The following is a 123699-nucleotide window of genomic DNA, read 5'->3' on the forward strand; positions in this document are numbered from 1 at the left end:
AACTGTGCTGAAGTGGTTTCTAGCTCTAAGTTAAGAACTGACATTTTAATGGCATGTTCAAGGAATTTATGTCGACAAGTCATATGGGCCTATCGTGAGAGCTTCAACGTAGCCCTCAATAATTCAGCCCAGACCCCAACGGCTTGGGCAAAACCCTAACTCTTCAGTCTTTGAGACATTAAAATTCAGCCAGACTGTGAAGTTGACAGCTGTTTACTCTAAGGTTACCTCCTGCCTGCTAAATAATAGGCTTGCCATTGGCACCTTTCCACTCTCCTAGTTGAGAAAAGACTTCTTATAGTCAGAACAGAGCTAGACTGTTACATTCTTCAACCTAGAAAGGTGCATACCTTTAAATAGGCTGGTCCATTACCTTACTTCAGGTCTTTGAAAAGTAAATGTTATCACAACATTTGAGTAGAGTATAAATGCCAAACTAGAATTCAGCCAAGTCATACTACAAGACCCACAAGAACATCACAAATAACAGCACACATGCATCCAGAACATCACAAACAATGACACACAAGCCTTTCACAGGATGCCCACAGTTCTGTGGGAAGAAGACTAAGCTTCCTGCCTTCCTCCTTTGCCACATGGAAGCAAGCCATCATTCTGCATCACCAGCTGCCAGAAAGACGCATATTAATGATAAAAGATGACAAATATCATGTTGAGGTCAAGAAACAGTACAGAGCAGTCAGCAGAATCCTCTCATTAGAGCCCCAAGCTGCATTCTTTTTTTACTTCTGTGCTTTATTGTTTCTAGAACCACTCTCGAGGCTGTTGCAAACATTTTGCATCACACCAGTATTAGCTAAAAATAGGACAGCGAACACCACGAGTCCTCTTCCTAGATCTTTCCTATGTGGTCTCTATAGCAAACCCATGAGTTTTCACTCCCTGCCACAAAGCTTGTGCGTCACACCAAAAAGGGCAGAGCCTCCTCATTTTCCCTTGCAGCTAAAACACACACTCAGAGGTGCAATTTTGCACCACTCAAGACACACACAAACAACTGAAATGTTTTATTTTTCAGCTGCTCTACCTCTGGAGAATTATGTAAACCGAGTAACTCTACAGCTCCTTCCTCCTGTTGCATTTTAAAAGGAACTAACAAGATAGCTACTCATTTCTTCCAAAAATCACTAAGTATCTACCTGCAGTAGCAGAGCTGTTTCTGAACCTCACGCAGAGAGCTGCCAATCCCCTTCACCAGCTGGTTCAGGTGCTCAACCTTGAAGCAGCCCCAAATCTCTCCTTTTACCATTTGCTGTTAAGTGCTAAATAGCTTAATAATGCACCTAGCTTGCTTGGGTCTTAAGCTCTATGTAAGAGACCCCAAGTCCCACAGTCAGTGCGGGAGCTGGCTGTAGTGAGCAGCAACTGCTGTGTGGGTGTTTCAGGAACTGACTGGGAGGCAGTAGAGTGCTTACTGATACTTGGTAAAGTCATTCGATACTTCTGAAAATCTTATCCAAGTGCTTTGAGCACCAAATGTCAGCAAAACTGGAATTTAATTAAGATAGTCCTTGTGAACACAAAAAGCCTTCTTCTGAGCAGGGCATTGGGGAAGTGTTTCCATCTTAAAATGAGCTTCAGAGTGAATGTTTGTACAGTAATATCACGGAGGCACTGAGCCCAGGCTTAGCACTGGAGCTGGTGCAGTTCTAACACCATGGGCTCCAGAGGAGTGTGCTGATGGCAGCAGCCTTATGTGCTGCATCCAGAGCATCCCTCTCCATATCATCCAGTGGATTTCGCTTGTCTGGACTGGTACCTTCATTCTCTTCAGCATCCATCAATGGCTTGCTGTTGTGTTCTCAGGTAAAGTAGTCCACACCCTTCATGGGCATTGCAACAAACTAACTCCTGTTTATTCTACATGTCTTATTCATTATTTGCCATGCCTTCCTTGGCTTTTGTGCTGTTAGCTCCTCTGTTTTCCTTGACTAAGATGGATGTTGAATTCTTTGCAAATGGGACCGTTCAACAGATGGCTGTTCAGTTCATGCTCTATTAGACTGATTGTTTGGCCTTTTCATAATTAGATTTTTCTGGTGCTTTGCATTATTTTAATGAATCCTTATTAATGGATGGGGCCAAAAAAAATAATAAAATCAGGCTTTCCTCAAGTGTAACAATTTTAAACAGTTAAGACCATGCCTTCTTATACAAACAGTAGTTAAAGCCACCTTGGCCTGAAAAAAACTGCCTTCAGACTGTCCTTAGGCACATGCAGGAAATTGTGTTGTGTGCCATTATTTTTAAACTATTTTCTTCAAGCAAAGATTATTTTTCCTCCTCTAATGAGACCTACAAAACCTGTCAGGTCTGAGGCTTCTATCTTTAGTCTTTTTTCTTTTCTAATTATGCCAAGTCCAGAACTTAAAATAGAACATAGGGAGGCTCCTCATCTCAGTTCCATAATGGCAGAACTAATTCCATAGAAAGATCTCAGAAAAAGCTGACTTGGAAGCCAAATGGATCATGCAAGATTTTAGCAAAAGGTGTATTTTGAGAAGGTATGAGTTGCTTAAAATGCCATGTTGCATCTTAACTTCAGCATTTGCTATGAGGAATGCTATAATAACATTATAATTACCTATAATATTAGAGAATTTTCTGTTCATCCTACTTTAAGGTAATGCAGTGTGAGTCACTGAAAATTATCAAACTGAAGTGCCATTTTAATTTCAGGGTATCATTACCTCTACTTGCACAACCCAGATACACCTAGCTAGGGAGCAAGTTTCCCTGAATTTATCTTCATGTATCTATGAATCTTTGGAAAGACAGAATCAATAAAATTTAGCACCCCCTGTCTTTTGGGCAGTATGGTGCTGGACATTGCAATGAAGCTACTGAGTGATGGTTCTCTTTCCATCTGTTATTTCTCTCCCTGATTCTTGGCAGTTTTTCCCCGCTGACAACTCGGCAGCGAAGGTCTGAATCCAGCGATCTGAGTGGGTGATATCTATCAATCTTGTGCCACACATATGCAATATTGCTAGGCAACAGGTAGCAGCATGACACCCACATCCTGCAATTTCCTTTTGGTGACTGAGACTTTTACTATATTAATTACATTGAACTTTATTTCATGTATTTCAGGCATTAACTTCTATGGAAAATATTTTAAACTCCGAGCTAAGATTACCTTCTGTTGTATATTGAAGGAACAAATATTGGCAACTGATAAAGTCATTCTAACAACTGCTAGATGTGAATGCAGTGCATGAAGCCTTCTGACTTGCAGAAAAGTGGGATATCAGATTATTCTGTGTTGAAGATAACTATACTACAAAGAAAATTTTTTGCAAGGACTTCAAAATATAAAAAGACATAAAAATTTAAGTTGAGGAGATAACTAAGGAAGAAGTTCCTTTTTTCTCTACTCTGCTGTTTTGGGGTTTTTTTCTGGTTTCTCTTTCAGTGGCTACAATGCTGCAGAGTGACCAAGCTACAGATTTACTTTCATGCCCTGTCACTGACTTTTTCATAGAATCAACCAGGTTGGGAGACCTTCAAGATCATCCAGACCAACCTAGCACCCAGCCCTGTCCAATCAACTAGACCATGGCACTAAGTGCCTCATCCACTCTTTTCTTGAACACCTCCAGGAACAGTGACTCCACCACCTTCCTGGGCAGCCCATTCCAATGCCAATCACTCTCTCTGTGAATAACTTCCTCCTAAATCCAGCCTAGACCTCCCCTGGCACAACTTAAGACCATGTCATCTTTCTGGTTCTGTGGGAGAAGAGCCCAACCCCACCTGGCTACAGCCTCCCTTCAGGTAGTTGTAGACAGCAATGATGTCACCCCTGAGCCTCCTCATCTCTTTTGTGTGACCAGAGGCAGATGAGGCTGTGTTATACTACAGAAAGAACTCAAGTGAGCTACACTCATTTACCTGACAAGAGGGAAGGGATGCCATCCAGAGGCTAGAGAGGTGGGCACAAGGCAACCTCACAAAGTTCAATAAGACCAAGTACAAGGTCTTGCATCTGGGTCGAGGCAATCCCAAGCAAAAATTCAGGCTGGGCAATGACTGGCTGGAAAGCAGCCCTGAGGAGAAAGACTTGGGGGTGTTGGTGGACAAGAAGCTCAACATGAGCCACCAGTAGGCCAACCAGATTTTGGGCTGCATCAGGAGAAGTGTGACCAGCATTGGCAAGGTAGGTAATTCTCCCCCTCTACACCGCTCTGCTGAGACCCCACCTGAATTTCTGTATCCAGTTCTGGAGCCCCCATTACAAGAGCAATGTGGAGATGCAGGACCATGTTCAGAGAAGGGCCATGAGGATGCTCAGAGGGCTGAAGCAGCTCTCCTATGAGGACAGACTGAAAGAGTTGGGGCTGTTCAGGCTGGAGAAGAGGAGGCTCTGAGGTGACCTTCTTGTGGCTTTCCAGTATCTGAAGGGGGCCTACAAAAAAGCTGGAGAGGGACTTTTTAGGCTATCAAAGAGTACACAGGATTAGGAGCAATGCTGGAGGTGGGTGGATTCAGACTGTGTGTGAGGAGGAAGTTCTTGAGCATGAGTGGTCAGAGCCTGGAATGGGTTGCCCAGGGAGGTGGTTGAGGCCCCATGCCTGGAGGTGCTTAAGGCCAGGCTGGCTGAGGCTGTGGGCAGCCTGCTCTAGGGTAGGGTGTCTCTGCCCATGGCAGGTGGGTTGGAACTGACTGCTCCTTGTGGTTCTTTCCAACCCCGACTGATTCTATGATTTCCCTGGAATTAGCCTAGCATAGGAAAAGTAACCAGCCACTCAGCATTCTTACAGTCTTGCAGGTAATGTATTTTTCTATGGATCTGGGACTTCCCAAAGATGTATTCCACAGTTACTTAAGCTGCAATAAATTGGGTCATTCTACACATTTAATTTTGAAATAATTTGCCTGTCCTCTCTGAATACACAAAGGAAATCCTTAAAATGTACTCAAATGGAGCTCATCTATTTGTGGTGAAGTGCTTGTTTTAGCCACTGATGGGTAATAGTAAGTTCAGCTTTAGTTCACACCCTTTGAGAAACCAACCAAATCAAATTAACAGCTGCATACTCATATTCAAAGTTTTGCCAACAGACAGAACATTATTAGAAGCAGCCTCTGAATTACAACCCAAACTACCAGCAAGACAAGGCTCTCTGAAGGTATTCTCAAAGGACTGAGTGATCATGAGCAACCAAATTACCATTAGCTGCACAAGTACCATTGGTTTCTATGTCTTGGCTAATTATGAGTAACACAGTGTGCCAGTACCACTTATCAGGATTGGAAGACAGCCTTAATCAACATGGGCTTTGAGTTCTTACCTACCTCACTATCTCCCACAGTGTTTGTGAGCTGTTCATAATCTCTGTGTGCAGGCACATAGTTCCTTGAAACATGCAAATGCCACTTCAAGGCAGATAGTTCCTTAACTAGCAACTTAATTTTTGATATCTTAAGAAGAATGAGAAGAGGAAACAGTCAAAAAAAAAAAAAAAAACAAACACACAACAAACCTGTGCCTTTTGTTGAACAAGACACATACACTGATATGCTGTATTTTGCAAGGCAGCTATTTTTATAATTGAAGTCTCTTTAAAGTGTGTCCACAGGACAATGAGTCTCAACACTCTTTATGCCATTGCCAGTCTTGCCTGTACAGTATCTATATGAGAGCTACTTGCTGCTGCTACTCATCAGGTTTTATGTTCAGGTTCTATCTATGACTGGAATGTTCTTTCTGTACAGAAATTTTCAGCTGTGTACAAAGGGAATGACTTCAAGAATTTGAAACACATGAAGAATTTTTCCTTTCCTCCTGTAGCTGTCTTCTCCTGACATTGGCTGGGAAGTAAATTCTGAACCTGAACAGTAGACCTAAACAAGACAGAAGAACTGTTGTACTTAACTGTGAGGAGGAAAACAAGACAACGGTTGCTTCAGAAGATGGTTTTCCTTTCACTTTAGGCTTCAAAAGCAGTGCTGGAGTAATAGCTGGTGGGTAGTTCTGTCTGAATGCACTAAGTTCTCTTGTATCACAGGTACATTCCAGAAGGAAAGCCCAAGTGGAGATACTGTCTGCTAGCTCAGAGTAGCAGGTGAGGAGACAGTCTGCATCTCCTTCACTAGACAGCAGCCAGGATGAGATGTTGCTCAAGGTATCTGTTACAGCCCAGCTGTGAGTAATGAGGTTGGAGAACAAGCTCTTCAGTTACCAAATACACCTTTTTAACACTGAATCCCATGGCCTTGGGGGAAAAAATGCAGGCTAACAAACGCACATAAAAATCTAGATGGGTTTTTGATTAGTTTGTTCCCTGTTGTGGCACATTTTTGTGCCAGACACGCACCCAGTAAGAGCAGGAGAGCCTGTTGTGTTTGCAAATAGCTGTTGGTAATCAAACAGGAGCACAACAAACAGGAGACAGAATTTATCAGTGAAAAATGCTGCTCCTTAAGCAACAGGCTGGTTTCAGTTGCCCTGTTAGTATTTGGATTTGGGGAATTGCTGCTAAGACTTTAGCAAGAAACATGAAAAGCTTTATCTTGGGGAATTCATGTGTATGATTAATACAATTATCTGATGTATTTGTAGAGATGCAGAACTTACTATGGGAACTGATAATGTAATTAGATGCTGGTTTATGTGATTTATATACCTAATATTCTGAGTACCATAGCAAAAAATAAATACAACTTAATTTTTCATAGGACATTGCTTTGTTTTGCTCTACACCAAACAGTTGATTACACAAAGGGCACAGCTTTGATTTGCTGTAAAAAATGGGATCTCATTGTACTGCGAAACAGCTTTTCAAATACAGCTAAAGCAAACAGGCTGCATATACATAAAAAATCCCCAGAGAAAAATTAACATTATATTTGGGAATTTTATGTTGAATCCTTATGCTGAATCTCACAAATCATAGGAACTTTTGAATACCAACAGATTCAACAAAGAAAAAAAAATGTTCTTCATAAACTATTTATAATACACAGTTCTTAAAATGTTAACTTTCAGCTTTGCAATGAGATTTAATGTAACTGGCATGAGACTTTTAAGTAAAGTCTCCCTCATATCTCTAGGCTACATACTGTGATCAACAGAAGTGCTGGATTTATCATTTGCATAGACATGATGCAGCTGTAGTTCTGTGGTAGTCAATAAATGAGAACAAGGGAATCAGCCCCATATTTACTAAGCAGAATAGAAATATTCTTCTATGGGCTCAGGAAATGCTTAATAAATAATTGGGTGTATCTGATAAGCAGGGAAAAGCAGTTTTCTCCTGGACTGGCTGCATAACTTAAAAATGTATAAGCCCTGGGTATCTCTGAAATCTAATGTAAAACAAATTTGCTCTATTTGTGGGTAATATGAAGGTCAAAAGGATTTTATAGGGTTTTTTTTCCCATCTTTGAACAGTGCATCAGTGATCGCATTTGTTGTTGAAACTCTGTAGCTACCTGCAACTAAACAATACCCTTACAGTTTACAATACACACAGTGGCAGAGCATCATAAATCGGGGTATACAGAAGACTCAAAGATCTAAGGAAAAATAATTCTTTGGCAGAACAGAAAATATTTGTAGATATTTTTCTATACGAAGCCAGGATCACTCCCTTTCCAATTGCCTCTAGAAAGCACAAAGGATGTTATATGTGCTACCTATCACCAACAGGTAGTAATATTTGTTATATTCTTTTAGAACCTATTCCATCCAAATTGGTAATGCTGCAGACTCTCAGTAGCTGCTTTTCGCACCAGAAAAGAAGTGCAGCAGGTAAGCTGTAAAACCACACACAGTGGAAATCAATTCTGCCCTGACTTGTGCAGCAGAGCATTGGGAGAAAGCTGTCTCAAGAAGGCCAAAACTGGGGCCCTATTGCTATGAAATAATTTCACTGTGTTGTAAACCTGCCACACACACAGAAGCAGAGAGACCAGAGATACACTCCAAATGGACCCAATTCACAGAATCCCTCCTTCATAAGGCACCTATCATGCTGCAGCTGGAATCTGCCCAACTCAGGATAGCTTCATGCTCCAAGAAGCAGATGCAAGGGTGCAGCTCCAGAGAAGAGGAACAGCATGAGGATGTCCTTTATTGTTCAAGAGGCTGCATCAACTGAAAGACCTTTTCCAGCATCAGGATATTTTACTAATTAGAAAGTTCAATGGATTAAACACGTTTATGTGCATGACTACTCTGTTTTCAGTTTTCAGATAATCCAAGTCTTTGAGCTGTATGTTTATAAAACACCCAAAGTATTTTGTCACTCTAAAGACATCAACATCTAAAGTAGATTGGTCTCCATTTGCCCTGTATTTTTCCCATCCTTTAGTCTTCAGAGTGGACAGAGAACACTACCAGACTGCAGGAATGACATTTTGCTTATGCACAGGACAGATGACAATAAAAAAAGACAGTATAGATATATAGTTCACACTGGTGGATTTCTTTTTCTCCTTTGCTCTATGATTGGTTCAAGCTTCAGAGAGTGATTCTTTTCTACTTGCCTTTAAAAAGATAGAATTATCTTGAAGCTATTGAGCCATTAAATTTCCTCAGTATATATATGCATTCACAGATAATATAACTAGAAGAGAAAGAAAAAATAGCTGTTTGATTACTCTTTTTTGTTGTTGTTGATTTGTTTCTAATAGTTTCAGTTGGAATATACAAAGATAATGATGCACATTGCTAATACACATTACAAGGAGCCTTAGACAATAAACATAATGAGCCTGCTAGAAATTTCTCACTAGAAGTGAACAGTTCTAGAGTCCTTGACTTCAGTGTGGGACTCTTTTATCAAGATAGCCAAAGCCATCACAAGTACACAAACAGATAAAGTGCATAATGGCTACATCAGTATGTCCAGAAAACTATTCAGACTTATGAACACAACCTACTGTAAGATCAGCCAAGGGTATCACCAGATGTTCCTTGTCTCTCATGCCATGGCTTGACTGTATTGTAATTAATTCAGCTGAAAAGCCTCTGCAAGAACTGTGTTTTCAGCACAACTTTGAGCCTCGTTTCAAACACCAGAAATCACTGATTTCTTAAAGCATCCTAAAGAGATGTGAAACTCTTCAGCTAAAAGTATGTCAAATCAAAACTACATTTATTTGCATTGAAAGAGTATTCCCAAAGTTACAATTACAGATAGATCTGTAGGGTTCAGAGACTTAGGGGCATAGAGCATGAAGGCTTTATTTTGCATTTTCCCTAAACCATGCTGCAAGTTCAGTGACCCAACAGAAATTTGAATTCAGGTTTCTGCAGCAAGCTGTAGTAGCATATACCCAGTTAGTCAACTATAAGATGAACAAACAAACAAAATCAGAATTTCCCAAGGTATTTTACAGCTCATCCTCCTTTTTTTTAATGGCATAAAAGACCAAACACCTACTCCATTCTTGTTGTGAAGAAAGATGCTTTTAGTTGCTTAAGGTTTGAAGTCCATTTAACAATGAATTTTAAAGTCAGATACAAGCACGAAGTTAAGATGTCAAAAAACCAGAACATATTTTATACTAATATACCACTTTGCTGCCATATTTGCAGAAAGAACACATTGAAATGCATTTCCAAAGTAGTTCAAACCTAACTCTGGACAACACAAGTCCAAGACAAAATGAGGCTACAAATTATGGTTCTGGTTTCCAGAGGTGTTGACCATTAACATCTATATTTAACTTCAGGTAGAATACTCTTCAGCATGTCTGAAAATTGGGCTCTAAAATCAGAGAAGTCTTTTTACCTGGGTATCATCCCCTTAAGTACCACCCACAAATTATACAGCGATAGTTCTTCCCACAGGAAAATTGTCATTTGGATTATTTTAAGACAGAAGCACAGACCAGTGTCAGCCCTCTTACAGTCTGCATACTAATGCGAGGAGGGGAAGGAAGGATTTATTTGGAATCTTCTAATTGACCTCAGTGGAATTGGGCTTGGACCCGCTGAAACATTTATGAAACCCAGTTATGAAGCATGAAAAGTACCCAAGCTAAAACATTAATGTCTAGGTAATATTAAAAATAATTTGTTTAAAAATAGCAGGGAGGGGAAGCGCAGAACCCAGCTGCATTAAAGACTAAATTACTCCAACTTCGTGTTGGTCTTTGTTATCATTACTCTTTCAACAGTTGCACAAACAGAAACTGTCAGGTTTTGCTGCACTTCTCCTTCCCCAGCACTGGGCCAAGCATTACTGATACTCTTCATTTTCACCTCAGTACTGCACTACCCTGGTTTTTAGCCTTTTCAGCCAAGACATCACAGCTTCATCCTTTCTCAGGAATGACATGGGCAGTTAAGAGGCATTAAAACAAATAAGCCCCTGAAATTAACGCCTTTTGCAGGAAGACAGCAGGAGGGCATCCAAAGCTAGAGGGTGTGCTCAGAACAGAGGGATTCGGTTCCGAGATGTCACAAAATGCTCTCCGTCACCACAGCATGGCAAAAACCTTTTCTTAATGCTGTAACAGACGTTCTAAATACACCACTGCCTTAGTTACTGGATATGGGAACACACAGATCTAGCCACAGTGCAAGAGCCCACACTGTGAAGGGCACAGCCCCCAGAGAAGTAACTGCTTCCCGAAGGCTCTGATAGCAGCTGCGCAACTCCACGGTGCCTCTGCTCACCTTCAGCAACCCTCAGGACAGAGGGGATTTCCCCCCAGCAAACATGCTAACAGTAACCCTCTTACAGCAGCTCCTCAGACAGCTCTGCCACGGCTCGGGTTTGCCTGGTACCTAAACACCACAGCCCCTGTACAGTCCTTCCCCTCAGTGGGGTGAGGAGCAGAAAACAAACAGCGCAAAAGGCTCCAGCCAGCATTAAGAAAGGATCCTCACCGGTTACAGCCACCGGCAAAACAGTCCCAGCCTGAGGGAAAACCCTCACGTCAATACCCACACAACCCAAAGAGGGTAGCAAGAAACTCAACCAAGGCTTTGAAAAACCTCACCTCCATCTCTCTCTCCCAGGCTCACCTTTACTCCCAGCTTTTGTCTACCTCCTCCCTTCCAGCAGCACAGTGGGACAGGCGACAGAGGCCTTCACTGCTCCTGCCGCCTCCTCAGGAGAGCTCCTCGGACACCCCCCCTGCTCCACCGTGACAGGAGCCAGCCCCCACAAAGCACCCCAGCATACCTGCTCCAGCACAGCTCTTCTCTCCATGGATCCACAGTTCCTGCCAGGAGCCTGCTCCAGCACAGCTCTTCTCTCCATGGATCCACAGGTCCTGCCAGGAGCCTGCTCCAGCACGGACTTCTCTGCACAGCCTTCCCGAGCTCAGCCACCTGCTTCACCACAGGTGTTTCCAGTTTCACCCTCTTAAATAGGCACCAGGCCATCGGTGCTACCAGCACCACTGATTGGCTCAGCCACGGCCAGGGGAGGGCCCATCCGGCCACCCTGGAGCGCTGGAAGCTTCTAGCACCTTCTCACGAGATCCACCTGCGCAGCCTTCTGCCTGCTACCACAACCTCATCACACAAACCCAACACACCTGTGAACATGTGAATGCTGCGCTGTAGCTCTTTGAAGGTGGAAGAATCATCTCAGAACGATTAAAGTATAGCTGCAGCTCAGCTTTTGACCAGAAAAGTTCTGCAAGAGTTATATGATGCCAGTGCTGCCTTTGGCTACCTGCGATTTTTCGTGGCTGCATTTAAGACAAGCCGCTTTGGGAGATGAAAAGCCAAGCATTTTGATTTGAGAACTTTGTTTCAGTGTCTTATGTAAGGTATACTCTCAATGCTTTGTGTCCTCCCTGCTGGGGCTATAGCTTACAGAGGCCACTGCAACCTGTTTCTCATTCATGTCAATTTTTAATCAGACCAAACTACTTCATTTTCTTGTTTAGCTTTCAGCAAAAGAAAGATTTTTATTGCAGGGGTAGATATTTTGGGGGAAGAAACAAAGTCTCTCCTAAAGCATACCTCGCAAACATTTTTCAAGTAGACTTTTCATTTTTTTTTAAGGTTTATTTCTGGTTAAGAATCTTTGATGCAGTCAGCAAGACTTTTCTTCTGCTTAGAAGACCTACTGATATATAGCCAAACACAGAGCAGAGAAAAAAAATCCACTCTTGTATGTCACTGGACTCTTAATCTATTTTACGAGCCTTAAACACTACAACTCTCTGCACAGTAGAAATTTCAAAAGACCCAGCAACATCATTTTTTTTCTCCTCATGTGGCTTTTCTACACCTAAAGTTTTACCCTTTGCATCAGGAACAGTGTGGCCAGTAGGTCAAGGGAGGTTATTCTTCCCCTGTACTCAGCACTGGTCAGACCACACCTTGAGTACTGTGTCCAGTTCTGGGCCCTTCAATTCAAGAAGGATGTTGAGGTGCTGGAACATGTCCAGAGAAGGGCAACAAAGCTGGTGAGGGGCCTAGAGCACAAATCCTATGAGGAGAGGCTGAGGGAGCTGGGCCTGTTTAGCCTGGAGAAGAGGAAGCTCAGGGGTGGTCTTATTACTGTCTACGTCTACCTGAAGGGGCATTGTAGCCAGGTGGGGGGTGGCCTCTTCTCCCAGGTAACCAGCAATAGAACAAGGGGACACAGTCTCAAGTTGTGCCAGGGTAGGTATAGGCTGGATATTAGGAAGAAGTTCTTCACAGAGAGAGTGATTTGCCATTGGAATGGGCTGCCCAGGGAGGTGGTGGAGTCACCGTCCCTGGAGGTGTTCAAGAAAAGCCTGGATGAGGCACTTAGTGCCATGGTCTGGTTGACTGGATAGGGCTGGGTGATAGGTTGGACTGGATGATCTTGGAGGTCTCTTCCAACCTGGTTGATTCTATGATTCTATGTTTTTAACCGTCACAAACCTTTTCAGGCTTTCCTTACATCTCTCCTTTGCCAAGGAAGGAAGAAGCAATCCTGTGCACCAGGTCCCATGTGCATAATCACGCACCTATACGAACTAACCACATCCATAAAGAAGCCCTCGGTTCAAACATTGCTGCGTAGGGAACGCTTGGCCTTAAAAGTTATGCTGTTTGGACAAGCAACTTTGAATGCATCTCATGAGCAATCCATATGCACTAGCACCTTTTTAATTATTTACTTAAACTTAAATCAGGGGACATGAACAGCCTGACAGTGTCTCTGACAAGCCTGAAGATTGCTTCACCTTTTGTCGTTCTTGCTTCTCGATTGCTCTCGTTTGTCCTCCTGTGAAGATGCACGTTTTTAGTGGCTTGTAAAATGGATGGGATATTCGTTGGCAACTAGGAAGTTTAGAGGAGTAACCTCTGTCAAATTTAGAATGGGCTTCAACTTTGTTAGCCTGCGTAGAGTCATCGCCCTCTGCAAATAACGAAAACTGGGTGGGGTGGACTTGCCACTTCGCCTGCGAAGCCTCATTTACAGCACAGATTTGCCCCCTTTGATCTTAGCTCGTCATGGCCAAACCCGGGGGCTCACCATGCAAGCGGAGGGGTGGCGGGGACGCTGGGGACACGGGGGCCAGCGGCATGCGGGGCCGCACGGGCTGGGGGAGCTGCAGGCAATGCCGGGCCGGCCGTTATGACCTTCGCGCCGCGTACAGCTGCCCGCGGCCGTTTCCACGGACACGGGAATGTTTGTGCCGACCGCGCAACTGCCACCAACAGAGGGCGTCGCGACCGGTAAGTGATGGAGCCGCCGCTCGGCTCCTCCCCTGCAAAGCTCTCCCCCTTGCGGATCAACCGCGCTCATTTGCGGCTCCTGAGCTAGCGGTGGCCTCGCTGCTTGCAGCAGAGGTGGTCCTGTGCAGGAACCTAAGGCTCCTGGCGGTCACCTATACCTCCATGCTTAGTGGCTTGGGGAGTAACGACCGAGCAGCTCTTGGTCTTCTTCACCTCACCCAAATTTACACCCCAGACACAGCAGTTTCTAGGTAAAGCAATGAACTTTGTTCAGTAATCTCCCAGCCACCTACCCAAAAGCCCCTCTTCCTTTCTACCACCAAAATCCAACCCGCTTACACATCAGCCGTGTCTGCTCTGGTATCTCAGCTCCCACCACAGATTCCTGGGTTCACATCGGGTTGGAAGGGACCCTCAAAGATTACCTGGACGTGAGGAGAAAGTTCTTCACTTGCCCAGGGAGGTGTTTAAGGCCAGGCTGGATGAGGCTCTGGCCAGCCTGATCTAGGGTAGGATGTCCCTGCCCACGGCAAGGGGATTGTAACTAGGTGATCTTTGAGGTCCCTTCCAGCCCTGACTGATTCTATGGCCTTGTCCAACCTCCCTGCAGCAAGCAGAGACACCTCCACAGAGATCAGGTTGTCCAGTCCCTGCAGTTTACCCATGCAACTCCCTGCTCGTGTGCTCTAGCAAGCTCAAGGGCTTACACTGGACCAACGCTTCATTTGCTAAGCTCTTCCCCAACAGAGATCTTTCTCAGAAACCTCTGAGGTGAGTACAGTTGTAAGCTGGCTCAGTATCATTTTAAAATGGGACTTAGAGAAGGCAAGTACAGAAACTCCGAAGTGAGAAGCTCATTTGCCATAGGCATCCTTTATGTCTCCGAGTAGGATGCATTTCTCTGTGCCTCATTTCCTTATCCACATTTTAATGCAAAGGATATTTCTTTCCTCTGCTTGGTCTATTTAAAAATGTCTTTGACAATGAATATGTAGAAGTATAATAGGAACCTGATCTCAGATGGCACCATTTAAATCATTTGTAATAATAGTAATAAATGCACTAAGCACAAACAATGTGCTCGGTGTAGAAATAGATTTAATACATTTAACTGAATTTTGAAATTGGTTCTCCATGAATGGACACCCATTCTTGTGAAGATCAGAAGTGGCATCTCAGATGGTACTTTGGAAGATGACGGAATACCTGTCATCCTCATACTAGGATAAAGTAGAGAAAGAACATTAGATTTCCACTCCAGGCCTGTGAAAAGGAATATTTTTTTTTTTCAGATACTTAGGTTTTATTTCATTATGTTTCCTTTTCTTCATTTAATTTAATAATGTGTTCCAAATCTATTTATCCAAATGCATCTGTTTTGTACTTGGGGAAATACAATCTGAAAAAAAAATGTAACTTTTTTCCAGTAAAGTTAGAAGAATGAAAGGCAACTAATTTTAACATATTGCCACTTAATGTCATCTTGTTTCCTGATAAAATACATGCTAAAGCATTTTCAGTAATCATTCTTTGAAGCAAAGCAGAGCTTTCCTGGCTCATGAATGGAGATACATTTATTCATATATAGCACGTTAATCATTCTAATTCCTTTGTGTTTCACAAATATGAGTAAATTGATTCATGTGGCACCGAAAAGAAGTGAAGTCTTATTAGCTGCAAGAGGCACAGAAACCACATAATCTGCCCATACTTACCAGAAAGATGCATATAAAGTGTAATTAGAATGAAAAAAAAAAGTTGCTCTTATTACAGTGCCTCACCAACACAAACCTGCCTCTGTCAGTCAATATTACTAATCTTAAACATTAAACGTCCTCAAGCAGGCAACCAGGAATAGCTAACTAGTACAAAATGGTAGGGTTTTTATTTACAAATACATTCTTCAACTTCTTTCCTTTTATTTCCTGAGCCTTTGTATGGTACTTGAGGTCTATTTCCAAGAGTTTGCCTACAGCCATGAGGGCTGGAGAAGCTATTGTAAAATAACATTGAGATTGTCATCTAATAGCACACCTTCAAGAATCTGAGTTGTAAGAAGCCTGCTAAATAAGATCAGGATTTCAGGGTGGCCACACTGCTCAGTTTGTACTTGCACTGTTTTCAGGAACTCTAATACTGTGATGCATTATAGTAGAATCAATAAATGAAGTCTGTTATTAGGTATGTTCTCTTTACGGTGCCTAGTCCTTAAAAGCTCGTTAGTTAGATCTGTGCAAATTGGTGCTATTGCCAGGATAGCCAAATGTAAGCTTGCAAAACTATTCAGGAATTAGAGATTAAATACTCTGGTGACAGTATTCGAGTGTGACCATTGACAAACTTTCATGGACATTCTCGGGACAAATGTAAAAGGGAGTCCTTTAAAATGTTTTACATTGGTTTATCTTTGCTCTAGCAAACACAATAGGGCTTTTACCAGCTGATTGAACTGCTAAGCATGGCCAACAATAAAGAAACTCCTTTTTTTGCTGTTTTGGAAGAATAGGCAGAAAATTAAATGCAAAATATTTTGCTGCATTCTGCACTTCTTCATGATAGCTGTAAGCTCTGTAACTGCTTGTTTGCATGCCTAATGTTATGTGACTCTGTGAGACTGCTCCTATAGAATTAAGATGCTGCATGTGTGTGTTTGCAGGACTGGGACCATATGGAATACTTGCTCAATGTAATAACTACCAGTTGAAAAACAAAATAAAAATCAACTCTAATTGTGCCCATTTAAATTCAAACATTGAAAAATAGCTTAAATATGGTATTTTGGCATGTAATTTTTATAAAAAGTCTGAAGATTTTAGAATTCTGTTAGTTCTTTAGTCCCTCTGTAACGAGGCTATTGCACAGCATCGCTCAGAATGATGTTGAAAATAATGCAGCTGCTCTTGCAGCTGCAGCAAGAATTCACAGAAGCCAGGATGCAAAGCAGGCCCTGCTCAAAGTCCCAGCCTTTAGCCTTCTCTTGTGGTGTTTTTCTTCCCCTTATTTATTAGCTTAATTCCAGCATCCTCTGAAATGATGCCTCGCTGGAAATAACTTAGTGTTAAAGCTTTAACGGCTTTACTTAGCCTCACAAATGAAAAACCTGAAATTTACTGTTTTCTGCAAACCAGAGTTGCTCTGACAGCAGCAAGTGCTGTTTTTATTTTACAAAATGAACTCTTCAGGGTTGGTCCATGGTAAGACAATAACAGTCAAAACCAAAATAAAGCACCAAAAAAGAGGCAAGGAATTTTACAGTTAGGTATACAGGTGCAAAAGAGAACCTTCCTGCTCCTGGTATTTAAAAAGACATTCATGCCCTTGGGCAGGAGCTGAGGAACTCTTGGGCTTCCACCTCAAAAATATTTGTCTGTCATGTGGCTTGCAGGCAGGTTTGGAGAAAGGTACAAGTGCAGCACTCAGCCTTATGCTTACTTTTTCACAACATATGGAGGGTGACAGGAACGAATTGCAGCAGCAGATTGCTAGGCCCTGGGTAAAGCCACTTTGGGATTTTGGTAATCCCTAAGAGATTTGCCACCATCCTCATCTCATTTCCTAACCCTCAAGTTTGGGGTCAGCAACTGACACCTTGGTTCTTGTTGGTTCTTTCATTTACAGTTTGATATTGGGTAAAAACAGTTTTAAATGATTTCAAAACAAAGCTTTACACATAATTTAACACCAACATGACTAAGTTACATCAGCCAGTCTTTCACAGGCACCTTGTAAGACCTTCAGAAGCATAGTTCCCAGGGAGACTGACAATAGCAGATGATACAAAGAAGTAAAGCACCATCGTTCGCCTCTCAGATCTGGATGTAAACCAGCCTGCTAGTTCAATAGATCTGGTTATTGGCCCAAAGTGACCCATATTCAGCATACAAAAGCAACTGTGAACCCTTCCTTCTCCTCAAATCTAAATTTCAGAGCTAAGAGAACACCTTGGAAGATGTCTTCTAATGGCAAGATTTGTTAACATGATGTTTGCACCCCAGATACCAAACACTTCAAGATTCTCCAGCCAAAATCAACTGGATAAAAGGAATTTGACAAAAGGTGTTTTTTTTTTCAACTGATGTAACATGTTCACCACCTTAATACACATCAATATTCAGGTTGGAGCTTTGCAGAATTTTCTCAGGAAGGTCATAAAATAAAACATTAGAGTAGTGTAACTTAAAGGTTACAAAAGCATGGGCTACAGAATCAGTGTTAGTCTGTGACAGCATTGGCTCCTGTCCCAGTGCAGTTTATAGGAAATAAAAGGTAAGAAGCAACCACACATTTAATAAAATGAATAAAACCATGTTAGAATCAACTGCTGGATCAGACTTTTTGTGGTTGGTTTTCAGTGGCTAACACTGGCTCCTGGATTCCCCTCAGCTGTCACTGCCCTTATGTCGTTGCACATAAGCATGTCCAAGTCCAAATTTGCTCACATATCCTGAATGTGAAATTTGTACCCATAGAAACTGTGCTGTGTACCTTTCTGTTCATCAAGGGGAGGAAGAAAAAATTCTCTGCTGTTCCTACAGCACTTCAAGGTTAAATTTCATACTGACAAAAACAATGCAGCAGAGGTAATAAACGCTCCTGGAGATTACAGTAATTGCACAAAGGGCAATTTCTTCACTGCAAAATGAAGACACCAAGCTAAAAGAAGAAATTAAAACCAAAAGCCATACCAAGAAACTAAAAGCTGTCAAAGAACTGCCCTGAATGTTAATCTAAGCTATTTTAGCCAGTCCTTTTTCACAACCTTCTCTTTCCTGCTAACTTTTATGTTACAGCTCTATTGCCACACAAAGTTGCTGAATTGAAGCTCTGCCTCTCAGGAGCTCTCATCTGTGCATGCTTTAGCTCTCAGTTGTTAGTGCATTTGCTTCAGTTGCCACTATTAAACCACTGCATGTCAAATTACAGAGCAATTAGGGTGAAATGCATAGTTGTAATATACAGATTCAAAAAACCTCCAGAAACCCATCTCTACATTTTCTAGGTTTATAATGACAACTTTGGAATGCATTAAAGTATCTTTTCAATTAATATAATTCCCAAATTACTGACATGTGCCTCACCTGGTGTCACTTAAGTTTTTTCATCTTCCCTCCTTTCTTTTTGCCCCTCTCAGGTTTTTTTAGTCTATTTAAAGTGCGTCATTCTGCACGGTGAGAAGTTGAATAAGCTTGAGTATTTGCTAAAGCAGCTAGTGAAATAAGGAAGTGGATAGATTAACTATCCAAATGATTTAGCATTTATTCTGCCCCCAAATGTTGCCTCTTTCTGTCTAGCACCATGGCAGAAATACTGTATCTAAGATAAAATCTTATTATACCATTAATATAAGGCAATCGTAGTGGTGGCATGAAGAAGATGAATCTAGCAGGCAGGTCAGTGATAGCTGTCACCACTGTGCTCTGAGTCAGGAGCCAAAGAGGGACTGATGCACAGTCATGACTAACCCATTTAATATCTCTGTTTAATATCTCTCTGTCCCAGTGGGACTCATAATATTTAATTACATATCTAATGGGAAATTCACCCTCACCCTGTGAGTTATTGTGCCTCCTCGATTTCTCTTACATTGTAGAAGCACAGCACTTCACAGAACTAGTCCTGCCATGAAAATTAATTAGTTTATGCCTAAATAGGGCTTTCAACATACAGATCATTCTGTATGACAGAGTAGTATTAGATAACAAACCAAGTTATTCAATTGAATTATGGAGCCATAAGAAAATTATTGTCTCTTATTTTTAATCAAGCAGACTCCATGCCAGATTAGTCCCTGATGATGATGATGATGATGATGCTTTGGCAGTTTCGTCTGCCTTTACTGCCATCAGAAAAGTTTCTCCTTTTGTGCTTGTGCACTCTGCAGTTTTCACTGCTGTGCATGTTATCTGCTCAAGAAAGGCAGGTCTGGGTTCCAGGTTAGCACAGTAACTGCAAAGACAGCTTGCTGAAGGTAAATAGAAAGTTTTGTTCAGGTTTTTTGCAAACATCTGCTTTAACTATCACTCACTGCAAAGATGCCCAAGTCTAGAAACAGCTTTGAAAGCTTGAAAAAATTAAGCACCAGTAATTCTGCTTTTCTTCCCATGGCATCAGAAAAAAACTCTGGTTATAGATTTGTGTTTGATTCCACATGCCTGACTACTTCAGTGCCCTCCCACCAGTTACCAGGTTCTTTATTAGCCTCCATAACCCAGACAGAAGAACCTCAGTACTGCCTTTAAGGGTCACTTGAGAAGGAGCTTCAAGACAAAGTGTACTGCTGGGGTCAGAAATTCTGGAGCTAACTTGGGCAAAGAGAACTTAGTTTTGTTTTCTGAGGTATATTGTTTGTGTGGTCTTCTTTGCAAAGATTAATTTCTGGTCACACGAACCTACTAGTAGTTAACAGCTTAGAAAAGAATCATCAAATTATTGATGTTGAAAAATACCTTAAGATCATCAAGACCAACAGTTTATTATTTTCCAGCTTTCCAGACTTGCTAAAATCTTTGAGACAGTGTTAATTTATGCCAGTGGAAGACCTAAACTAGGCCTTTAAGATTCCTCATTACTCATTTAACTGTGGTCTCTATGCACCTCTGCTGCAAGAGCATCCTGCAGCAAGAGAAGAGTGGGAGGTATTTGCTTACTTTTTCCCTCACCCTGCATTGTACTCTACCAATTTTTACCCTTTTTCTTCAATTTATTGCTCTTACATTGGAAATCAGATACAACCCTCATAAAGAACAGCAACACCAAAGAAATAAAAGCCACAACAATAAAAGCTGAGGAGAAGGACAGTTAATGGCATCTATCTAGAGTGATTTCCCCTACAGGGAAGTGGAGCAATGTGGAAGGACATTCAGAAGGAAGAGAGCCCCTCAGTCCACTACAATTCATTTTGCAGCTCGAGACAATGGCCTCTTAAAACCTTTTCTTAATTTCTCAGAACCCTACTTGCTGACTTCTTTTTCTTCTTCCCATTCTCATGCCTTCCTTTTCTCCCTGTTGCTGCTTTCAGTTGACTTTGATTTGGGGAGGGGTTTTCTGTCGTTACTAGAGCAAAGAATTAGTTATACAAAGAAAGATGTTAGAGTTTTTAATCAAGTGTCCAACTAAATTAGTCAGTTAGGAAGCTCTAGCACTGATTGGCCAAGTTTATGTACAACACACTTTCATTCTAGTTACATAGCCAGTGTAACTGAAAGGAGGGCTTACTACCAAAGTTGTCTTTGTTGAGATGGAGTGGTCCTAATTAGGAGCTTAGATGTGGCAGCAAGTTTTTTACCATAAAGATTTCATTATATACTATTGAATACATAAAGCGCCAAAAGAGATAGCAATGGAGTATTGCACAGGGTGAACAGAAACATCAACAGCTACAGTGGCAGCTCTCATCTAGCACATCTCTTTTCAATTAACTTCAGTTAATGAGCAGAATTGCAGGGACTGTAAAGGGACATCTGCCCTGGGGCAGTGTCCAGTAACTAGGGCAGGTGAGATTGTGGTAACTTCTTTGCCTGGTACAGCTAGAGCAAGAAAAGCATCTGTGTCCTCAGTCACATCCTTCTTTTATGTGTTTTGACTAAGTGCTGCACAAGGTGTCAGGCATCTGCTTTGCTGTAGACCTAATGCTTGATATGTTTTGTGTACTGCGTAACAGGTAATGGAAGTCATTATAGATCTGCTGCTGCCTCCCTTAGGTTTGGAGTTTCCTATGGTCTGGTCCCATTGGAGTGTGATTATTTTGTGAAGTGAAAGAGAGCTCTGTCCTGTACTGCGAGTTCTTGTTCAATCCCTGCCTCATCCTGGAGGCAGGGCTGCTCAGAGCCGTTCTGAGCTGCAGACCTCTTAATAGCACATTGGCAGATCTAATCAAGCCCATAGCACAATCTGAGGCAACCCTCCTAAACCAAACTTTGCCCCTCCACCCTCGTGCTTTACAAGTAGTCAGCTCCTACCATTTCAAAGCAATCTTTTCAGAAAATCAATAGTTCTTCATCTCCTTCAGAATGAGAGCAAGTAGGACACTTGGACATTTGCTTTGTAATCTCTTCAAAAATTGCTTTCTTGTCTTCCCAACAGAATTAGGAAATATTACAGTTCTCCCCTAAAAAAAAATCTCTCAGGCTTTTTCAGCACATCTCAGTTGCAGAACCAATCTTGCATTCCTTTTCATTTAGGGATTACCCTAATCTCACTCCTCTGTTTAGACCTTAGGCACACACATCCATCCATCCTTGTTCCTCGCACAAAGGAATTATTTGTTCCCACAACTCCACGTTTCAGGAGCCTTCTGTAGCAATCTTTACCATTTGAAAATTTCCCTTTCTCTCCTCTCAGTGGTCCTTTAACTATGAAAATGAGCTGCTCTGCTCCCGCGGTGCTGAGCTGCCGAAGCCAGCAGAGGAGGGCTGCTCAGGCTTCACATCCCCGGCAGACTGCGCGCTGACCTTTTATCCCTAATTGACAATGCGGAGCTTTGTGCTAATGGCATGACATCATTACGCAGAGCTGAAATGCCTGCCCTGCTGTCTCTTTTGGCTCTCAGTGCTTTTCTCTCACACTTCTACAGGAAGTATTTCACCGGGAGGGAGTGCAAGCAAGACGGTTACACAGTGCCTAAAAACACAGATGCAGAAAACATCCTCATTTCTCTCCATTTTTCCTTAGTCACTCTAGTCACCAACCACATACTCTGAGCCTCCTCTTCCATCTTCCAGGTTGTAATCACTGGTGCCTCTTTTCTGTATTTGCTTTGCCTCACTGGCCTGATATAGGCTGCTGGGGAGGTTCTGCCTCCTTCTTGATTTTGAATTACAATTGTAGATGTTAACCTAACGTCCTTTCAAAGCTCTCCTGTTGTTCTTTTCAAAGAACTCATTAGCGAGATCCTTGTGTATCTCTACAGCAGTAAATAGCTAACTGAGGTGCTTCATTTTGGGTTAAATTGCTCGCAGTTAACTTTTGCTGTGATAATAATATAAAGTTTTTAAATAATACTTTAAAGAACACATAGAGGGGAAGAAACCCCAAAGAAATGGAAAATATTAACACCTTTTTTTATGTGTCTTGAGAGGCTGGCTCAGTTATTTCAGTGAGTGTTATAACCTTTTAAGATGCTGCCTTAAAGCTTCAAACAATTGCCTTACTGCTGGTTATAGATTGGCAGCCATGTGCCAAAGCATACAGTCTTGGCTAAATAAATGTATATTATGGCACTCCTCTGGAAGTCAGAAAGAGCAGAATTTTCTGTGTTCTGCCCATCTTTCTCCCTTGTCCTGTGCCTGACATATCATGTACTCCTGGCTCATGGTGCCTATTTCCAGCCTGCTTCAGTTTCTAATGAAATGGATTAGCTCAGATCTCAGGTACTTCTGTGAAACTGCATACCCTAAGCTGCTTTAGTTCACACAGAAATGCACTAGGAGCTGGAGCAGTAGAGAAGGATGGTACTGACCATCTAGGAGAAGCAGCCTCTTCAATCACTCAAGCTAGCTCTACAGGTCCATGGCTGTCTATATCCTCAATTCTAGAAAGGCAAGCATGAATAGTAAGGCAGACAAAACATGGAGTGAAGATGGGAAAAAAAATCAGGAAAGCAAGGAAGCAGAGCTCATTAGTATTCAAGACTAACCAAAGTTGGCAGAAAGAGGGATATATCTACTTTCCTTTTTTTCCCCAATCAATGCTTATTTCATAGGAGACTTCCTGCACACAACAGCAATCTGCATACCATTCCTTCTTTCCTGCATTTAAACAGTGCTCAAGAAGAAAATAACAACCACATTATTAACATTTCTTGTGAAAACCTCTCTTGATTGTTTTATTCTTATTGCATTTCCTATCTCTTTTTGCACATTATCCTTGAAGACACATTATGTCTTTCAACCAAGATTTGTTTCTTACATTGTGTTACTGGCATATTTGTTTTCCATTCTAGTTAACTTCCCTAAGCTATTGTAAGAGAAAGAATGGGAGTTGTGTTACTTTGAACAACTGTAAGCCAATGCTTACTCTCTCTGTGTAAGAGTGCCCAGTGAACTGCCTATCTGATAGCTGTGAACAGTAATTAATAACAGTTTAATATTTCTCTTATGTCTATAGCCTAATGAGATTAGTGCTTTGTTGTACTCAGCACCACATACACAATTAAAATGTTGAGTTTCAGCCTCAAAGAGCAATTAGGACGATGTGGTTAAATCCCTGCAAACTACTATGAATATACTACAATTACCCATGCCAAATTTCAACCCAGAACCCAATTTATTAGAATTGTTTTTATAAACAAGTTAGACATAGTGAGAGGGAAATAGTGTTTATAGTGGAAGTGCTGACAAAACCTTTACTGCAGCAATGTGGACAATGCAGCTGTAATAATGGCAAGTGTGCCCTTATCACAGCAAGAAAAATGTAAAGAGTTCTGATTTTGCACTGAACGAGCCATTACTTATGTCTATCACAAAGAAATAAGACTACTGAACAAAAAAAAAAAAGAGATACATTAACACTTGTGTGGTTTTTCCTCTTTTTTTTTTTCCCTCAAAAGAAAACTAAAAATAAAAAAAGATCAGATGTGACTCAGGCTTTCAAACAATAAAAATAGCAAGATGAAAGAACTAGGTTGCTTCATTGCCTAAAGAAGTGGCTAGAATCTTAAAAAGACTGAAACCTGATTGTGAGAGACTCACTTTATGGGCTGCTAAGAAGGTGCTGACCTTCATCATCAATAGATTGTCTGAGCCTTTGTGGTATTCGACAGTAAAGGAAGTGCTTAAAAAGTCATCCCGCTGAAAGATGGACTGGAAAAATCTCCAGTTCAGATCTCAGCATAGCTGAGCACAACGCTCATTCAGAAAGTCTGTCTGTAAATCTAATACAGATAAATCTTGCTTCATTTTTAAGTGATAAAACCAGAGCATCCTCACCTTAGAGATGGATCAGGATATCTGGAATTCAATATAAGCAAAATTATCACAGAGGGCAGCTAATGACCTATCTGTTGTGGGGCTTTGGTTGTGGTTTTTTTATAGTACTGTATTTCTCTGTCTGGACTAGAGGACAATGAAGGAGTGGACTAACACTCATACAAGTACCAGTGGCATAATTTTCTTATACTTGCTCCATAGTTTTGGATGCAGTTTTGCCTGTTCCAACATCTGCACTGAAATGCAACTGTAGCAGATGACTGCCCTGTGATTTCAAATGGCCTTCTGGGAGAAAAAGACTCTTACAAATGAGAGATTTTGGTTCCTCTAACTTTCTGGGAAAGTCCCATCACTGTCTAAGTAGCATATTAATATGGCAGTTGCCATTATATGTACCTTCTAGCAGAGTGTGTTAGCCTGGGTGGAGTATCAGCCAACACAACTCTGTGGTTGCCAGTACACAAGTGAGCTCACTGAAGGACAGATGGGTTAGCTGTGCACAAAATGCATGGGTGTTGCAGATAGTCATGCTCTGGCTAAAAACTCTTGTGATGTTATCCTCTAAAGAACATGCATCCCTGGGCAGTCACAGCAGAGAGCACAAAATACAGACTCTAGGACAACAGATGAGACACAGCCAGACTCTTCTCACTGAGGTGGCTTGTACCTTATGCTGCAGAGGAAGCAAAACCAAAGCAAAATTAAATAGTCACAGTAAAAGTCTCTGCTAGCTCTGACTGGGGTTGGAGGGGAGGGAGAATTATTACCATCTCCAGGTCTGATGCCTAATCTGTCCCCAGCTTTTAGAAAGTTGTTTATGGGGCACATTCAGTGCCAGCATATGAGTCCACTTGGACTGCTGTTAAATGGTCAATGTAAGGAACTTGCATCAGAATAAGAAACATAATCATCAGGTCCCCTTCCTGCTTCCTAGATGCTGTGTGGTCCCCCTAAAACTTCAAACCACGGAAGGCTTGATCCAGCAGGCCTGCACTGGCCAAGCTCTCGTTGAATTCATTTCTTCTTCCATAGTCTCTGCCATAAGGAGCAACTGTGACCATCTGAAACAGCAACTTGCTCTGCCTCCTGAAAGATTTTACACAAACTGGGAAACACTTTTCTGAAGTGCAGCCCCACAGAATTCCTGTCCCAAAATGCTGGTAACAGCAATGTAATGGTCCAGTTTTAAGGCAGCTTAATCCTTTCTGAGAACTACTAGAAAAAATTCCTCTCTTCTCACTCCATTTAAATTAATGCCGAATGTAGCCCTGTGGTTCTGCCTTGCTAGATGCAGATTGACAAAGATAGCAGTGCAGCCTTTGGTGTTTAGAAAGGTTTACTTCATAACTGTAAAGGCAAAAGCTTTCTTGGTTGAAATCAAAGTTTAAATTCTGAAGGGAAAAGGGCTCATCAAAGAACTGGCAAAGAATTTAACAACTAGGTGCCAGCTGAAATGCCAGTGTGATTTATCAGCAGGTTCTTCTCTAATCTGATGTGAGATAATAGGAGAAGGTGTTGAAAGCAGAATCAAACTAGATACAGAACAAAAAGTGTAAGTAATGGGGTTCATAAGATCTTTCACATAAGAAAGTTTACCTTATCTAGTAGGCAGGCCACTCTCCCCAAGAAGGTGTTCTTAGGTCTTTAGGGAAATCAACAGACAAAGGCAGATTTTAAGATAAATGTATGATCTTACATCCCTTTTGCATTTATGTTTTCTTTAATGTAAACCTCTCCATTTGAAGAGATGTGATTTTCTTACTGACAGACCCAGCAAAATACTGAGCTATAGTATCTGGCAGTGCCACAGACATCTCTTAGCAAAGATTAACCCTCAAATACGCAGAAAGCTGAATCTGCTTAGGACTGCCAGGGAAGATCATTCCTGAGAGCTCCCAAATTCAGAGCAGTTACTTTCTGACTATAGTGTTGAATTGTCTACCTATATCCTCCTGCACAGTGATTCATTAGAAGCATTTTACAGTAAATGTTTCCAAAATAAAAACCAGACATTTTAACCAAAATATCAGGAAAATACTTAACTGACAAAGATAATGATTTTCTAAATGCTTTTCTCTGGAAGTGTTTTTTTATTGAGGCAATGATTAGAGAGAGCTTGCCTGAGTTATAATGTGCTTCCCTGGCACAACCCAAAGGCATGTTAATCAGCTTGAATTCCTAAAAGTACAATAGGAGCAGTAGAAATCTAGTTGGTAGAGCAAAGTTCATTTCAGGTGCTGGTCCACCAGAGAAATGTCCATAAGTGACTAAAAAACTATTGGTCTGTATTTCACTGTTTGCTCTCTGCTATTTTTTACTCCATGGCAAATTATTTTAACATTCTTCAGAGAGTCTCACAGCAAAGTAATTTGGTCCAGACAACCTCCCATTCACACTAATATCACATACACACCCCCTCAGACAGAGGGGTTTGAGTTTGTTAGCTTACTATTCAGGAGAAGAGACCTCTTACTCTCCTTCAGAGCTCCTCAGAGGAAAACTCCTGCAACTTCTATCTGATGTAGACACTTATGTCTCATTGCTCTATAGGACATTCAGTGAACAGCCCATCCAAAGAACTGTGAGTCTTGTCTTTCCCCTCCACAACCCAGCATAGCCATATATTGCAGGGCTACATGGAGGTCCATCACAGGTCCTACACATGATGGCTATGCTGGCATGACATGGCACCAAAATCATCGTGCTCACTCCCTCAGCTGGGGCTGGGGCTAGCTGGACTATCTCTGTTGCACTGCACAGTGAAGACTTTCCTAAATTACCCAGTGCTGAAGCCAGCACTGAAAAATGCAGCTTCCAATCTTTAGGTTATGCTATGGTTTGTTTTAAAAAGGGATTGAATGTCTTACAAACAGGTAAAATTGCTGCCAGATGCAAGTACATTAGCCTTTCCCAGCTGCTTTACTGCTGCCATTCAAAATAGCTTGCTATAAATATGATTCCTTTGAGCTCCATTCTGACAAGTGCTGAGTGCTATCTGGGAAGGGCCAGTGGTTTTCCACCCTCATTGAACTCAGTAGGAGTTGTGATTGCTCAGCACATTGCTGAAAAAAATTCTGCTGAAATTACCTTAAATCACACAATTATCCTCTCACTTCTGGCTCCTTCTCTTGCAGTTGTAGAAGGAGGAATAAGTTTCTCCACAGGCAGTTCTGCCACAGTAAGGTTTTCAGCTTGAGGATTGTGAACAAACATCAAAATCAACAAGTTCCCTGATTCAGGGCTGGTGACAGTCCTGTCTTAGCCAGGGGAAGGGAGAAAACATAACAAATTTTTGAAAGCCTATTTACACTAAAATTCAGTATTGATATGGCCTAAAATGACTTTGCCTCTTCCCTTTACCCCTCCCTATAAATTTCTGCTCATTGCCTAATGTCCTTTGTTGTAATCAATAAAGGTTTGCTGCAATAAATATTCCATCAGCATCCTGGACACCTGACAGCTTTTACCATCACAGTAGCACATACTGTAGGGCCCTCAATGAAATTCAACAAGTTGCTTATTGTTTAAAATCTGTTTCTGGCTCAACAGAAATGCATTTATTATTTATCTTTCCTTTGTACAGTCTGTACCTGCAGCTAAGTACTTTAAATTGGTGTTAAATGGAGGTCTATTGAACAATAACACAAGGTTAAAGGCTGAGTACTTATGCTTAACAAACCATTCTGAAAGATGACCACCATAAAAGTTATTTACAATTAGATTTTTCATAATTGATGGAAAAATTGAGAATTACCTTTGCCTTCCACCTTTTCACTTTCAAATCAGGCGAGACAGATGAAAATCAACATTTGTTTTGAATCTGAGCACAATTATGAGTTTAAAATGCAGGTCATGTCACCTCCCCTATTGTACAGGAACTGATGTTGAGAAGGGGCTTATGGACTTGATTCTGCACCTTGTTATACCTGTCTGAATCCACTGCTGGTTCCCTGAACTGTGAATGAGGCTGTTAATTACTAAGGGAGACTTGCTTCCGAGTAGCAGCACTTCAGTAAACTTTGCAGACAGTTGGGTAAGAAATGGCTTTGAAACCCGAATCTCTGCTTAGTTGGGACTCCACTCGGAACTCCTGCCCCTCTGCCTGATATTTTTAACGCCCCCTTCTGATCGCTGTCACTGCGCTTACAGCTTTCACAAATCAGGCCAGAGGGCTTACTCTGCAACCTGTAACAACACACAACGCAAGTCAATCAGTCACAGAGGTGTGGCGGTTTTGCTTCCGATTAAAAGCCAGGCTTTCCCTATCTTGTTGTCCGTGTAACAGACTGCTACACTGTCATTGCTTTACATTAACAAACACTCATTGCCAAGAGCTGCCAAAAATATTTAAGGGGCCTTACATTTTACACAGGAAAGTAGTTACAGTGAGTCTGATAGTTACTAACTATTGAAGAGCTTTCTCTCAGCATTGTGCCTGCAACATACCCAGTACAGAAATCATTTGCATGCTTTTTCTAGGCTTTGCAGTTTGAGGACTCTTAACTTTTCTATGTTTTCTCCTAGGACACTTTTTTTTGTGGAAGCTCAAAGCTGATGTTGTAGAGATGGCTGAAAAACCCTCTAGAGAAATAGAGGAATCATCATCTGAGTCTGACAACGAGTCCACCCCACCTCTGCCTCATACTTCTGCAGCACACCCCACAGCTAGAGCAGCAGCAAATGAGGAGAATGATTATGTAATCAGAGTGAGTCTTAAACGGAAATTTGAAAACAATGAAACAACAAAGGCCAAAAAACGTAAAACAATGCCAGAGATTGGCAACCAGTCCAAATCTGCCACCTACTCATACATAGTAAGGATGCTTGGCCCTAGGGGTGAAGGGCCAGGAAACCAGAAGAGACTAAAAATGTCGGAGAGATCAAATCAGAGGAGTGATGAAGTCAAACCATTAGAAAAAAACGAAAACCCAGCTGAGGAAAATGAAGAAGCCATATTAGAGACTCACAGCGATTCCACCCCAACACAGCTGTGTCGTAATTGTCTGAAAAACCTAAAGATCATAGAAAAGAGATTCGTCTACACCAACGAAGACATCTCCTTCGAGTTTGGCAAGCCTCTGGCATCTACGAGCACACTATCAGCGAGTGATGGCAGCACTCTGCCCAGTGGTAACAAACTGTTCGAGATAAATCTCAAGGAAGCCTGGGCTTGCTGCAGACAAAAAAACTACTCAGCAGCTGCGGAGTACTTTTCAAGGGCTCTAGAGGTATGGGGTTAACAAAGTACAATCACCACAGCAAAGTATAGGAAAGGCTGTCATTATACTGACTGGGTGTAGTAATATCAAAGGGAGCAAGGAGCACAAGCCTGGGATGGGTACAGTTTCATAAAAACCCTAAGATGCAATTTTCAGATTTCACATGAAACTAAGATGTATAAATGAGTCATAGAAAGAAGGAGGCACTGGACAGAACACTAACAACAAAAAAAATTGGGTGATTTCATACTTTTCTCCAGACTTTCTCCATCTGAGGGGAAATTAAGTCCCATATAGTGAAAACAACCCCCTCCAAAACAAAAAAAAGCACAAAAAAAAAAACCAAACAAAAAAATCCCACAACTCTGTTTTTGTCTTTAATTCCAGCTTTATCAGAGACAAATGATAGCTCAATTGTCAGGGTGGTTCCCACTCTACTCCAGGTGCCCATGCACTACTGGGCAAAATGTTTAATCCCTTGATTAAACAGAAGGTCCAGTTTAGTGCCTCCTTTTTCCCTACAGCATTTCCAACATGCACTGTGTTTGCCTTTTTTTCCTCTTAAGTCAGATTTGTGTCGAAACCCTTTTATTTCTGCATGAGAAAGCAGAGATTCAGCAGTGGGTAACCTCCTCCTGGACACAGATGCCTTTCTCTCCAGTATCTGAGAGTCCAAAAACTGTGTTTTTGTGGAAAGAAAGATTTCTTGCCTGCCTGAGATATTACAGAAATAACATGACCTTGGCAATGATCTTTGAAACTAATCTGTAACTTTCATTTCTTCCTACCTTTAAGTGCTCCAACTTGAGCTGTCTTAAACAGACCTTTTCTTCAATAAGTAGACATTTCTGTGTTTTCAAAAGCAGAGCCCTTTTCAGTTTCAGCCTGAGCCCCCCCACAAATGAGTTATCTAAAGACCTTTGGCATTTTGGAAAGCCTTGAGTTTTATCAGTATACTGTGAGAAGAAAAGAGTAAAAGAGGGAGTTCCTAGCACTCTTGCAAGGCTGCAATTAATTTCAGGGGAGGAGGGAAGAAGAAGAACGGGTAGGAAACCCCAGCAGGTAGGTCACAGTTACAGCCACCAGCCTCCTGTTTCCTGGAAGTCAGAGCTAGCAGCATTTACGGTAAAACTGATTGTTCAAAGTTGTATCATTATTCCCAGATTTCTCTAGTGCTGCTAATCTCAGTTAATTATATTGGAAATGCCTTATATTATGGCCATGTAATTCATAATGTGCAGTAGAAGTCATGGTTCATAATAATCACATAATGGGTGAGGACTTAGACGTAATCAGATTTTAGTTACCCTGTCGTGTTTCCATAATGCTGCTATAAAACCAGCATAATCACCAAAAAGCACCAGTTACTTAAACATTTTATCAGGTTGATGTACAGTATCTTTCTCTCTCTTCTTTAAACAATGTAAGATAACAAAAATTGGATTACAATTGCTGGGAACAGACTACGATAAACTGTTTGCTTGTGTGCAGAGCAAAATTTAATAACGGCATCAGCCCCTCAGTCTTTAGTAATGTTAAACCTGTTAAATAGTAGCATTCTATAGCCAAAGGCTGCATCCAAAGAGGTAGCATTAGGGCATTTTGAAAACACTATCTCCAAAAGCAGAGCTGTCTTATAAACCTTGAAAGATGCCCTATATCCTCACAATCAACCCAAACACTACCATTTACTGTGCAGATGAGGGATTGACTTTTTCCAGGATACATGATGCTAAAAACCACTCTTAGTTGCCATAAAGATTTTAAAAGCCAGCATCTGCTTCTCAAACAAAACTTCAAAAGGAGACACACTTTCCACTTTACAGGAACATGGCTTGTGACTGGAATAGAGGACTTGCAACCTAGACTCTCAGGGCTCTCCTTGTCTGCTCTGACCTCAATCACTTCAGCTACGCACTTGACTTCCTGAAAAAGGGTCCAGCTATACTTGTTTCAGGGCTTTAATGCCAAACTTAATTCAAAAGCATTTATAAAACACCAGAGGTTTGAAGTTACAAGGAAGTAACTTCCTACCTTTTTTTCCCCACACTACTGAAGGGATTTTATTTTAAAACAATAAATATTACAGCACTGAGTAAGATTAGGAAGTGCCATTCTCTTTAGGTTTTCACACACACACACACACGCATTCAGAAAAGAGGTTTGATGGGGACAAAGCCCCTTGTCACCTGAGAGGAAAAGTGTACTTGTCTCCTCTGAAAAGGAAATAGAAAACCCAGCTAATAGACATTCTAGGGAAAGAATAAGTAGAGAGGAAAGAATTCCTTCTTGGGATTGTGGGCAGAGTGCTTGGGAAATCACAGAATTTTAGGGCTGAGTCTTCTCAGCAGTCTCTTAATCCAGCTCTCCTCAGAAGCAAAACACCAGAATATCCCTGAAAGACATTTCTGTATTCTGTGGCTAAAAGTCCCCAGTAAGCAGGACTTCTTACCTATATTAGCAAGCTGACACAAAGTTTTTCCACATTTTCTATGGTGCAAAATAGTCCACACATTTGTTTTGGTATCCTTATTTGACATGAAGAGCAACTACCTACTCTATTCTCTCTGTACTTGCAACCTCTTAGGTTACCTCTTTTCAGTCTCTTCTAAATGAAATTAATTCAATCCTCTCACTGTGTTCTCCCATGTCATGTTTTCTAAACCTCTCTATCATTTTTGTTGCTTTTCTTTGGATCATTTCCAGTTTGTCTCTATTCAGATATAGGCAAGTTTGAGATGATGCAGAGAAAAGGAGAAAGCTTAAACTGCCAATATTGGAACCGTGGTTGTTTTCTCCATTGCTTTCTGAAAGCTCAAAAATCAGGAAACTCAAAGTCATGGTTTCTAGTGCAAAACATTTACAGATTCTTTTGTTCAGGATGAAGGAAATCAAGGCTTCAGTCTGATATTACAACACTTTGAATTAGACACCCTGGTCCAGAAAAGTGTGTGCATAGCACTGAATGTGAATAGTATCACTAAAGTTAGTGCTACCTTACACATTGTAAATATCAGATGTTCCTTGGCTCTACTATAAGCCAAAATGTCTTTTCTAGATCCATCTATATATTCACCTTGTATTCTCCAGATTGTGTTTTTCAAATATGCAAGTAACAGGCAGTTATAAAAGTACAGAACCAAAATGATTGGATTTGACAACAAAAAGAGGAAAATTACACAGAAAGTAGATGTGAAATGCTTGTTTCATTTAGAGGCTTTTCTCAGTTAGGCAGCATGCTGCTGCTAACTGCAGACATCAGGAAGGCAGTGCTATCAGGAAAAGAGCTGGTGGCTTCTCACTATTTCTGCCCTATTTAGCTACCATTATATTAATCAGGAGGGACTCAGCATCAGTTAGCTGCATAGTAGTTGGGCAAAATAATGCTGCTTCAGAGAACTCTCACCATTAGAGCTTGAGAATTAATTACTTTCTGTTGCTAGTGAGGAACGAAGATGGAGAAATTGGGGCAATAGTCTTTGCTCTTCTACCTCCAACTCCATAATACAGTATATTATATACACTACATTGAAAATACTATGTTTCCCTACAATTTTGGCATATTTCTGTTAGGCCATAATGAAATAAGGCTCAACATCTGGACTGGGAGATGAAGGGTATGAGAAATCACTCTTTAGCTTAGAACCTCAGTGGAAACCATATACATAGATGTATGAAATCTCTAGGCAATTGTTAACAGCTTAGCTACACAACAACATTAAACCTTCACAAGGATCGAAAGATCTTGTCTCAACCTAATCTCTTAATATCAGAGAGAGTGAAAGACTTCAGAAAGATCAGCCTGTTTAAAGCCTGCAACATTTATATTTCAGCCCCTGTTGTTCTGAAAATAATCCTCGCCTGTGATTAAAAAATAAATGAGAAAGGTTGATGGCTGCTGTGCGCAGAAAGAAGTCTACAGTATCTCAGCACACAGCTTTCAGTGTAGAATCTCTGTCAGACAGGAAATGGATCCCACGTGTGAGGTGAAGGCCTCAAGCAGCGAGTGATTCATTCACCAGTGTGCTGTTGTGGTGCCTTCCACAAGCTGGAATATCTCCATGTCCCACAGATGGCTATTATGGGCACCATTCCTATGGCAGAGAGATAAACATTTGTGCCAGTCTTTGTGCACACCTTCAGTTTTTAGATTAACCTTTCCTGTAGCTCATTGCTTTGTGATTCACTGCTTGTAGAGAAGGCTTTGTCCAGACCATGCTGCCTCTTCTAGACAACAATATCTGCAGAACGCTTGGATCTGGAAAGTGGCTGTGGCAGTAGTGCCTTCTGGATGTAATTATGTACCAACAGTAAGTGAGACCAAACCTCCATCAAATTCTTAACATGAGAAGCACAATTTGAGCACTTCCCATATAAATACCTAAGAGGAGAGAAGTTCATCTTAAGTAGTCTGTCCACTGGTAGAGAACAGAAAGGCTCAGGCAGCTTGCTTAGAAGCATTGCTGCAAGAGCAGTCCTGGGAGCACCACAGGATTAGGATCTCTGGATGTGCTCCCTGTTCTGAATATTGAATTGATGCTAGCTGCTCACCATTTGCTCTTTCTGTAGATGGGTCTTGAGGCACAAGCAGCCTTCAGTATACAACAATATGTAACCCCTTGCTTGGTAGAGTATGAACACTCAAATTCCTGGACATCCACTGGAATGAAAGGGGTAGAGGACAGGAATTCATAGAGTTTTCCCTATTCCCTTGATGAGAAGAAGAGCTGTGCAAGACTAAACACTTTTTAACAGCATGAAAATCCTCAAGGAAGAGTATGTGAAAGATAAAAAATCTGACTCATCCTTATCAGCAGCACAGATCCTCTGGAAACTTCCAGGAGTACACTACATCTTGGATAGGGAACATCAAAGATGGCAGCCTCTGATGCCCCAAAGCTTGAGTATGAGATGCTGACTTCAACTTCTAGAAATATTCTTTTCAGCTCTAACAAGAAAGTAGTTTTCTTAATACAGCCTACTCAGTTAACTTGGTTAACTTGCTTTATAATAATAAAAAACCCCAACACACACACACACAAAAAACCCCAACACCCTGATAATCAGCAGTTTTTCCTCTCCCTGTAGTCCCATCACTATATTTTTAGACTGAAAAGTCAAGAAATTGATTTTTGCTTTCAAACTACTACTTACTGTCTTTTACAGCTGCAGAATTTAGACTGGGAATGTGAAGCTTATGGTTGGCTCAAACCTGGCTGTGGGATAGAGTTGGAATCTGTAAGAATGATCCATTTGGACATGCTCCCATTTTTTGATTGCTGAATTTGAATCTATTGATCTTCTAGACATTTCCAAGCATGCCCATCACTATGGCACTGAGGAACTGTGCAGCCATTTGTCTATAAGGATTCATGCCCTTGTACTTCTTACCTGAACTGCTCTTATGCATCTGGCTTATAAAATACCTTTTTTTCCTTTCAAAGGAATCCTACATTTTGCCCACAAACCAATAAATTTCCTTCTGCAAGAGCAAAATCCTGACTCCAGCAAGGACAGCCAATATCTTCCAATCTTTTTGGAGCCAAAGCAGATTACTCAATTTCTAATTAACTCTAATTGGCTTCCTCATATGCTATTAAATTACCTGGAGGTGACAGGTGCTCAAAAGCACCAAATATTTTCTCCATACTTTGTAAATGTTAAGGAGTATATTTGATTAAAAATAATCACCCATCACTTGTCACTTACAATCAAAAGCCTCATTGATCTAAACACATGCAAACCACATCTTGCACAATCACTGAGAAATGGAGAGAAGGTCCATGTAGTAGATGCCAAAGATAAAAAAGAAAGAGACTCCTACTCAACAGTCAACATCATACATGCCTTGGGGCAACTCACTGCTGCCTGGATCCATAAAGGCCTTCTCTGAGAGCTGTACAGCTAAAAAACTTTAGGTGTTTAAACCACACAGCTTTACTGCAGCAGTAGCAAAGACAATGTAATTAAGATGCATTTCACTGTGAAAGATTCATGTCCTCAAGAGTGGTAGCTGTCACTGTTCCAACTGATGAGATTCAATGGGAATCCCCTAAAGAGATGAAGATTTTCTCATTGTAGGTGTTGTGATACCCAATGGCAGATAAACACAAAAGTGTGATGCTGCTTTGCCTCTCATAGTGCCTACAGCGGTACTTTAGAGCCCATCTTGAAGTGGAGTTTCTTGTTCAGTTTCTATGGAGTTTCTCTGGTCAGGGGGCTAAGAAATTGGACATATTTATCCTCCCAGCTGCCATCTACTCCTGGAAGGTGTCAGACAGAAACAGGGAGGGCAGAGCAATTCATGTTTAATTTGTGGCTCTGGGCGCTTTCTGGCCAGAGCCAACACAGCACAAAAGTGCAACGGACAATCGGCTTAATTTATAGCAAGGAAATTAGATGTTGGAAGAAGGTTCAAACATCAAATGCAGCTAATGCAAGGAAGCAGTGGTCACAGAAGGTGTGCTGTTAAAGTATTTTCTATCTGAAATGTCTTTAAATCATGCTGCTGCATACCTCCATACACTCTGCAGAGGAAGGAGAGAGGGAGATGCAGGCTGAAGTGGGCACCAAATTGGAAAGTGTTCATGGACTGATTTGAAAGTAACTTTATCCATGAGGACAGTTTAGAGAAAATGTGTTATTAAAGTACTTTATTTCCATTTAGAGATTCACACAGGCATACACAGACAGTAGGTGGTGACAGCTGCTACCAGAACCATTTGTTATCTTACTCCTATTCAGCTTTTGACAGTGTAAAATGAATATAAATGCTGAAAAGCTTTACAGAGGTGAACCATACAATAAAAAGTAGGGGAGAATGAATTCTAGTTAGGTTACTTTAGGGAAGAGCTCTACTTCTGTTTATTCCTGAGGCATGAGTATATGCTGTTTCTAATGCAGACAATACTGTTGAGATTATTCTTGGTGGAGTTTGCCAAATCCTGAGGTGGGGAGAGAGGGGAGGGCTGGTCTTGCAGCTAACTTTATTGTCATCTATAGAAATGGCATGAAAATAAGGATTCAGCAAATTATTGCTTTTCCCTAATAATCCTGTCCATCAAAATGGAGTGAACCTTTCACACAGTTTGCCTTAATAAAAGTGCGGGTGAGATATCTCCTATTTGGACTTAGCAATAGCAAATCTCTTGGCATCAAAAGGATTAAATTAGTTGGCCTGAAATTATATTGCTTTTTCCAAGCAATCATGACAGCTCTCAAAATCTTGCTACAATATAGTCACATCACACCAGCTGACAGTTGCCTCCAAAAATCAACTCATTTTGGCCAGCCTCCTCCTGCTATCAACAGACTGATGCTCCTGCTTCAAAGGCCAATAGGCATTTTGAACTACAATCCTATCAGGAGGAGGTACTGGTATCAGCTTTAATTTTTGTCTGATTGTTTGGTTTTCACATGGAATATTTACACCATCTCAGTTTGGTTTGATTTTGTAGGGACTCAGAGTGGAGGACTGACAAATTTTGTATTACAAAGGCAATTTATAAAGGAGATTTCAGCACATTGTAAAGAATAGAGTTCCTCAGAAACTCTTTCAGTATATTGATTCCACAATACATGTTTCATTAGAGAGCTTGGGGGGTTGGCTGGGTGGTGTTTTTTTCGCTTCTGTGACAACTCCTTTCACCCTGGCAGTACTGATAAGGAGAACACTCCATAAAATAAGGGTTGGTAATGAGAGGCACAGATTTATAGTGCAGCACACAGATTTAGCTGAAGTCAGACAGCTGATACTTTCCTAAAACCTTTGTTCCTGATTTAATGTTTTCAGAGCAAATTATTTACAATGAGAAAGACCTCTAAGTTTGCACTGGAGGGACGTAAAGCCTTTATCTGAAGTTGGGCCAATAAACAGGAATGACTTAGGCTTCAGAGTGATGCAGGGAACATCGTTAGCTTCTGTGGGAGGGAAAGATTTACGTCAAGTTTATTTTTATAAAGCAGCATCCACCTAGAAATCAGCACAAACTAAAATGCCATGTCCTCTCAATTTGGTGGGCACTTGTAATCTCATTTTTGCAGAGAGCTCCAGACTCCAAAAAAGGCCAAAACAGTGATAGATATGCAAAACCTGTCAGCCTTTGGGGAGCATAGAGTTTCGGTTTGAACCTCTCTAACATTCTGCCCTACCAGGTCACCAAATCCCTTCCGCGTACTTCTGTTTCCTGCAAAAAGGCTGGTTGCAGTCAAAGAAGGAATTTGAGCCTAGACATAGACAGGGTTTAAGATAAACTCAACAAGAAATTTGGGAAGAGCAAGCTGAGCTCCACCATACCAGGCCCCATGCAGCCTGATAAGTTCATCTGACAAAGTCAATACTCCCCAGATTCAGGGTTTTCTGGCAAGCAGCAGTTTTCAGATAGAAATAAGCATCATTTCTCATAAGTTAGCATATCTGAGGTATATCTGGCTCTCAGCCAGTCCTGTATAACCAGTAATATGCTCAAGATAGCAAATAAGCCCTGCACACACATTACTATTACAGAATCCAGTACTAGCACTGCAGAGAGCAGCTAACATGCCAAAAATATCATACGTCCCTATTATTTGAGTTATCCATTGCAGAGCACAGTGTGGGAAGCCTAGTAAATTTAGTTGCTACCTGACATCTGCTTTCATATTTAGTAGGGAATTACATCTTTTCAATATGTTTTCTAGCAAGTTATTTACACAAATCTCATTAACAATAAAGACAGGAGGGTTATATACAGTCCCTGCACCACTGACTGAAATTGCACACCAGGATGTCAGTATGACTTTGAACAGAAGCTGGAAAGTTATGCTGCATGAAATCATATCGTTGAGAGGAAATCCTCTCTCCCTTTACTCTTCATACTGACTTTTTTTTTACTCTCTTCACTGAGACAAAACCACCATTAAATGCTTCTTTGTTGCACTGTTTTCCTGTAATATTTTTGATAGTGCCTAATAGTTGCAAGGACCAGATTACAGTGCAATATACAAAACACAATTTGCTTTCAGCCCAGTGTGGGACTTGCTACCAGGTTTGAAAGTTATTTTCAGAAGTAGCCTTCCTTAGCAGACATTTTCTGAGATGCAGTTAGTGTTCAACTTGCCAGGTGCCTGATGTGCAATGCAGTGATGCTACCAGGCTGATTACTTGAATGGTTCTGAGGTCCAGGTATCTGGTTAGGACTGTTGGCTAGTCATATGAAAAGGCACTAATTAAATATTTCTTGTCTTTTCAGGTTTGTCCCTCTGATTAGCCGCTTTAAATAAATAAATAGCTCCAGGTTAAAGCCACAAAGTTATCCTTAAGAGAGAAGTATTATTAAATATTGCTCTGCCAACAAACAGATAAATAACAAATAATAAAAGAAAAAAAAAACAAAACAATCAGCTCCAGCAAGGCTGGCAGGTTATTGATTGAGTCAAACTAACTCTTAACCCTTTCAGCCTGGCAGAGGATAGCATGTGTCATCTTATGGAAGTTGCCAAAGAATCTCATTGCCACACACTATTTGACTCAATTTACTTATTTTCCCAAGATAAATGTGCTATCAAATATTATTGAATAATAGATTCAATCAGGTTGGAAGAGACCCCCATGATATTCCAGTTCAACCTAGCCCTAGCCAATCAACCAGACCATGGCACTAAGTGCCTCATCCAGTCTTGTCTTGAACACCTCCAGGGAGGGAGAATCCACCGCCTCCCTGGGCAGCCCATTCCAATGCCAATCTCTCTCTCTGTGAAGAACTTCCTCCTAACTTCCAGCCTGTACCTCCCCCACCAGCCTCTGAGCCACCTGTTAATCAGGTACGAGTACCTATTCTTCTCAGCATTCCAGCCTGCAACTAAGAGTATAGATGAAAAGATTCCATGTGTCCCCAATCCCTCAACTACTTCTGCCAGTGCCTTGAAGTCCCTTTTGATTGCTTTTATATCTCTCCTATCAACCTCATCATCCTGTCTATGTAACTAATAAAGGATAGTAATTAGAGGGCTGCACTATAGTAGGCAGCCTTCTGGTAACATCCCTGACCCGGGCCCCAGGGAGGCAGCAGACTTCCCTGTGGGAGGGGTCTGGCCAGCATATAGAACCCTCTGTTCCCTTCAGAAAGGAATCACCAGTAACAATTACCCTCCTCTTTTTCTTTTGGGTACTAGTTCTGATGTGCTGGGGCAACTGATTTACTTTAGTCGACCCCTCAGATTGTGATGCTTCTGCCTCCAAACCCACCTCACCTCACTCTCTATCTCTAGTGCCCTGTATCTGTTGTGCAAGGGCAACTGAGGAGGTGAGGGGGGCTGGAAGGGTTTTCCCTTGCCCCTTCTGACAGGCATTTGTGTCCATTCTCTCTTGTTTCACCTCCTTCTACTAAGGGGGTCTGCAAAGCATGGTGCCGCAGGTCCAGCTCCCTTTCACATTCCTTTTTAGCCCTTAGCCTTTCCACTTAATCCTTTAGTTCAGCCACTAGGTTAAGCAGACCATTGATCTTCTCACACCTAATGCAGTCATTGTATCTGCTACTCTCAACTTCGAGTGCCAGGCTCCAACACTCCTCGCCTGGATGCCTGCATGCCTATGGGTGGGCTCTGTTTGGGTGCCCACAGTTTTACAAGTAACCTTTGACTGAGTTTTCACCATGTCTCACTTCCTTCAAGGAGCTGATGGGAGTTGGTTTCGGTGTGGGTTGTTTTTTGTTTTGGGTTTGTGTTGCTTTGGGGCTATTTTCTTACTCCAGCACACGCTGTGGGCTGGGTTCAGCAGAGAAGGCTGCTCTCTTCCCAAATCATACATACCTATGTCCACACATATAGAGAGTTATCTACTGAGTATTTTCTTCAAGGCAAACCATATTCCTGAATTTAATATACACCAAACCTATAGCAGTGATTAGTAAAATGTTACCATTGCCAGTTTCTTACACCTGAACCTTCCACCCTTTTTTCAGAGATAACAGTGCCAATGCACAGACCATCACAGCTCCAATCTGATTCTTCCAGGTTACACACATACTGACTAGGGAACTACCTTAATGATCAACATTTCCACTGGCCTTTTACCAAAGCCAGGATGGGTTTGGAAAGGATCTTTTCTTCTTTTTTTTATTAGCTACTTCCTAGGAGGTCTTTACTCATAAAATTTCCTTGCTTGCTACTGCCAAAATTAAAGCCCTAGTACTGCAACAAGATCTATGCTAAGTTCACAGTGTCATAGACTTGTTCTGTGACCTTTGACAGAGTACTTTATCACAAGCATTTATACAGCTAGGGTTTCAGCAATATATTTATAAGATCCTATATTCTGCAAAAGAAACCTCCTTTATCAGTGAAGGGATAATGCAATTAGCATCAGTTAAATACTAATACAAAAAATGCATGCAGAGCTTTAATCCCTAAGATTTCATTTCTATACTTGGTAACTCTTTGGCAGGGATAACTCAGCAGCCCTCAAAAGGATGCATGTATGCAACCTGCATGATGGCCTCCAGTTCTAACAAGAGCCCTTCTGAAAAAAAAAGAGATATCCTTTGGCAGGATTTTTTTAATTAAATATTATTTCTGGAAAAATATTCCTTTCTACTGACAGGGGTATTCCCAGGTAGATTAAGTCTGAAAGTAAAAAAGACCTGTTAGATTTGCTAGCTAGGGTAAAGGACATAAAACGGTATATTGCACGGGTTTAAGCTCAGATTGGCTGTAAACTTCAGATGTTTAAGTTGTTTGCTTCAATTTCATATAGCCTCTACAGCCTCTAATACATTGGCAAGATTTCTACAGACAAAAAGCTCAGTCTTAAGATGTACCCCCAGATTTCCCAGGCTGGGACTCAAATAAAATTCTGGAATAGTTCTTGGAAAAGAAACTCTCAATGGCACAAAATGTAACTGTCTCTCCAAGCCCACATTTATACTTGAATGTCCTTGTGACAAGACCTTAAGGTATTCAGAGAAGTCAGATGGAGCTGCTCTTACCTTTTACTTAGAGCACTCCAGAACCACCAACAGCCTTTTCGATCTTCAAAGGTAGCGTTATTAGACTGTCAAAAGCTTGCTTCTGCTATGTGAAACATGACAATTGCAAACAAATCTCCTCCCTGCTCATCACATCTGTGCATAGCACAGCCTTTCTTCCTCCCTTGCTCTCAGTCCAGCAGGGTTTCCCAAAGTTACAACAATCTGTAGCTACAGAGGCTTCTTTGGATCCTGAGGAAATGTTCTTTTTTCTCTTCACCTTTGAAACTCAGATGTGAGGCTTTCTACAACTCTTCTCCACATCCCCACCTGCGCTGTGAAATCTCAGCTCACTGTCTCCTTCCTGCCTAATTCCTCCCCTGGGAGCTTCCCCAAATGAGCCTTCTCAGGTGCGTTCTGACACTGTCTTTGCCTCACCCTCAAAAACCGCTGTCAGACTCAATATTCAGTGGTAGATAGGACAGTGCAAGGAAAGTTCTTTTCCTGCTGCATAGCCAAGTTCTGTTAGGAGAAAGGCCAGCAAAACACAGTAAAGGCTGATGAAATGCACACAGAAGGTCTCATCTCCATCAGAGCTTAGAAAATGTCAATGTGCTTCTCAGGCTGCACTGAGGCAGTTCACCCAATAGAAATCTTTTGCAGTAGTGTCCACACTGCTACCAGAAAAGTCCCTTTTAACCAGTGACTACAATTAACTGCACATCTCACTAATACCAGACACTAGGGCTACTTGGAATTGTCATCATTTCTCTGCTTAATACAGAAGAAGCCATTTCTGTAAAATTAAGTTGAACTCTACTTTTGGTGCATCATGCTGTTGTTTGTACAGAATTAATGGAGAGGGGTTTATCTCAAACACATTCATACACTGCAGAACTGCTACACAAAAGTCAGGAGAGCATTTGGGAAGTAATAAATATATAACCTAGATGGCGCCAAACACAGGCACATCCTTTGAAAATATTACTCTGATTTTGTGAGATTAAGGATTGAGAAGTTATTTGTTTCTTTGAACTCTTACTCTGAGATACCTTAGAGAAGACCTGGCAGAACCCAATCTTCATTGCGCTTAAACATGTCTTCTGAATCCTGATCTGTACAGGTGTGGTTTACAGATGTCTTGTTTTTTGTCAGAGATAACAGAGAGGTTATGCAGGTCTAAACATAACTCTTTGCATCAGTAGAAAGACTCAAGGAAACTCTGAATTGCAGCACTTCATAGTGAAGGGATCCCTAAATTATTCTTCTCTTCTCACAATCATTCAAGAACTTGAAAGTCCAAAGAGTAGCCTCAAATCTCTCATGCCCATAAATTTAACAGAGGTCACAGCATAGCCAATTCAGCTGAAAAGCATTATTACAGAAAAACTTGATGATACTTTTATGTTCACTGATGTGAACATAATTCTCTGGGTCTTTTAGCTACATATAGCACGTCTTATCCACAGAGACACTTCAGCAGACATATACGGCACCATGAGCAAAGTTAGAAGTGATGAATTCTCTGATTTACAACTTCTACTGATAACAAGATGATAGAAAATCTTAAATGTATGGATGTTATTATATACACTGTGTAACTTTACTCAGCAGAGAAGGGTTGTGAAAGAAAAAGAAAATTTATCATGCCTGAACTAGAGGGACGCTTCCTTGAATGACCCTTGTTGCCTGTAAAGAATTGAGATCATCTCTAACCAGTGCCTAAAAACCTTAAAGATAGGACTACCTTTGGAGGTGCTAAATGTGGATGTGGGTCTGTAATCCTTCTTGCTTTTAAGGATCACATGTGGGAAGAAAGATGTATATAAAAAAGAGCTTTTTTTTCTGGACAGATTTAATCTTCTAAAGACATCTAAAAATGCTGAGTTGACAGGGCATCTCCCATAGAAAAAACACTTATGTAGGCACAAGAAACTGCTATAATTAAACTTATGAGTGATGAGGAGCTAGACAAACAAGCCAGATCTTTCTCTTTCCATTTTCCTTGGTGGCCAGCAAGGCTGGATTTAATGAGCGTCCCTTAATTATAACCCACTTAAAACAGAAGCTGTGTTCATCCACAACAGGCTGCAGTTGTGTATCAGTACCATAACAATCTTCAGCGTTGGTCTCAATGTCACCCAGGAGTTTAAGCACACAGCCTAGATAAATATTAACTTATTAATCTTCATTAGAAATCTGCTTTTGTAGCTGATTCACAGTGAAGTCACTTAGTCAGATGGAATCACTGCAGCACACTAAACATCCTGTTAGGGATGCTTATCCAAGTCAAAGACCTTCAATTGCATTTTCATTAGCAGCACTGTATGGTTATTGTCCTTAAAGACAAGGCTCTTAGACTTCATCTATTTGTTTACAGTTGCATCTAATTGCTTACAGTTGAGTTTTTCTAAGAAGTAAAAGCACTTTTCCACTCATCTTTGGTAGTAAAAGATCAGGTTGCCTGAAGATTAATCAAAAGATTTGAGAGGATTGAAGGTGGTCTTGCCCAGTATTGGAGCTCTGTCTATGCTGAGGACTCTGCAAAACTTCAAGGAGTTGCAAGTTATCTAATTCTAATGATGCACTTATGAAATATAACATTCTTTAATGAGAAAGTCACTGGCTGTGAAGATCAGCAGTCAATTTATCTATCAGGAAAAAAGGTGGAGGGGTTTTTTCTGCTAAATTCTGTACAGCTCAAGGAAATGGGAAAGGTGGTTGATCTTATCCTTTTTACTTCCTGTAGCAGTTTTCTGGAAGAACAAGCCCCATTAAATGAGGAGAAGATTTTCTGGTTTCCTTGTCTTGTATGACTCTGCTGTCCTAACCATGGGACAAGGGCAGCAGTCTACAGCAGAGTTCACCACTGCCTTACTGAAACAAGTAAACAGTTGTCTGAGACTCCTCCTTCAACCTCGATCTCAGACAGGCACAGATTTTGGGAGCCTGAAGTCGAGTCTTTATTTTTGAAAATGGGGGGAAATAGTTTCATTTCTAACAGTGGGGTTTAGATTTTAGCTTATTATCTGCTCTCTCGCTATCCCTTCTGGAGACATGACACTGCACTTTATGTAATGTTCACATGCATTTGTGGTGCTAGTTAAAGTCAGGGAATATTTTACTTAGAAGTCAGTTTTCTCCATTTATCAGTTACAAAACACATTTCTTCCTAACAAAAGGTGTAATATAACAGTAGTAAATTAGATTTTTGTTTCTTGTACAGCTTTGCAACAGAGGCATTTGTGTAGAAAATCCCTTGGAGGCATCTGCAGATGATATTTCCAGTATTGCCAGTTTTATTGAGACAAAGCTTGCAATGTGCTACTTAAAACTGAAGAGGCCCAGTGATGCTCTGACTCATGCACACAGGTAAGAATAAATATTGATTAGATACACTGCTAAGACTGAAATGACAAAAACTATGACAAATCCTGTGCAGGGAGGATCAGTCTAATAATGAGGGGGGAAAAGCACCAATTAAACACAACTTACACAAAGTACTGATGCTTAGATTCTCAAAATTTAAGACACTGAGCTACAATAGCTATCTCTACATTTACTGCTTTGATAGCTCACTAGGTAAGGATGTGCAGGTGAGTTACATAGTTCAGAGCACCTTTAAGACTGAAGCCAGACAAATGCAAACATGCTCATCCTTATACAACAGTAATGATATTAGAAGTTCTTGATCTTTTTCAAGCCAGATTAGGACAGGGATGGCTTTAAATTATTTTCATTATACAATTCCTCATGGGCTCACTTGCAATCCACATCAAAGACCAGCACCACTAGCAATGCATAAATAAGCCAGAAACAAAACTTGGACATGATGGAGATGAAATTCCTATTAGCTTCAGATGAGTTAGGATTTTGCTGGGTTTTGTGCTGCCTTTAATTACCACTCAGGCATAACGATAGTTTGTTAAGGGCATGCATGTCCTGCCAGCAACACTTCATTAATTGAGGGCTCTGTTAATTTTTACCCTGCTATGAGATGTATTAAGATGGAAATTGCAATTAGCACAGGGTGAGATTTTTTTCATACAATCATCTCAAATAGAACTACAAAAGAGGAGTTACAACAAAAGGGGGTAGCATATGCTTCTGCCTAATGCACAGAAGACAGTGGTAAAGAATAACATTGGTATAGAAATGTGATGCCATCATGGTGGCAGGTTCATTTAGCTAGATGCAAAGTCATGAGAAGTCTGACTTCATGACAAGGCATTCATCTCCTGTCTCTATTTATCCACACCCCATTCCCAATCACTTTTTGTTTGTAGAGCTATGCCTACCTTGAGTGCACACTGTTGGGTTCCAGCCTTCGGATTCGTTCCAAGTAGTATCTGGACTGGGGGCCTGAACGCACATCAGTAGTTAGAGAGCAGCATCTGCTTTCCCAAGGCACATCTAGCAGGCACACAGATTCAGGGTTCTGTTAGGGGAGCCTAAGCAAAGGAAGTAAGGAAGACTATGAGATGTTTATTAAAACAAAACAATCACCAAAACCCTGCCCATCTCATGCAAACCAAAAACCAACCACATTTTTTCAGGGCGTCTCAAAGAATATGCTAGTTTAAGAAAAAACCCTATGCCAAGTTTGACTGTACTCTCAGAAAGATGGTAATGATCACTCTCTTTCTGTGATTTTCCAAGAACACTAAAATAAGGAAGCTGTTTGGGCAGTATAAATTTAACTAGAACAGGAAATACTTTTCTTTACCGCCTTTAAATTATCTCACTTTCAAAATAGTAAGATGTATTGACTCCAGTGCTATAGAAACTAAAGCTTATTCAGACATGCTTTGGATTCAATTGTCTTAAAACCTACAGAGGAATAAATGAAGTTAGACTGAGATCACAGGAAAACTGAAGTAGAAAAAAAACCACCCTTCTTTCTTAGCACAAAAAAAACCTCACCAAAACCAGCAATCAGTAATGTCAATTCTCAATATAATTCATCTCATAACTTGCAGAATGGGAACACATCTACTGACCACGGTTGTCACATTGTAAATTGCAGGAACTGATACAGCAGCACACCAGCAAAAAAACCCAACATTCTGAGGCATAATTAACAAAGACAAACCTTGAAAGAATCGTTTTCCAAAAAGAACCAAGAAATTATTCTGATGTACCTTCCTAAAATTAACTTACTGGCATCACTTAATTAGTGCATACAGAATTTTTATTCTCATTGAGTTTTTATGTCATCACCACGTTTTAATGGTTTGCTGGTAATCCTTTGGCATTAATCATGAATTCACATTAAAATATTCATTTCTGCATTTATTTGCATTTACTGAACTATTCTTTCTTTAATTTCATGTAAATTTCACAGCTCCTGCATTCATTTCTGAAACTTTATTAGCCAAAAATCAGCTTTAATATTCTTACCCATAGTTGTATCAAATATATAGAAGTGGGTTTTGCTAGGAAGAAATCTTCCAAGACACCATAACTAGAGAGACCGAGAATAGAGAACAATTCACCAGCTCATTTTAAAGAGCAGCCATCTTCAAGGGAATAGCTTCTTAAGAAGGAAAAGGAGTACAATTTAGATCAACTTTAGATCCTGTATGAGAAGTCAAGGCTGGGTCCTTCTGAAAAGGAGTAATTCTATTCTCTGGTCTCTCAATATCAAAATTTAAGATTGCCTTTAGCATCCCTGGCACAATTGAGGACGCTGGCTGGGTTCTGATCATTTGTCAGGCCGATACAAAACATTTACCCTTTGCAATCAAACACTATTAAAACCACTTCTCATCTGTCACAGCTCTGAACAAACATGCCATGGATTGGCCTCACCAAGCAACATCTGCAGTAACCTACTTGACCACCACTTTTCATCATAAGATAGCCATCAAAATAATTCCTAGCTTGCAGTCTGAAGCTATAAAATGAATCACACAATATTTACATGCCCTGTGGTCCTTTTGGCCCAGGCATTATGGCATACCAGGGTTTAATGATCTTAATAAACCCATATGGCTTGCTGAGAAATTAGATTTTCCCTTTGGTTGCAGAAGGCAATTTTCAATTATAGCAGATGGCAAAACAGTGAAGGTCTGAGAAGTCAAGAACTGACTAAGAAACCTCAGATCAGTACTTAGGCCTTATGTTGCTCAGCCTAATAATGTCAGTAGTTGAATTTTTGCCCCAAATGAAAACAATCTTGATGCACAGCATAGAATTTCAGCAAAGCAGTCCCTCACTTATGCCTGTTCTTCAGAGGGCCAGGCCCAACAGAGAAATCCATTAAGCTGCTGCAGTTGCATGTGGAAAAACAACCCCCTGTGCATCACACACTCAGCTCAGCAACTGCTAAGTTTCAATTTTGTTTGAAATTGGAGAAAGCAATGCTGAACTCCATGACAACTGAAGATGGAGGATCCTTCAAAACATGATATACACAAGTTTCTCAACAAGACTCTATATCCCCTTACAGTTTCTTTATTTTCCTTTTTTTTCCCTCCAAGCAAGCTAAAATGACTCTGCATTGACACCACATGCCTTGCTGTTTGCACACAGAACCTTTCTATTAGAAAAATATTTCTTGCTACTGCACTTAACTTCCTCGGCTGTTTTGGTCCTTTTGGCATACAAGGTCTGATCCAGTGATATGCCTTGATCCAGTTGCCTAAACAGACTGCTCTTCATGCAGATCCTGTACATAGGTCAAGCACTAGAAACTGTGATACGAGGTTAATAGCAACTGCTTGGCAGCAAGTGACAAAAAGTATGTTGTTCTGTTTCTGCCTGCTTCTGATCACTCCCTGCCCAGCTGTAGTTTGGCTGCTGGTGCCACCAGACTCCTCTCCAAGTAACCTACACAGGGGAACAAGGCTGCCCATCATAGGTGAAAAGTTACATCTCTTCCCAACGGGATTGACAGCATGTTGCAGGAAGTCCACAGCTAGTGCTAGCACCTGCACTGGGAAGTGTCACCTGTGAGGATGTTTGTGACCTGCCTCCTTCCAGAGCATCTCAGGGCTTTGCTCCCTGCTCTTCTTCTCTAGATTTAGAAAGAGTGGATGCAAGAGTTGAAACAAAGACAAGAAACTGGATATTGTGGCAGGTTTCTTTAACTTTAAATCTCTAAGTGATGTCTGAAAAACGCTCATGATAATGAGGACTCCTGTATGGAGCTATTCAAAATCTTTGAGGGATAGCAAAAGATTTGTCTTTGTCCTTGCAGACTTCGCTCCACAACACGACCTGATGGCACTTTCCTCTCTCCCTCCCAGAAAGGCAATGCATAGAGAATAAAATAAATCTGTAAAGCTTTCTCTGCTGTGCCTCTGTATGTGTTCAGTGGAAGGCAGGGCTCTCTAATGTCTCTTACACAATTCTACATGAAGTAGAAAATAGCAACTCTGTTAAGTACTATATGACTGCTTTAGTGAGGACTTAACAGAGCGAATCTCTTAGGAAGCCACAGTGAGGAAAAAAGCCAAAACAGCTGAAACCTCACCAATTTCATTCTAAACCTTCTGCATCTTTTCCAGTGATGTTTCAAATTCTTACAAACAGTTTAAAATAATTGTTAATGACCAAACTTTATGCAGTACCTGTCAGAAAAGAGCATCTCAAAACTTGATCAGTGTTTATAGGCAGGATAAGTCAGGATTCTTTAATCGAGATTAATTCAGAGCTATCCAAATAAAAAATTCAATATTCAGCTATTTCTTCATTCCCTAGCTTCCTTATTTTGCACCTTTAGAATAGGACTAGATTAAAGTAAGTTGATGAATGGAATTCCAGTGAAATATTAAATAATCAGAAATAAATAATGCAATGATGCTATGATACAGTGCAGCCAGTGAGCATTAAAATGGAGACAGGAGAGCTCAAGAAAAGCAGAGGTTTGGTGGAAAAAAATGAGAAACATAATGGCTGATGCTGCTCATCTGTGGGAAGCCTGTAGTGTAATGTATACTTTTCTCTACAGTCTTCTCCTAATCTCTTTACCTTCTCAGGAAAAGGAAGAAAAAGAGAAAGAATTAGCAGCATCTAATTACTTCAGCAATTGTGCTAGGCATATTGCAATATACATAATAGATGAGATATTATTAATACAAAGCTATTCCACTGAGATTCTCTGGATAATATAAACCAGAAGTACTCTTAAAAAATAATTCCTCCTCATGCAGCATTTCAAATACTTCTACATACTTCAACCTTTTATTACTTTTTAAATGAGCAGCATTTTCTCTGGATTCTGATTCTCAGGTTTGAATATGTTACTTCCAGGTTGGTGTATCAGGGACATGGTTCCTATTTTATAGGCTAAGGCTTCCTCCACTGAGGTCAAGGGCTATATTCCCCTTGACTTTGATGATGCTATAGTGCAAAAGCATTTATTTACAGAACACGTGGTGGGATTCAATAAAGGAAAGGCATATATGGAAAAAAATACAATCAAATACCCTGGAAGAAATGCAGCTTTTCATAGAAGGAAAAATCTAGCAACATTTAACTGTTTTATAAGAGTTCAGATACACAACAGCAGTCCTAATGCAACCAGAAATTTTGGTGGTCAAGAAAGTGGCTCTTGTATAAGTGGAAAGTGAGTGGGCAGTGAGTTATACAAGACAGAATGCAGAGGATCTTCATTTATGCCAGGATGTTTTGGGAGCTTCGAAACAAGATATTTCTAAGTATCTTTTTGTTCTAGACCAGAGAACATTCTCCTTTTTACCACCTTCACAGCTGAAGAATCGAGACTTGTATAGCACATTTGTCTTATGCTTGCAATTCAAAGCAAATTGCTGCTGCAAAACCTTTTAGCATGGCAGTTATATTTCACTTTACTGACAGAGAAAAGGCGTTGTGTGAAATCTGTTTTGGGAACCCACACTTCCTCCCTTCCTGTCTGTTTTAGATAGGAAAACTTCATGAGATGATTTCTTCTTCTGTCTTCACCCATAGATGCCATTACTGCATTTATTTCTGATTGGTTGTACTAAAAAAAAAAAGTTACATAAATAATCTCACTCACCAAGACAAGTCAAGAGTTCTCCTTCAGTGTAAGAAGATTTGGTCCTCTTCCTTGATACATTTAAGTTTGGGAGAAGCTTTTCTGTCTCTTTGGAGCTCTTTGGTTGGTTCAGTGATGATGGTTAGATCAGAAGGGATTCTTAATCATTTATCAGCCTACCAGATTTGCCTTGATATTTGGTAGGGCTACAATTCCAGCTGTGTCTACCAAGAGGTCCTAGCCTCTTCATCCTCCAGCTTTTTTTTGTATAACACAGATGTAATCCAACTTTGCACGCCACTTCTTTAAAGTGGCCAGGGCAAGGAGGGAATAGTGCTCCTTTCATGGACTAAAGCACTCATGTGGGGGAAAAAGGTCCCCAATAGTGGGCAAGGTGGGCACAGTCACAGCCAGACAGTTGGTGGTAACAAAGACAACTAGCTATGGACTGATGGCTCTGAACCTGTTCAGCCACTAGCAAACTGAAACCAAGCTCAGGAGAAAGGCCCTACCTTCCTCACATGTCCCTTCAGCTGGCACTGCTCACCACAGACACCCTCCTTCTCCCTTTATTATTAAAGCCTACTAACATCAAAACCACTGTGTCTTTGGCTTCTGAAAGTACTTCCATATGCCTGCTTTTAAAAGCCTACCAAATATTTCCACCAGCTTGTTGCAACAGGGAGCGTTTTTTCCTCTTCAGGATGTCAGCTTGAGTAAACTCTCATAAAGAGCTGGGAAGCCCACAAGCTGTTATGTATCCAAGACACATCCTTCTCACTTCTCTACAACAGCACCAGGAGAAGTGGTTTTGAATACAAAGCTGGCTGCAGGCAAACATACCACCATGAGGTCCTCAAAGCTTCAATAAAATTATAACATAGCTTCACATGCAAGTTGCAGGAAAATATGCTGGGGTTGATTCCCAGCTATTATAAGGCTTAGCAATTTGAGTTTTGGGAACAAGACTGCCTCTAGTAGAACTGAACTCTTAAACCAGCCCTTGGGATCAGAGATTGGAGCATGGCAAACTCAAACGGATGTAAGACGAGCACTACACTGCAGATAATAAGCTACCTGCCGCACAGATGAAACAAGGAAAAAGAAGAAAGTTTGGATTCAGTGTAATTGTACAGCATTTGTCAGGTTCATCTACAAGTATATTGGGGCTGGATCATCAGCTGAGCTGATTGACAGTATTTACTGAAGATAAAAGCATTGTATTAGTCTACAGCAGCTGAACACGTAGTTCTGCTGAATACTACTTGACACATTACTTACACTGACATTGTGTTTCACATGGTGAAAAGCCCCTCAGCCACCACCAGTGATACTGGACGTGTCATCCTGCCACACTGACCTGTGCTAGGTTTACATCCCTCTACAAGAGGCACCAATTGCTTTAGTGCTGAATTTGGACTTCTGAGAAACCATCAAATTCCTCTCTAGTGGTCAGCTATAAATTAAAATGCATCTGTACAGAGAACCACACTGTCAAGGGAAAGCACAGACAAGTAAGACAAGGCAAAAGCTTCTGCTACTCTCATTAAGGAAATAACTGCACCCACAGAGTCACAGAATTTCTTAGATTGGAAAAGGCCTTCAAGATCATTGAGTACAATCATTAGTTTCACACTGACAAGTGCTTGACTAAACCAAATCCCTCAGCACAACATCTAATCACTATGAATTGCCACGGTTGGAAAGGACCACCAGGATCACCCAGTCCAGCCTTCATCCCAGCATCTTTAATCACTAGATCATAGCCTCAAGCACCTCTACACCTCTACAAACAAGCTAGCTTTTGCTCACAGGACCAGCAAGAAAAATGGGTTTATCTGCTTTAGCGGTGAAGTTTATTTTTTCTCTTGTTTCACTTATAGAATCATCTCATTGGCTTTTTCTTGGCCTATAAAGGCCAAACAAGAGTGATGTGGATAGTAGCAGAGGCACTTTGTCATATCAGTCAGATTACAGTTAAATCCTCGTTGCACTTGGGAAGGAATCTGACCAAGAACGTGCATTTTAGAGAAAAGGCAGCATGATTTCTAGCAGCCAGTTTCAATGTAGCAGTGCTGGGTTCTTGCCACACCTCTTTTCTTAACATGGGAGAGTAAGATTGAAAGAAAAACTCAGAGAGAAAACCACAGACAAACGTGCATCTTTGGACTCGTATACTCCAGCTGCCATGATGGGAAGAGAGCTGATGCCTTCTTCCCCCCTCCCCACACTTTGAAAAAGGATAATAGGACAAACAGTGTATTATTTTTAAGAGAAGATGTCAAGATGAAAAAATGAAAACGTCAAAGAAGAGGCTGATCTACAGCATTACTTAAGGACTGTTTTGTTGAGAAAAACTGACCAAATGATTTACGAAAGGCTTTTAACAGGACAGTCTTTGGATTACAGTGAAGATGAAAAATAAATGAAAATCTATTTGAAGTTTACTTTAGCCTAGTCATTTGACAGATGAGGGCAAAACCTGGCAAGAACACAAGTTTTAATCTTCAGATGTAGTGACTTTATTTGCAGCTTTGTGGATTAGAACTTTTCTACCCATTTTCACTTTCCTCTTGAAGCTTTTTCTACCTGAAGCTGCTAAGAATGGCACAAAAGTAAAATGACCAAGGACTGATGCTTCTGCTCATGTTATACAAATCAGCACATACAGAAATAGCCCCAACTACTCTGCATCCCATGTGTTCACCAACTTCTCTTCCTTTCTTTCAAGCCTGCTTCTTGAAACACATCCCTCCTAATTAATTACTGGGTAACCAGCCTAGTACCGAGACTGCTCATGGCTGGAGGTGGATCTTGGAGCATGGACTTATTCTCAGTATGCACAGCCTGGCACATATCTGCTGGGCCAGATGGATCCCCCATCTGCTCCTATTTCAAGGAGAACTTCCTGGAATTAGGGTTTTCCTCTTAACCTTTGTCTGCTTGATTCCTTTGCTTCCTGTTTTCATTCAAGTTTGGGTTTTCTTCTTCCCTTTTCACCAAAAATCACCTGAAACACAGAGTCAGAATGAAAAGCTGAAGAGATAGCTCTGCAGTTTCAGGACCCTCCTGGCACTAAATTAGCACTGCTCCACATAAAGCCTACTAACCTGGAGCCGCATCAGTACAGCAAAAGTAGACTTGAAACACAGCAGAAATGATTTCTAGTGTATAGTCTACAAAGAGCCTAGCAACATCAAACCAAACTTCCAAGAGTCACAGGTGGCTTTCTGATGTTTGCTCAAGCTATTAGGGCATGCTCTAACACTTTTCAGTATAGAATTTATAGACAGAGAGAAGCAGTCCATCTTTTTGAGACCAGAAAAAACACACATCAAGAATATGGAGAGCTGATATCCAGTTCTGTGAAAAACTGCCACAGTACTATAAGCCTATCACAGCACATCCTGTTCAGAGACTCAAAGAAAACCTGTTGCTATCAGGGAATTACTGATTCTAATTTTTTTTCCCCTCATAATGTCATTGCTTGTCTGTGGTAGAACCAATAACCTAGAGGGAGTCAACAAACAAACAAAATCAATATGACTCTTGACTACAGTTTACAGCAGCAACAGTCTCCTTTAAAATAGCTTGCACAAGTCCCAGTCATTATCTATGTAAGGTATTGCTGTTTTGGTCAAATCACTGAATGCTGATAGCATTTGATGTTTTGATGAGTGTTATTTTGGTTAAATTAAGTTTTGGTAGCCATCAGTATTGTCTAAGCTTCAGATCTGAACCACAGTTGGCTGAGAACTGCAGTGTTTGCTGTTGGCATTATCTTTTCATTACTGAAAAGAGTAATTCATTCTCATTAAGGGTAACTAATTTTTAACATCCTGTGCTGTTTTGTACATTGTGACTTAATCCAGTACTTAGATATGCCCCTAGTCACTAAGGTCTGCACGTACTCCAGTAATGCCTTAAGATGATGTCATTTATCACTGGGTTTTCTCCCACACCTTCTCCTCCAGGAGGGGATTCCTGCTGGGTAATGTTTCCTCTCAATACAGTTTTCTGAGCATTTATTTTTAAGTGTTGGCCTGCATGGTTCTGACATGCTTCCTAGTTTCTGTACCATCTTAGGATGATGTGCAGAAGAGTTGAATCTTCAAAGCACAAAGCAGCTCTGCTCACACAGTAAAGCTTTACTGTGCCAGAAGAGAAATGCCACTTCTTACATCTACCTCAGCTTTTTGGTTTGGCACAAATGTGGGACTGTGATGCACTTTATCCATTTTCTCTGTTTTCTGCACACAAGATTATTCACAGATATACTTTAACACTTACAAACTAGATTAGGTCCACAGAAAACTACCTGCATGTTCTGCATGATCACAGGATGTTAGCGGTTGTAAAGAACCTCTGGAGATCTTCAAGTCCAACCCCACTGCCAGAGCAGGACCATAGAGTCTAGCATAGATCACACAATGATCTGTGCACAAAACACAAGTAGCACCTAATGAAGGTGCAAGAACCCAAACCAGCGGCTGACCTTCAAGACAGCTTCGAGCAATACATACAGGGATGTTTTGTTTAAGGAAACTAATTAAACTTAGTCTGAAATAAAAGCTCCAACCTCAGCATTAGCTTCTCTGGTCTACTGATCCTCTTCTTCTATAGCTAATTACAAAATGTAGATGTAACTATTTGGAGCTTTTGGCCTTCTCTGTAAGCCTTGGAGAAAGTGCCTGCACAGTTCCTTTCATTCATGAGTCTGTAGCATCTCAGAGATACTTTTAGGCTTTAACTTATTTTGAAAGCTCCCTCTGAAGGCCACAGAGGTACAGTCAATGAGTGCTGATACATACAGAAAAAGTAGTTATTGGTCTTCTAAAATACACTGGGTGCTTCCATAAATGTGAATTTATAGCTGAATGTCTCTATTAATATGTCAGATTCCAGACTATGAATAAGCCAACTATTTGGTCATGAAGAGGATTAGCTATGTGCTGATTAGTGGAGTGAAATCACAAGGGCAGTAGTTTTTAAATTTAACACAATATTCAAAATTTTCAGTGAGGAAACAAAAGCCACTTGGCAAGTTTTCTCTGTAACAGAATGTAGTGTTAACCTCTTTGCTAAGGCTGTCACTATCGTTGAATACTTTATAAAGCATGTAATGATAAATATTTACATAGTGTAATATGATAAATATTAAACTTTGCATCCTAGAACACACTAGGTCTAACTTTTCTCCAGGCCCTGGAAGAAGTGCTGACCAGGGATGCCTGTCACTGGCTGCAGATCACACAACTGGAACAAACTAGATGTAGAAGAAGCTGTCACTCTTCCCTTCCCTCTCCTCTCATCACAACATTACCTTGCCTCCAGTCTAACTACTTAGCTTATGCTATTTTTATCCTTCCATCTTTCTCCTGATATTGACTTGAAGCCTGTATTTTGTTACACCTGGAATTGCATCTGTTGAAGTTAAGAGGCTAAGAAACATATCAAGGTCCACCCACAAAGAACCCATAATTTCCACAGAAAGTATTTCAAAGTCTTCCAAATGAACATTAAAATACATTCTAGATGCACAGCTTGTCCAGGTAGATGGGTCAGACAACTCTCACACACATTTGTGGAGCTAGGGGTTAAGAAGAAGTTGTACTGTAGCACCCTTCCTTATGTTACCTACAATACAGAATGTGACCACAGGAACTATTCTAGAACAACACACAAACCCCTAATGAAACTGCATTTATGAGAGAATCTCAATTAAATAAAAGATAATAATGCTGGTCACATATCACAGCTGTCAACAGAAAGCAATAGTTCATATTACATTTGAGACAGAGTGCTGAGCTGTATAGAGGAAGTGTATACAGGATGTACCTTAATCACAGTTTATTAGCAGCTTTTAACAATGTAGGAGATAGAAATCTTAACCTATCCACTTCTCTTCTCTTTTAAAGGAGCATTAGTAAGAATCCAGCTTGCTTCCAGAACCACATGCGCCAAGCTGCTGCATTTAGGGCCTTAGGAAGATACTCAGAAGCTGCAAGGTATGCCACTGCTTGTGGATTTCTAATGGGTTCTCTACATCCCTTTCATTCCAGCTCTCAGTAGTAAAGACATCATCTTATATCCAGGCTTTTCCAAAATCAGTGGGAGCTCTGTGTTGGCTTTGTGCATATAATCTCACATGCAGCAGAGCTCCAATCCTCTCCACTGGTATAGCATGAATCATCCCAATTATGTCCCTAGCTGCTGTTCAGGCTAATGCCTGTAGGAGCATTTGCTTGTTCTTGGGCACGGAGGTGAGTCCCAGGGCTGCTTTGGGGTTAAAGCTTAATGCACACAAGCATCTGCTACTCCCTGGTTTCCCCACAACCTTGGGCAGAAACTCAGGTGTACTCCAAGTGGAAGGGTGGTCGGGGAGAATAATAGTTTAAAACAAACAAAAAAACACCAAACCCCAAGACCTCAGGGTATGCTGCAAAATACAGCCTGCATGCAGCTGATGAGATGGCTGGTGGGAATGGGAACTGCTGGCAGGAAGAAAGCCTGCAAGCTCTGCTTCTATGCCTGCATTATTGCTGCCAAAATCAGTAAGTTTTATCACGCAGCAGAAGTTTTTAACCACTTAAAATGCTTAAATGAAAGAAATGCATGAGGAAATGCAATGATGACTTATCACCATTACTACTAACATTAGACACTCACAGAGGACTGTTCGGCTGAAGACCACAAGGTATATCACAAAATATTTCACAAATCATTAGCTAACTAATGGCAGAACAGACAGTGTGAATTAGGCAAGAGACTGAAAGGGTCACTTTGCTCATCATTTAAGATGGATGCTAGTGGTAGAGCTCTGAAGCTACTAAAATAGCAGCAAAACAGGTTGTACAGGGAGTGGAAGAAGGCTGTATCCAAGCAGAGCTGGAGAGAGGATTTGGGAAGATGAACTTCAATTTTCTGTGCTGGATTTCAGCCAAAAACTTCAGGACAAGCATTTCTTTTGCAGGACATACATTGAGATTCTGTCAAAGTAATCCCCAGTAGTTTACACACATCAGGACAGGGAGAGGAAACTGGTTCCTCAAGGCAAGGAAAGAGCACTTCTGTATTTCTGTAGAAATATGATTTCAAATAAACCTAGAATATTTCACTGGACCCTCCCACTTTTCAAAACAAAACTGTTTTAAATTAAGAAAGTGAAACATTTTATTGAAGAAGTATTGTGATATTTCCCAGATCTCTTTTTACATCTCGCTGATAACAGTCTCTCATTTATCCTGTTGGAGTGTTGACTGAAATAGAAATTTTCATCTGCTGAATAATCATCAACAGCTGAGGTCCACTGATCAGCAAGACATTTGAGAGCTGTATTAGGAGAATACATTGCTTTGTGACAGGTGGGGAATTCTGCCCAAGGTTTCAAATCCCAAAATTCACCAATTTCCCAACAGCTGAAGTGATATGAGTGGAATTGTTTTGGGTGCTGGGGGGTAGGAGGGGTTAAGGAAGGCTTTCTCCTTGAAGTCAGGTTGAAGATTCTGTAAAATAAACTCAATAATATGTTTGGGTTTTTTTAATACACTGATCTTTCCTAAGAAGCAGTAAGTATAAATGCTTATATTTGAGAAGACAGTATGGGACAAGGTGATGCTCATAAAAATGAATCCAAACATCAAAAAAAAAAAAGTGGTTGGTGTTACTGCAGATAAGCAATCAGTACGTTTACTACATCAGCAGGCAAGAGGGAACTGTGTCAGCCTTTTTTTCCCCCACACTGAGTAGCTCTCAGGAAACTGGAAGATTTTAAATGAGATTATGTATTTTGTAGAGCAGAGGAACATTCTGACAGACTGAATCCAGAGTGGTTCCAAAAGCAGTGACTATAGCAGTATTCAGAGTTTAGCCTAGTTTAACATAGTGTTATAGCAACTGTGCAGAGCTGCTTCTGCAGATTGTGTTAAACTAAGCCTAGCACTACTTCTGTCATCTCACTGGAGTCGCTGGTCTTAGGCAAACCCACTAATGTGCAGAATGTACTCTGCCCGTCGCGGACAGACCGTGGCATACAGATGTTCAGCTGCAGTTTACAGAAATACAAAGTTGCCCCTTTTTACAGTTTTTAAAATGACTTTAAGCCATCACTTACTTCTGCATGCTTTTTGCACAAGAGCAAGGCCGCTCTGCTCTTTTTTTTCCTGCTTTGAAGTACCCCGTGCCTTTCCACTCCCTGGTCTGATTTTTAAGTTATTGCCTAGTCCATTAAATACATCCAGTACCCTATACTGGATACACCATCAAAAGTGGCTCAAGCATCATGGATAATCACGTTTAACTCAGCCTACCTATCAGGCTGGGACCCCCTGAGATTTTATCTCTGAGGGCACACCAGACTGAATTCTTGATTCAGAGAAAGTCACAGCTTAGAATAGGGTCAGTTGTCATTTAAGCACCTCTTAGGTTCTCATCTATGTAATTTTCACTAGTACAGCCCAGCATATGAAGCAGTCTAAATACAAGGACATATGAATTACTTTGAGGCGTTTGATATGCCCTCTGAATGCTGCCAGCTGCATAGTGATTCCTTCAGTGTAGCACTGTGATAAGATGCCACCAAGCAGCCTAAGGGCATTTGGCTTTGTAAAGCAATCCCAGAAACACCACTGTGGGGGTCACAGCATCTGCAAATGATGAATTCCAAAGTGCTGCAACCACTTTCACTACCATGTCACCTAGTAAATATTTTTCTCTGCTGCTGCTATCTGTGATGTCAGAGAACTGCACTTGACAAATGCAGTGAAGATTTAAACCTCAGAAGGGAGAAAACCTATGTCAGTTGAAAGCCCATCTTGGCCCTTGAACATGTGGATATAAATGCATTTTATACAAATTTAGCCCAGAAGTTACCAGGAAGATTTAGGTAGTAGAAGGCATTTAGGCTTAGGATCAGCCTCCAGCAGCAGGTACTGGAAACACCCTGCTGAAGGACACATGGTCACAGCTGATCAAAAGATCATTTAAGAATCAGAACGGAAAATTTGGGAAAGGGGCCTCAGTTGACATCTGTCCTAAACCCAAGAAAATGTCTTTGGAGACAGCCAGGAAGACATTCATCTTCCTGGCAATACAAGCACTACTACCTTAGGGAAGGATGAAAGAAGAGACAGATGTGCAAAGGGTACCCACAAGCTGCAGAAGCAGCTCAGAAGACCATACAAACTCTAAGGACAGAGCAGACAAACCACCAGCCCTTACTTTCAAGGACACAAGTGCTATAAAGGGAACACGCACCCAAGAGTGAGCCTAAGGCTCCCAAAAGAAGAGTTATCAGAGCCTATGTGTCCTTGAAGTCACCAAGCCCATGGGCTGTGACCCCACAGCTGCCTGTTACACATCTGCAAGAGAAGGTCTAACCAGATGAGCAATAAGGCATGACAGCAATTTTTCTTCTTTACTCAAATAGTGCAGACTATCCTTGACACTGAATAGCTTTGAATCAGTAATAAGGTGAAAATTCCATGTAACTTACAGAAAAATAAGGCTACCTCTTTATTTGAAATCTGGAGTTTTAAGTACAGAAGGGATTTTGCTTCTTTTACTCATTGAGCTGTATAGCTCTCATCGTTCTGCTAATCAAAATGCTGTGCTGATTTAACAGTGTCACTATGTTCTGTGAAAAGCTTAAGATAGCTCTTTTATCACCAGTTAGAACGCTAGTGACTTGAAATTAGTTGTATACATGTAGGGTAAAACAGACTGTCTGTCCCTCTGCCAGAACAAACAACTCATATTCATCTGACTGCAGAGTAGGGGTAAGCAATCCTTAAGGAGAAAGAAGTTTCAGGATCTTAATAGATGTGGTAGAGCTGACTCAGCTTTTTGACATTCTTATTAAAAGACATATATATGTATATAAAATCTAAATCCATCAGCTGAAAAGCAAACTAAATCTGCAAGGAAACCTCAGCCCTGGACTTGGCACTGATGAGGCCACATCTTGAATACGAGGTTCAGTTTTGGGCCCCTTACTACAAGAAGGGCATGCAGAGATACAAGCTGGGGTCAGAGTGGCTGGAGAGCAGCCAAACAGAGAGGGATCTGGGGGTGCTGATTGATACCCACCTGAACATGAGCCAGCAGTGTGCCCAGGTGGCCAAGAGAGCCAGTGGCATCCTGGCCTGCATCAGGAATGGTGTGGTCAGCAGGAGCAGGGAGGTCATTCTGCCCCTGTACTCTGCACTGGTTAGACCACACCTTGAGTACTGTGTTCAGTTCTGGGCCCCCCAGTTTAGGAGGGACATTGAGATGCTTGAGTGTGTCCAGAGAAGGGCGACGAGGCTGGGGAGAGGCCTTGAGCACAGCCCTACGAGGAGAGGCTGAGGGAGCTGGGATTGGTTAGCCTGGAGAAGAGGAGGCTCAGGGGTGACCTTATTGCTGTCTACAACTACCTGAAGGGTGGTTGTGGCCAGGAGGAGGTTGCTCTCTTCTCTCAGGTGGCCAGCACCAGAACGAGAGGACACAGCCTCAGGCTGCACCAGGGGAGATTTAGGCTGGAGGTGAGGAGAAAGTTCTTCCCTGAGAGAGTCATTGGACACTGGAATGGGCTGCCCGGGGAGGTGGTGGAGTCGCCGTCCCTGGAGCTGTTCAAGGCAAGGTTGGACGTGGCACTTGGTGCCATGGTCTGGCCTTGAGCTCTGTGGTAAAGGGTTGGACTTGATGATCTGTGAGGTCTCCTCCAACCCTGATAATACTGTGATACTGTGAGGTGCTGAAGCAGGTCCAGAGAAGGGCAATGAAGCCGGTGAAAGGTTTAGCAAGCAAGTCTTATGAGGAACAGCTGAGGGAACTGAGGTGCTTTAATCTGGAGGAGGCTGAGGGGAGACCACCTCACTCTGGAACTAGTGAGGTGGGCATTGATTTCTTCTCTCAAGTAGCCCCATCATCGTGTCTGCTACCTGCCTTTGCACCTGCCCAGCTCTTCTCTTGGGAAAAAAAAGAGAGAAGTTTATATTCATTCTCTATCCTAACTGTTTCAGTTTGCCTAATCTGAAATAAACCAAGAACTCCACTTCTATAAAAAGGTTTTCAAATCTGTTGTCGTAGCAACTGCCCTCCCACACCCACGACCGCCGAGAAGCCCTCTGGAACCTTGCGCTTCCTCGGGACCGTTATTTCGCACCGTTATGTCGGTAACCGCCAGGCCCGGAGCCTCGCTGCTGTCCCGACCCGACGGCCACGGAGCTGCAGCCTGCCCGCGCCGTGCGCCCGGCGCCGACCCCCGCCCAGCCCAGCGCAGCTTCGCCCCGGCCGTCAGGCCGCTTCGGCGCGGGGCAGGGCCCGCCGCTGAGAGCGACCGCGCTGCAGGGGGCGAGCGGCCGCCGGGAGAAGCAAGGCGGCATCGACTTTGCTCCCTCACGCAGGCAAAGGCATTGAGAGCTTTTGCTGGTTTTGTGACCCTCTTCCTCTGCAGAACAATACTCTTGACAGTGCGCTTCGTAATCTGAACGCAGGAAAGCAGCTCTGACAAGTGCTGAGCTCAGCCAGAGTTCAAAAGAGGGTCCACACGGCCTGGTACTTAATTTTACATCAACATATAGGATGAGTCCATATCTAAAATGACCAGCTGTTAGTTCTGTGCCACATACGTTATTCTTTATAGGCAAGACTGCCCAAGCACCAAACAACAACTCGCTCAGACAGGGTCGTGTCATAGAATCATAGAATCAACCGGGTTGGAAGAGACCTCCAAGATCATCCAGTCCAACCTAGCACCCAGCCCTAACCAATCAACCAGACCATGGCACCAAGTGCCTCACCCAGTCTTTTCTTGAAGATCCCCAGGGACGGTGCCTCCACCACCTCCCTGGGCAGCCCATTCCAATGGGAAATCACTCTCTCTGTGAAGAACTTCTTCCTAATATCCAGCCTATACCTACCCTGGCACAACTTGAGACTGTGTCAGAGAGAAAGCCTCCAATACCCTTTTGCTCTACATCCCCCACCAGAACTAAATCCAAATGCTGACAGTACAAGGTTATGCCACCGACCACGGAGCATGAGATCCAAAGAACTACAAGAGAGTACAACAAGCACCAGCTAGAGCCCGGACCAAGCACAGACCAGCGAACTCTGAATCATGGCACCACTGTCAGAGCCAGTTCATTCCAGCTTCCCGGCTCTTCTCCAGCAGCTCAGCTGTGACGCTAACACCGGTCCTGGGGCCTCCCACACCTCCTGCCTTTGCGCAGCATGTCCCTTTGGACTGGCACCTGTTTCACATCAGGCACAGAGAGTTCAAGATCGTGCTGGACTTAGCAGCCTGTTCCCTTGAGTATGCCCTGGCATTTTAAGGGATTGGTCATTTCCCCAGGCATTGCTTAACTCACATTTGCAAAGCAACTCCTGTGGCCTTACAGCTGCCATTAAATAAGAAACGTTTGTTGTCACTGTGCAGCAATCTCCATACAACATAGAAAGTGGTTTACCATCCAGAGGTCAGGCAATAATAAAAACAAGAAATGTATTCTAAATACAAGTGCCATTTTCCTTGCAGGAAGCTTAATCCTGCTTTCTAGCAATGGGCTGATCCAGAAACTTCAGCAAAGACAGCAAGTGTACCTCATGATCAATCTGGAAGGGCTTGGCAGGACAGAAGGGTTTCCTAGCAGCTTCTCCTGCATTTAACTGCTCACTGGTGAAATGTTTCAAAGGCAGTCCTAGCCAGCATGTTACAGCAATTAGCAACATCAAGGTGTTATGCATAGATAACATAACTCTCTGCCACATTCTGGGGCTAGTAACACAGGTGAGTCCTGACTGTAATGTCATTCCTGCTCAATATTCTGGAGCTCTGTTTATCTCTCATCATGTAGGGATTTCCAAGTGACTCTCAAATGTCAAAGTAATGACTTTACATTTATTTAGGATACATAGAACTGTTTAAAAATTAACTGTTATTACTTTGTTCACTTTTCAAATAGGATAATTGCGTTAAAATGACTGCCTCCTACTAAATCCACTTATAAACATCACTTTCCCCTTTGAATCTCAGAGCAAGAAAGGTCATCAAGAAGAAAGCAGTAGCTTATTTTGCATCTTGTATCTCGGGCTCAGCCCCACTGCATTAGAGATCTCAAATGACCAGGCGTCTGCATCAGAGCTAATCTAAATATTTGAGTTCATGTTACACTGAAGAAATAGTTCCACTTACCCTTTCCAAACAGTGGATCTGCAGAGGGATAGCATCACCTGGTAATGGCAGAGGCCTTCTAATAGTACTTCCTGCAGATCCAGATGAGATCACTTGAAGTAAGGAGCAAAGGTAAATTTCTGTCACTTAGCAGCTCCCTGCTATCTTAGCAGCAGCTGGAGTTGAATGTCATAGAGGAGTAGAAGTTACTCTACCGTGCATAGGCTGTGATTGTTCCTCAGGTTCTGCTATCTGCAGAGAAACCTTCCTCTACCCTTTAGGGTCTCTCTCATTTCTGTGCAGCTCAAGGGGAGCAGTCAAGACTTGAGAAGGTAACCTTGAGCCTTGCCCTCGTCTTTTTTTCTGGTATTTACAAAGGCAAATGACCACACAACTATTTAGCAACAATGTTAATTTCTTGTCTTCTTTGGAAAGGTAATATTTTGGTGCATTCCAGAAAATTTCGCTTCTTTCTTACACCTCTGCCATCCATTTTGTTGTCACAGGCTTGTGTGGCTGCAGCAAAGGTTGTCCCCTGGCTATTAGTGTCAGCAGCTGTCAGGTAGCAAAAACTACCTTCGACTCGTTTCTTACACTAAGCATGCCTGGAGATAAGCTGAGAGAAGCTGTGGTGCGCTCCTTGCTTCCACATACAGAGCTATATCTTATTATTCTGCACCACCAAGCGGCCAGATGGAGCAGCTGTGGCAACACAGCTTTGTATCCAGGCTGACTACATTAACCCAGATGAGTTTGGTTGTGTTGCGGCGCTGCGTATTGGCCCTGACTAGCAACTAAGAAAAATGATGTTTGAATATTAAGCCTCATGTTTTGAAAGAAGGAAGGAGATCACATGTTCTCTGACATCTGCTAAGGTGTGTCTGAAGGTCTGTTGTCAGAACTACTTCTGTTCTCCAGTCTGATAGAACTCTTTGATGGGCTGCACACCTGAAACTGGGGCATGCTTTCAGTATTGCAAAATAGTAGCTCAGAATTGGTGGATGGTTCTTTAAATATGAGGCTCATATTTCAGGATATTGTTGAAATAGTTGTGTCAGAAGTAGGAACAGAATGCACCTATCTTTGGTCTTTGCCATTAGAGTTTAATCCCAATATCTGTAAAAAAAATCCAGAAAAATAACATTACATGGTCTGAATGGGAGCTATTTTCCCAGTCTTTGTCTCTTATGTTCTTTGTGCCTTAAGGGTTCAAAGCTGAACTCTTACATAGTCATTCTAGAGTTACAAATCAGAGTGAGGTCTGGCCACGTGATGCAGAGGTAAGCCCAATTGAGCTGATCCCAACTGCTAACCTTACATATTGCACTTTATATGCAGATATTGTAACAGGGCAGGGAGTGGTCCCTCGTTCTGTTTCTGAGGATATCAGTTAATTTGCAATGAAATTTCTTCCCAGATCCCTGTTAGGGAGGGGAATTAATCCTACTCATCCCTACCATATTCATCATAGAGCTTCTTCTTATCTGTGGAGTTCTAGTGAATGATAAAAAGCAACTCCACTTCATTCTCAAGATATATATTATCTCCATAAACCTTTAATAAAAATCCTATCCTACAGTATGTTCTAGACTTTTATAGGCTTCATTCCACCTATAATTTTGCGTATAAAATCGACTGTAATTCACAATGGATGGCTAGTTTAGTCATTACAGATTGCCCTGCTGATGAGTATTTGGTATTTTATCAGCCTGCAGATAGGAGCAATGTTTTCCATGTACAAGAAGAAATGAAGTTTACAGCTGGTTCTGTAACTACCAACTTTTTAAACAGTAGATACAGGATGTATTTAGTACAGGTGAAAGTGTAAGCACCACTGGGTGAACCCAAACAAAAGAGATTATAGCATACATGCAAACAGAAACAACAATTACCTGAATCGTGGAATTGCCTGCAAGAGTGACTGTTACAGCTGCACTATTTACCTATTATTCCCTAGACAACTTCATCAGATACAAGAAGGGAAGCTTCAGAGTCAGACCTTCATTTATTTGTATTTTTGTCTCAGTTTGGGGAAAACAAATTTCTCTCTTCATTAGTACACCAAAGGAAACAGAATCATTGCATTCTACACTGTAAAAAAAAATATAATGAGTCTATTTTAAAATAGAAGACTTCCTAAATAAAGAAGAAAACCTCCCTATAGCTGTATCATTGAAGGATCCTTGCTAAAATACTGCTAAATATGAAGTCATCAAAAAAGAAATAGAAGGTGTACTGAGATAGTGTGCCTGCAATAAGCTTCAGCACTGATGAAGAAAGGAGAAGGTGTTAATGAGTTGGGTCACTGTCTGAGAATCTTATATAGTAATTCCATACATTGCACTCCTTTAAATAATGTTTGCCTTAAGTCTCATTTCAGAGAGTCTCACTGGCTCAACAGTCAACTACTGAAAGTCTTTGTTACCTGGATTTCCATGGGCCACATGGATAGGGACTCCCTAGAAGTTAGGAACTCAGCTCAGTGCTTTCTGCCTTGATGTATTTCAATGGGAGGCAGACTTTTAACCTGCCTAAATATCTGTCCTTTGGCTTCTGAGTGTTTAGGTTTCTAATTATTTTTCAGTGCCTAGCTCTGTAACTGTATTCAAACAGCATAATTTCACCAGTGTCTCTGTGTCTGGAAATTCATAGTTCCCTATTTCATGTGTCACTTTGGCTCTGTGAACTGAGCCTTGGAGACCTTCAAAGAAAAATCTGACTTGGGCACATTTGGAGTTGGATGCAGCCACACACATAGAGCCTTAATGCTTGCATTTCTTTTGAAAGCAGAATTTTTTTAAGTCACTCCTAAGCAGCAAGGTCACAGTAGCAAACGTCAGTCCTGACCTGTGTGTGCTCCCTGTTGGCCAAGGAACTGAGAAGTAAAACTGGGATGGGGACGGAGGCATTTGAAAGGCTCCGAGAGGATTTATGTATGGGAGAAATCTAGCAGAGATGAAAACAGACATTGAAAAGCTAACCATGCATGCTGGCAATGTCAGTGTCCTTCTGATTATTGAAATAAGAACAAATGAAAAAGGCAAAATAAAGAGGAAAGTTGTTTGTCTGGAGTGCAGCAATGCCAAAGACCTCTGCCACAAGCAAAATGACATTGTGTGGAGCATGCTGAGAAAACTTAGCAAAGGGTTGTGCCAGGAGGACTCATGCACTAGAGAAGTAAATCGGTCAAATGTGATTGTCCACATTTTACAGACAATACTACCTAACAGAAAAAGATGAAGCAATTTGTCTGAGAATTCATTCTAGATTTGTCCAAGCCTCTGCATGTATCTTCACCTAGGAAAGGAATGCAACGCTGGGAAAAGAAAACATTGGCTGCTATCGAGGAGTGGGAGGTCACAGATTGGGCTTTGTGTTGTGCTGATGGTGCATAGTAGATCTTTGCTTTGCCTGTCCACAGCCTGTAGTAGGGATGGCAAAGTACTCAGCAAGTGCCTTTGTATTGAAGGATGGTGTTTGACCCATGGCCATGCTCCTGTAGCAACAAGCAGTGACAGGGTGATGCTTGGGCTAAGTATTTGCCAATTTTAATCTTTGAAATTACAGCAGCTGGGGAGCAATATATCTGTAGGATCCCAAATTGTAAATGACTGCTTGCAAAGGTCTTTTAATTCCAAAAAAAGACAAGGCTTTAGTGTTTGGGAATCACTCTAATTGTAGACCATAAGTTCCTTCTTTCTGATGAGTGGCTAGAAGAGGTCACCAACACTCACGTACGCTGCTAGAGACTACCTCTTGCTATTGCCACAGAAACTGGAAGCTCTGTAGACTACCTCCAGAAGTTACAGAACAATGTCACAGATGTGTTTCAAGTCTTTCCTCAGTTTTGTGCTGCATGTTTATTTCCATTTTGCACCTCAGGACACAGTGAAGGTCTTTCCTCAAAATCATCATCAGGCCAAGCTGGCAAAGCTGGATGCTTTGGTCACCTTCTCTGCTTCATCCACAGAACCCATATGTCATTCCTGAGATTAAGCCCTGGCACCATTTGGAGTCAATGAGAGTTTTGCCAATGATTTTCAAGGCACTGAGGGTTCCATCCTTTGTTCATCCTGTGCTGGCTGGGCTAACAATGTTCAGTTAGAAACTGGTCTTTGTTCTGGTGCAGTCAAAAGGATTTTTGCCAGTGATTTGTATGAGCACTGCATAAAGCTTATGGCTAAATCCATTCCTCATGTAGAAATCCATGGATCCTAGTGAATAGCTTTTCTCCCAGTGAAATTAATGGGAGCTGTGTGAGAACATCTAAGGGAAGATTTAGTTCCTGTTTGTAACAATATGTTACCCCCTGATACTGGGCCTGCTTTGAAATGTTTATTGTTAAATCCATGTATTTTTGGTTACATCTCATTAAGAGCATAATACAGCCTTGGAAAGTACATTCTGAAAAAGTATTACAACAGGACTGGGATTACTGTTTGTGAGACACTTTTAACTAGGGGGAAATTTCAAATTCAATTTACAGTAATGTCAAAGCACAATTAATATATAGGCAATGATAAGGGGAACATGCAGAAGTACACAGTGATAGCACTACATCAACAAATAAACTTTTGGTGCTAGTAATTAGGTACACAAGATTATTATATGTTTAATTGACTAAAGTGACAATTTGGAATTACATCTAGTCACATTTAATTGGATTTGGAATCTCTAGAGGAAAGGAAACGGAGAGCAGCGTGGAGAGGCAGCCATAAAAGCAAACTGATTTTCTGAAGTCTGTTAAGACTCTGCATTAATATCCATTGCACAACAGTTTTTTAATATCACTCAGTCTAGAAAGAGTAATGCAATGATTGTCACAGACAGTGGGAGTACTAAAGCATACTCAATTATGTAGCAAGATAGCAGATTACTTTCAGTTTGGGGATTTTTTTATAACATATAGTTTAATCAACGGTGAACTATGCCTGAGTTTGCCAAAGACAAGTGATATGCTCAGACTGCTGTGCTACAGGGTGCTATACGTGTTGGTGCTGTCCTAACAGAAATGTACTATATGTAAGACACTTCCCTCACAAATACTGTAAAGCAGAAAGCAAGAAAGAAAAACTAGACCAAAGTGTTGTATTACAGTCATTAAATAGTTGCTGAGCGTAAAAGATGCAAAAGCTGACCAAAGAAAATGTAGGGCCATGTGTTTGCAGACAATTTCACTAACTGAAAAATATTTACTAGTGCTTGACTTAAAGTTGGACAAAGACTGAGAGTTATGTGTAATCTCTTGATACAAAGCTCTTTTACACTCTGTTACTGTTACCTGCTTTGCATTTTGCTGTATCCATCCGTCTCTCCCCATACACTCATTTATTCTGCTTTTGTCATCAGGAGCGCCATGATTGCTGACTATATCTACTGGCTAAGAGGAGGCACTAAACAGCATACAAGCAAGTACATCAGATACTATTGGCAGGTAAGAAATTGATAGCTCAATGAGGAAGGAGGTGCCTATCTCATTATTAAGACCAAAATGAAGGATTACTGCTTAAAAGACTGCCGACAAAGGTAGCTCTTGGGCATATCAATCAACAGGACACTAGACAGTACTACCGTATTTATAATGAAGTAGATTTTCTTGGACTAATTTTCAGGGCAAAATTCAAGGTTGTTAACCCTTGGCTCATACTTCAATTTTATGGACTGCTATAAAATTTCATTCTGGATACTGTATAGTCCCCTAAGCTATTTTTTGGTGAAGTCTTCCTACCTTAGTGACACTTTCCTTTTGCAATTTGCATGGTACTAATCCTCTGACACCTTTCCAAACTCTTCAACCGGAAGGGTAGGAAAAATGACTGTAACAGATGGTCTCAGAGGAACCTAAAGTGCTCTGTGAAGGATGGCTAGGCAAGACCACAGTCTACAAAGACTACTTATGAGGGGACTAGACCATTGACTTCAATGACACAGGTCTCTTGAGTGATACTTATGTGAGATGGCTGTTCAGCCACATCAGCACAAATATAAGTTTAAGGGTACCCCCTTTTGCTGAGGAGAGCCCTTACAAACTTGGAGGTGAATGGATGCTTGATCCTTCGCTGGAAGATGTTTATTGCTCCAGGAACTTGTCACTGCCAGTGGTGTCCCAGCCTTAAGCCCCAGTTTCAATGAGGCCAAAGTCCATTTTAGAGGACCCTTCTGCCTTCCAGAGTGGATCTGGCCATCAGGTCCCCCTCGCCTATGTAAGGAATTAATAACACTGGGAATAGTATACGTCCCTTGTGATAAAATTTCAGTTTGATCCCATTTTGGGGTTTGGGTGTTTTTTCCTGTGAGAACATTTGTGACATCTGTACTTTATGTGGAGAGGTGCAAAATGTGTCTAATATAAGCCAGAGTAATAAAAATCAGAATCTAGTCTTTTATCTTCACTCACATGGCAAATTCTTCCTTTTAAAAACTATTATTAGTTGCATTCTTAGTGGTAAAATTGAATAAATCTCAGTCCTGGGAGCAGCTGAATTTCAGTACTGCTGTGAGTGCAAAGTGCATCTCATTCAGAGAATTACCCACTGGGCTAGTGTTTGCAGTGTCTGTGAACTTTCTTATATGCTTTCCAGCAGAGAATTTCTTCTGTAGAGAACAGTTTGATTTTTTTTACCCACTGGGTCAGACTCGTTTAAATTCTTGAGTTCACAAACAGGTTTTATGAAGGGGTCATTTCTTTGAATGGAATGTCTTTTTTTTTGTCTCTTAACACTGCTATCCATTGACTTCACTTCTTGATGTCATGGACATGAAGCTTCAAAGAATAAACCTTTAAAAGAGGACCTGTCGTAGCTGTCCTCTCCCCCAGGGCTTCAGACTGTCCTGCTATGTAAGAGGGCTGAAAAAGCGGCATGAAGGACAAGATTCATCAAGGTGTCTCCTTGTGGATTCTAAATCACAAGCTGTGGTTGGACTAAGGTGGGAATGAACCAGACCAGAATTTGGGCTGCTGAATACCTTCCAGGCATTGCCATCATCTTCTGTACAGCAAGGGCCAAAGGATTTTGGCAGTGGTAGCAGTCTGGTTCATCTCCACTCTGTTCTTGAAGTCACATTTCTCCTCCTGAAGAGCGTTCACACATAGGCCTCCCTGCACACCCATGATACTAAGAGGCACTACCATGCCATTTGTGCTGTTTCCGCTCCATCGTGCCTTTCTTCTGAACCTGGCTTGCTGTCATCTTTGTCTGCAGAAGGTTTTAAATGTCAGCAGAGATCTAACCATTTGTTTGATCCCCTACCGTGCTTGATTTTCTCTGGGAGACAGAGATTGCTCTGCAATTTGGTGCCTTTTGTGCATATGCCTTAGCGTGGGCTAGGCTAAGGCTTCAGCAGCATCTATATGCTGACACACATGCGGTAGAGGCAGCTGGGTGCCCAGTACCGCTCCCACTCAAGTTAATAGCTAGCACTTAAGAAATGCTGCTCATGAAGATATATCTCCAGCACCAGGAACAACCTTTTTCTCTCTGAGCTGATGAGTTCTGTGCACTGAGCATCAGGGGTGACTTCAGTGTCATTAGAGCACACGGCAACAATTATGCAGGATGTTGTAGCATGTGACACTGCACTGGGACTTTCCACCACAGAGACCAAGCAGAGGTAACATGATCCCTTTATTAATATTCTCTCTATTTCACAGTGTAAAGCTGAAAATAACTTGTCACGACTATACATGCTCATGTGCCTTTGTAACCAAAGCAACAGCTATTGATGCACGCTTTTCTTGCTAACTACTCCTCTGCCCCAGAACTTGCTAGCGTTGGCTTATAAGCATGAGCAAAATTTTGAGGAGGAAGAAAATGGTGAACAGGACAGTTTGTTTTTCGCTTCTGTGAAGAAAGATTTTTAGATTAGGTATGTCACACTTTGCTTTGATCAGTGGGTCGTGTGTATAATCTTCTGGTGTGTCATTGACTAGCTTTATTTCTTCTTTTGGTGCTTCTTTTAACTCTTGGAAAAAGCTCTTCCTCCTCAGACCCTGTCTTCTACTTCTTTTATGGCTTCAAAACGTTGTACAGACCACTTGAATCCTTCAGCTGATGTCTTAACTGCAAAAAACTCCAGGCCCTTAATTCACATCTGCAAAGCTCTTTATTATTTATCCTACTTTTAAATCACTGGGGTTTTTTCTCTCCTAATCTACTCCTCATGCTCAAAGCAGTCTTTATCTTGTATCTCCTTTGGTTTTCTTCTCCTGATTTGGTTTTATACTTTCCTTTGAACTTCTGTCCTTGCCATCAACTGTCATGAGTCCTCTTTCTTCAAAACTCTTTTAAAAACACCCTCAAATCACTCCCCTCCTCATTATCAACTTTCACATTTTTCTTCTTCTTCAGGAGTAATCTGTTCCTTCTGACTGTGTACCTCCCCTTAGGCACACAGTAAGTTCTGTACTGTCAGACTCTTAAGGCCATGTGGGCTCATATTAATAAACCACATTACTTCCTTCATAAAGCCACCACAGAACTGCGCTTTGACCTCCCTGCATTGGTGCCAAAAGAGGAAAGCAGAGACTGCTTTTGAGAAAGTTGCCCACTCCCCATATAAGCAGCTGAATAATAGCCTATTTACCATAACCAGTCTAATAGATGGTTTTTTGCACCGTCATCTCATTTCTCTCCCAACTGGGATCTTACTAGTCCAGTCCAAACTTCCAGCAGTTTCCATTATGCATTCATCTCTGGAAGCATAAAGATCCTTTAGTACTTGTTATCTTCTCCCTGGATATGTACCTATGGATCATGACCAAGGCAACTTTAAATATGCTTTTTGATTAGCTTTTTGATTAGCATTCTTTGATTATCCCCTTTAAAGTAAATCATCTATTTCTGGATCTTCTGCACAGTGATATGTAATATCTAATGCCCTGTGTTGGTTTTGCATATTAATGCCTGACTTCCATTTCCCTCGGAGATGAAGGTTTAATACTGATGAGAGGTGAAAAAAGTAATTTGGAATAGATAATATTATTCAGTAAGTTGGGCCTTTGTCTCTGTTCAAATATTTTATTCCCTGAAATGAAAATATACATTCCACGTTAATATATCATCAAGTGGATGGGCTTTTTTTCATAACCCACTACAGTATGTACTGGGTGATTTATGTATTGGCTGCTAGATTGAAAATAGGTGAGTTAAATAGAGTTCATCACAATAAATAATAATGTGAAAGTTATTAAATGTATTATGGTAGATATCTTCAGAGCAGTAGCAGCAAGACAGTGTTTAAACTTACTTATTGTTATAGTCAGGTAAGCTGCCTAGCTTTTATTGTCAGCAATGTAATCTCTCAGCTGGTAATAGCAAAACAAACAATAGACTTGAGATACTTCGTCCCATAGAAAGAGCTCTTCTCCAAACCATCCAGGTTTACTCAGAGCTTTTAAACTATTTCCACTGGCTAGAAAAACGTGCAACATAAGATGGATGTTTCATTACATGAGTAAAAATATATCACACCTATACTACAATGTCAAAAACACCTAATGTGGTCAAACCTGAACCTTGCAAATATCTTGAAAGTCACAGCATGATTTCACCAACGTCTGACAGAGATATCTTAGAGTAAAAGTGTCTTCATTAGCTAATTATACACATCTCAGGCTTAACTCACTAGCACACTGCAAATTTAACTGCTTTTATTATTCCATTGTGAAAGCACGTGACTATTTTATACTAAAGCTTTGTCTCCAGATTCTATTATGCAATTACATCCAAAGTCAATCCCATCTAGGCAAAGTCCTACACTAAGGAACTCACATGTTGCAGAAATGAACAGAACTCCAGGAAGCCATTTCAAAGCTTGTAGCTTCACATCTATGTGCTTCCATAACCATCAGTACTAAAAGCCTTAATTCCATAATGCAGTCAGTGTCTACTTGCTACAGATCAAATGGAGACCTTTAATTTACACTGAAGTAAACTGGGCTTTTAGCTTTGGTTCCAGTACAACCCCAGTGTTTTGGCCAAGGCTCCAGCCATCAGAGAGCTATGCTTAGCACATTGAAAGTACTGGCTCTGTGACTGCTGCACATGGAGCTCACAAACTTATGTTTCTGAGAATATTTCCGTCAGCTAAACTCAGCATCACAGAAAACTTCCAATAGCACATGCATTGCCTGACATGAGGTTTGGGTATTGAGACAGTTGTTTGCATTCTCATTGCTGTTATGAACATCAGGTGCTACCATTTCAAAGTTGTGGGCTGTTGCAAGCACAGAGCAGTACACTCATCACACAATAAAGCAAATGATAACCCAGCCCTGCACGTTGGCTGAACACCCACAGTGCAGTGATGAACACTGTCAACTCCTTTAGAGCTCAGCTTTATCTCACACCTTGCAGGGTGATGATCCAAGGTAAGAAAGTTAAAAGGAAAAAGCTATTGGTAGCCAAAACCTCTTCTGCAGTCTCAGCCAGTGGTGAGACCCACCCAGCAGTCCTGCGTGCTCACGCTTGACCCATGTCCTGCTATAGAGCATGAGGTTTCCAAGCTGGCAACGGCAGGGATGTTTTGCAATCCTCCTAATGGAATGACTGATGGGAGCTGACAGGCAGTCTCTCTGGGCAGCCTGGCTATCATATCACTGAGAAAATGTATTTCTCATTAATTCTGGAGGCTATTTTAGCAGATCACACTGTGCCACACTTCACTGCAGGATAGTCCCTCCTTTAATCAAATCTGGGGAAAATCCCATTGAGGTCAATACCTGTTGTGTGTACAAGCAGAAATGTCTAATACCTGCAGGCCTCTATTATTTTCTCAGAGGTCTGTGGAGCTTGTTACTGCTTTAAGAATGAATTTTGAATTGTCTCATATCAGAAGAGAGATAACATTTCTCCTACCCCTCTTCATAAAAACCAAAAGGCAATCCTCCTTCTTCTGCATTTATGGCCAATTTGAAGGCCAACCTTCATTTACCTTGAAGCACAGAGCTTTTAGTTTCCTGGTGGAAAATTGAAATGTAATGATTTTCCTCATCCTGCACATTAGAAGACCAAAAATATTTTGGCTTGTAGGCAGGATGATCAGTTCATTCTTAAGACAATGCAGCTTCTGGCCAGTTCATGAGTTTTCTAGGTCCTCATTGCATCGTGGCTAATGCAACTTGATAAGATTTAAATGATCAGCATTTTTTCAGGACAGAATGGGCCTCTTCCTATATATATGCTATTTTAGGGATCCAGACCAGTTTGGCTTTGGAATACACCAAATATATATCACTCTCAGCTGCAAAACATGAGCTTTCTTCTGCTCTCAGGTACACTACTAAAAATATGAAGTAATTGAAGACTGGATTGAGAAAGCAAGTAAAATAACATAACAGGAGGCTTTCTATCATGTTGATACTGATTTGGGAGCTTTTTATTGCTGTTGTTACTGCTGATATTTCCATTCCAGAAACAATTCTACGTGTAGAAACTCAAGAAATTCAGCATTTTCCTTGTATTCTTTCTTCTTTACTACTGTCTACCTACACACATTTTCCACCTATTTCTGCTTTTTCTGGTACCAGATCATTTGTGGTAGAATAATCGTTACTTGAATCATATTTACATGCTAAGAGAAGTTGTTAGTTTAAATGTCACAATTATTAAAACAGATTAATTGTGTCTAATTTCAGGAAAGATGGATTTCTTTAATACCAGCTGACTGCAGTAGGGAACACATACCTTGCTGTAGTTGGTAGCTGTTGAAATCCCAATATAAAGCAAAATGCCAATCCAATTAGGGTTTTAACTGTTGAGAGAGACCCATAAATCATGTTTCAAAGATGTTTAACAGGAACAACTTGTCCCTCAAAGCTCCAAACCATATAAAAAACCTACAGGGTAGCTCAAAGTAATCCACAAGTAGAATTGTCAATTCATCCTGCCTTTTACTGGATTGCAAAGCAGAGCTTTAAGATTTACAAAAGAAACCTGAGAAATCAGTGTAGAAATCCAGCCTTTTTTTTTTTTTTTTTTGCTGTTCCCAGGCCCTTATTGTTCCCTCAAGTTACAAAGGTCCTCAAGAAGTTACATGTTCATTATCATCTTCCCTTTCTTTGTATACCTTCTCTTTTCTTCAGGGAAATGAAGCTACAGGCAGGACTTTGTGCTCTTCCCAGGATCATTACTGGTTATGTGGCTTTCCATCTGCACATCTGCTCTTGAAAAACTACAGAGGACATCACACAAAAATCTCTTTCAGACATCTCTATATGCAGTCAACTTGTCTTCTACTAAATTAGCAGCCTTTCAGCCACATAAAGTAGTTTGCTATTTCAATGACTCAGGCATGAATTTTCACTGCCCGTTTGAACAGTGCTGTCCATTTTACAGGCTAACCACATTAGTCACCACCTCTGGCTGTCTGACTCATCTCTTCACATTCAAGTCAAGTTCCCAAAAGATGTTAAGCTCAGTGCTGGGAAGGGCCAACAGACTGAAGTCAGTTTCTACCTTTCTGGGCTAAAATCCTAGAAACCCCCTATAGTAAGCATCCCACTTTTGTTCCAGGAGTATTTCCTTGTCAGGGTCACTCCCTGTCTCTTAAGCACCTGCCTGAATCATCAAATGGATAAGCCTTCAGGTGTTGGCCTGTGGATTCTCACTACATTCATGTAAAGTGCTCAGTGATGCTCAACCTTTAGCTCTGCCTCTTAGAGTTAAGATGGCTCTCTGAGCCCAGGCTGAGCACAGTTTTTAATCCCCTTTTACACACACAAAAAAAAAGCCCTGCTGTTTAAACTGTGACCCATTCCTGACACAGCACGAGCCATGAGAAGCTGACCTGCTGAGAACTAGTAGTGGCCAAAGACTTCTCCCAGCACTGGAAGGGCTCAGACTGCTCAGAGCAGTCCCTGTGAATTGCCTTGTTTCAATTAAAGTATTTCATAGAATACAGAAGCAGAGCAGAGGGGCAGAAGCACCTCCCTTGAGATACTGGCCACGTTTCTTTTACTGCAGCTCAGGATACAGTTGACTTTCTGGGTTTCAAGTGCTCTTTGTTGGCTCATGTCCAGCTTTTTATATCCCAGTAGTCCTAAATCTTTGTTCACAGGACTGCTCTCAATCACATTGTTCCATTCCCAGCCTATACCAATATTGAGGATTGTCCTGATGCGGGTTCAGGATCAGCACTTGCTGATCCTTGTTCACGTGGACCTGCTTCTCAAGCTTGTCCAGGCCCCTCTGGATGGCATCTCATCTCTCTGTGTTTCACCAAGAAAAGTTCTCTTATCCTTAAGAAAGGGACAATATTAACAAAACTGGTTCAAAGCTGTGTGCTTGACCAATAGCTTCATGTAGAGGATAACTGACTTGTTTCCAGGAGTGGTTCTTCAGCGTTTGCATCCACTACTCCCACTGCCCCGTTGCAAATCGATGTCCGCCTCTGATCTCACACCAAGGAAGCGTGTCAGCACCATGGCTAGTCGGGCAGCTGAGCGCCTGCCGGCACGGCACAGCACGGCACAACGCTCACACTGGCTGTCCAAGGGAGCCCGACTCGCTCTGCTGGACCAGCTCTGCTCACGCTGCAGTGCCTCAGTGAGTCTCAAGGCCCTAGTTGGCGCAGGGGTAGGTGGCCCATGCCAGAAGTCGCTTCCGTAGGGATGCTTGGAGCCAGAGCTCCTGCCTAATGCGGATACGCATGGTTGATAGTGATGGCAACAAATCACAGTCTCACCTTGTCAGTGCTCCGGATCAGCCTTGCAAAGCAAACACAGCCTCAGAGTCACTCCACCATAGCAAAGCAGCACTGAAATCCTTCTCGTTTAGCATGAGCTGAGATGAAGAGGCAAGACTCTCAGCTAGCAGCACGGGACACAGGAGTTGAGGATGCCTGTTGGCACTCTGTGCACATGAACTTGTGAGACTGGAGAATGGGCTCGTGGGCAGAGAGCTCCCCTGGTCTAGAACTGCATTTCCACATTTGTGTTCAGTCTCTGCTTTCCCACCTGTTGGCATCACGGACAGAGAGTTTCAAGAGCAGTCTCCAGCCTTCTCCATGCTTTCTGTCTTCTGAGAGTTTACTTTAATTAATACTGATCTGTTCGGAAGTGTATAAAGCATGGATTTATTTTCCCCCAAAATATAAAGAGATACTTATTAGAGTATCAAACAGACCTTGAAGCCTAAGGTAGCCAATCTGCAGTCCTTCTGCCTCTGCCTTTCAGAAGTCAGCAGAAAACACGGATCTATCGCTGTGGTGCTCTGCAAATCCGCTTTCAAAATACACTGCCTACAAAATAACTCCCAGAAACTTAAATACATGAATCACCTAAGAACCTAAATAAGCTGATCTTTGATGTGACCTACATTAATGGGGAGACACTACATGGCAGATAAGCAGAAAGTTCCCATCTATTGTATAATACATGATATATTCACACTATAAACATATTGAGGAAAGGATATACACTGGCATTCTGTCTACTTATTTTTCCCACAGAAGAGAATGAAAATAAAAGTTATATAAGAAGATCATACTGGTGAGAAGATATTCATATCACAACAGCAACAGACTTAAGAACTGCCAGATATTTCTTTGTGGCTGGAAAGATACAGAGAAAAGCCCATAGGTTGCACTGTGGTGCACCGATAATTCTGACTACCAGCCTAGGAGTGGAAGCAGTTCATAGAAGAGGCTAATGGCTTTACCCTGACTGATACTATTGCATTAATAAAAGTCATCAATAGAAGCATCAATTCCTGCTGTACTGTAAATGAGACAGTGGTTGAGCGTGCACTGCAGCTGCAAGATAAGGCACTAGAAAGATATCTAAATTTTTGGCTAATTCTAGATGTCAAGATAATTGGATTTTCCAAATTAAACCTTTCTGTAGTTGAAGAGGATTAAGGTTAGGGACTGTAGCAGAGAAAGCTACTGTCACAGTTATGAAGAATTTTTTTTGCTACAGTGCCATTTTTCTTCTCTGGCTGCTCTAAGCAGGCAAAATGGCAAGAGCTTCATAAAAATATTGAAGTCGTTATATCATTTGCCATCAAAAGTTGGCAAGGGAGAGTTTTGTTTCTTGTGCATCTACCTATTCATTTTATGAGCTCTTAACAGAACTTTAGTGGGTGTTGAAGGGACAATGTAAGATTGCTTAGGCTGAAGTTTAACTTCTAGTAAAAGTTCTGTGAAGTGTACCATTACTAGGTATGGTAGGAGGTAGGGATATTGCAGAGCCAAGGTGCTCAGAGATGAGGAGTATGTGGTGTTGGGTCAAATACATGTTGAAACCCATGATCACAACAAAGTTTATCATTTAGGAATGTCTTTTGGCTTTCTAATTGCGGTGATAGCAGTGTGCATCCCTCAAACCTTGGGAGCGCATGTGTGTGCTGAAGGAATTAATTGGTGTTTTAATAGAAGCGCTGACAATATCAATTCTCTAGACACTTTGTCTCCAGATGGTTTCTCTGTAGACTTGCTCTGATACCCCACGCTTCCAAAAGAGGGATATAAACCTCCTGACATAGCAGAGCATGAGTCAGTTCCAGAACTACAAAAAGAAATCTTCCCTATCATCAGGTTACTCTGCAGCATCTTGTTGAGCAAATTCTTGCATCTTTGCTGAAGCTTTTGTCTGCTGCTGGGGTAAAGCAGCATATTCAATGGACTCTTGTCAGTCATAGTCCTTACATTATTGTATGTTGCTAGAGAAGCTCTATCTGGTAGTTTAAAGTCATCATGAAGACTTCACTTTTTCTAGCTCTGCTGGAGTTGCAGGCTTGAGTGTAGCACCATGTGATGAGACATCACTGCAGAGCTCACATGCAAGATATGAAGAAAAAAACAAACACTTTTCTTTATCATCTTTACCAGTTTATCATCGACCCCTATACACATGAAAGAGCCTGACATTATTCAACTGCAAGGCTAGAACAGCAACATCCTTCCTGATGTATCTCAGAAGACATTGCAGAAAGGATCCTTCAGATAGAAAGACACCAAAACACTTGCAAATGGAGAAAAGAAAAAGGGGAAAAGTTGTCTCTTCCTCTCTGCAAGACCTCTCTTGCAAGTCCATTGGAGCCCTCACATTCCTTTCCATAGTGTGACTTTATCTTGGGTAGCATGGCACATGTTTTGTAGGCACCACTGTTTCCTGCACACATTGCCATATATTCATCCACAGGAGTGGACTTGAGTGCATAAAGGCTTAAGCAGAAAAATCTTTAGGGATTTAATCGTATAAAGTTTTCTCCTCCAAAGTTTTATGGGCTGAACTTTTATATCCTTAAAGGCTTTACCCCATAAAAATCCAAGAGGATAATAAAACAAATAGCATCAATGTTCAGGGTCAGTACCTTGGGGGGAAAAAATGCTCTTGGGTAATAATAATACCTCCAGGAGCAGTATTGACCAGAAACTACGGATCTATTCTTTTCCCTGTTGTCTGACATTTTGCCGTTATTGCCCTCTGAGCTAGTCACTATTTGCATGCTGTGCAGAGTAGCCATGGGTACGTGGCAATGCAGAGATATTATAGGGATGACTTTGAACTGTTCTTGAGGATGATAAAAAAGCAAAAGTGAACTTTGCAGGCAGAATAAAGAGCCTGGCATGAGCTGGTCCAACCATTTCTGTTTTCATCTCACTGTCTCACTCCACTTGGAAAGCTAGACTGGTACTATTGTGTTGTTACTTCTCATCCTCTAAGGGCCCTGGACAACTAAATAATTAATGTCCATAGAAATATGAAATCCAAGAATCACTTTCCTCTAAATCAGTGTAGGCCAGTAAGTATTCCCACAGCGGGCAACAGGAGCACATCCATTCACAGACCCCTGATCTCTTGGCAGTAGGACATACTTCCTGTTTTCTGGTCTGATACCTCCAGATCTGTGGCACTAGTGATGGATGACACAGCTGTACCCATGGAAAGCTGGAACTCCTCCTCACCAGTGGGAAATGTTATCACTGCCCCAGGTGGTCATGATACTATTGCACACGTTTGAAGCTTGTTAATTACCCAGGGCTAAATGCTGGCCACTCCAGACTGCTCCTGTTCCAGTAAATGCAGGCTAATGGGCTGGATAGATAATCTATAAGACAAGCAAACCCCCAGTGTTACCCTCAACATCCAGGCAGAGCACTCAGTGTGAGAGCACTCAGGGTGCATGCATGGCAACTTATCCCAGTAGCTGCTCAAAACAATTACAGCCTTTTTCTGCTATTTCTGCACACCCCATACCAGTAATCGGAATGGAAATAAACTGCCATAAGACTGTGTCAGAGGACCTGTTGTCTAAAGCCATTACAGAGAAGGACATAGATACTTAACAAATTGGCACTCTCAGCCCTCGGTGCCAGGTTGGTGGGAGCAGATGTCAGCTAAACAAGCAGCCCACAGAGGCGCAGTGTGTCTTGTATAATTTTGCTTAGGTGGAGAATAGAGTGGAGAACAAAAGTGAGGACTTGTCAATAAAACCCCAAGCTACTCTCATAATGATGCCTTCTCTGAGTTGCTTCAATGTATAACATGATCTGGGAGGTTGATACACCCTGTTAAAAAACATGTATCTTCTCCTCTGGTGTCTTTCTGACTCCCTCTGTTAAGTTAGTGCTGGTGTTGCCACTATTAACCATGTTTACATGTTTGCCAAGATAGAGCAGCGAAGCCTTTCGGTCCCCTCAAAAGGAGGGCCCTCGTCAAGGAGACAAGTCTCTATTAGCAACAGATGTAGCTGAACAGTGCTGAATATAGTCTTACCCAGACCCCAACCCAGGAGAAAATGAGCTCAACCTCACTTTGCTCTGATTGATAAGAGTACCTAGCAAGACTCTTTCCAGGCTGGTAGCTCATCCTGGCAGTCCCAGCAGCAGTTCATTGGGGTCCACTGAGTGTGAAATCCACCTCTCCACATAAAACCAGTGCAATGCATCATTTGAGTCATTTTTAAGGGATGACAAGGTTCATAAGCTTCGTGTTGCCCTCTGCACAGGAGTGAATTTTACTCTTAATGCAAATGGGGTTTAAATGCAATATTTTAAGACTAATATTCCGTACAGGCATAGTGTCTGATTCATGCCAACCCAAGGGGTAATATGAATGCTTAGTATTGTTTAACCAGCTCCCAGGGACTGAATAAAACCCTCATAAGAAAGATGTGACCTTCAGAGAGCATGGAATCATTTCTTTCTTTTCATCTGAAAGACGATTTGTCTAATACTTTGCTCCTCATTGAAGACATAGGCTTGCTGCACTAAAATTTGTTTACAAATGTTTTTTCTCCATTAAATGGATTTTCTGAGTATAGATAGGCAGTGTTTTCTGGAACTAATTTAAATTCCCCTCTAATTAATATTCAAGACCAAAATATGTTATCTTTGCATGACTGTGCAATTATTAAAGAGAAAATATCATCTGTGAAAGCATTTTTTTCTTAAACTAGCCATTAAGTGCCATGAAATGTATGATTTCTTTGCCTTTTTTAGACTATGATTGAAGAAGCCATTGCTACCCAGTCGTCTTTTGCAGTTATGTACACACCATTTGAGGCAGAAGAAAAGGATTACAGTACAACAAGCAAGATGCAGCTTAAATTTGCTGAAAAGAACCCTGAATACTTGCAGTACCACTATACAGGTAACAGCAGATCTCACGTACCCATAATCAATGTATGCTGTGTGTGGCTGTGGCTGACTTACAAAGAGTTTGAAAGAGTCTGGAGCTTGAGCTGCAGGCATTTCTAAATTTCTGGAGGATGGGTAGTTAACTTCTGAGATGTGCTGTGTAAGTGTACATGAGTTAGGTAATCAGTTCAGTACTTAGGTGAAGTACAGACTTCATGCTGTAAGATGATTTTTTTAATCCATGAAGCCCTATGTTCCATTGTTGAATTTCATTATTGCAACTAAGCTTATTGTTCAAAGGTACATTTACATTGTATTGTGGTGACAGTGAGAGCCAAGTTCCTGGTGATCTCTCTGGATTTCAGTCAGTCACCAATGGTCATCTCTGCAGGACAGCCTTCTTTCCCCAAAATAGCCTCCCCTCTACAAGCACTAATGGATGGACTACCACCTTTGAGAGCATCTCAGCTGCAAGGACAGGAGTAGGTAGCTAGGTTCCCTTTAGCCCATTAAAGACAAGTGGGATCCAGAGTGAACCAGGGCTTTGCAGAGCCTGGTGTCATCTGGTAGCATGAATTCACACAGCATCTCCTAGAGCCAACAGAGGCTGAAAGTCTGGCGGCTGCAGCTGTGTTTCAAGAGAAATAGGCATGATATTTAGGCAAAAGAGAGGCAGGGGGATAAAAGGCATTTCTTGCTATCATTAATTTGGTGACTTGGAACATAGTTGACCCTGGTAACACCTGGCTTTGAGTTCGTAATTGAGAAACATGAAGGGGAAAATGCATTTTTCCAGTCCAGTTCTGGAAAGCCTCTATCTTCATCACACAAACTAGATGTGCACCTCACCTCTCACTGCCCCTGCCAGCAGGGTGGTCTAAAAGACTGAGGTGCCACCCACTCCCTGTAAGAGTTACATACTCAGGACTGAGATGATGGCTTAGTTGTTAGACCTCCACTGAGCTCATTCTGAAGATAAATAAGACTTCCAAAAGGATACACCTCAGAAGAGAGAAAAAAGCCTCTTTGAAAAACACAAATAGGTATTAGAAAACCAAGCATTTCCCCCCAAACTGTGCAAATATTGAACACAAATAAACTTGTTTTGTTAATTTTTGAGTTGCTTTAGAAACTAGGTCATGATTTGCAAGTTGCAGATTACCCATGTATTGTGTTTCTGGCAGTAGCTTTGGAATTGTTTGAAGGGGGAAAATAGGGACTTGTTTGCCACACAAGTTGCAAGATCCCTTTCTACCATTTACTTGCTTAGGTGACTGTGGAGAATGTTCTGGGACAAAAGTAGTGGCATTAAAAGGAGCATAAAATAACACTCCCTGAATCTGATCTTTAAAAAGATAAATCCATTCTCATAAACCCCTCAATTTACAACAAGGGTGAGACTTTCAGGAGCACATAAGCAGCAAAGGGGGCATGTTTTGCACTAAAACTCAGTTTGTGTTCATAAATTACTGAATGGCTCTGAAAGTATTACCAGTCACTTTATTACTCCTCCTAGTAAGGGAAAGGAAGAAGGCAAGGAAGGAGTAGGGGTAAAGCAACCCAGTCCTATGATACCTCAGCCAATTATGAAACAGATTGAATAAAGCAAGTTCTGGGATCATTGAAGTTTCTAGAATGAAATGGGACAGGTACCCAAGAGAAAACAGTATGGTTATCCGGCATCTGAGAGTGTAGTGCTACAAGAGGGCTTATGCAGTTGGGACTGCTTCCACCTGACCTACTTTCTGTCCTGGAAACTCTCCGAGCACATGTGGCTCTCTTTCCTAGACTTGATGCTGAGACAACTGTTGTCAGTGTTAGGTGAACTCAACCAAAGCATTAAGAATTACTTGACTTATCTATTCAGATATGACCTTAAAATCACACTGCCCACTAGAAAAAACCTTCACATGGGACAAGTTTAGCACATAGTTGGTGTGGTACCACTGAACATTCAACCTGCAGGCCCGCATCTCACATAGGTGAAATTAAAAATACAAGCTAAGCCTGTTTTAGCAGTGGGTGTGAGAGACCAGGCATCTCACCACCTTTTAAACAACCACTCTTTTAAACAGCCTTCCTATTCTGTGACAATCATCTGGCCAATTCCAGCCCAAGTTCCGCTAGAGTGCAAGGACTGAATTGATTTCAGAGTTTTCCTTAATGTCAAGGAAAAGCAGCAGATACACATGTAAATCCAAGTGTACAATGCAGTTTGTTGCAAAACTGAGACTCCATCAGGGGCAGAATATCCTGCAAGGGAAATATCAGGTCCACTTTCTTTGATTTATATAGGGGTAAGTTGGGAGAGCTCTGAGCGGGGTTCTCCATTTGTCACTGTGATCACACAGCCTGGCATCTTAAAAGCAGAACACCGAAAACAGAGCACTCCTGTGTGAAAAGTGACACTGACATTCAATCTAGGTTTATTTTTTGCAAGAGGGAGGAAAGGACTGGTCTGGTTCCCTAAGAAAAGGTGGTGTAGGCAATTGTTCTGAGCATCTGCCCTCGCTGAGGTCAGGGCAGACCGGCTCAGCTGATACACAGGTTTTTTGGCAGCAGCAGTCGCAGGCTCTGGACAAGGCACAGTATAGGCTGTCAGATGCCAGCTGAGTGGATCAGAAAAGACACACGGGAAGCCTGGGGTTGTGGTGGTGATTTGTGTGTGGCACAAATCTGTAGGAACTCGAACTTCACCGATTCAGGGAACAATGAACCAGCTTCCTTTGCAGTTAAAAGATCAGGATGTTCTATTACTGAAATGTGTTATTGATCCTTTGGATGATCAGCATTGGAAAAGGCATAAACAGAAGGAACATGTTTTGTCTCATATATCTGTGAAATTTAAGAGATTAATATAAAAGGATGCAAAGTCTGGAATTTCAGAACCCACTTAGAGCTGGATGGGTTGGTTTAGGCACCTTTGTTTTGGCAAGCTTTCTAGATTACATTTCACGCCTTCTTAGATTTCCTCCTTTATTTTTCTTCAAGTGAAGTAACTCCTCTTACAACTGAAAAGACATGTGACAGTGGAAATTATTTTTGTTTCTCTATTCCAGATCCTCAGGGATTTCACTTCTTGCCAAAATCAACTAAGCGGCTATCTCGATCTCCCAGGCCATACTTTCTGACCTTGGGTTTCAGATGCAAAACTGTTGGAAAACTCGTGGAAAGGTGGACAACCAGAAAACTGTCAATACTTTCAGGTACTCCAACTTGGATATTACCTGGCATAGCTCAGAGGTGTCCTTCATGATCCTTGCTAAACAAGGGGACTGGAGGGTTCTCAAGTCCCATTTCTCTGTGCCAGCAGCCTGGATTGTCCAGACAGCTCTCCCTATCATCCTCTCTCCCCCTCCAGTTTACCCATCATCTTGCTAGGTGCATTATGGAAAACACATCTGAATAAACACTGGATATGGCTTTGTGGTTTCATTTCATAGACCGGAATGCGTCTTTCAATACTCTCATGGACAAGGAAGCAGAGCAATATTGGGAAATCATTGGGCAAAAGGTCATGTCAGCAATGGATTTTAGAAGAAGCACCAAGTTAACTGTGAGTATAAAGCTCAGTTTCTGGTGTGCACTGTGTATGGTGGCAGAAGTCTGTGCATGTGTGAATGATGCTTGCTTTTTGGTGGGTAACTGATGCTGTACATGCTAATTCCCTATCCAGAAGTGCTCGGTGAATTGCATTAGGTAGAGTTCTAATGGATTTTAGACACTTTAAAAAAGAGTTCTAATTATTTAACAGTGTACCCAGTTTAGTTAACATCACTTTGCATGCAATTTTCTCAGATCTTTATGGCTTAAATCCCTACTTCACATAACCACCAAAATGACTCGCTGTGTATTAACACCCAAAGTATACTACACATACCACCAGAATCTCCTTCAAGAGTTAATAATTGCTGTTTGAAGCATTTCTAGTTATTTAGATTCTGATCCCTGTGTAGTGAAGTATGTGAAATAACCTTCAAATCTGTTACAACCATGTTGAAAGTATATTAGTTAATTCTGCTCCATACTTTCTGCAATAATGTACACAGCTTTTTAGCACTGTGGCTTTTGATTAGCACAAAAGGTCAAAAATCAAATTTGCATGTAGACTAGACTGTTTTAATGCAATTCTTGAATTATTCTCCTGAAAATAAGTGGAAGAAGCCTCTCCTCTCCAGACTGTCAATGCTAATGTTAACAGTTTTTTCCCTAGCAATAACAGTTCTTAGTTTTCTGTATGTTGAAGGAATCAGCCATTTCCTCGTCACAGGTGTCTTAGCAAATCACAGGATTTATATTCTTAGGTTTTGAGACCAGATAGGAGGTTGGCAAAAACTGCTACTTAGCAACCTCTAGCAAGGAAGAAACATTAGCTAGATACTTGGGGAAGCTGTATCTTCTTTCCTCTCAGAAAGCAGCTACTGAAATGACATAAGTGCTCGAACTCACATGCTTAGTGAGAGGTAAAGGTGCTTAGAGCATCACCAAAACAGACTCTCATTAGGCATCTGCATCAGAGTGAGGCAGGTGGAGCAGGCTGAGGGCATACAACCCCAAGGGAACAAGCAGCTGCTTCTTTCCAGTTCTTTCCTCAAACCATGTGCTATTGGCTTTGGATGACAAAAAGCCCAAGTTATTGATGTGCAGGCTAACAGTAGTGGCATCTCTGGGAAAAGGAAGTATCTGTTACTACTGTGTGCATTGCATGTGAACATTTGAGAAGCTGGAAGTACGAACTGACTATGGGTTGGATAGTGGCTAAAGAGTAAAACCCTGGTCTTTCTGAAAGCTTCAGAAAAACTCATTTCTGAAAAAAGAAAAAGCATGTTTGACCCCACAGTTCTCATTGGATATGACACAGAGTATCAAGAAGAGAAAAAACTTTGAGATCAGGTACCTTTTGGATTCCAAATAACTTCCTTATTGTGTAAATAAATATAGAGGAAAAGGAGCACAGGATTCAGGCAGATGTATTTGATATCTGCCATGCCCAAATAGGGATAAGTAAACAAAGTCATCACATAAGAGATGAGAGCAGAGTGGTGTGCTAGGACCACTCAAGTCAGTGCCCAGTAGCTGTATGAATTTACACTGCTCCTACACAGTAGTATTTGCTACCAGCTGTAGACCTCACCTCATATATTTAGATATTCTTGCTGAAACAGAAGAGAGTTCTCAAAGATATAGGGTGAAATCCCAGCTTCCCTAAAGACAGCAGCAAGCTTGACTCATGGTTAGGGTGAGCTTTACCCTAGTGCCACCTCCAGCAGCAGCAAGAATGGGAAAATAGGTCTTAACTATGGTCCTGTAGGGTTATAACCAGTCACCACAGGGTCAGTGTGGAAGCTTTAATGAAGAAGAGCAAAGTCCCAAGACAGAAGAAATTATCTCTGGGTTAGAACAAACAGCTTCCAATTCCACATCCATTATTTGTGGAAACATTTTCACTTTGCTGGAAGTTTTCATAGCATGGAATGATCCAGGCAAGACAGAAGCTCTGACCCAAGGAGCAAATGACAAAGCCAATTATACCTGATAGGCACAGAGCTGGAACTGCACTGCTACTGGTGATAAAAAGCTCTTTATGGTCCTGGCAGAGATTTGGCCACCTTTACTTCATTGAAGGTATTCCAAATTTTTCTTCAAGCTAGAAATATGATTCCACTACACTTCCATCACACATAAAGTGAATCAAAAACTTCTGCAAGACCAACTTCAGACACAAACTCTAGTTCTACAACTTGAAGATGATAATAGAATCTATTTGGGGTTTAACAGAACAAACTTTCCTTTCTGCCCTTTTCTTCATTGGCAAAGGCAAACATACAATCAAAAATTCTTCTCCTAATCAGATTTTTTCTGATAAAAAAAATCTCAGTGCTAAAGCAGAGCATATTAAGCCATAGCAAAACTTTGTATTAGTGAATTATGCCACCTCGGGCTTGCAGCTACACAGCCCAGTGTTAAGGATGTGATTTATACACATACCACTGTTGGGAAGATGTGAAGTTAAAGATTAAAAAGGCAGATTGAAAAAGCATTTTCTATTGCACCTTCTTCATCGTGTAGAACAGCCAGTCCCATTTACATCAAAGGGACACTTGTGTGTCATAATACAAGAGGCATTTGAGGAAGAATGTCACAGTCTGGTCTCTGCACAGTATCGTCTGCTGCTGGTGGGGAAATGCCATAGACCTCATCTACCCAGCAGTACATATCAGAAATACATACACACATGATAGAAAGGTTATTTGCCTTAAAGATATGTATATTATATATATATATATATATATCAGCAAACCTTCAGTTACTCATATTCCAGTTAAGCTTACCAGCACTGATAAGTGGTTATTCTATCAAGAGATTTCACTAAGGCAGTTTCTACTGCTTTGTACATACCAAGCTTACTTTTCTCCTGCTGCAGCAGTCCTGTGTCAATGGCAGATGATGCTATGTAACAGGAGAAATAGTGGCCAGAAGGGTGTAGTAGACTGCTCATATTATATAGGTGAACAAAACCCACCACAGGATTCACAGCATGATGTGCACATTTACAGATCTCAATGGTTTGCTGATTTTTAAGGAGAGGGAAACCTTACTACACACAAATTTCTGCATACACATTTCCTGAAGGATACCAAGGGCATTAAAGAAACACTATGATGGATTTTTTCCACTTGCTACTGCAACACACTAGTGCTGCTTGCAATAATTTCATTCAGATTTAGAGCTAGAAAATGGTGGGAAACACTTGAGGACAGAAAAGCAGAAGTACTGGGGGGTATTCCAGACTTGCAAAGTGCTGCTCTAATAGCTGAGAGTTAAACTTGCCACATGTATTGGGTATAACACATCCTGCTTTGAAGCCAGTCTGAGCAGTCACTTTGCTTTACTTTTTCTTTAGCACTCAGCAATTAAACTTCCTTTATAAATAGAGTGGCATAAGGGATGACTCCTTCCTTGAGTACAGAGAAAAGCAAAAAGTGGGGGTATCATCCCAAAATTCTAAGCAGAGGCAAGGACACATGATTTACTCATGCTCTCCAGCTCCTTTTTGCAATGAAAGGCCATCCTATCTTTGCTCTGGTGGTTAGTGCTGGGTATTTATCAATAGCAGGTAAGCTATATCCACAACAGGCTGATCTGCTTGCAGTAGCTGCCTTTTTATCCCAAGGTCAGAGGAGTCACAATGTCATAGGCCTCATCCTTGGGCATCAAGACCTTATTTTTCTCCTAGAAGGCAGGTCTTCAAAGATGTCTCTGAGGATAAGCATCCTCTTTTTTTTTTTTAGTTTAAAGAGAATTCATGCAGCAGAAATTTCTGGTGAAAGCTCTTTGTTAGGAGAATCCCCACCTTGGGCAAGACTTCCCAGTATGAATAAAGGTCTCAAGAGAACACCCAATTACTCCCTGTTTTTTTCTTTAAATTCTCTTTGCAATACAAGACAATAGGGGTGAAGCCTGTCCAGAAAGTAGCAGTATCAAAATGTAATCAATTGTTGTCTTAAGAAGTAGACAAACAGCCAGAGTAGACAAGCAGCCAGATAAGACAGGTAGCCAGAACAACCAGAAATCAGATCGGGACAGCTAAAGCCCAGATCGGTTTGAATCCAGGCATGGATATCAATGGCAACAAGAACAGGATGTCAGTGATAAAATGGAGACTAGGGAAGATGTGATCTCACTCCAGAAGGAAACAGGGGAACTGGTCACCTGAGGTAAAGAGAAGGCTGAGGTGCTCAACTCTTTTGCCTCAGTTTTCACCAGCAAGGGCTCAAACCACTTTGCCCAAGTTACAGAAGGTAAAAGCAGGAATTGGAACAATTAAAAGCCACTTTGCCCAAGTTACAGAAGGTAAAAGCAGGAATTGGAACAATTAAAAGCCACCTGCTCTAAGGGAAGATCAGGTTTGAGACCACCTTAAGGATCTGAAGGTGCACAGGTCCATGGTACCTGACCAGATGTAGATGCAGTTCCTGAGGGAATTGGCAGATAAATTTGCCTGGAAACTCTGCTAAGTCATATGAAAATTGAGAAGGAGATTGGTGTTAACCAGCATGGCTTGACTGTGGGCAAATTATACCTGACAAATTTGGTGGTCTTCTATGATGGAACAGCAGTGTTGATGGACAAGGGAAGAGCAGTTGGCATCATCTACCTGGACTTGTACAAAGCCACTAGAGCGGTGAGACACTGGAGCAGATTCCCCATAGGAGTTGTGGAGGCTCCAAACTTGAAAGTGTTCAAAGCCAGGTTGGATGGGGCCTTGAGCAGCCTGGTCTAGCAGGAGGTATCTGTGCTCAGCATATGGAAGTTGGAACTAGATGATCTTTAATGTCTCTTCTAGCCCAAACCATTCCATGAGTCTATGGTTAATATGTTACTGCATATCTGACCAGGATGCAGCTATGACTCCGTATCCTGCTTTTGTTGAATCTTTTGCTACCTGATGCCTCAAATGTGTATCTCTTTGCTAAAGGAGCCAACTCATTGACAGTGAAGTCTCCATTTAAGTTCACTCTTACTGAACTGTCACGTGCCTGCCTGAGTTTGTTTCATCTTCATATGATTGCTTGGCCACTTTATTATGTTTTTTACTGCAGCTTAGCAGCCCCTTGAATTCTGCTGTAGTTCATGTAATTTTTTTCTCCTGCCAGCAGCAGTTATTTTGCTTTCTCTTTCTGCATTTTTCATTGTCACTGAAACACCACCTCTGACAACATTCAGCCTCCTCTAATCCCTTCCAAAAAGCCCTGCTGATGGTTATTTATTTATTTACTTCCGACCTGCTATGAACTTAAATAGCGTTGCTGTGTCCACGGAGTGCACACTGGCACAGATGCCCAACTGGGTTCCCACAGCTACGTAGCCTGCTCTCACATTTTTTCTGCATAGTCAGGCTGAGAAAAAAATTGTTTTCTTTTTGTCTTTACTTTTTTAATCATCGAAGAAGCCCCCAACAGACACAGCATGATGAGCGAGGATTTTTTCCCTGCTTTCTTAGCTGATGACTCAATACACTCATTTCTTAGTGCTTGCACTAAAAGGTTTGGGGCTGATTTCAAGAATAGCAAAGAAAAACCTTTTGCTGCCTCTAAAATGTTGTGAGCCTATTTCATGTTGATAAGAGCTCTCTTGCTCTTTCATTAACTGATTGCTTCTCCTTATTTTAATACACACAGCTCTACCTGGGGACACAGCAATCTGGCTTTCAAACACTGATGATCAGGTGGAAATGGAGCTCCATTTTGTGCCTTGCTTTAGTGTCATGCTAACTAGACTGTGTCAGACTTACAATTTCACGTATCAGAGATCACAGAAATCTTTTTTTCTGGCTCATGTCTCAAGTCAGGTCTTCAGAAAAGGTCTCTTCAAGTGATAAAAATAGTTTGTAAGAAGGTTGTCCCTATCTCCTTTCTTAGAGGTCGGGCAACAGAAATTCATGAGAAGGTAGGCTTGGCTGGGCTCTCCTGGCTCCTCAAGTAGCATGTCATTATGCACCTTTGTGTCACCTAATATCCTAGTCTTAGAACTAGTTAGGCTTTCTGCCTCTTCTCCTCTTGGTGACACACACTGTAGACCTTCAACCTGAATTATAGGAAGCTTAATTGCCAGCCTGATCTTATTTGTACCTGCTTATACACAATGGCCCTTCTGTTATCATTGTCTTTTATCTCTCCTTCCCCAATCAGTTGTTTGCTCTCTTTGAAATTGAGCCCTGCATTATGTTTCTCTAGAAGAATAATATGCTCTTGGCATTTTCATTAATAGACTAATCAAACAACACTTCTCTCAAAAGAGGAATCTCCTACCGTGCTGACTTCTCTGTTCCATGATGCTTGGGTTTAAATTAACCTCTCCAAACACAGCTGAATGGAGCTATCAGCAATACTCCAGAGAACTGCTGACCAGAAGTCTTCTTCCTGTGCAGTGCCTGATTCTCTCCTTCAGTTCATTGGCTCAGCTCTTTCTTTTTGGGTTGGTTTCACATCTGGAGCTCTCAGATGATAGCTCCATTCCTGCCATCGGTCTCTAGTGCACGGTCTTTCACTCCATACTCTTTTATATTAGGTATTACATTAATTAACTATACCACAATTACTTGTGTTTTCCTGGAGTTAGAAGAAAACTAAACTTTTTTTCCACTATTGTTCTTGTAAGACATATAGAAAGGAGGAACAGCATTGTTATTAAATCCTTAGCCTTGATCAAGAGCTATGTCTACAGTCATTTTGGTAGCACTTGACGCTTGCCTAGTGCAAATCTGTGCAAAATCAAGATAAAACCAAACAATCGAGATTCTTTGCCATGGAAAGTTCATTTAAAAAACAGGACACATTACTGAAAACTAAATGTAATCTGAAAGTTTGCTGTCACCCTGTTCAATACCTGATTGGACCCAGAATCACTTACCTGGAAGTGTATGTCAATGGCCGTGCCAGCGTGCCACCTTATGTAACTCGCAGAACAAAGGTCTGCTAAAAATACTGGAAGTGGTTTTGAAAATCAATGCCAATTCTTGGAATTTCTGGCACTTAAATACATTCAAAACCCTGATTAGATGGGTGGAAATTTTGCTCTGAAGGGCTGAGCATTCAGATATGCAATGGCTACATCTCGTGGGGAATCCAGGCCAAATTGCTTTAGAAAATCTCAGCAGGGTGCTTATTTGCATTTTTGGCATCAGAAGACTCTGTAAATACAGTGGTAAGGCTGCCATCCATCAAACCCTTCAGCAGGTGCTGAGTTTTTATGCATGCACTTGGCTGAGTTTCTCTCTTCACATGCTTAAAATGTACCATGTGCCTAGCTGCCTGGAGGATCACAGACCACCTCTGCAGGTTTTAGACCCTTGAGGTTACATATTTGTACCCTGGATTTGCCTAGTCTGCAAACAAACTGTAAGCTGACACACTGCACTGTTTCCTCAGCCTCTTCAGTGAAACTTTAAAAGCAATCCATGAAAGCCAGGTAATATTTAACAGAGGGGATTATGGAAAAGCCACCTCCAAATGAGAAAATTGCATTCATGTTTGTTATCTCCTGTCTCCTCTCCACATATGTTAAAACTACATATTTATTTTTCTAGTGCTACTAGAGAGATTGTGGCAAGAAAGTATTTTTTTCCCCTATAAAGATTGTCAGCAGCATTATCTTAAAGGTGTTGAATGCCATATTGCTTGTAGTATTACCAGCACAAATATAAGTATGATAATAAGCCTCAAGGCATAGGACTGAAGAGATAAATGTGTTTTCCATGGCTCTCCTCTACCTGAGTTGCTTTTGTGATCTAATAGGACCGTTGCCCATGCTCCCGTGCCATAGAGAAGCTGCAGCAGGCCAGCCTCTTTGGCCGCATGAACAACCTGGAGATACGGGACCAGCTACTGGAGCAAGTGCTGGCTGAGATTGCAACCCTTCCCTACCTGCAGGACGTCAATGAGGAGGATAACAAACTGGGAAGTATTTATTTGTCACGCTGCTTTTCTGGCTTTCAGAGGCAGGGAGCCAGGCAGGGAGAGGATGGGGCACAGCACTGTGCTGCAGTTTGCTCTGGAAGTCATTTTTGAATGTGCGGACCTGAAGTAGTTTTAAAATCCTACTGCAGTGCCTTGTCAGAGGAGGTGCTAATCACCTGCAAGGATGACTTTTATAGAACCAGCATGACTCATCAGTAGGCATATTTTTAAAACCTCTTCTTTTCCCCCAAACGTCCCCAAATCAGTCTGTAAGAATGATTGCAATTATTCAGCTCATGCTACTTTAAGATATCCAACATCAGAAGCCACCTGCAGCAAGCAGGCCAAATCTAGTGAAACCTGAGGAGAGGGAGGAAAGGAGAGGAAAGCTTTTCTTTCCTGGCTCCATCTACAACGTGCTCCCTATCTCTGAATAAACTCATCTAGCTGCTAGGCCTTTGTTTTCCCTTTGTAAATCAAAGCCAGTGATGCTAGCAGGGCTGTTGCAAAACCAAAGTCATTAATAGCCTGACAGTTTATCAATAAGCTGCAATCAGAAAGTCCTGTATGGTTATTCTTCCACCAGGCTGCTGGGGTTTCAGATGGGGAGGGAGAGAACTCACGTACATGCAGATTTAAAGCATTCTAGCAGAAAAAAACAACTCCCTCCACAGTACCTGCTTTTAAATGCAGTCCAATTTGTATGATCCAGCTTCAGTTCACTAAAAACTCTTGGTTTTCCTCAAGCAGGTCCCTCGATGTTTGTTTGCAGTCCTGAAAAGCTCCTAAGCTCTGTCGAATTAAAGCTTCACAGCAGCTTGCTTTAGAGAAGGCGAGCAGCGGCCTGCAACTGCAGGAGGTGGTTGCCAGGCTTTGAAGTCTGGGCTGGAGATAAGGGGAAATGACATTGCAGAGAAACTGTGTTATTAAAAGACATTCTCCTTTTGATGCACATTTTCTAGTATTAAACTTCAGCAGGTCTACATTTCAAGGCTGGCTAAAGGGTCTTGAGTTATTGGTACATATTTCAGTGGTAGGTTTTTCTCCAGTACATCACACATTAGGCAGAAGGCTATGACACTGTTGCCTGTATCTTGTCATGTAGTAACCAGAAGCCTCATCTCCCTTGAATGATTTTTGGAGGCTCTGGGCCACACAAGACAAAGGTCTTCAGTCTCTTAAGGGTAGGACTGGGCAGAACAAGGGTCTGTGCTAGGAGATTTAAGTGACAGATTGCAAGACTTTCAACAAAACACGTATGTTTGGTTTACTGAGCCCGAGATAGAGAATAAATGCAGAACATCTCTACCAGTTACCCCATCCAGAGCATGAAAATGGCTTAATTCAGCATGCATTTCTTTTTCTTAGTCCTGTCATCCTGTTCTAAAATATCTCTTTAGTCTCTGTGTGCAAATGGAAGCTCAGGTTCTTTGGTAGGTAGAATATTTTAGGAACTTCAGGAATGACAGTGTTAAGGCACATAGCTACTGGTAAGAACTTGCAGAGTGACTTCCACCAGGGAGTGATTAATGAGCTTTACCTTTCCCAGTGGCACCAGCCTTCATGGCACAGGCTGCTCTTATACCAGTAGGGACTGTTCTCTACCATTTGCAACTGCATCAAGCACAAAACATTGCTCATTGTTGGATCTGCACACCCAGACCATGTGGGGAGCGAAAGATTCACACTTGTTCAGGCTACCTGTTACTTTCTTCATTTAACTGGGGTCTAAGCAGGATGAAACTTTTGCAGCACTGGGATATACTGATGGAATTCACTGTCTCTCAGTGGATGCCACAGAGACAGCCTCTCCATCTCCATACGGTCAGAATGAAAAGCATCCATGCTGACTCCATGTGCTTCTCACTCTTCAGCAACATTTCTAAGTGACAGCTATATTCTTCCATGAAGAAAACTGAGGTGGCCAAATTCTAATCTCACTTGTACTAATAAAAATTTAAAGTAATTCCTTCGAGGTCATTCCGGATAAACATTAGTAAAACAGAGATAAGACTTTATGACCAAGCAAGGCAGTTAAATTGTGTGAGTTAGGAAATGCTAAAGAAGCCAAATGCTTATTTTCACCTACAGTATAAATTGTATAAAGTTTTAAGCACACTGAATTTATAAGAGTGCAGTTTTCACTGATACAGCAAGGATCCCAAAGGCATTTCATTTATAAACTCTTCTAGTGTAAACGTCTTTCTCTGACTAGATAGAGTCCTAATCTATGACACAGGAAACTGAGGACTTTTTAAATCAGTATTTATTCACAAACCCTGGGAAAGTAAAGATTTCAGTTATGTTAAACAACTGAATATAAGTGGGGAGAAACCCTGAAGAAAAATCTTTTCAAGCTTTATGGTTTCAGTACCATCATATTTGTACATAATAAATCAAGGTGAAAGTTTGTTTCAAAATCAGAAATCTTTTTCAGTTTAAAATCAAATGAGGACAAGACTTTTTTTTTTTTTTTTAAATGCAGTGTTTTAATTTGGAGGGGATTCTCCCAAAAAGATCAGCTTGGAGAGAATTACTGTACTTTGCCAACTGCCTGCTCTTGTAGCATGCAACAACTCTGCCAACAGAGCTGGGGGGAAACGTTGGGTGATAAAAATTAAATGCAGAGCACTCATTGGGCACTTTTCACTGGCATGTATCAATATCTTCAAATGGAAAGGTGTTTTTAAGTTCTTGCCCAAAGGAGTGAAACCTCCAGCCTGATCGGGCTGTCAGAGCAGCCCCTTCAGTTTGACATACCCATGTCCTAGTCCCTGCCCTAGTGCTGTTCTACCAGATCTTCAGACAGAATCGCTGCAAGGAAAGCAATGGAGAAATCCTCTCCTTCCCCTGACCAGTTCCTCCTCTGCCTGGTTTGACACAGAATCTGCACTTTGTCCATTCTGCCCTTAATATGCTTAATCTCTGAGCTGTGTCTGTTCTGAATTCATAGAAGGAGATTATCTGTCCTAAAAGTCTTGATGGAAAATTTCTGACAAACCTGTCTGGACTCCTTTTGCATTAAAGTCAGGGGCAGATTTTTGCAGTTTTGTTTTTTTATGCCTGACTTCAAAAAACGTATTAAATGTTTGGACCAATAAGATTCAATTTACTGGCTGCACAAGCACAGAGAAAGCAGACTGGAACCAACCATAGGATATTTATTTAGATTCAAAAGAAGATTCCTTTATCTAGTGTTGGGACACATAGAGTTTTCACTTCCAAAACCTGAATGCCAAGGTAAACTCAAGGAAATAGAGATCTGCTCCTTCAATCTCAAGGCAGTGTTTTTATATCTTGCACAGATGAGTGCATTCATCACTTTAAGGATGCCTCTTAGACTGCTGCCCATCTAGGGGCAGCAAGAAGAGACAATTCCTCTATGAATGTTTTTGCTTCTCCTGTCCGATTACTTGTAATGAGTAACAAAATTGGGAAGACACCAAAAATTATGATCTAGGATTGTATTAACAAACTAATTGTTTTGGAATAGACCTAATATAGCACACCAATATCACAGGTATTAAATACAAGTTTCTCCCAGTGTTTCTAAATGCTGAGACTAATGGCTGCTTGCAGGAGGATACACTGGATCCGACCCTTGTGTCTCTGATACTGAATTAAGAGCAACTGAAATATTTTCAGATGCTTGGGTAGGGTGCAGGATGAGGCAATGCTATGACTGACCCAGAAGGGTACTGGAGTGAGGAAATGCTACAAATAACCAGAATTTCAGCCTTCCTTCTAACACAGAGGACTGATTAGCAAGTATTTTCCTACAACTTCTTTTTATAGTTTACACTAGAAATCATCAGCCTTGTTTTTATGTTCTGTTTTGCTGCATGATGGGGAAAAGGCAAGGTTTGCCAAAGAAAATGGATAGTAAAAGCAGGGAAAATGAGCTAGATACTTCCAGCTACAGTAAAAGCATCTCAGCTTTAGTGTTGTCCTCTTGTGAGGTTTTACATGCTGCTTTAAATTATGATACATTAGCCTTGGGAGAAAATACTAAAAAGCATTCATGTACAACACAGAATATCCCAGACAGCTAAAGAATGAAATAGGGAGCCTTTGTTCTTTACAATTTAAGTCTTCCTTTACAAAGTATAAACATTTAGTGCATTAAAACCCTATAGGCTTAAGTACAAAATTTCCAGAGGATTTTTTTCTCATTGTTAAGTATTTTATATCCACAATAAGACAGAGTAATGGCTGAAGCAAAGATGAGGTGGCAGTGCTCATTGTGTAAAAGATGAGTAATAAAATCATCAGCGTACAAATGATTTTTTAATTAGCTTTTAATCTGTGTATTTAGAGAAGTTATTTCTGTGTGAATTCTGCACTGATAATTTTTATCTTGGTACCACAGCTGGAGCTGCTAATGGCAGATGCCATGGACACCCTCGGAGGAAGAATTGATAACCAACGTGTGTGGAATGAAATTCCAAAGGTAAAAACTTACAGCGCAGGGTAGAGGAGTATATTGTTCCTTGGGGAGTAAATGTCCACCTGAGTCATATCTGTTCAAAAGGTAGAAAAAAAAGTAGATGCCATTTAAAAGCTGACTGTGTGCCTTCAGCTCTGTTAGAGCTCAGGCATTAGCCACAGATACATATTTACTATTTACTTTAGCATCTGTGCTTGATCTTTGTTCATATTATTAGTCTCTTGTGGTTATCTAATGCAAAAAAACACCACCTCTAACCTCAAAAGCTGAAGTTTTGGTTGATAATTATAATTTTCTTCCATCTTTGTCATATGGGGTAGTGTACTAATTGGTTGTAGGGGAGAGTTGTTAGGGAGTAAAACTCAATCCAACGTCTTAAGTCTCTTAGTAGTGCTCAAATGAGGCTTTGGTGATGTGAGAAGTAAAAGACGTGCAAATGCCTTTCTGGAGTCTCTGCACAGCAGCTGGGCAATTTAATTCTTAAAGGCTTTGTGAAGCGTAGGGAGTCTTGTTTTGGTTCTCCGTGCAGATGAATGTGACTTGACATAAGGAATAATAGGGCACGCTGCAATAGCAGTCAGTACTTTACATTTGGCTGAAGTCTTCCAAAGGAGAACAAATCACAGCTCTGGGCATTCACACTATTGACATTCAGCTCCTTTAGAGGAAAAGGGTAGCAACTCATCACCAGGAAGGGATAATATTACTAATGGTCTGAGACATTGGCTTTAACCTGTGTCTTATGGCTCCATCAGATCCAGATAGACACATGGCCACTCTGGGTTGTGGCTGCAGTAGAAGGCTGGAGAATGGAGGGCTCGAGTTCTTGCATTGGTGGGACTTGAAATTGTCCCACTTTGGGATTTAGGGTTTACAGAGAGGTCTTAGAGAAGATACTGAACATGCAAACCCTGGCTGCACTGAATCAGTGTAACCAGGACAGGAATGTCAGAAAGAAGTCACAGAGGTCAAGGACTTTTCAGAGTGTACGTTTCCAAGTAATTGGAATGAAGTTTCCAGAAATCATCTCCTCTGAGAGAAGGACTGAGTAGGTGTATTGCCTCAGTTAGCTGTGAGATCAGTGGCTCTTAATAAAGCTTTCCAAGTACAGGATGTTTTCAGAAAGTAACCAAAACCTAAGTGCACAAAATTATAGATAAACAGCATTTCTTCTCTTCTAAAATGCTCATGAGGGAAAGACAGGATAAATATTCAAACCTCTTTTACACTGCCCAGGATAGCCTCTGAATCTCTCACACCTGCCTACAGATCATATGAGACTCTTTTGCAACACAAACACTACATATGATATAAATTATATATACTTGTACAATTACCTAAATACTTCCTGCCAGCTATAGGAAACACTGAAATTAGATGAATGTAAGGAGTCAATGATGTATTTACAAATACTCTATTCTGTATACTTGTCTAGCATTTGTCCTTCTCATTTTCAAACAAACTTAAATACCAGAGACAGTTGCCCAGAGTTTTTCCAGGAGCCAGGATTTTGATCTTTAGTTAGGTCCTTGAATAACCAGCTTGTCTTTCACAACTCTGAAGGCTCGGAACTCTGAGCTTTCAGAGTTGTGAAAATCAAGCTCTGAACTCTGCAGTTCAGAGGCTGCTGAGAAAAGATCACAGCTGAAAGTTAGACCAAGTACATAGATATCTAAATAGTTATTGAAGTCTCATGAAAAGTTTGGTGGTGGTACCAAAAAGATCCCTGCAGTTTCAACAGTGACTAATATTCCATTGTAAATTCAGTAGAACAAAGTATTTTGCTGTATTCTTATGGATTAGTTTCTCTAGATACTTTCAGTATAGTCTTGATGGAAATCAAGCTGGTAACACTTAAAAATGGACAGGTATCCCACATGGGAAATCTCTGCATAATTAAATATTTAGGAATAAAAGTTACTGAAATGCCTTAAAATCTACTCTCTGCCATTTTACAATTTGGCACTTCAAAATATGTTTGCATTCTGAACATAGTCCCTGGAGGAGTTCAAGAAAAGCCTGGAAGAGGCATTTAGTGCCATGGACTAGTTGACTGGATAGGGCTGGGTGCTAGGTTGGACTGGATGATCTTGGAGGTCTCTTCCAACCTGGTTGATTCTATGATTCCGTTTCAGTTGAGGCAACAGAAGAGTAAGAACAGAACTCAGTTTGTTTCATAACACAGGTTTTAAATTATTATTATTGTGTTAGAACAAAGGAATGAAAAAACATCATAAAATATTTCTTTTGTACTTTACTTTTCCCCTCCCAAATTTAGTTTCAGCATATTTAGCATATTCTTAGGAATAAATTCTTTTTATATAGAGCAGACAGGAAAACACTCAGGGAATTTTGAAGTTTCTTCATTGGATTTACACTCAGGGAATTTTGGGATTTCTTTGTTGGGTTTCTTGTTGGTTTGCATTGTGGTGTTTGGGTTTTTTTTAATCAGCTGTAATTAAGAAAGTTACACCAGGTTAAAGAGCTCTAACATAGTACTAAGGAGGATTAAATCTGATGATTAAACACTGATGTGGTGCAGATTACCACATGTCACTTGTTCCAGAACCATTTTGGTACATTCAGATTTCACAGCTGACTCAACACAATGCTGATTGTAGATGCCCTCCAAGAACCATCACAGAGGCCTAGTTACAAGGTAGTTATTTGTATTTTTGTTATGGAATTAATTTACATATATTGGAAAGCAAAAAAAGAAACCAAAAAAGAAGAACATAAAGGAGCTTATACAACCAGCTATAAATGCAGAACTCTGGAAAGCTGACAGCTACACTACCACCAGTGAAGTTTGGCTTTTGCAATGGAAACAGCTGTTGCACCTAATGAAAACATTCCAGACTTTTTCTCTAATGCAGTGGTATTATAGCAGTGCCTATTCTCCACATGTCAGGTTTGCCAGTGCAAACCCCTGTTATCAGAGTTTTATATTCTGGAGTCAGACATAAAAACATTCAGGCTGAAATCTGACACAGAAAGGCACAAAGCCTGACACACAAACACTTCCTCTTGTCACAATGAAGAACATAGCAAATTAGTTTGAAATTAATCTGGGCCATTTTGGATTTCCAGGATTGACAAAGTAGTAATATATCTGTAGCTTCAAGTGTTTTGGGTGCTGTATTGCTCATCTGATTCACTGACAAATTTATGTTTTAAGCAAAGTAATTTATCAGATGGGCTAATTATTTCTGGAAGCTTTAAATACAAAGAGTGAAAAATGACCTTGTAATTAGCTGGAGAAAAGAGAACATCACTGCACAGGAGATGCCCTTCTCAGTATTCCCTGACCAAGCAGAGCCTAGATTACCTTGTGATGTTAAGAAACATCCCCCTACACAGGCTGTACCTGAAGGATATCTAGCATACTAGAAATCCCTGAGGAATCCCTCAGAGGCAGGAAAAATGGACCAGGCCAGTCTCTCAAAATCCCTGTTCTGTAGGATTTTACTGACACTTTTCCTTGCAGTACCTGCATAAAATGTTTGACATTAACAATCTGGGGAAACAGACACCTGGGTACAAGACCTTTGAAGCAGTTAACAGAGGGACCAAGTCCCAGTCTACTTCAGGAACTTTGGCTTTCCTAAAAATAGTCTCATAGTTGTCAGAAATTCGCAAGTTGAATTTGCTGGTGGCCAGATTGCTTGGCTTACAGAGGACTCAAGGCACTATACTAGGCCAAAGAATAGCTTTTTCAGCTACAGGCTTTGGCCAAATTGAGCCACAAAGATAATGAAATATCATGCTGGCAGCATTAAATGAGAATGGATTCAAGGGGAAACCCTCCTGAAGTAGTCAGTAGAAAATGGTATGGGAAAGTACATCAAACCCTTTCTTTTAGAGAGGCTTAAGTCTTCACATCGGTGAATGATGTAGCAAGACTGATTTAGCCCAGTGGTTTGAGCAGCGACCTGTGATGCACAAAGCTCAGCAGCAATGAACAGGAAGCTTGCAAGAGAGGTTCAGAAGAACTCATCTGGGTTCCACAAAACTCAGTCCAGTCACTGGGTCTTAAACATATGGGGACACTACCATAGCAGCTAGCCCTGGCCATTACTGACAGACTTGCAGATGAAGGTGATGACATCTGGCATGAGCATGAATGCTGGGACTAGTAGTAAAGTTTGGCCCTGAGCGACTCATGGAACCAGATCTCTGCACGGCCACTGCAGGACTTAATAGCATCTGCAGAAAGGGGTTTAGAGTGCCTCAGATATGTTAAAAGGACAGGAAAGCTCCCATTTCCCTCCACAGGGCCTTTGCTTCTCTACAAGCTTGTAAGAGAAGGGGGGAAAAAAGAAAATAAAAAAGATATTACTTTCCTATCTCATAGGAATAAATTCATTAATAAAGCTTCACAATGTTAGAGTGAGAGGCATTTAGTTAAGTAAATAGTCTAGAGCATGTCATTAAATAGAGAGATACTCTAGAGCCTATCAGCCAGAAACTTTTGACATCCACAGAGAGAGCCATATATGTGCAAGTGCCAGTATGGCTCTGCTTCCCCTATGAAGATAATAATGTAGTTCTACTTCTGTCCTTTACTTAGCCCCTAGGCTTCCATGGCAGGTTCATAGGGTCCTCTTAACATCATCTGAACAGCCAAAGGAAAGACAGGAGCTGGCAAATAAATACTTTCCAACACTTCTACATGTGGAACACTTCATAAAGCCTTCACATCAGAGTTTACCTCAAGGGCATCACATACTTTGCAATTTAGATAAGTTATTATGCCCATCATTTGCTGAGCTCAGTGGAATGCCTGTTTCATAAATTTGAAAGCAGAGCAAACATGGATGAGTGAATAAAAGAACAGATGTAACTTACGTAAGGACAAGTATATCACAAAAGCTGCACTAATATATGTGAATATGAAACAAAGTAAAATTAGCCTCACGTATTATATAATCTTCTAGCCAGGCACAGAGATTTTCAGCAGTTCACCTCTGCTTACTACATCTCTGCCTTCTGCAGTGACTGGGGAACACTATCTGATGAACTGTGCTCTTCCACTGACATTATCTCTTAATTGAAAATCAAGCCATGGAAAAGGGCCATAGACTTGCTAGGCTTTCGGTCAGCCAGAGGAGCAAGGAGGGAGATTCATAGGATGTCGATGGAAAGTGGATGTGTTGCTGAGTAGTATTGTGCTGGCTGCTACAGCAGTTATTTGATGTAAATGACTTTGTGATGTCTTGTAAAGTCATCCAAGCCCATGCTACAGCCACTGGGAACTGCGCTTGCTCTCAGAGCATGCAGGCTTCAGAAGTTGCTGTGTTTTGGTGCGCTCTCTTGTATCGATCTTGGCTATTCCTGAATTAATAGAAGGACACTGGTTCCTAATTTGTTCTCTTCCTGGGGCTGTGATGCAGATACATGCTTCATGAATACCTGAACCCGTTGTGAATAAGGAAAGGAAAGAATGGGAAAAGAACAGGAATGTTCTGGAACAGGAGTGAAAGGTGAATGTGTAACATTTAATGTGTAATGAAATCAGAAAAGTGCAAATGCAAAAGGAAAATAATGTTAGTGGCCCTGATTTAAGTGGACTGAGAGTGAAGGAAACTAAGAGCAGAGCAACCAGGTAGAAATGCAAAAATTTTTGTTACAGTTGATGAAAGATTTGCTTTATGCTATGATTAGAGAAAATATATGAAGACATTCTGGAAAGGATTAACCCAGAATTGGTGACAGCCTTGAAAGGGACAAGTGGCAGAGGTTTCTAACCCGGCACTGACTGAGGTTTTCAGACAGGGAGAGGAAATTAGGAGAGAGTGTGAGCAGAAAATGAGATCTGCCCCATCTAATCTGAGGTGGTATAAAAGAAACTTAGTCAACCAAAGAGTCTCACTGTAGGGACAATAACTGAACCCTCTGAGTAAGAGAGAGGCGACAGTGGGGTTTTGGCAATTATCTGCTCCCCAAAATCAGTCCCTACCCTTGTGAGTCTCTGGTTCTTTGTGCCTTGCATACAGCACAAAGAAAAGGTGCCCCAGTATCTTGGGGCATGATGCCTACACGGCTCTCAGATACACTGGAAGAAGCAGCTGCATCCTGCCCATTTTTCACCCTTCAGATATCAGTATCTAATATAAAGCTGAGCTATTTAGTGACCAGACACTACAAAGCTATACCTCCTGATCTCAGCTAGACCAGCCCTGCAATACAAAAACAGAGGCTGTGTCTGAAGGAGACACAAAGTTTGCTGTTCCACACCAGAAGGAAAGTTTCTGTACATAAAGTGTGGTTTTTTTCCCAGCTATATCAGTTGGTCTAATAACAGATATCCTCTATACCTATAGCGCCTAGGCCATCATAGCTACAACAAAACTCTGCTAATGATGTTGGGAAGGAGCGTTTTGTGATTGAAAAGGTTTTGGTCTATTCCACCAAGCTACAGGGTGTGGTAAGTCACTGGAATAATTGTAAATAGCAGCAAATCTAGCAACTGTGCAGTAAATGTCTTAAACACTGGAATAATGTAGCTAGTTGTAGCTGCCTGGCAGTTAAATCACAGGCAGTTCTGGGCATTAACAATCTCCACCTAAGGACGTAGATAAACATTTCCCCAGCCCTTGCTAATCATGCTGTCAGATATAAACGAGCAGTCTACTGACCTGCTGCCCTCTGCCAGAGAAGGTCTCCAGTCCTAGAAACACTCGCTGCCAGGTATTGTTACTGCTGGGAAAAATAGCACAATAGTAGGTCTGCTCGTAGTAGACATGGTGCTGGACAGGGACTTCAGGAGAGCTTGTAAAGTACAAAAGGCCCATCTGAGTTGTAGGGTACTGATTAATTTACCTCATTACCAGCATCAGTATCTTTTTTATTCAGTTCCTCATCAACAAACACTCTTTCTGCCATTTGCCTTTAGCGCTGGAGCTGTGCACAGGAGTGAAACACACTCTTTTGGGGCAGAAATGTGTAACAGAGCTGTGTGCCAGACTCCTCTCTATGAAGAAGGGCACTGCATACAAACAAGGTGTGTGAACACACAGATCTAGTGGAAGATGCCTCTGCCAATGGTGAGGAGGCTGGAGCTAGATAATCTTTAAGGTTCCTTCCAACTGAAACCATTGTGCGATTCTACAAAATGAAGTGTGAGGGACAACAAGCTTCCGTTTGACATCAACAACTGAAGCTATGAACCTTTCTAGAAGCAGGTCCAAGGCAAGAGTTGTGCAATCAGTTGAGTTACATTGCCAGACAAATATAGAGGAGTGAGTTCAGCCTGCTCATGGCAGTTCAGATGATGCTCTACTATGCAAATCCACTCCCTTCCAAAAGCCTCCCAAAAGCAACCTTAGCAGTTTCTTTGCTCTTCACTTAACACACCAACAGTAATTTCTCATTTTGTTCTTTCCTGGATCTGAGCAGCCTTTATTCTGAATGATCTTAACGGGAGGTACAGGTTGGAAGTAAGCTTTTATTAAAGCATCAGTAGCTTTTCTCTAGCTTTTCTTCCATGCTCTGTACAGCCATCCCTACTTACTCATAGGCCCATCAAGTGCTATTCCTTTAGTTATATTGCTCCAATGAGTGCTCTAGGAAGCAGCTCTGGGAGACAGAGGAAAGCACTGGGAGGTACTTCACATTTAAAGGCAGCTCATTTGCCTTCTATTACTGATAGCTCCCAAGTAATAAAAGCAGATTCTGCATGCCAGAAGATCCTTTTTGCCATTCCATGTTATTTATAGTTCCTGCACACTTTCTCCAGAGCACCTGTTTCTGATCTGAGAGTGACTCCCCAGAGTTGCATTGAGATGTAGGAAGCTGGGCTGCTCAGGCATTCTAGAGAACACATCCACGTGCAGCCATGCAAGACATGCTTTTACAGTTTTATTGTTTGCAGAGTCTGCTTGCTGCTTAGCCATCTATATTTTTTTCTACACAAAGTCCTTTTCCTCCAGGAGTTTGTCCTTGTGGGTCCTGGCTCTTTCTCCTCTCATTCTAAACTCTTTAGCAGGTGCTGTAACTGCTGAATTCAAACTCATGCTGATCTTTTAAAATACACATGAGCTTTCAAGTTAGCTTGTGACAAGAGTAGCTCCCCATTTTTGGATGAGCTATGGAGCTTCCTTTCACACTCAGTAAGCCATTGAACACAGACATCTGTTCCTTGGAACAGCCCCTTTACAGCAAAGGTTGACAAGTTCCATGACATCTGTGGCCCATGAGGACTTGGACAAAACCACGCTGAATGATGGATAGTATCACAGTGTTCCTTTCTTGTAGCTGGTGCATATCATGAAATGAAGACCCATATGTGAGGTGTCTCATCCTGAGTGCATAGGAAGGACAAAGAATGTGCTTGTGTTGTGGTGTTTCAGGGCAAAACAAGATGCGTCCAGGCAAGTTCAGGAGTGACTAATAGAGTCCAGCACAGAACCCTGGAAATGATGGAGTGGAATATCTTCTTTATGAGGAGAGACTGTGGGAGCTGTGGGGAGGGGCTCTTTAGCTCGGAGAGGAGGAGCCCGAGGGCTGACCTCATTAATGTTTGCAAATAGGTAACATGTGAGTGCCAGGAGGATGGAGCCAGGCCCTGCTGGGTGATGCCCAGTGACAGGACAAGGGGCAATGGGTGGAAGCCGAGGCTTAGGAAGTTCCATGGAAACATGAGGAAAATTTTTTTCACTGTGAAGGTGACAGAACACTGGAACAGGATTCTCGGGGGGGGAGGTTATGGAGTCTCCTTCTCTGGAGATATTCAAGACCTGCCTGGATGCATTCCTGTGTGATTTGCTATAGGTGATCCTGCTCTGGCAGGGGGGGTTAGGACTAAGTGATCTTCCAAGGTCCCTTCCAACCCCTGACATTCTGTGATTCTGTGGTAGGGCACTGACAGAAATGCATCATTTTCTTCAGAAAGGGAGATGTGAACTTCCCATAAAACCCTGCTTTGAAGAGGAGGTTGGTCTAGATGACCTCCAGAGGTCTCTTACACTGAAACCTTTGGATGATTGTAATTCAGCTGCAGTCATCAAGTGCTGCTTGCATATCTTCGTGCACCACAAGCGAATCAATCAGGATGGCATCCAGAGAGCAGAGCTGAACGCTCACAGCAGCGAGTCTCTCCCCTTTATCCGTCACTTGGCGACGTGTACAAAAGGGCAGGATTAGAAATACTTTTATATTCTCCAAACAAGGCCTGTATTGGTCCTTATCTCTCTGTAGATCTTTTAAGGTCATTTTCAAAAACTCCTGCAGCTCCAAATCAAGTCCTAAGTCAAAGGGAAACCATATATTGCCTCACCTGATCAGACCCTCTGCAGTTCATCCTTCTAGCCAATCCTGTTGCACTGCCTCTTGCCCAGGGAGCTTCATCTTTTCACTGCAGATGCCTTGGATAATTGCACCAAACCCATCAGTGTTTACACGGTCTGCCCAGCCTTAGAGAACCTGGTCAAACCATTTCACTTAAGAAAAAACTGATCACTTCAGTATTTGCACAGACCACAAATCATTTTCTTCTCCCAGTTCAGAGCAGACTAATTGTCTTACAGCTCATGCAGGTAGTTCTGCTGCACTAATTACACTTTTCACCTTCTCACACCAGGTTGGAATAAAAACGCCTTGCTGTGTGGCACTAAGGAGAGGCAGACACAGCCTCACTCATTCATCCCATCTTCCCAGAGAGTAAAAGAACAGAAATACTTCTGAGATGTGCCCTCTTGGTGCTGCAGCTCTGTGCTGGTGTCTCAGCAACACAGCAAAGGTTGTGCCATTGAGGCCAGCAGTTTCTTGGTCTGAAGGCACCCATGGAGGTTTTTGTCCTTCCCATTCAATCCCCTGGTTTGAAAGGATAGTGTCATTTCCTTCGATGAGCCAAACAAGTTTGCTTTTCTTGTCCTGTTTCTCATTTTCATTTATCCTCCAGCCTAGCAATCTCTATCCTAACTGAATTCCCCTAACTATTGGGCAAGCATTCACCCATTGCTTTGATTTCCCATATATTTTGGTGGACTCATGGCTGTAACACTGACAGCAGACAGTTGAAACAGGGACACTGCATGCCTGTACTCTTGCAGAAGCTCAAGTGCTTTCTGAGTGTTAATTCTCTTTTTCTTCTGCTCCTCCCCAAATCAACAATTTCCACCACTGACATTTTCTCAACATATTACCAGTGCAAGAATTTGAAGCACAAAGAAGATTTTGGGGGCAATGTAAAACAAATACAATAGTAAGGTAAAGAGCAGAAGATAAACTCTACTGACTGCCTGGTTCATTTTCAAATTTCTCTTCATAGGCCCTTACACTTCTCTGCTGAGCTTGATCCCAAAGCATTTGTTGGTACCAGACAGATATGCTGTGGACTGGGCATGTGATTCTTCTTTAAAGGAATCTTCTGTTTCTATTTCTTCCCTCTTTCTGCTTGATCTTCTTTCTGTCTATTCCCTTTTTTTCCTTTCTCCCTGCAGCTGATCCCAGGGGCCAGAGCATAGGCAGAGAGAAAAATCCAGTCAAAGAAATAGGGTCAGAAGCAGCCTGAAATCAGGAGCTAATGAGGAAGAGATGGGAGGAACTTGAATAGCTGGACAGTCACGCACCAAGGAGCCTCTGGCTAGGCCAGGGCTGTAGATAAGGATTGAAAGTAGAAATGCTGCCACTGCACTGCTGGGAGTGACTGGGGAGGCAAATACTCAGGATTTCTTGAAAGTAAGATGTCATAGCAGCAGAGGGTTGGAAACAGCTTGAAGCCTGATTTGTCTTTGTAAATTCTCAGGTCAACAGGCACTTGAGAAAAAGACCATAAAGACATTGTGTAGCTGGGAGAAATGTGGTTTCATATGTTTGGGAGAGTTATTTAAGGGACTTCACTCCAAGGATGTCAAACAGCAAGTTCAGTTACAGAGAGCTGAGCATAGCCTCTGCAGACGGGATGTCATGCTGCTGACCAGCTCCCAGGCACAGTCTGTGGTGCACATGGACACTGTGGATCAGGGGATTAGCAGTGGGAGAACATCATCCAAGTACAAATAGTGCAAAGGACTGACCCATAGTTGTTGATCTCTGTGTGGGTTGGGATCGGGTCCAAAATAAGCCTCCTGTGAATCACTAACAGCACCAGTGCTCTGCTGTGAATCAAACCTTGCAGAGCTCTTCTCTCGGGCTTCAGCACTGCTTTAGTTGTGTGGTAGCCACAGGACTCAGCTATGTGACCCTCAGATTTGGTCTCAGCATCACTCTGGAGCCAGCTTGGGAATAAGTCCCAAGTCTCTTCCAAAATCTATTTGCCTACAGCAGCTTTTCCTTTAATCACACTGGGGCTGGCTATGAGCAATGTCCTTCTACCTACTCCTATCCACATGGATTCTTATTTAAACAGTTATTTAGGGTGAAAAAAGTGGCGAAAAATCTGCATTGCCCAATGAGAGCCCTGGAGGTGGCAGGAGAGCAGGCACAGGGATGGTTTAAATCAAGGCAAAAAGGCAGAACATAATGCTTCCAATTTGCTTTCCTAAAATGAAATGTGCAAGCTGAAAAGCCATGAATAAGCAGTACTGAACACTGCAGCCACCAAAAAGAGATTTCTAAGCCATCTCTTCCCCCTCCCCCTTTATCTTGTCAAGAGACTGTATTTTCTTTGTGTTCCTGGGGTAATTTAAATCATGCTAGGGCTCGGAGCATACAGCGTAATTGTAAGTCAGCAAGGGTTTGAATGCCATCACTGCTGTGCAAATAACATCATCAGCTCATCAGCTGTGTCAGTAACATTGCAATTATGTAAGCAACTATTATTTCCACCCCTGATATGCCATATTAGAACTTATATTGGGGGCTGGAGCTGGCAGGTATTCTATAAATATGAAAAGCAGACAACAGCAGCCTAGCCAGGGTTTGAGGTAGGAACACTGGGGCTTTCTAGTGGCATCACCATCAGCACAAGCAGCACTGGATGTTCCTGAGGAAGCTGCTGGAGAAAACTATTGCTTTTCTAGCGCCCCCTTTGCCCTGACCCTGTACCCAGGACCCATTTCCCTTCCACTTACTACTGTTTGTGCTTACCCAGATGAAAGTGCTACCCCCAAAAATAAAAAAGAGCAACTTTCCACTGCAGGTAGAGGGACACAGACATTTGCATTTGCTCTGTTGTCTTGCGGGGGGTTGGTGATTGCTTCTAATATGGCTAAGCCCCTGGACTGGAGCTTGGCACTAAGTGATTAGTCTTTCTGAGACTTCTCGTGTGCTTTTGGCCAGATCAGTGATTTCCTAAGCTATTGTTTCAGCTTCTTTAAAATGAGGCTAGGATAACGATCCCTTTCTCTAATCCTCCTGATGTTTATACAGCCAGCACGGCATGGCAGAGCCAGACGGTGAGGCTGTCTTCAGAGCCCCAGCCTCTTCGTGCTCCTATTGCAATGGATCTATTGGCAACAGAGGAGCTAAAGCTCACAAGCATGTGCCCATGAATGGCCATGAGCGTGGTAGAAGACCCTTTTCCAAGGCATCATGCACAGTGCTATGCAAAGCCAATCTGCTGCAAATGTCACCCTTGCAAGCTTTGTAGGGAGGAGGAGGCAGAGCTCCTCTCAAAGATGTGTTCCTTGTGCCCTTGGCACCCAGCAAGGCAGATGTAATTGCCCATAAACCTTTCTGCTTGCCTTGGTTGCTCTCTGTCACACACACGAGCCCCTACCCAGCACAAACCATGGCCAGAGCACACGACACAGCTTCAAGTTCAGGGTTGAGAAGCACTTTAGTAACAGCTCAATGTACACATAAATACAATAGGAAGCCACGCTCAGATTAATTCACAGTCAGCTGTTCTGTGTTGTGCCTAAAGAAGCAATGCTCTACTGCATGCATGTCAGGATGATAGATTCAGGCTTTTTTTTTTTTTCTTTAATTCAGCTTAAAATGCAATTGGAAGATTGATTATTTGGATCCTCACATTACATAGGGTCTAGGTCTTGAGTATAACTCAGTATAAAGGAAGATGATTCTCATCTTCCTGTTACAGAAACAGTGCATCACAAAAGCTGGTGAAGGGTATGAATAAAGGTAAGGTATGGGGGGACAAAGCCATCCAATTATGAATGCCTGGTATTTGGAGAATACCTGCCCACAGCACTGCTGATCTGTACTTCTGACTGCTCTGAACTCACCCCTGCATAGAAGATGTGTCTATCTGAATGTAGTCTTTATTAGAATAATTAATGTTTTGCATCTGGAGGGACACTGAGGTCATCTCTTCTTTCACTGTGTTCTCCAGTGCATTATATTCATGGGAAAACATATTTATTCAGAGCTCCATTTTGATTTAATAGAAAAATTATTCTTGCCACAGCAATCTGGGATACTCATTTTTCTCCACATGTTGATTTTTGGCATATAAATGCCAGAAGCTTCTGTTCTCTCTCCTTATCAAGAAAAAAACTTAGTTGAGATTAATTTCCTCATCATCCCTTCCTTTTAACATGGCTGTTTTTCATTGCCATGTAAAGACAGAGCTGTGATAAATTCCTGTGTTCAATGTACAGATTTCAATGAGTCTATTGCACGGCAGGAATTGAATCTGAATAGAAAGGAACAACAACAGAATTAAAATGAAGAAATCAGGTAGGGCTGCTGCAGCCAATTGTATGAGAGATGCCTTCCTCTACTTAGTTGGTTTATATCTTGTTTCAGTGGCAATTAGTTTGGAAAGAAATTAATTGCAAAAAGTGTGAAGTTTTTAGAGAGAGGAGGGAGATGTGTCTGACATCACTTCTTTGTACTTGCAGATTGGACTCCTTGAAGACTACTCGTATGAAGTAGAAGACAACTACATAAAGCCCAAAATTCTGAACGAAGCAAGAAAAGGAAAAAGGAAGCAGACTCCAAGTTTACAGCAAGCTGAGAGTCCCAAAAAGGCATCAAGAAGGACACCAGCAGGAACACCACAAACACTAAGAAATGCACAAGGAAGCACACAACAAAGCAGACTACAAAGAATGCCAGAAAGCACACTACACAGCAGATCACAAAGAACATCAAGAAATGTGCCACAAAGAAGATCACAAAGAACATCAGAAAGTAGAGCACAAGACACAGCAGGAATTGCACCAGAACTGTTGTCTCTTATCCGCCCCTGTTCCGTAGTTCTTGAGCAATTAGACTTTCTGCCATATACCTTGGGTAGATAGATAAGTACAAGCTCCCTTTCCACTTAGGAACCCTTCCCCTCACTGTCTCCTTCCCCTTGCTGCACCAAACCCATCAGTTTTCCCATGGTCTGCCCAGCCTTAGAGAACAATGCCCTTTAGCCATGTTAGAGAGGAGTTTGATTCTGTATTAGAAGTCTGTTGTATTGTACCCCATTTAACATTATTAAACAGTTTATTCAAAGTCTAAAGAAAACTTGTCCAAACTTATTGACAATTAACACAGACACAGAGATTCTGTTGTGCAGTTGGTCAAACTAATTTTTGCAGCGTGTATATATTCACTCATATTGATTTCAATGATTTTAGGAAAGGTTTTAGAAGATTTAAACAACTGGAGAGAGTCTTGCAGCACAAACTGCCTGAGATGGTTAGCACACTGCCACTTAAAGGTTCAACATAACCTTTCACAACCTTTAGAAAAGAGAGTTAGTTTACTCACTGCTCAGAGTCTCAATCTTTAATCCAAAAGTAGATGTAGAAGCAGAAACGAGGGTAAATCTAGTCCCAACCACGAGGTGGCCTTGCAGGTGGTGATGTTGCAGGCAGGTTTGCTGCGTGTGTAGCTCAAATGGAACACGTTGTCTGAGAAGATCCACTGATGCGAGGCAAATCCTCCCTGGCTCTCAGGAGGTCATCGGAGTGGTCAGGCATCTGGGCAAAGTGGGATCCAGGTTTGTGGGCTGGAACTGTCTGACTTGGATGCAGTGCACGGGGCTGGGCCTCTTCATGATTGGTCAGGAGCAGGGCCCCGATGTCACAACTTGTTGCTAGTCCTTTGCTAGGTCATCACCTAGACTTGGCCAGAGTCAAACGGACTCGGGCTCGGCTGAGCTCAGGTGGGCAGTTGTATGCCAGCATGGGGCAAGCCATTTCAGTCCCTTGCCTCAGTGCAGAGGACAGGCAGGGTCATGTCTTCCGTTCATGGGAGAAACAGGACGGGTAGCAAGCAGCAAAGGCAGCAGCAGCAGCAAACACACACATTGGCCAGGTTTTTAAGCATTTTGGTGTATGTCTTTGACCAACAGCAAAAGACAAAAACACCCCTAGAACCAATCCTAGGTTATTTCACCACAAAAGGGAGATTCACATGCCTAGCATCCCTGACCTCTGTATACCAACAAGAAAACAGGGTGCCAAACAAGGCCAAATATGGTGTCTCTGTGGCAGACTGAGAGGCACCAAGGCTTTTGTTTGCTCTCCTGCTTCTTCCACCTGGGAAGAAGGAGGGGATGGGGAAAGGTGGGGCAAGGTGGATACCCAGGTAGGTGTTTAGGACACGTTTTGGATATGTATTTCAGGTATAATTTGGACCTTCCACCACAATCCACCCTTGTCATGTAGTCTTAAGAGTGATTAGAGTAGGATTTCCAACATAGGTATTTGGTAGATGGATCAAGGTCCCCTTTCCACTTACTGACCCTTCCCTTCACTGTCTTTAGTATCTTTAGTAAGTTACTTGTTCTTGTCATATTCCATTTTGGGCCACAAGCATACCCTGCTCTGGAGAACAGAATTGACTCTTACCCCTTTTCAGGAGTAAGAATGAGGACGCTGTACACTGATGGGAAGTTTAGAGAGAAATTTGATTTAAAAGAGTATATACATATATATATATATATATATATATATATATATATATATATGGCAATCAGGCAGAACTAGTGTAAAATCTACTAGGCCCAAACTGGGCTTCTAGAATCATCTATTCCTTCCACCCCCAGGTTGATCTGTAAGGTAGGCCAAAGCTGCCCCCCCTAGCTGGGCCTACAAGACCTCAGCAGCCTGCCAACTGCTCCACAAGCCATAAGAGTGCATTGCTTGGAGAAGTGAAGGCAGGGAAAGGAAGGAGGAGAAGTGCAGTCAAGCACTATCTGTTAAGCTGTCATACTGGAAAGGGAATAGAATAACAATCTTACAATATCCTGGGACCAGCAGCTCCCTCCCCTGGGATGGGTCTCTGTCTCTATGATCTTGTTTAAGGGGGACCTGGCACCCCTCAGGCCAGCACAAAAGTACACAACATCAGAGACCAGGAGAGGCCATGCAACGATGCCCTTTATCCACACTTGTTATGTAGTCCTAGAGTAATTAGTAGAATTTCAACCTTAGTTTTTTGGTAGACAGATCAAGGTCCCCTTTCCACTTACTGACCCTTCCCCTCACTATCTTTAGTATCTTTAGCAAGGTACTTGTTCTTGTCATATTCAAAGCATGCCAGGAAGCCCACTAGGAAGCACACCACTAAGGCCACCAAGAAGAGCCTCAGGAAGCACACCACTGAGCCCACTAGCAAGAGCCCCAGGAAGCACATCACTGATTCCCCTTTCAACTTCCTTCCTCTCACTGTAGACTATCTTTAGGAAGTTCCTTTTCCTGTCATTAGTCTTACCTGGTAGAAGTAAATGTATTGACAAGCTTCCTTTGTCTTGTTTTTTTAACTAGCAACAGCGTGGCAGAAAGGGTCTGTATTTTCTGTTCTGAGGCTATTCTGCATCCAAGCTCTGTCAAACCCTGCTGGCTAGATTATTGCCCAAGAATAGGGATCCATCCATCCTCTGTGAGAAGGAATTCGGTCTCATGTTGCTTCTCTCCAGGTTAATGCCTTACACTCCAGGTACTGTTGCAATCTATAGGTCTAAAGTGGCATCCTGAGCCTTATGGCTGCGGTAGCAGCAAGTCCAAGAAAGATGACACGATGAAGAAAGACAGCAAAAAGAAGGAGCCCAAGTGTTGCTCACTGGTTAAGATTTTGAAGTTCTTCACTCTCATCCATTCCTTAAGAATGTTTCCCCCCCCCAACTAGGTAGTAATGGATGGGGTTTTTTTAAAGATGCACAAACACTGCAAAGGGGAAAGGATCTGCAGCTGACTTCTCCTATGCAGATCTCTTCCTTAAGGATCAGTGGCACATCTACCCCTCCCACAGCAGCAGTCTGTCACATAGGCACATCTCACAGTACTGCGGTCTTCCCAGGGGCCCTGAGACCCTTCATCAATGAGCAAAGTAACACCTACTTTCCAATAGAGATCACCTCAACAGGGGCAGGCAGCCCCAGCTGATAGCAATGGTCTCTTCTAAGGCTGGCATTTCCTTTGTTTCCTCTGCAGGAAATCAACCTGACCCTAGAGAAACAGCACTTGGTTCACTACCCTTCCTCTTTCAAGGGCAATGTTAAAACAAAAAGAAGGAAAAGAAAAATCCATCCTCCAGCCCTAAGATTTCATTAAAAAAACAGGACCTCAAAGGTATTTAGCCACTTAATTCCCATTGTTTATCACAGATAGGAGTCCAAATCCTACAGATTTTATGCTGCTAGAGACCACCTTCCTAGGCTCTCACAAAAGACTTTTGGAAAGCCAAGAAAGAACTGGCAACAGCTTTGATGATCCTTTGTTCATTCTTAACAGAACGAGTATAAAGAAATCTGAGAAAATCTGAGCTACTCTGAGCTCCTTAAACATATGGGACAGAAAAACAAAGAGTTATTGCCCTTTGGAGATAGCATTATTTTGCTATGGAGTTGGTTTTGTCAGATGAAGTTTTATGACACATAGTGGCAATCATCCATCTTTGATGAGCAGACACACACTAAATCAGAAAGACTGCTCCCCACGGATCATCAAGTCACAGTCAACACACAGCTTGGTAAATCATGAAGCTCTTAAGCAAATACACTTAATTTGATGCAAGCTGGCTTACAATTCTGCAACATTTCATGCAAACCCAAGTATTTTTTACCTAGAATGGTGAAAAAAGAACGAAGTGCACTGGGAACAGCTGATGTTTGGGAACACTTCCTGCCTCCTCCCTACAAGCGTTCAAGGCCAGGTTGAACAGGGCCTTGAGCAACCTGCTCTAGTGGAAGGTGTCTGTGCCCATGGCTGGGGGGGTGGAAGTAGATGATCTTCAAGGTCCCTTCCAATCCAAATCATTCTATGAAGCTGTGAACAAAAAAGCAACACCACCATTGCAAAGCTGTTGTCTGTGTAACGTGAGCAAGCTGATCCAAGCACACTGAGAAAGAGGAACCCTTCAACCCTTCTTGTTGTGGAGCTTGGCGAGAGCCCCAGAGCTGAGACAAGATGTGACATTTCACTTTGCAGATAACAGGTAGGGCAGGAAACCTGCCTTATGCTGCAGATCAATACATCACTGAGAGAGAGAGGCCATAGCCCAAATCAGTCTCTAAGGTGTTGGAAACATCTAGGCCAACACCTGCCTGCAGTGTCCTTTAGCCCCCAGAAAGCCACAGACTGAAGCAGATGTCAGGAGATGAAATCAGCTGTGGAACACAAAGCAAACATGAAAGGAGCCTCTGGCATGGGGAGGGCTGTTGATGTTTTACAGCAATACCCTTCTGCAATACATAGATTCTCAGTCCCAAGTCTGCAGGGAGCACACTCAGTCCTGCCTTCAGGACTCTCTGAGAATCAGCTCTACTCCATGACGATGATAATTTGGCTGGATAATGTGGAAGAAGTGGGAGGAGGATTGGGATTTCTGATGCCTCCTCCATGCAGCAGTTTCTAATACATGACATTTACAGAAATGTAACACCTTTTGCCTTTTGAAGAGACTTCTGACTGCATTATAACAGATGTCTGGCATCTCAGCCAGCCTTTTTTATGGTGATGACCAAGGCATCTCTCATTTAGGAAACATTACTAGAAGTTGTACCTCACTCCTTATACTCTTATTTGTTAAGGGCACATTAAAAACAGTCTGGCCCTTGGTTGCTGTGTCTATTTTAGTCCCATACACAAGGACACATCTGAGACTACTCCCCAAGAGTACCACTTTCAGGTCACTTCTCTTCCAAAGACTAGTTTCCAAATGACTGATGAGGGATTGTTTCTCTCCATCAAAGATTTTTGTGGCTGTTGTTGTTGTTTTTTGGTCACAAAAATGATTTATCTGTTGACAGCGAGGTCCACTGGCCCCAGGCAGCTGAAGTCAGTTGAAACCACTCAGTGAAAAGCAAACACCAAACCAATTTAAAGAAAGGGTGAGGAAAAGGTATAAATACCCTCTGCCCTAAGACTGCCTCATAACTCTTTTGCTTGCTGTTGCAATCTTTCCTTCCTTGTAAATGCCAGAACTTCTGTTCTAAGCCCTAGAAGGGACAGTGAGCAGAAGCAGAATCAGGTCCTTCAGGTGTTAGGTGGATGTTTCCTGTTGGATTACAACACTCATTGAAACTCAGAGAAGGTAGATCAGCCAGTGGTTGGTCTTTAAAAAACATTCTTCACTTTCACTACTTGTGAAGTCTCTCCTGTCAAAGAGGCATAGTAAAAACACTTGAATAATGATTTGAAGTGACAGAGAACAGGTCTACAGCTGAAGTACTAAACACAGCAGGAGAGCTGCACTCGTGACACCCAGTGGTAGAGACTAAACAAGGACATGCATTAATGGCATCCATGGCTAGGGATGAAATCAGCAGTCTGTTCTTACCAGTCCCCCTCTGCAGTCCGTGAGAGGGACAGTACCCAGAAGTTAAACTGGAGCACCTCAGTCACACTCCTGCCTCTGCAAGTACCTCCCTCTCCCTCTGCTTCACATCACAGGTGAAGGAGAAAAGAATGGTAACAAGTTTGCCCTCAAATGTGGCTGCACAGTTTGCAAACTGCTGAGGACAACGGACTGTCTTACAGTCCACTCCTGGTGCCTCTTGGGAATTAGCATCTTAATACTTCTAAACAAAACGCCGCTTGAAAAGGAGTTAAGGCTATGAGCTGTGAGCTAATCATGGGGTTACTGGTCCAGAAGACGCAGGAGGGCCATGGGGCACCAGGCAGCACTTCCAAAGCAAAGCTCAGGGCTAAAGTTAGGAGGCTCTGTCTCCATACACTGCGTTGCCCCCAGCTGAGAAGCCGTACCATTGTTACCTGTTGCTCATTCAGAGGCTGGATGTGGTCACACACCTTTAATCCCAGAAACCTGAACCACAGCAGGCTGCAGCTCTGCGTTTTTCCATTTGAGCTACAATCATTGCCACAAGAGCAAATTTCCATTGGGCTGTTTCTTGTTCTTGTTGCAGTTCACCCAGAGAAGACCTGAGATCTAAGATACTTCAGCAAGGCACAGTCCATGAATAACACAGCGCAGTGCTGTGGCCTTTGCAGTTTCCTTTGCTGCCTGATTGGCCAACCATTCCTGTCCTCCCCACTTAGCCACCCCATTAACCTGGGGAGCAGAAGGTGGAATGGACAATTAGCTAGGAGAATGCTAAACAGATTAACACAGCAGCACACAGCGCTGGCTTTCTGGAGCTTAAACGGGCGTTGAGATTCTGCAATCTCTTTCCTCTTCCTAGGTCTGCAGGGAAGAAATAAGAAATGAGAACTCTGGTCTCGTTCTGGCTTATAATCATGTCATTCCTTTCAGATGTCACACTTGGGTGACTCTAGTTCATGCCTGAATAAACCCAGAAGAATGTTTATTTTTACCCCTTTCAATATGGGAAATATCCAATTAGAGCAGTGAATTTTTTCTTTGAAGCTGGCCATTCTTGGGTAAAGGAAAAATGGAGAGAGGCAAAAGAGTTCCATACAGCAGCTGTCTTGAAAAACACTCACACTTCCCACTCTAACTGCAGGGGTTGAAGCAGTCCAACCATTTCCTAGTCAAAGAGAAGAAGTGGTGGGATTTCTGCATCCTGAGTGCTGCCAGATGCAGAAAGCTTCATCTTGGTCTTCACCAAGACTGCGAGGGCAGGTGGATCTGATGTATCTCAGGCACATGTCAAAATGAGGCACAGCAGGCCTTGGTGGATTTGCAGAAGTGCCTGGTGCCCTTTCCCTGTGTTTCCACACATCTTTGTCAAATCTTCGAGTTGCTTCTTTGGAAGATCTCACCAAGAACTGCACAGAGTTATATAGGCAAGGATCAGAATATGTTCTTTAAAGCCTCGCAGTCAAAAGACCTCGTTTCAAGACTTCCATGAGTTCCTGTTCTCTAAACATCACTCTGGTGCTTCACTCAGAGTGACCTGGGATAGTTTGTTTTTCAGCTGCTGCCATATTCTCATCATTGTGCAGACATTTTACTCTGAGTTGCTATTAACAGCAACAATAAAGAACCACAGAATAAAATCATAGGATTGTCATGTTCTGGAGCACTCCAAATTCCTTCTGGTGGGACTGAATGGGGAGGAGAAGGTGGCGCAAAAACTGCTTCCCCCTCACCCCCCACCTCCCCCCCCCCCCCCCCCAGGGGACACAGCAAAAGGCTCCTTTGCCACACATGTGCTGACTCGTGTGGAAGCCCATGCTGGAATTGGGCTGGGGTTTGACTGGGTTTTGGCACCCTTCCTGAGCTTGTTCGCTAGGATGTCATGGGAAACGGTGCCACAGGCCTTGCTCAGGTCAAGGCAGACTACATCCACTGGTCTCCCTGAAGCTACCCTTTCAGTTATGGCATCATAGCATGCTACCAGGTTAGTTGAGCAGGATTCCCCCTTGCTAAATCCATGCTGACTACTCCTGATAAGCTTCTTCTTTTCCAAGTGCCTTGAGATGCCCTCCAGAAGTAGCTGCTCCATCATTTTTCCAGGGATGGAGATGAGGCTGATTGGTTGATAGTTCCCTGGAACCTCTTTCTTGCCCTTTTTGAAGGCTGGAGTGACATTGGCTCTCCTCCAGTCTTCAGGCACCTCTCCTGTCTGCCTTGATTTGGCAAAAATGATGGAGAGTGGCAGAGGGATACATCAACCAGTTCTCGCAGCACCCTTGAGTGCATCTCATCAGGACACATGGACTTGTGAATATTCAATTCGGGCAATCTGTTCCAGGGTCTCACCACCCTCATGGTGAAGAACTTCTTCCTAACATCCAATCTGAATCTACCCACTTCTAGTTTTGCTCCATTCCCCCAAGTCCTACCCAACAGTCACTCAGCATCTTTCCTGTATGTCCCCTTCAGATACTGGAAGGCCACAATAAGGTCTCCTCAGAGCCTTCTCTTCTCCAGACTAAACAGGCCCAACTCTCTCAGTTTGTCTTCATAGGAGAGGTGCTCCAGCCCTCTGATCATCCTCATGGTCCTGAAATACTTTAGCTGGAAGAAGTGGGGGGCAAAGAGACCTTCCCACCAGCCATCAGAATGCCAAATTTTAAACTGCTGACAAGTAGTGCCCACGATAACAGAGAGTCTTTTGTATTATCTCACAGGAAAAACATAATCTCTATTTTGCTTAAGGTGAACTGTGATATTCAGACAGGCAGAATTCCTAGCAAAGAAAAGATATAGCTTTAAATTATAAACATGACTTCCTGGTTTCTCTCTGTCATATGTTTTAAGTCCAGAAGGTATCATTAAGATGCCAAGGATTTTTACCCTCTGCTCTTTGATATATGACATCTCAAGTAATAAACCATTTCTTCTGACCCTTGCTCTTGTGCCTTATCTGTGATGGATTTTTACAGCCTATGCATTGAAATATTCACAGACTTAGGAGCATGCTCATAAACTGGCAGAGATTAGAGCAGCAGCATTTCACAGAATCACAGAATTTCTTAGACTGGAAAAGACCTTCAAGATCATCAAGTCAAATCATCAGTTTCACACTGACAAGTCCTTGACTAAACCAAAGCCCTCAGCACAACATCTAATCACTATGAAGCACTATGGTTGGAATGGACCACCAGGAGCATCCAGTCCAACCTTCCTTCCTGAGGAGCAGGCATTCTTTTTAGGATAAAAGTTTTGCTGTGTTTTCATGACAACTGCACTGAAAACAGCACAAGGAGAAGTTGGTCAAGCTGCAGTATTTCCAAGGTGGTGATGTAAAAGATCTGTGGCAAATGTAATGAACATTTATTCTGGGTTCAAAGTTTGGAGCAGAACTGAATATTCCTGGTGATTAATGAGAAAAGTTTTAGTAGTCAGACCATTTATCATAGAATCACAGAATGCCAGCTTGGAAGGCACCTCAAGAATGATCTAGTCCAACCTTTCTAGGTGACAAGTGTAGTTGTAATAAGCTGGCCCAACACTGTCACGCTGAATCTTAAACTGTCCAATGTAGGGGAATGCACTGCTTCCCCTGGGAGATGACTCCAGTGTCTGACTCTTTTCATGGTGAAAAAACTTCTGTTCTGGAGTCAGCATCTCCCCATGAGTAACTTGTACCCCTTGCCCCTTGTCTTTTCCATTTGACTCCTCATAAAAGGAAGTCTCCATCTTCTGGGCAGCCACACACTACGTACGTGACAATAAAGTCTCCCCTTCTCGAGGCTGAACAAAGCCAGTTCTCTCAGCCTTTCCTCTTATGGCAAGGCTTCCAGGCCTCTGATCTGTCTCATGGCCTTGATTTACCAGTTGCCCATAACTTGCCCACTGCCCTTCAGGGACACCATCATCTCATGAGAGCTCACTAACCTCCACAGCTCATAATTAAACCACATCACAGATTAGGAGAGCAGTAACCCTGTCAAGAGCCAGATTAAATTCAGAGTATGCTGAACAGAAAAGGCAAGTGAAGAGGCAGGAAAAGAAAGACAAGCCATTCCTGCATTTGCTCTAGTGCCTGGGAGACCTGAGGAGGACATCTGGCAGCGAATGAATTGCCCCCTCCCGCAAATAAAGCTCTACAAATCTGATTGTTCTTTGTGCTCACTAAACAAGGGCCGAGGTGATCTGTAAGAGAATGAGAGTGCCAGGAAACGTGCTGAGTTGTTACACTGCCTTGAACAATTTCTCTCCAAAGCCTCCTTTCTAAGGCAGGCAGCAGTGACTTGAGATTTGAAATACATTTAACCAGCACTACTGTTAAACATGCCTCAAGAGTTTTTGTTTTCTGGAAGGATGAAGCCATCAGCTTTTACCTATCAACAAACAAGCAGAGAAAGCCTTTTAAAATTATTTGTTCAGATATGGAGTGGCACTTTGTGAGGAGGGGGTAAAAGCTGGAGGTGCACAAACCCAAATTCTGCCATTTAATTAGCAATCAGCAAGGATCTGTTAGTCAGTTACTGCGCCTCATGAAATGTTAAGTCAAAGCAGAAATGGCAAGTAATGCGACTGCATCCAGTAGAGCTTCCCCAGCACTCACTCCTACAGCCAGGGCTTCAATCTGAGCAAGAAATGGAAGTGTGATACTCCTTAATATATTCAGCTTTTTAATTAGCAGTCAGTGCTGATTTGTCAGCCACACCAGCTCTAATGCACAAGTCACTGAAACACAGAGAAAAGGCCCATTGTCAAAATCAGCTATGCTTATCTTTACATTCCCTCCAGGCTGAAACACTGGAGAAACCTCTGAAATATCATCTTTGCCATCACAGAGCAGCACAAAGTGTGGAAGCACTTAGAATCCAACACAGCCAAATGAACTGCTGTTTGGGTAAAGCCAGAACTTGAGTATTTATTGGAGGCAGTTAAGACCTCCAAACACTGACAAATAAGCATTAGAGCTTCTAGCTCACACAGAACAACATCTCCCAGAGCTCAGGTAGTACAATTTATATTCTGGTCCATCTTGCTAGGTGCAAGGTTTCACTTCCCCCAAAACAGGGTGGGCTCTACAGTGCTCCTGATAAGCAGCAAAGCTGGGCTCTCCAGCATGAGGCCAAAAGCCACTTCCTTCCTCCTCAGCTCTCAAAGAAATTGATGTGCTGGAGGGAGAGGTGGAAAGAGAGGTAGAAATGTTCTCCTCTTTCTATCAATATGAATATAAATATCAATATCAGAACTTTAGTTGCTTCATTTCACTGATATAAAGTACCCACTATAAGCCTCCCTGTGTAAAGTAAAAATCAAAGGATGCTTCACATCTCTTTGTAAGCATCTTTTCTTCCACCACTTCATACATCTTTTTATTTATACATATATAATAACTTGCCTCGACAGCAGAGTGTAGCTCCTACTACAGTCAGACTCTAAGTCTGCCAGTGCATGGATCAGCTGACAAAGGCACCAAGACAGTTTAAACTAATTACGATTTGCAGATGGGCTGGTAATTGCACTTCTAGATGCTCTAAATTAGGCACACAAATGCATGGTGGCCTTTGTATAGAGACTAACAGGTTGCTCTGTGCCAGCTGAAAAATCAGCCCTAAGTATTGGTAATGTTCTTAGGTAAAAGTGACTTTTGTTTGCCTAAAGGCTGACAGTGTTACATGGATTTCACTGCTGGTTAATCAGTTTGTTTGCATGGTGCTCACC

General features: G+C 41.8%; 2 protein-coding genes across 2 annotated transcripts in view; one reads left to right on the forward strand and one right to left on the reverse strand.

Moving 5' to 3' along the window:
* The window catches only part of NLGN1 (neuroligin 1), a 529256-nt gene extending 517878 nt beyond the window's left edge, over window positions 1–11378 (reverse strand). The window contains exon 1 of the mRNA XM_064164807.1: window positions 11166–11378. The gene's annotated coding sequence lies outside the window, so the exon portion shown is untranslated. The remainder of the gene's footprint in view (window positions 1–11165) is intronic.
* A 17495-nt stretch (window positions 11379–28873) lies between these two features.
* Window positions 28874–112725, forward strand: SPATA16 (spermatogenesis associated 16). The gene is made up of 11 exons (XM_064164792.1): window positions 28874–28961; window positions 29101–29804; window positions 44964–45109; window positions 56639–56728; window positions 69223–69307; window positions 82318–82468; window positions 85515–85661; window positions 85899–86011; window positions 93753–93913; window positions 98283–98364; window positions 112110–112725. The coding sequence occupies exons 2-11, from the start codon at window positions 29142–29144 to the stop codon at window positions 112509–112511; spliced, it is 2040 nt and encodes a 679-aa protein (XP_064020862.1). The 5' UTR covers window positions 28874–28961; window positions 29101–29141; the 3' UTR covers window positions 112512–112725.
* The last annotated feature ends 10974 nt before the right edge of the window (window positions 112726–123699 follow it).

The sequence above is a fragment of the Pogoniulus pusillus genome, chromosome 26, assembly GCF_015220805.1.
Source record: "Pogoniulus pusillus isolate bPogPus1 chromosome 26, bPogPus1.pri, whole genome shotgun sequence".
Taxonomy (NCBI): Eukaryota; Metazoa; Chordata; class Aves; order Piciformes; family Lybiidae; genus Pogoniulus; species Pogoniulus pusillus.

Coding starts and splice junctions, on each gene's coding strand:
- SPATA16 (XM_064164792.1), top strand. CDS start 29,142: ATGGCTGAAAAACCCTCTAGAGAAATAGAGGAATCATCATCTGAGTCT. Junction 56,729..69,222: donor AGATACTCAGAAGCTGCAAG/GTATGCCACTGC, acceptor TTTTGTCATCAG/GAGCGCCATGATTGCTGACT. Junction 82,469..85,514: donor CTTGCAGTACCACTATACAG/GTAACAGCAGAT, acceptor TCTCTATTCCAG/ATCCTCAGGGATTTCACTTC.